The sequence below is a fragment of the Brachyistius frenatus genome, unplaced genomic scaffold (genome assembly GCF_029030835.1).
Source record: "Brachyistius frenatus isolate BFR_SWC_R1_liver_20210118 unplaced genomic scaffold, ASM2903083v1 Contig_203, whole genome shotgun sequence".
NCBI lineage: Eukaryota > Metazoa > Chordata > Actinopteri > Embiotocidae > Brachyistius > Brachyistius frenatus.
This window is the reverse complement of record NW_027210802.1, coordinates 1,228-124,049: the sequence shown is the minus strand read 5'-3', so window position 1 is coordinate 124,049 and position 122,822 is coordinate 1,228. Positions and strand designations below refer to the sequence as shown.

Below are 122,822 nucleotides of genomic sequence, written 5' to 3'. Positions count from 1 at the left end.
TTAATGGCAATATGATGCTTTCAGTTGCTAAAACAAGTATTTTTTAAATTTATTTTTGACATTTACTTCACTATTAACTATTAACTTCCTGGAATTTTACTAAAAAAACAAAAAAAATGCGTATTTCTCCGCCGTAGTTCACGCGTATGATGAACCAACATGTTGATGCAACCTTTTGACTCTCAGCCATCAATTTTTTTTTTTTATTATTATTATTTTTTAGCGCGAGCCATCAGATGAACCACGAATGAGCCGCAGACGATGTAACGCGACGGCCGAGCCGGTCGATCGGTGAACGGATGAAACACGCCTTCGCTGCAGTCTCAGTGTCACATTCAATCAAGAACTTCTCTTTTATACTTTCTTTTTCTAAATGTTTACATACGCACACTTTTCAAATGAACTCATTCACGTCGAATGTAAACTGAGGAAGTGTTATTCCACATATTTATTGCAACTTTTTTTTTTATTGTTATGGTTGCCTCCGATAATATTTAGATGGAAAGGGACTGATAGCAGCAGAGTTCCAATAACAGAGATTAAGTGCTCGCGGGGTGAAATTGTGCAGCAGTTTTTTTTTGGAGGAGAGACGTCTGCCTAAGTAAACGCAGCCCAACGCCGAGGAACGCTGGCGGTGAAACCGGAGCGCCGAGGTTTGGGAGAACTGCCCAAAGAAAGGCTCTATCTATCTCCCGTGATATGTAGTGTGATTTGAGGTGTGTGTGTGTGTGTGTGTGTGTGTGTGTGTGTGTGTGTGTGTGTGTGTGTGTGTGTGTGTGTGTGTGTGTGTGTGTGTGTAACAGGGGAAGTGGATGGAGGGCTTACAGAACAGCTAAGTCAGGAAAACAAGTCTCAGGAAACCTTACACCTCGCTCTGGCACCGGCACAAACCTTCTTTCTTTCTCTATCTCTGTCTCTCACGCTTTTTCTTTTCTGTCTCGCTGTCGCCCGCCCCGTCCCTCTCTCATCTCTCTCTCTCTCTCTCTCTCTCTCTCTCTCTCGCTCGCCGTCTCTCTGCCATTTTCTGTAACTGCAGGAAAGAGGAGTCAAACTTATTGGTATCTTTTTCCTCTCATCTGGTTTCAGCGTATGTCATCCTGTGAATCACATCAGCTACCGCTCGTTATCTCGCCGTCCCTCGTCCCCTCACGCCGTCCCTCATCCCCTCACCGTCCCTCGTCCTTTCACGCCGTCCCTCGTCCCCTCACGCCGTCCCCGGCAGGCCCTCCTCTATCTTATCCCTGAAGCACTTGTCTGTGTCCGTCACCCCATTTCCTCTTTCCACTGCTCCTCCGTCTCCCTTCTCCACTATTTCTTGTCCCCTCTTTCCACATCTCTGAGCCTCCACCGCCCGGCCGTCCCTCTTCCCTTCTTTCCATTTGTTTTGCTGCCGTGTGTTTTTCTCTCCCGACACCTCATTCTCCCTGTCTTTTTTTTTTTTTTTTTCCTCTTTCTGTTTTCCTCCATCTATCACTATCGGCCTCTCGTTTCCGTGTCTCCCTCCGTCTCCGCCTTATCAGCTTGTCCTCTCTCTGCCCTGAACACTTCTCCCCCCTCAGTTTCCCTCTTTATCCTTCCAGCTCGCTCTCTGTGTCGTCCTCTGTGAGTCTGTGGGGGCAGCGAGTGGTCAGGCCTGCAGGCATCAACAGCACAGGGCCACCGCCTCGGGTGTGTGTGTGTGTGTGTGTGTGTGTGTGTGTGTGTGTGTGTGTGTGTGTGTGTGTGTGTGTGTGTGTGTGTGTGTGTGTGTGTGTGTGTGGTGCTGATTGGCACCATGCCCAGACCCACCTCCTGTGGTGAAACTCACTCCTTTTCTTCTTAGCAGTCTGGACTAATGCCCAGACCGACCCTCTCACACACACACACACACACACACACACACACACACACACACACACACACACACACACACACACACACACACACACACACACACACACACACACAGTTAATACACGGTTAATACACGTTGACAAACACATACATTTCTAAACTGAAGCAGTTCTGGGTTCAGAAATAAGAAATCCCTTCTCATTAAATAACTCATTTAATTTGATAACAAGTGACTCAAATTAACCGCCTCAATGTTTTATACCTCCAACCAACCAACTTACAGTTTACGGACTCATATATTATATATATATATAGCCCAACAGCACAGAATATCATTTATATCATATTTATTCAGTCGTTCTAGATTCATGTAATCGTCTCAATATCTGACATAAATGTGAAATACAGTCTCCACAGTTATGGCGGTTGAATATATCATGATCAGTTCAGTTCATCCTCGAGTCCGAGAGAACGTTTGGGCCAAAATTTCCTATCAAAAAGTTTCTCTTTTGCCGTTTTGGAGATGTCACATTCACAAGACCTCTGACCTCTGACCTCTGACCTTCGACCACCGAAATTCGAATCGTTTCATTCTCGGGACCAAGTGAACGTTTGTTCCCGGGTTTATAGAAACTCCCTCAGGACGTTCTTGATAAACAGACAGGAAAACATAGATAATAGATATATAGATAAGGTTTCTAACATTCTTATAAAAAAAAAAAAAAGAGAAGAAACGTTTTTCTTTTAAACTTCCTGCTAACTTGAAATATTATAACGTGACAGGACGTGATGCGAATGTTCCCCTAATTTAATTGTTTTTAAACCGCTTTAAAAATGTCAATTTTTTTTTTTTTTTTAACTAACAGTTCGAGCAGCGTCTTCAAGCTGGATTCCTACGAGGAGCACGTTGTGTTTTTTATCAGTCCTCTGGCACATCTTGGACAGCCCTGTCACTCTTTCCGTGTCGCGGTCGACCGCCATGCGGCTGCTCCCATATCGGCTCCTCAAGGCCTCTCAGCCAAACTCTGAAATGTGAAAAGCGGTGCTATTTATTCTTACGCATAAAACTGTTAATGTCACTTTCTGTCTTCTTTTTCCTGACGTCCCCACTGCTTCGATAATGCTCTTTTCTTTTCACTGTGACGTGATTTTATTCTCCTTTGTAGTTCACAGATCGATGGATGGATTCAGAGCGACCGCAGCGTCTCCCAGATCCTTTCCCCAGATGTAATGCAAATGAAGGCCAGCGTTCGGGCCGCTCGCTGCTCGTTCCTCTGACACTCGGATGCCAGGTCGCTCTGTGGTTTCGGCCAATGAGCTCACCCCCTCCTTGAAAATAACAACAGTGACATCATCGTTCTGGCCCCCGTCGCTGCTCCCACCCAGTGAGGAGTCGGAGGTAACCCGCAGCGAAGGAGGAGGACGAGTCCAAAAAGGAAACGGAAAAGAAAAAGAGAAAGATGGGAAAATGGGTTTTATTTAAAGGTAATAAGGTTGGTTTATTGGCAGAAGAACGGGGAGCGGAGGGAGAGGCCGGATTGAAGGCAGACGACGGAGGCACAAAAATAGATACTCATTTAGCTGTTGGCCTGAAACGATGTTTTGGCTCGCTCGCCGTCTATCAGCGTTTCGTCGGAGCGTTTTTTTCTTTCTCTATCAGCGAGGCTTCTTCTTTCCTCCGATTTGTTGTTGTTGTTTTCTTTCTTTCTCTCGAGGTCATCAGCTAGCGTAGCAGCTGCTGTTCGTGACGGTGTCTGACGTTGATCTCCTGACCTTTCAACATTGACCTGTGCTGGACCCCACCCCTCCCCCCTCCCTCCCCCACTCCTCCTCACAGAGACCTCATTCAGGCCACATGGACATAGCACACATGTGCACAAGTACAGATGTTCAACAAGCCTCTCTTTTCTCTCGCCTTGGCACCCATGCTGCACATAGAACAATTAAAATAGCTCGTATAGACAAACTTATTGAAGTACAAATTAAAGATGAGGATAAAATGATGAGAGGGTAAAAAAAAGAGGTCATTGTGGCCAAAAGAAATCAGGGGATCTAAGATTCCTGTAATAAACTACTTTTGCATCTGAACTCTGCTAGTTAGCCAGCCGTCTGATTGGTGAGCCATTTCAGGCTTTTTATTTTGGCTCATCTTTGCCTTTAATACCAGATTACCACACAGAAAGACCTCAAAACTGGCTTGTCGATTGGACGTTGGCAAGAAAAAAAAGAGGCTTCGGTGTATAGAATTGACTCATCTGCATAAAAATGTTATCTTCGAAGGTTGTACAGAAGAACAGATATTTTCAACCTATTGAAAAGAACTTACAGGCCCCTAGAACCGACCCCTGAGGAACGCCTTCACAGATTATTAAAGAAATGAAACAATATCCTTTCGACCATCCTCAAAAAAAGAACAGCAGCCTCAATTGTTTTATCCGGCGTGTAAGCTCACATGATAAAAGCCCTCCAGAAGATGGAGTAATTATGACAATCAAAGGAGGGAATTTGGTTGAGTCCATCTCGGGAGGAGGTCTGGGTGGATGGATGGATGGTCAACAACACTCCTGTTTATTCCCTGTTTCAAACAGAAAATGCGTTTTTTTTTTTTCATTATTATGATCATTTGGTAACTTGAACTGAGGTTATTAATGTAACCAGCTCTTTTGTTTTGCAGCTAAATTTGAACAAATTACCTATTTTGTCTTTTTAGTTCAGAGGACTTTTCGACCGATGCAGCTCGAGATCGATCAGTGACGTCGTTTTCAAACCAGAAAACGACATCATCATCATCGAGAGGAATTTTGATCAACTATTATTGTAGTGTTTCTTCACAATTTGATTATTTAACATTATGACCTTAACCTGTCAACCTATCAGGTGACGGACAGAAACTCGAACCACGTCACGTCTTCAGGGAAACTTGCGTACATTTTGTTGTCGAGGGAACAATATTTCTTTTTTTCCAACATGTCCGCAGTCACAACCTTCATTCATTAACCTTGAGAGGGTTAATGTCACCCTCTCCTCGCCGTGATGTCATGTTCGCTGATCCGGGCTTCGCGGGGAGAGGGGTGGGGGGCTCATGAGGGATCTGTGTGTGTGTGTGTGTGTGTGTGTGTGTGTGTGTGTGTGTGTGTGTGTGTGTGTGTGTGTGTGTGTGTGTGTGTAGAGGAGGAGGAGGGGGATCCTATTTGTTTGTTTTGCCCTCCAGACATGTCCGAGAGCAGATTAAAGGATTTAGCTTGGGGGGGTCTGCACAGGAGGGGCTTTAAACTCCTCACCCATCTACATGCATGGCTGATGAGCACACGCACGCACACACACACACACACACACACACACACACACACACACACACACACACACACACACACACACACACACACATGCACACGGAGGAGGTCAAAGAAATCAAGAAGTTTCTTCCTTTTGTTTCAGATAAAAGCAGCAGAAGAGGTTCAGTTCGACAGAAATGGTCGCCGGAGGGCAAAGTAGACAGGAAGTGATGCGTCGGCGAAGTGATGCCTCTCTGCAGCCGTCTGATCTCCTCGTAGTTTTAACGTTAATCCCGACATTAAGCACCAGCAGAATTAGGGACCTGCAAATTTTGTTGTTTTACCAGCTCTCGCACGCAACGGCTCTGCTGGAGAACAAGAACTTCTCTTATAGCGAGAAAAAAAAAAACCCAGATAAATCTTTTCATCGCTGCAGAAATCACATCAGCTTCAATCAAAAACTACAGTTGAAGTGGAAACTAACTTTTAGTTGTGAAGCACAATATTTTCATTTCAAGGTCATTTCTACTCAACTACTTTTCAAAGGAAAATCTTGTTATGTTTTCTCCATTATTTATCTCGGCTGTAATTATCTAAACTCAAACATACCGAACGACGAGTACGAATTGTTATAGATTTATTATATTATTTAAAGTAGCATCAGTTATGATCATCCTCATGTTATGATGGTAAAAGACTCTTCGCATGATGATGAGTACTTTTACTCTGAAAACACATTTAGTCTTTAATGTGTCATCATTTTGAATGCGGTTATTCTTTTTTTACTTTGTGCTTTTGTTAGTTTTACTGAAGTTCAAGATTCAAAACCTTTTGTCCAACACTGAAACTAGATTGTATCATATTTCCAAAACATTTTAGCACGCAAAAATATCACAAAATAGTGAAACAGTTTCTGAAAACTCAACTGATATCTTCAGTTTCGTTTGATACGATGTTAAATTCACAATAATATAAAACAGAAAAGCAGCAGCTCTTCTCATTTTAGAAGCTACAACTAATGAATTTTAATGTGCGGTTTTTTTTCTTGATAAATGAGCGACTGAAGTTGTCGTTGATAATTTTCTCTTTGACTCGTGGACCTCCACGTTAAAAAACGACGGCGTGTTTCTGGCGAAGCTTTGTTCCGTCTTCGCTGTTTGAAAATGCAAAACGCAGCAGCAGCCTGCCACGCGCACACGTCAGTGTGTATGTCATTTTCAGAAGTGTTAAGAGGAAGGAGGTGGAGTTGGGAAGGAGTGGTGGTGGTGAGGAGGGGGGTAGGGGATGGGGTGGGGGGTCACAAACTGCAAACAAACGAATGAACGCCAAGCTCAAATTCAACCGCAGGTCGCCGAGGCTGAGCCCGGGGACAACCGTGGTGTGGCTCTTTTGTAATGTATATCAGGTTCACCGAGGGCCTTTTCATCTGACAGGCCATTGTTGAGGAAAGCTAGCCGGCGTTCCCCCCCCCCCCTATTAGCCCCGCCCACTCGACACGGGAGCAGGTCGGCCAGCAATTGTTTTATGGAAATGCACGCGGGCGCTGGCCGGGTGTCTGTCAGGCGTAGGACGGGAAAGGGGGGGGGGGGGGGGGGGGTGCTTCTGCGTCTGTGTACGAGTGTGTGTAGGTGGGTGGGTTGTGGTTGCAGAGGGGGGTGGGGGGCGGAGGGGGTGGATGTGACGCCGACCCCAGCGAACGCCCCTGACCCTGAGCAGATGGCGAGGCAGGGTCTCTCCGCTGAGCCAGAATTAATAGCGTGTGCCATGTCGCATTGTCTGAGACGGGCCTGACTAACCCCCCCCCTCCACACACACACACATACACACCTCCTCACTCCCCCCCCCCACACACACACACACACACACACACACACACACATACACCTCCTCCTCCCCCCCCACACACACACACACATACCCTCCTCACCCCCCACCTCCCTGTCTTCTATCTCTTCATGCCCCCCCTTTCTCTACTTCTTCAGGGTCCCTCTAATGCATCACATCACTTGTCTCTTCCTCCCCCCCCCTCCTATATCCACAATCTCCTCCAGCTTCCCCACAGAGTGCGTCCTCTTCCAGGCACTCCTTCCCCTCATTCATTCATTCACTCATTCATTTATTCACGTGCGCCTCATTCATCTCTCCCTCTTTAACAGACACTCATTCACAGGTTCGGCCGCTCGCCGCGGCTTTATCGGAGGACAATTAAGGCACCTGCGTTTCTAAAGCTCCCCCGCTGAATGCCTGCCACCCCGTTTCCTCACCCGTCTGTTCACACTGCCGTCACCGTGTTCAGTGTCGCTGCCGGCTGCAGCCCGGCGACTCGGCTGTCGTTCAGTCGACGGTTTTGATCCTCCGTTTAATACCGAGAGCTTTTCCGAAGACGTTTCCCCGAAGAGAACACGCAGCGTTGATTCGGGGAAACTTTTGGTGATTTCTGACCGTCACGTGATCCGGTTTTTGGAGGAATCTTGACTTACTGGTGCGGAACATCTCCTCAAAATCAATGAAAAGCCAGTTTGGCGGAAATGATGGAAAGCTGCAGGTGCTGGCTCGAGCGGCCTGTACGTGTCCAACGGGGGGATTTGCAAACTCAAAATAAAAATGAGCATAAATCACCACTTTTTGGCACATAAATATAAACAATCCGATCCACTATCTTCATTTTCCAGTCAGGTTCAGGAGGGTTTAAAAAACAAAAGAAATCACATAAATATCTGTTAATGTGAAGAAGGAGAAAACGGAAAGCTTAAGCATAACAAGTAAACGATTATAAATAAAAGTCTTTCATTTGTAATGCACCAATGTTAGTGTCCCGTTTTTGAAAAGTACACGCATGCTTTTTGACCGGGTTGAAGAAGGAGGTCATGTGATGAAGCATAAAGAGTCCAAGTTTATAGACGCGTTGGAGGCTGGTTGGACGGATCAAACACATGACGATGACAAATTCTGCTTAGTCACAAAACTTTCTTTTCCATCTGCAGCTCTCTCTGTTTCTCTTTGATACAGATTTTTATGTGATTTTTTTTTTTTTTTTTTTTTAAAGTTGAACTGAAGTTAAGTTTGAGATAGTTGACCTTTGGGGTTTTATTTTGTTCGTGTTAACGTGCTAAAATGTGCTATTAGAGGGAGTGTCATTAGTTTTCAAGGATTTGGGCAGATCATTTGTCCGCCTGCATCATCATCATCATCATCATCATCATCATCATCATCATCAGTGAAACCCTGCTGCATGCGGATGTCCACTATCTGGTCTGTGGGCGGGGAACCATCACAAGTATTTGGCCGCCCTCTCTTCTTTCACTTCTCTCCCGGAGCAGCAGGGTGGCTGCCAAGAACGGGGCCGAGGGTCATGGGTATGTTGGCCCCCCTCCATCCCCCACAACCCCCCCCCCCCCCCTCACACACACACACACATACACATACACATACACACACCACCACCTAATCCTAATCACCAGTCCTCTTCCTGCCTCCCTTCTCTCTATCGGCCCCCAGACAGATAGGGAGATGAAGCGAGGGGGGGTGCAGAGGGTCACGGCCTTTAGCGGTGCAGCCACTTGGCCGGAGTGTGTTTGTGTGTTTGCATGCTCCATGTGTGGGCGTGTGGGCGTGTGTGTGTGTGTGTGTGTGTGTGTGTGTGTGTGTGTGTGTGTGTGTGTGTGTGTGTGTGTGTGTGTGTGTGTGTGTGTGTGTGTGTGTGCGTGCGTGCGTGCGCGGTATCACCTCGACCCTCTTTTTGTGTGTCGGAGAGAATTTTGCAAAAATTTTGCGGACAAAGCGGGCGGTGCAAAATGTTTTTTGGTGTGTGTGTGTGTGTGTGTGTGTGTGTGTGTGTGTGTGTGTGTGTGTGTGTGTGTGTGTGTGTGTGTGTGTGTGTGTGTGTGTGTGTGTGTGTGTGTGTGTGTGTGTGTGTGGGCGTTAGAGAAGCAAAGGTCAAGGTTTGAGAGGTTGGCCGAGGCTCGTTCCCTCTAAAAAAAAACTAAAAAAAACTCCACCGGCCAAATATGCAGCGGTGAGCAAAGTGAAGCGGTCCGTGGAAACACTATCTCCTAAACCAAAAAAAAGAAGTCACAAATATACAATACATCATGTTTTACAAGTTCACAAGGGGCACGAAAACTTAGCAAACATGCACAAACATTAGCTTAATAAGCGCCGGAGCCATTTTCTACTTTTCATTTGACCAAAACAATCGTTGGAGATGTCCTCCAGAAATATGTAAAAAAAAAAATTAAAAAGCATTTTTCTTTGAGGTTTGAGTTGAGCTGAGCAAAGTAATTTGTGCCCACTAATAACTGTCCATCAGTCATTTTGTCATGATGTAACCCGGCCTGTCACTCGCTCATGTTAAAACAACACGAACATATTCTGTATTGTAACGTTAGCCTTCACCGCGCTTTGGCTTTTTAAGAAGTCGACACTGAGGAGGGCGGCGGGCCAACCCAAACCAGTTACGCTCTTAGTTTACTGAACGTGAACATCCCGGGAGGGTTCTCGCAAAGTGGACGGGGCTTTACTTTTGTTGGACGGGTTCATTGTTATGACATTTTTTACCCTGTTCCTGATTAGTCTCTAAAGGGTTCGAGTCTTTGAGACTTTTTTTTTCTTCTTCTTCTTCTTCTGGTACAAAACGTCTCTGAAAAACAGACCGACCACGATACCGAATCTTCAGGCTTCAGGAAGATGATGTTTCAACCGCATTTTATCAACAAAAACAAAATAACTGGTGTCGAGGTTTTGAGGATTCCTGACGCATCTATACTCTTCACAGCTTCCATAAATCACGCTTTGGGAGTCGTGCTACGTGTGAAAGTGACCGGACGCGTCGCCGAAGAAAAAGCTGATCGGACAGAAAAGTACAAATATGAATCAACTCGGATTTCCTCTTCGCACGTTTTCTGATGAACTGAATCTGCAGCAGCTCACAAAACAATGAATTCTGATTATTTGAGATTTCCGTCTTGGCTGATTCACCAGAGGAGGGTTCGATGAGTGGAGACGTGTTGCAACACCTTGTCAGACAAAAGTACAGTCGTTCTCTTCACTTACAGAAACGTGGGTTCATGCTCGGTCTGCTGAGCGATCGGAGAAGGATCCCACGTTTCTGCGTTTCCTCACTAACGTTCCCCGAGCGAACTTTAAGGAAGCCAATGTTTGGCTCTTCTCACAGGTTCCCACTGCTCCTCATTCCTAATAGAGCAATTGAACTATCAGACCTATTTTTTTTTTTTTTAAAGAAATTGTTTTCTTACTGGCTTCCTTTCCAAGAGTGAAATAAAAAGATTAACGTCTGTGCCTCAAGTGTTAAAGCTAGAAATGAGACGAGGTTATCTGAACGCAGCACGACGACCAAACAGCCGTGGAAACAGACGCCTTTCTCCAAAGAATATACATCATTTAATCCACATAGACAAAACAATCATTTACTGACTGCAACGCGAGCCTTAATACTAAACTAGCAGTAATCCTGACCCCAACTTTACAAGGAATAGTTCTATATTTCTGTAAACACGCTAGTTATCGTTTTTATTTTTTTACGACAATTGGAATGAAAAGATTAACACTCGTTTATGTCCGTTGGATAAAAGTAAACAAGCAGCCAGTTAGCTTAGCTTAGCACAAAGACTATATGTGGATAATATGGATTGAACAAACAAGAAAAATATGTGTTTATTTAATTAGCTTTACGTGTTCTGGGACAATGCTACGCTCTTTTACTTTGTTAAACCATTTTTGCGAAACAAAGCTAATCGTCTACGATTTTCATATTTCTGAATGTCTATCTATATAATATCATATAATATTATACATGTATATATATATATATATATATATCTCATCTCTGGCAGATACGAGTTCAGTCTTTTTATTATGAGGGAAGAAGGTGAAAAGCCAGTCCCCAAAAATGTTGTGCTGTTAATTAATTAAATGAATCAATGAATTGTTTTTATGCCTGAGGGACGCCATACAAGGGTAAACAGCTGCAGAGTACTGAGGTACACTGACTTCATGTCTGCTTAGTAGGTATGTTAGTAATGCAAGTAGTAAAACATCAACCTAATTCTGGGAGTCATTCATAAAAGAGCACTTCAGAGGAGAAAGCTAAAATACAGTAAATCTCCATTATGGCCTTTCAGGCTGCCGTAAAAACTCCATCAGCATTATTCTCAGCTCCAGTAAAATGTTATTATACAACGTGTTTCATATACAAGAACAGCAAAATATACGGTCGGACGCCCACAACTGCAGGACTTCACTTCATCTAAACTCGTTGACTCGTACCGATTCCAAAAATTCTCCTTGAACAATGTCACATGTTTTCCAGCGGACGGTTTTCCAAAGTAGAGATAAAAAGGCGTCAAGTTGTTCAACTTCCCACAACATAATGCATTCAACATATTTTTAGAGCCCAGCTCTGCTTTTTTAATCAAAGTACAAAACCCCGAGGCAAACGCTGATTTAAAAAGATGGCGACAAGAAACAAAGCCAAGTCGGCCCGGACCGGGGCTCATATAACTTTTTATGAAAAGGGTTCCCTGGAGTAAAACAACCAAAAAAAAAGAATAAAATGTGCTGTGTGCGATCCTCAGCAGGAGGATTTAAAGAGTACTCCAGTTACAGAGCTGATATATATATATATATATATACATATATATATATATATATATATACATGTCCTCAGATGACAGAGGGAAACATGCAGCTTTTTGTTTTTGGTGTCTATCTGCTTGTTATTCCCACTGATGACATCGCAATAATGGATTTATGGGTCCTTGTGACGGTGTCATGCTTGTGAAAGCTTGTAATCGAGCTCTATTACAGCAGTATGAAAGACACGCTGTGGATTGATTGCTCTTCATTATAAATCGGGGGGGGGGGGTTGCTCTCAGCTATCAGACGCATTATTACGGCTTTCGTGAAAACCATAAGCCGTGGATTGTGTTTCTAGAGGCAGAGCCAGTCAATCATATCGCGCTGCTTTTCTTCTTTTTTTACCCTCCCTCCTCCGATGTCATACAGGAGAAGTCAGAGCTGCCAAACAGCGGTTGCTCTTCTCACCCGATGTAAGTCTGAACTCGCCGTGAACCGTCGAAGCCCAGCAAAGGGGAAACGTCTCTTTCCTCACACCTCTGAGTCGTCCCTCTTTCAAAAGAGTTAAAGGTTTGCAAAACAGGCGCTCCGGCTCCCTCGACAGGCTGCAGACGTACCGTCGTTTGTTTGGTGTGTGGGGTTTTATTTTTGGCATGAGGCCCTGTGATGTCTCTGGGGCTTCATTTCGATGACAGTCATGTGATAAAAGTGGGCGTCTGTGAGTGGAGAGAGAGTGTGAGAGGGAGTAAAAGACACCCCCCCTCCCTCGAGGACTCATCGTCCTTCCCATTTGTCAAACCGTCTGCCCTCGTCCACCCCTGGGTTTTCCCCGTGTCGGGCCGCAGAGAGCGAGACGGATGGAGGCGACGGACGGACGGACGGGACGCCCTGAACTCAGACTCACACCAGCCCCAGTTGATTCATTTGTGATGTGTTTTTTTTTGGAGTGTCTTGATGTTCACTGAGGGAATAAGATGATATCAACTGCGATTGTTGCTCGGCTTATAAAAAAAAAAAAAAGATGAGTCTGTTTACGAGATGGCGTCGCGTGTCAAGATTTCTGATTTCCTGCCTGCGTCTTGACAGCTGGTCCGTCTTTCACGTCCATCCACTCCCGAGGCGGCGAGTCCACGTCTTGACCCCGTGTCTCTCGACCAACCTTTCTCTCTCTGCTTCTTCCCCGTCCTTCATTCAGGAAGTTTCACCATCCTCCGGCCGTATCAAATGACTTTGAGTCAAAGAGTTGCTAATCTGGAAACTCAAACTGCACTTCCTTCATTGGTTTCCACTCCTCAAATCTGCAGATACAAATAATTTATTTTCTTTCCTTTCTCAGAAGTGCTGGTCGTGTTTCAAGCTGGATGTGAAAATTGCCACGAATACAGAACAAAAACGTCCTAATTTCACGATTTCAATCTGAAAAGAAATGAGACGTTGCTGTCGATCGGTGCTTCACCGCCCTTTTAAGCGAAATAGGCCAAATGTACGCAGAGACAACACAGATGGAGACGACGTACCAGTGAGCGGTGTTTCCACAGGGGGGCGAGGATTTCATTCTCCTATCTCAATCTTTCTTTCATTCTGATCCGCGAGCTTAAGCAGTCAAGTGAGTGGATTTATAGACCTGAGGCTTACGGCTTAGTTGTGATTGCTTGAATTGGCTCTGCCTCTGTTAAAATAAATGGTTTTTTTACTCCTAATGAGAGAATGGGACATATTGGGGGGGGGGGGTTGAGATGATGAAGACAAATCAGAGGCAAAGGGCAGAAAAGAAAAGGTGAAAATGACAGGAAAAGCCTCAAGGAAGCTTTAAATCATGTTTGTGAGCGGCCCTTTAAGCACGTTATGTTTTACAAGAACCCCCCCCCCCAAAAAAAGAAGGTCAAAGTTCAAATCTGGTAGTTGTTAATGCATTTTTAATGCATCCTCTCCAAATGTAAAAGTGAACAAGCTCCTTCTCCTTTTCTATTTCGCTCCCATTTTCTTTTTTCTTCTTCTTCTTCTTTTTTTTTTAACAGTGTTCAGCTGTAAAACATTTGAGGAAACTTTATGCTTCCTCATTCAGCTCCGAGTGTAACTGGAGGTTCAATAAAATAAAAAAATAAAAAAGAGCGAGAAGGGAAGGAAAAACGGTTGAGGGCAGGATGAGGTTCTCGTCTCGGTGTCTTTGCAGCGCCGGCCGCGGGCCAGCCACGCTCTCTGCAACTCCTTCTTTCTTCTCTCTCCCTCTTTCTTCCTGGCAGAACAGTGAAACTCTGTAAAAATGAATTATGCATCTGAAAAATATGAAATGTGTAGATTTATACAGCGCACACTGGGGGATATCACATCTGCTACTCTATACGGAGGAGTTGTTTGGTGTGGTTGCGCACTGACACTGAGAGGTCATCTGTCACGGACAGAGGTGGGCAAAAATATTATTTCATGCTCTTTTAACTTTTTGATATGGTTTTGATTCGTATTTTAAGAAGTGAACAGAACAGTTTGATATTTTCTCAACTATGCGGCTTTGATTTCTTGGCAAGAGTTAGTAAAAAAAAAAAAAAGAGAAATATTGAGACTGCATATTTCTATTTTGATTTTTTTAGTTTTTTGTATTACAAGTATATTTGATTTGATGTAATTCTGTAATTTTATTCATTTCCCCAGAAACTGTCCTTGGCTGAAGATGCTCAAAATTTAATTTTGTTAAAATGAAAAATAATCCAGTGAACTAATCGTTGCCTGTTGTGGTTCATTTAAGGCAATCGGTTTCCTAAATTATACTGAGTATGCTCAACTTTTCATTTAAGTCATACTAATTTAATGAATTTAAGTTGCTAACAATTAAAAGCAACAAGTTCATTCACTAATAGTTTTTGAGTTGGAACAACTTAACAAAATTAGATAAATATAACCACATTTTTAGGTCAAGTTAGGTAAGTACCTCACAAAATGTAGTAAATCCAACTAAATTATAAGTAAAGATGAGGTAATCTTAAAATTGACACTTCAAAGCATCACGTTTATTTCAAAAGAATTATTTAAGTTGGAACAACTTCACAAAATGAATTCATAATAAAATTATGAGTAAAGTCATCAAGTAAATAAACAATAGTTTAGCTTCTTATGGGGGTTTAATGGAATCTGCTTACTGGCACCACTTAAGTGTAAGAAAGCAAAGAAGCACATTTCCCAACATGCTCAACTATTTCTTGAAAAATAAAAAGAAGGGACTTTTCTGCCAGCTGTTCCTGTTGTGTTTGTCTGTTTTGGTTGTTGTTCATTCAGACACTTTTTCCATACGACACTGCCACGGGCACATCACACAACATCTAACAAATGAAAGCACTGACTGATCGGTGCGGTCTCAGAAGCCTTCATTTTTTATTTTATTTTTGTCCTTGAAGTTGGGGAAAAAAAACAACCAGAAGTCACTTGTTGGGTGAACAAAGATGCCAAACAGATTTAAATTAAGGCTGCCGAGACAGCGACACACAAAAGGGGATGAAGGTTTACGGCTTTTCCGGGCCCCTCCCAGATAAACAAGAATATCCTGACCTGTAATGATATAACACCGAGGCACTCACTCGGCAAGCCTAATAAAAAGCCACATTTCCAAGCGAGATCGTCCTAAATAATAGCATCACTTGTACTTTTGACTGAGGTTCGAAGTGGAGGGAGGTCATGGGACTTCCCCAATGTGATGGCAAAGCACTAATCTGCCCTGTATGCTCCATTCACACCATTGTTTAGACATTTGAAACGGGGAGCTGCGACGTTACCCCAGGGAATTGTAAATTTTAGGAGTTTAGGAGGAACCATTAATTCCTACTCTTATCTAAAAGTCAGCATGTCTTTGTAGGATCATCCCCTCTCATGCTTGTTTAGTGTTTGTTTATTGGGGGAATATTTTTCTATATGAGTCATATTTTAGCTGCTGAAAACTGCAGTAGACAGGATGCATACAACTTAAATACGTGTGAGCCTGGGAAGAAAAAAACAACCTCCCCCCTCCCTCTCTCCTCCCTCCTCAACTAATCGGTGCTGTAATTTATTACCCGGTAAACACGTGGGAATAGTATTCCAGCGCCACAAGATAAACAACTACTCGACTTCACGCACATCTCGCGATACGGGACGCTCCCTCTATGCTCGCCTATTGTGAGAGTTTTCCAAGTCTCGCGCGATGTTGGAAGTTTCCCACGCCTGTTGTTGTGGCGTCTGCCCTTTTCGCTCTCCCTCCCTCCCTCCCTCCCTCCCTCCGTTACCCGCCGCCTCCCCCTTTCTCTCCCTCCTCCTCCTCCTCTCTCTCTCTCTCTCTCTCTCTCTCTCCTCACCACCTCCTCCTCCGTCTCCCTCGTCCCTGCTCCTCCAGTCTGCTTCTGTTGTCTCGGCGGATTGTTCGGGCTCGGTGGGGAAGAAGGGACGCGACCGGAGAAAACACGGATATCGCGAGTACTGGAGTTTTGGTGAGAGTTTGTGGAAGATGGCGCCTGTTGTGACAGGGTGAGTCTGAGATTCGGGGTCTGACGGTGGGGGAGAGTCGGGGGGAGAGTCGGGGGGAGAGAACCGCAAGTTACCGCCGCGAAAACCCGCTTTCCGTGACCGGGCTCGGGTCTCCGCGGCGGGGCGCGGAGTTCAGTCCGACAAGTTGAGGAGCGTCTTTGTCTCGGTGTGTGTGTGCGTGCGTGTTAACGTGTGTGTGTGTGTGTGTGCGTGTGTTAATGTATGTGCGTGTGTGTGTGTGTGTGTGTGCGTGCGTGTGTTAGTGTGTGCGTGTGTTTTTCTTCGTGAACGTTACTCGCCCGAGCTGACTGTTGCTGCGGTGTTTGGTGAGCTAGCTCCCCCGCTAAAGCGAGACTTCACCCCCGGTGGTCCCCCCCTCCTCCTCCTCCTCCACCTCCCTCCACCTCCTCCCTCCCTTCCCTCCTTCTCCCCCCCCCTCCTCCTCCCAGACAAACGGTTGAGCTTGTTAGCTCGGGTTTAAGCTAGCGAGCTACACACAAACCAGTAGACATGTTGTGTGTTTTTTTTTTTTTTTAAATCTGTAAACAAAAACAACAAACAGTTAACACGTAATAAATAATAACTAATAAACCGTCCGCTCTGCGTCGTTAAAAACAACAACGTGCTCAGCAGTTAGCCGGGGCAGCACGTTTATGGATCCCGACAGCTAGCTGTCCGATAATGGACGTCAGCTACACACTTTAACACGCTGCGGCTCCGTGAGCGACATGTTTACACATGTTTACACCGTTTTTAATGATCTGATTTGATTTGATCACGTCTTGTAGTTTCTATCTGTACACATGGCTGTAAATATCCCGAGCTCGCACAGTGAATAGCGGTGTACTTTTTAAGAGTCTTTGAGCTCCTTTTTAAAAAAAATAAAATAAAATAAATAAAACCCTAATTTCTGGTTCACAAACAGATGTTTATATCTCCGTGAAAATGCCATCGTCGGAGTGCACGTAAGGACAAAACCCTCCGATCAGCACCCGGGCCATGTGTCCTTAACCCCATCACCGCTGGAAGGAGATCCACCACGTAGTGCTCCAGGTTCTCCTCTGAGCTCCTCTGAGCTCCTCTGAGCTCCAATATTAGACAACCAGCTCCTTCACAGAAACAACAAAACACTCCACGTCTGAGTCACATTCAGTGGTTTCATATTTTAAATTAAGAGATCTTTCTTTTTAAAGAGAGTTCATTACACTTTTTTTTTTTTTTTGTAATACTTGGAAGAGAAAGTGGAGGTTATATTTTAGTTTTCCATCAGACTGGTTCTCGTTATTTATCAGCAGTGTCACGATGTTATCCAACATTAATAGCTTGTAGTAGTTTAAATTACTTTTCTGCAAACCTGGTTAAAATTATGTGTTTTCATATTAGATAGATGCAAAAAAAAGAAAAGAAAGAAAGAAAGAAAAGCCTTTTTCCCGTTTTTTTTTTTTCCCCTCTGTGGAGGCAGTAATCCCCACAGACAGCTCAGTGGGTGACAGACATTTGCAGGGCTCGCTGGAGGTGTGTGTGTGTGTGTATCTGTGTGTGTGTGTGTGTGTGTGTGTGTGTGTGTGCGTGTGTGTGTGTGTGTGTGTGTGTGTGTGCGTGTGTGTGTGTGTGTGTATCTGTGTGTGTGTGTGGATTGAGGAGGGGTGGTTTTGCTGTGCATGTTCATTTGGGGCTTTCCAGCAGACCTGAACTGATTTCAGTTGGGGTGGTGGTGGTGGTGGTGGTGGTGGTGGGGGGAGCGAGAGGGCAGGCGGGTCAGGTCTGGGTGGCTGGCCACCTGTCCAGATGATATCTCCAGATTCGTGTGTGTGTGTGTGTGTTTTTCTGTGGGGAGGGGAGGGGAAGGGGAGTGGGTGGGTGGAGGGGGGGGGTTAACAGAAAATTAAAGTGCCATAAGGGTCTTTTTCAGCTGGTGGCAGACCTCATTCACAGTAACGGTCGGAGGCATCGGAGAGCCTAAACGCTGCCCCCCCCCCCCTCCACCCCACCTCCCCACCATACTGCTGTGAATGGTTCTGGCTTTACACAGGGAGGGGCTCCGTCACCACCACAGGCTTCTTAATGGTGTCACGGCGGTTCTCCCGTATTGCAGTTGAAGGTTTCTGTCTGTCCTCTCTCTTCACCGTCCTCCTTTTAAAGCTGGAATTGTTTCATTTTATTATCTCATGCTGTCATAATATGTGTTTTTATTTCAAACGTTGTTTTTTATTTTTTATTTGGTTTATTCACTGGAAAGTGTTTAGTCAAGAAGGTGATCTCGGTTTGTGTCCGGACATCACCCTGACTGCGTTTCATGCTGCGTGTGAACGATTGCGGTTACTAAATTAATCTGGCATTTAATTTTTGGCGTTTTATGAAGCAGTGTTTTTAATGCAGAGCTTTTTCCATTCATTCTGTCACCTCCCAGCTTTTGTAGCATGAACTATAGAAACACAAGACAGCTATGATACACCACACAAAATCCATATTTCAGGTTTCAAACCACCAGCGTTTGTGTCGATATTACATCGTAACGTGATATGACACGAGATATCTTCTTGCATGTTGTAATGTCGCCATTAATGTTGTTTTTTCTGGGTTGTTACGGCCGCATTACAGTAAATTCATGTCATTTTGTGAACTTGCCAGACTTGTTTAGCTGTGCCGCTGTTTGTGTTTACTAACCTCGTCATTATATCCACATTACTGGTGATTATTTATCCAAATGTAAATTTGTTTGCGCGAGCACCAATAGTCACCCCTACAATATTGTAATATCGTGGTATTTAATTGTTGTCTATGCTGCCCAACCCTGTAAAACACACACACACACACACACACACACACACACACACACACACACACACACACACACACACACACACACACACACACACACACACACACACACACACTCTCTGTCAGCAGGAAAGGTGGTATAGCAGAGTTTAGCTTGAATTAATATCAGTTACAGTTGATTTAATTATCGGTAATAAAACGATCTGTTTGGTTTCCTTGCAGCATGTCATTCACACGGGAATATTCTTTAAACCCAAACATACACTACTTTTATATAATACTTTGTTAATATACTATTATATTAAAAAAAGATATGAAACATGTTGATTTTGTAAACCCCCCCCTCCTTTCTTTGCTAGAGGAGCTGATTGTGATATCTGAAAGAGGAGCACTGTTCACCTGGGATGATAAAATGCATGAATCACTTATTTCAACACTGCTCTGCCTTTGCCGTGCCCGCGGGGGACGGGATACCATTTAGTCCCCCCTCCCACTCCCCCAACCCCACCCTCTCTGTCCCCCTGCCAAAACCAAAAAAAGAAGAACGGTTGGAGTCTCCGAGGCCAGAAGCCGAGCGTCTCTGAGCCGGTGCAGCGACACCGCTGAGCCGTTCTTTGAGACGCTAAAACTTGTGTTCTTGTATTTGTTAGCGTGAGCGTGTGGTTTGAGCTCCGAGGCTGCTTTGATCTGATCGTGTGTGTGTGTGTGTGTGTGTGTGTGTGTGTGTGTGTGTGTGTGTGTGTGTGTGCGCGCGTGCACACGTGTGTGTGCGTCCGTTCCCCAGGGTCCTCTCCTCTTCCCTGCTTCCTTTTATAAAAGGAGAGATTCAGAGAGAGCAGCAGATGTCGAAGCGCTGACCTTTATGGTGGCAAAGGCTCGGGCTAGAGTTAAAAGACATGCCGAGCTACCCCACCCCAGCTCCCCTCCCCACCACCACCACCACCACCACCACCCCCACCTCAAAGCAGCAGCAGCACACACACACACACACACACACACACACACACACACACACACACACACACACACACACACACACACACACTACCTTAGCTGGATAGGTTAATGATGGAGATGATACAAGCCACCTGATCTGTGTCACCTCAGGATCCTGCAGCCTCCAAAGCCTTCTATCCACCCGGAGCTGTGAAAATCTTCAAAGTGTGTGTGTGGCATGCGGGGGGAGGTGGGAGGGAGGGAGGTGGTGTGTGTGTGTGTGTGTGTGTGTGTGTGTGTGTGTGTGTGTGTGTGTGTGTGTGTGTGTGTGTGTGTGTGGGAGGGGGGGGGCGCCAAAGCAAATGTGCCACTGCCAGACATCTTTGGGGGGAATTTATTGTCGTGCCTACAGTAGCCTATTGTTTTGGGAGTTCATACATATCCATTACTTCACATGATTGAAATATGCCTCCCCCTTCCCCCTCCCCCTCACCCACCCACCCCGAAGCCTGTAGTTTCATTCAGGGTTCAGATTCAACTTGTTTGCTCGTGTGACGATGAGGCCTCTTTAAAAAGCACCAACACGCCCTGCTTGACTCAGAGTCTCCTCCTTCTCTTGTTTCCCGTTCAGGCTGTTTGTGTCTTGTGTGTGTCTCGAGCAGGAGGACAGGGGAGGGGGGGGGGTGACCGCAGAAGACACCCGAGGGGGATAGAAATGCTCATTTTTGCGTAATTTCTTTTGGCCCGCCGCCAACTTGGCGCTCCTCATTCTTGGTCTCCGGCCACCTGCTCAAGTGTGCTCAAACCAGATATACCGACTCGGCACAGCGACGGCACTTTTACGCCACTTTCTTTACTGCGAATGCTTTTTCGTGACCTTTTCTTCACGTAAGGTGCAAAGTTGAAGGAAGGAGAAAGGCCTGATAACAGGGTTGGATTTCTCCTGCAAAAACCACAACAAGCGGGTGGTGGAGGAGGTGGTGGTGGAGGAGGGGGGTGGGGGGTATTTATTTACTTGTGCAAGGCCTGGAATGCAGCATCACTCTGAGCTCATCGGGTTTTTTTTTTGTCTCCGGCTTGTCCAAAAACCCAAAAACTTCTTCCTGCTGTTTGCTGCGAGGACGACGAGACGGAGCATTTCTGATGTAAATCTAAAAGCCGAGTGTGGTTTTGAAAACGGCCCTGGCGTCATGTTTGACAGAGGCCCAAGTCTTCTTCGGTGTTTGTTGTCGTTGGCGTCGGCCGGCACCGCTGAGCTAAGACTAGGCAAAGCGCCTCGACGTGGATGCGACGGCCGGTCGCACCTCTTCGCTTCCTCGGCCTCCTTTCTGCTGTTTGGAGTCATCGCGGCTTCGGCGAAGGGGGGATGGTTAGTTTCTACTGTGTCAGCAGGTTTTTTGCGCCCCCCCCCCCCCCCGTCGTCCCCTCCACATTCAGGATGTTTCATTCAGAAAAACATGAGCTGACCCTCTCCCCCTCCCCCCTTCCTCCCCCACGTCTGACTCCTGTTTGCTTTCACTGCACTTCAGTGAGCAAACTCTTACCTACTTCCTGTGACGGAGCAGCTGACACTGAGAGGAGGAAACACGAGACCGAGCACCGTGATGCTTTTTGTGAAGAGCGTGGCTGTGTTTGTGTTTGAACTGGGAAAGTCACGCCGAGCCGCCGGTACACCGTTTCAGGATTCACCGGAGAAGCTCCGGGTAGACAAACTGACTCCGAAGCGTCGTCGAGGCGTCCCGCTGTCGTCGAACCACGCCGGGCCTCTTCTCATTCAGAGGAAGGTTGCACGTATACACAGGATCCCCCGGGTTGGGAAAGCCCCCTAACGACGCCCCTTAACGACGCCACCTCCCACAGCTGGAAGCAACTGCCGCTCTCGCTGTGTCAGATAAGAAGGGAGCGGCGAGCGGTGTAGTAAAAACCCTCCACAAACAAATGTTATTGCAGCCCCGGGGTTGTTAGTGGCGTCGTATAACATCTGCAGTATCTCTTTGGGTGAAAAGATCACAACTCAGATAAAAACACAAACCAAAAAAAACCAAAACGTGGTGTCCGGTGCTGATCGATCCTCGCAAGGCTCTGAATTGACATTTCACAACAGTCTCATTGATTTTGCTTGATCAATGAATAGCATTAAGGCTACTGGTGTTTGCTGGGATTCTATTGAACATTTGTCCGGCTACGCAAGTAATCAAGGTTATTTTGGTGCAGTATTTCCTCCTATTTGTTTTATTTTTGCAACAGCGTACTCAAAACGCAGCATTGCATGTCATTATTCTGGTATTTGCGCTGTTTTTAGACCCAAATGTCGCGTATCAGCAGCGCGTTTCTGCAAGTTAGCATCAAGGGAGACCACTGCTGGCACTTGCCCAGGCGAGCGATGGCCGCCCTGGGGAGACGAGCAGTCTGCACCCCCTCCCACCACCACCACCACCACCACCTCCACCACCACCCTTCACCCTCCAAAGAGCAAGACGGGCACAAAAAAAATTTAAAAAAGAGTTATCAAGTGTCAGGAAAATATTGAAGGAGAAGAACAAAGAGAGAAAAAGGGGTTTGGGATTCCAGGAAAGGAAAACTGTTATCTCCAAATGTTTCTTTGCATTGTCTGGTTGTTTAAGAAGGCTGCTGGAGAGTTCTGCTGAAGAATCCGCCTGGTGGCATTCCTGTGGCCGTTGACGTCAGGAGGTTTTGGCCTTTGCTTGGAATCACAATGAAGTAATGGACATGTGTGTCGTATTGTGGAACGGTCTATTGATTGTGGTTTAGGAAACAATGCTTTTTTTTTTCTTCTCTTCTCCCCTCCCTCCTTGAAGAGAGCGTTGTTCATGTTGTGGTTGATCATCTTGCACTTGCGGGCTGCAGTTTGGTGTTCTCCACCGTTACCATGATTTTGGAAGCACTGCTGAAGAATGTATGTGAGGTTTCACATGAGCTCATGGAAGGAAACTAACTTGATTTTTTTTTTAGTTGGGTTTTTTATATATCCACTGGCTTATCCTAAAAAATAAAAAGTCACCAGCAGCGTTTCTCTTTTTATCACCCTTCTGAATTTATTAGGATTTGACCTCAACTATTCCAAACCTCAACCCCAACTCGCCAAAGTGTCTGCTCGACAAATGAACCAGGCTTTGCTTTCATTTACCAGCAGCCAGCTAGTGTTCATTGTGCGTTGTGTTATTATATTCGAAGAATTGCACAAAAAGTTCACATATTTCTTGTGTTTCGTAGCAAACCGGTGCACGCAGTCAGGAAACAATCTGGTTAATGACAGAGTTGCCTTATTTTGGAAAAGGCAGCATGTTTTGAAGAGGAACAAGTAGCAGGAACAACATTCCCCTTCCCCATCACGACAACAAGCCTGAAACCAGACGGCTGTCTTCAGTTGACCAAGTCGTTGCACGCACGCACGCACGCACGCACACACACACACACACACACACACACACACACACACACACACACACACACACACACACACACACACACACACACACAAGCGTGCTGCGGTCTCTGCATTTGGTTTGGTTTGCTGAGGATCATCTCAGAGCATGTGAGCTAAAGGTCATGTCTCACTCTCCTTCTTCTCTCCGGCTCTGCCAGGAATTCTATTTTTTCTCCCGTTGCAGCTCGTCGGTCCTCCGGTGGTTTCGAGGCGAGGGCAGGGCAAGCCGGCGGTTAGTTTGCTAAATTGAGTTGATAAATGCCCAGAAATTGCGCTCAAATTTTGAGACGGGCCCATTTTTAAAATGTTTTTTATTTTTGTATTTATTTTTTTTTTTTAAAGACAAGCAATGTAAACACGAGGGAGGTTTGGTTTGCTTGAGCCAAAGCAATGACAGCTATTTCAATAGGTTTACAAGCAGAACGACTTCCAGAGCTGCGATGATGAATTATTTAACCGTAGAATAAAATGTTTTCGCCAACTATTTTGTATTCGGAAGATTAACTATTGTTATTATTATTATTATTATTATTATTATTATTTTTCAAGCAAAAATTGGGAAACGGTAGTCAAATGTGAGATTTAGCTCCTTTTCTTTGTTGCACTTCACAGCGACTTAAATAGTTTGACGCAATTGTGTTATTTTTCGTTGTTTCCGACATTTTATAAACTAAACGCTTTGTACATAATGGAAATAAAACTTGTTTTCAGCTGGAAACGGCGACTGTTTACTCGTTACCAACAGGAAGTCTTTGGGTTTGACGCTATTGGTCGGACCTGACAAATGGCTGGTGTCTAACTTATAGACTAAACAACTAATACCTGTGATGTTATACCAGCTTTAACATCACGGTAAACTCACCTGTATTCAGGAGAATGGCTCCTCTCACGTTCCCACTTTGACCCCGAACACCTTTTCTTTGAATAAATTCAAGACTTCGCCTTTTTTCTTTCACTGAGTTAAGTGCATCAGACGCAGGTATCATACGAGTCAGGCGAGGGCTCCAAGCAATAATTATTTTCCTTAAAAATGACTCTTATTTCCTAGAATAGTTGATTGTTATTTTTCTACGTACTGTAAACAAACAGTGAGGAATATTCTGACGTAGTTTCCCAAGGTCGAACTTTATTTATAATTGTTGCAGGCAAGTAATGAATTAACCAGTTGACAGTTTATTTACTGTCAACCAAAAATATTTCTGCTTTAAATCCAGGCGGAGATTTTGAAAACAGAAAAGTGGCTTTGAGCACGAACCGGTTTCCTTGTTACCTTCTAGCATCAAGCAGCAATGCAAATAAAAGTGACGGAGCCACCGGATGGGTGGGGGTTGGGGTGTGAGGGTGTGGGAGGTGAGTGACAGGTGACACTCGACTTGTGGCCTGCGGTGTTTTTTTTAAGTTGCACTTCTGCTAACAGCCTGGAGTTTAATCCTCCCGGCAGCAGCAGACATGCAGCAGACATGCAGCAGCAGACATGCAACAGCAGCAGCAGACATGCAGCAGCATGCAGCAGACATGCAGCAGCATGCAGCAGACATGCAGCAGCAGCAGCAGACATGCAGCAGCAGCCCGTGTGGTTAACACCTCCTCTGTCAGATCCACTACCTGCTCCCTCACCCAGAGCTGCTCTGCATCAGAGCTCCAGCTAACACTAGTAGTTGCTGTGGTTGACCTGGACTCCTCTCATAGCCCCCACCACCACCACCACCACCCCTCCTCCGGGTTCCCTCTTGCTCCAGCAGTGAGTCATCAGCTCAGCAGAGAGTGAGAAAGGGGGGAGCAGGGAAAAGGGAGGTTCACTCAGGGTTCAAGGCTCCCTTCGCCTCCTCTCTCGTCTCTCGTCGTGACAGTTCACCCCGAGCGCTCGACCCGTCTCACCCCCTCGACCCCGACCTCGTGTGCGTCTACGGTTATAGTCACACTTGTCACTTGTGGGCAGCGGTTTGCTCATGAATGTCTAATTTTGTGCGTGATCACGTTGCTGCGGTGTGTTTTTGCAATTCTGTCTTGTGTTTTTTTGTTGTGGTTCTGGCTGTGTATACATCCTATAAAACTCAATGCTGCTTCACTTCCATCTTGTTACGTTGCTGCTACGAGCGAGACGTCTGGGACTCAGATTTCTGTCCTTCCAGGTACTTTTTATTCGATCCCGAACTAAACGCTATTGTGGTTGGATCGTGGTCTGATTATATACACGCGCAGTCCAATACAAACTCACTTTTATTATTTGTTTGCCGACACGCCGTAATGAGATTGGATGGTAAAAATCGTGTTTGAAATGATCACACTCTTACTGGAGAGACTTTGTTTGTTTCTACACAATATTGAACTTTTACCAAATACTAAAATAAAACCAGGATGTGAAGATGGAAATCATTTTTATTTTTTTGCTGAGCACCTGGATATGCACCTTCTCTAAATCTGCTGTCTTCTCCACCCAAAGCTGTTAGCGATACTTCTCGTGATCCGTTTTTTTTTTTTTTTTTTTTAACTATCGCACGATATAGAATCTGAGACTGATCGGTTTTGGGTGGCGACTGATCAGCGTCTATTTAGGACGCCTGTTATCTGAGGACTGAATGGACGCAGGTGGCAGGCAGTATAGAGGAGCTGCGGGATTCACAAAGGAGACTTCATTAAAGATAGAACAAGCATTGAGGGAGTGTGTGAGTGTGTGTGTGTGTGTGTGTGTGTGTGTGTGTGTGTGTGTGTGTGTGTGTGTGTGTGTGTGTGTGTGTGTGTGTGTGTGTGTGTGTGTGTAAAAAATGTGAGTCCAAGTTTGGCTCGAACCGGCACACGCTGGAAATTTCATTACTTTGTTTTTGGGGACGTATTATATGTGCGCGCAAGTAATGGAGTATGTACTCGCTCAGTATGTTCCAGCCTCTGCGCCAGATTACACTCGTTAAAAGTGTACAGTTGGTGTGCGAGTAAGTGTACGTCTAGATGTCCTATTGATTGTGTGCCAGGCCGAGAAGAGTTTATAAAAAAAAAAAAAAAAATGGCTGTCCAGAGAGCCTCCATATGGAGCATTGATGTTGGAGAGTGTGGTCAAGAAGAAGAAGAAGAAGAAGAAGGAGGAGGAGGAGGAGGAGAGAGATGGAGGGAAGGAAAGCGGAGAGAGAGAGAGAGAGAGAGAGACACACAGAACGAGGAGGCCCTATTTTTTGGTTTTTCTGCCTCTGTTATTAAGCTCTCCCATGTCAAAGACAGATGGAGCTGGTGCCATGTGTGTGTATGTACGCAGCCACTTGCAAGTGCACACTGATGCGACCCACCCAACTCTACACACACACACACACACACACACACACACACACACACACACACACACACACACACACACACACACACACACACACACACCGAGCCCTGCCCTTGGTTCTGCCCCCCAGCGGGGCGTCTCAGGGCGGCTACCAGACCTCTGCCATCTGCAGCCAGTCAGCCTTGAGGGTCGACAGCTCATCAGCAGTCAGTTAACTCTCTCTGCTCGTATCTCATCCCACGCACATGAAACCCCCTCTTTTTTTTATTTTATGTTTTATTCCTCGTAAAACATCATTTTCGGAGCTTTTTGTGATTCTTATCACGACGTCCTTCGACGGAGTGACACTTGGCTGGTCTTCGGTCGGCGGTTTTGCCACCTCGCAACCGGGGACATTTGAACATGACATCACACGGAGGAGCAAACTAAGCTGAAGTACAGTGAGCATGTAAAAAAAAAAAAAAAAAAAGTCCAATATTTTGTCACAGATGACGGAAGTTAGAGAGAATTTTGACCTTCAAATTAATTTGTTTTTCAAAGCAAATAAATGATATTTTCATGTTTTCATGAAAAAAACTTGCAGCTGATGTTTTGTGTCCTTTTTACTGTCTAATGAAGGTAAAAATATAAATATCTTAACTCATCTTTCTCTGTTCTTTTATATGTTCTTTGGTGATTTTACTAAAATTAAAGATGGTGACATTATTTGTTGTGACTCTGACCCCCCTCCATCTCCACCACCTCCCCCTCCATCCCCCCTCCCCCTCCATCTCCACCACCTCCCCCTCCCCCTCCATCTCCCTCCCCTCCCCCTCCATCTCCCTCCCCACCCACCCAACCCTGCTACTCGCTGGCTGCTAGCAGTTGTTGGCATGCGCTTTGGCACATGCCGTGCAGCGGTGCCAAACCCGGCAGCGAGCCTCCGACTCCGGCCACGTCTCTCTGTTGTCTCGGTCGCCCGTCTGGGGAACTTTCTCCATTTACGTCCTTTCTCATTGTCCTTCTTGGCCCCCCCCCCCCCTCTCCCCCAACAGTTATGTTGTGTTTTTTTTTTTTTTTTTCCCCCTCAATGATTAAATATGTGCTTGAAAGATGTGTGCGTAATAGCCGTGCTGTGGGCCACACGCATGACAGCACTGTGCTGCTGAGGAAGTGAGTGTGTATTAGCGGGAAAAGGCTGATGTTTATGTTATGTGTGTGTGTGTGTGTGTGTGTGTGTGTGTGTGTGTGTGTGTGTGTGTGTGTGTGTGTGTGTGTGTGTGTGTGTGTGTGTGTGTGTGTGTGTGTGTGTGTGTCGGGCTTGAATTTCCTAATTTCTCTCACTTCAATTGAGCGCACACACACACACACACACACACACACACACACACACACACACACACACACACACACACACACACACACACACACACACACACACACACACGCGCGCGCGCGCGTACAGCATAGCATTCACTTGCTTGGTGAGACTTGTTATTTCCACCCATTTCTCTCCGTCAGGTCTTGAAGTTTTGAGAACACGTCACCTGCAGGTAACAAGGCGAGCGTTGTCTCCACCTCGGCCTCCTCCTGTCTGTCACGGCGCTGACTCTTGGCTCGGGTTCACCCAGGTGAGGCCTCGGGCCATGTTTGAACTCCCAAAACTCTTTTTACGAGCCCTTTTAATTCATCTGGAAACTTCCAGCGCATAATTTTTTTTGCCGTACTTATTGTGTCTGGCAAATGTCAGTGTTTCTCATCAGCAGGTGTCAGTTTTATGTCAGCTGCACAAAACCTGGTTGTCAGTCTCGTCCTGGCTTCACACGGTGAGGACGAACCCGTCGCGCACTTCGCGGGATGAATGCGCGACCTGCTAGACTGCTGCAGGTGTTTGTTTATGAAAACAAACAAGAAAAAAAAAAAGTCTCTTCAGACTTCATTGAAAAATGTTTACAACACCTTCCTTTTAATAATTCTTCACCAGGGATGTCGCCTGAAGAAACTTCAATCGGTCTGCAAACATGATGGAAGATGATCGCACATTTTGAATTAAAAAAAAAGTAAAATGTGTTGAAGGAACGGCCATGTAGATTGGAGGGACACGGCCGTCCCGCTAACACAGACAGTGAAAGTGTTGACAGATCACGCACTGAATCTATTTATAAAACTGCTGTTGATCCTCGTGTTGTTCTCCTTTTTGTGGCGCTTGTTTCTCTTCTTTTTTTTTCTTTTTTTTTTTAACTTTTTCCACTGACCATTATGAAAAATGGGGAACAAAGTAAAGTAAAAGCAGTCGAGGATAATTTGGCCAATCTGGAGCCTGATGCGTCTCCTCCCCCCAAAAAAATGTGTGATTAGCATTAGCTTGTAGCGGTAGCTCGCACTACAAACCCTGTTTGAGACAAAACACAATTTTCAACTTGCCTAACAGTTAATGCTTCAAAAGGGAAAAAATTCAGACTTCTCCGCTGTGACTTCATCCACTTTCACTCCCCTTATTTTGTTTCCATGATAGTACACTTAAGTGCAAACAGCTGACGGCGCCGGTCCGCCTCCATGTTTGTTTTGCTCTGAAGTCACGCAGGTTTCTGAGATCTGACGTCGCTACTCTGAATTTGTTTTAACCGTTCGTCGTCTGGTGGGCGTCTTCTTACCACAATAATATTAGAAATCGCTCGTTATATCTGCTTATATTTGAAAATCATCTGGTGTTGACTGTCAGGAATTAGTGGAGCCGGCAGACACGGAGAAAAGCTCTTAAACTTTGTCGTTTCATTTTCACTTTTGCATACAAAGCTGCTGTCAATCACGAGGGATCACGTAACTACAAAAAAAAAAACACCAAATGGTTATTTGCTGTTTCTAAACATACTGCTTACGTTTCTAGTTGTATTTCATCAGGAGCCCCTTTTTGATTTTTAGCTGCGTTATTTTGGAGCGTAAACTCGTGACGGTGAAGTTGTAGACGATGAAAGGAAGTATTTATTCTCTGGTAACTCCTGCTGAGCACCTTGTTTTCCCGGCGACGGTTTGGATCAGGGTTTTGGTATATTTGATGTCACCCAGACGGCCCACGGCTACAGAGACCGGTGGACGCCGTGAGCGGAGAGCGCCGTTGATAATGAGGTGTGCAGCCACTCCGAGGAGTCGTGATATCTGCTATCAGCCCTCAGGCAGGGAAACCAGACACCTTTTTAAAGGCCTAATCCCTCCTCCCTCCCTCCTCCTCCTCCCTCTTCACCGCTGGTTGATGCTGTTCACACAGGGCCTACGTCAGACTGCTCTTGACCCACTCGTCTGGTGTCCAAGTGCGACAGATGCATGAAAAAACAGTTTAATTATGCGGAGGATGAAATTTACACCTCCTTTTTTTGTATCCGTGTTATTTTAAAGTCAAAGTACCTTAAAATATGTTGACTTATCATAAAGTCATGATGATATCTGTTAAAAAAAAAAGAAAAATAAAGAAGTCATCTTGTATGACCATCTTGTAATCAGCGCTCCATGATAATTATTTAATTCTACATGATGTTTGAGAAGTGTTTCCTCTGGACAGATGGAGCTTCGCTCATCTGCTTAGGAGAATCCAATATTGTAGAAAGTGGTTTAAGGGCAGACCCATTGTTGTGTGGTAGTATAATCTGGATCAGGCCACACACACACACACACACACACACACACACACACACACACACACACACACACACACACACACACACACACACACACACACACACACACACACACACACACACACACACACACACACACACACACACACACACACACACACACACACACACACACACACACACACACACACACCGGTGCATGAACACACTGCCTGCTGGTTGACCCCCAGAGGCTGCACCCTCACCTTCGACCTCGAGCATATGAATGATGGGAGTCTGGCGTCTGTGTGTTGTGTTTCGTTCCCCCGGGAAGTTCCGGCTCTACAGAAGATAGATCTGTGTGTGTGTGTGTGTGTGTGTGTGTGTGTGTGTGTGTGTGTGTGTGTGTGTGTCTGAAATCTAGACAAAACGTGAAAGTGCTCGGCCAAAGATGTCACAGTTTATCATTCCCGCGGCATCAGAGATCGAGTTTCAATCACGAAGCCAAAACTATTTACTTTATTTCAGCAGATGAGCTTTGAATGTTTTGATGTTACTCTCCAAGTTTGTGATCGTCTCCTCAGGGTTGTGTGTGGATTTTATATCCAGCTCTGATCTTTTTAATGTTTTGTAATCTCGTTACATTTGTGAAAAGACGACCATGCTTTTAGTTAATGTTCATTTAGAAGTTTTTGTCTGAATCCTTTAGTTTCGTACCCTCCTACAGCTGGTAGCAAGCAAAACCTCCATTTTTTTTTTAAATTCGCTCGGCGCAATTTGATCTTTCTTCGAACATTCAAGCCTTACCGCCACCTTCTGGCAGGAGGAAGGCATTACAGCCGGGTGCCGGTAGAAACAGGAAATAAGGAAGAACGAAGGTCGCACGTAGTAATAGATTTTTGGAGATTAAAATTCGTGACGCATCACCAGTAAGAATATTCAAGATAAACAACAGCTGGTGTTACAGTTGTAGGAAACGCTTCTGCACCGTTTTGAAATCAAAATGAATCACCGACAAAATTCGTGCAGATCCGAGGTCAACTTTTGTGTTCATGTATTCGGCTCTCACATCTTCTGATACTGTTCATCTGATTTAATAAAGGGCTGATTTAACTTCACATCGGCTGTTTAGAAGTTAGTTTTCAAGTAGAAATGAAGTGATTATCTTTCAGGATTTCCTCCCACCGATAGTCGACCCCACGACCTCCTCAGTCGTGGCACGGTTTTGTTTTTTTGCATCCTTGTTGTCAACTTTGCCTCAAAAACATCAACGTAGCTCGTCAGCGGGGAGAAATGTTCTTCCTGCGTTCTCGTTCGGTGTCTGAGAGGAGAGGAGAGATTTTTGCAGTTATGTGTGAAGTTCACCTCCAAACATGTTGCATGTGTTGGGTGGACGTGGTTTCTGTTGCTTGTCGGTGGTTTTCGGGGGAAACGTGGTCACGTGATCCGGCAGAGTTATTCTCAGAGCTTCTCGCCTCCCTGTCAGGTATGTGTGACGTGCTGCCGTGTGGCTCCATAACACGCCGGCATGTTGGGTTGCAAGTGCTCCTATAAAATCCAGTTCTATTTTAGCAGGGGATGCATATTATTTTTATGAATTTTATTGATTGATAATCAAACACTCGAAGATGTCTGCTAACACGAATTACTGCAACAGCTGCCGTGTTTATTTCCTGTGAAGTGTTTTTGAATTTGTGTGGGTATGAAATGTGTTATATAAAGTGGCCTCGCTTTACTTTTACACGTGAAAAAGTTTGTGTGAAGAAGAGAAAACCCTAACTTTGCTCCCGTTTTGATTTCTCAGAGACGTTTCAGATTCACGCCTGAGCAACAGAGCAAAGAGCTGATGTGTGCTTGTGCGTGTTTTTATTTTTTTTAGCGATCGTGCATGCGTCTTTCCCGTCTGGCACACGGCGCTGAGGACATGTCAGGGTGTGTATTTCTGTCTCTTCTGAGCCTTCGACTGTTGCTGTGTGTTTTTTTTGTGTTTTTTTTCCGCTCTGCGCTGTTTGGACTGTCAGTCACAGCTGTCAAACACATCCCCCGTATGAACGGCAGGCTGAGTTCACCCTCTCTCAATCAACCCCCCGTTGCGTGTGCGTGCGTTGACGTGTGCGAAAAGCGTGTTTTGTGTGTTAGCGTGTGGAAGTGGGTGGTCGATCCCTCTATTCATAGCGACCGCCGGCCCTCTCTGTCACCGATACCTCGTGTGTCACGGTACCCCTCAAAGAACGAGGACGTTTCCCCATCCAGAGGTACATTTTATTCTCTTGCCGACGCGTCAGAGCCGTGCAGATGTGCTTCTGTAGTAGTTTTAACTTGCGTGGACATCCGAGCGTTTAGTTTGTTCCTGTAGTAAAGATCGGCTGAACTTCTGTCCGCTGTAGAAGAAGGAGTTCAGTCGGGTTGTAAAAAGCCAGACGTTGATTTTAAACTTGCCAGTTTAAGGTGCTTATTCTGTTATAATTTAAAATAAAACAGCATTTTTTTAAATATTAGATCTGATTAAAAACAAGATGCCGCCTGAGTTGTCCATCTCTGTTGTTAATATTTAGAAAAGTCCTCTTCAGGGCCTCAACTCACATTCATTATCATTATTGACTGGTCTGCTGATTATTTTCTCAATTAAATGTTTTCTTTATTAATGTGTTTCAAAACTGTTCATTTTGCTTATTTGATCAACCAAACTGTCCGAAGGTTATCTGTTTCATATTAAGGCAAGATTTAAAAAAAAAAAAAAAAAAAAACCCAGCAAATACAAGACGGCAATACATCAATTTAGCATAATCGAATAAATCAGCTGCTCGTTTCAGTTCTGGTTTTCATCATAGATTACAGATTATATAATAAAAGTGTATAAATCAATGGACTCTCGCCTAGCAGAGGTGTAACATTTACATCTAAATATAATCTCTTTTTATTTTTCTGGCAAAGTTGTATGTTTATAAAAAGGGATTTGCATTTCAATGTAAAAATATGATTCCATTATACTATTAGAGTATGAACCGAGTATTAACGCCCCGCTGCAGAGCGTGGCAGCGTTGGTTTCTTCTTCTCCTGATGTTTAATGGCGGCTGGCAGACAGCTTGTAGGTGTTTTACCACCAAAAGGAGCAACGCATCACAACCAGGCACATGGAAAAACTGGGGAAATAACAAAAGCACAATAGTCGCATATGCGAGTTTAATGACTATTTGAATATGAAATCCCCAAAAATACATAATGTTGGGAAAAAAAATTATAAAAAAATAAAAAAGAGGAGGTTTATTAATGCTGATATCTGAGGATATCGACCCTAAACTGAGATGACGGACTGATCTGTGTCTGGCTGTCTGCCGTCTCTGGTCCAGATTTATTTGATTTAATTTTTGAGGAGATGCTCGCTATGACTTGTGGTTGCGTGTGTTTTAGTGAAACAGCCCTGCGGGGAGGTTTAGCGTTGAGTTTCACTCCGTCGTAGCTGCTGGTTAGAGGTGTTGGGTTTTAATAAGATACCACAGAATTATGGTCTGTCACCCTCCGCCTGCTCTTGTGTTCAGCTTGGGAGAAATTAAAGCGTCAGTCTGGTATCAGTTTCTGAATATTTTTGTGTTCTTCAAATCCGACAGCGTGGTAGTCAAATGATTTAATCATAAATAAATCGCTGGATATTAGCAATATTGGGGATATTGATGAAAATATACATGTGGATAACATTTCTGATGTTTGGATTGGTTTGTAGGTTAAAGGGTCATACCTGTCGGCAAATTTCCTGAATGATTTTAGTATTAATATTTTAACACTCACGTACTTCCCCATAACGTGACAAGTGTTTTATTATGCCCCTTTTATTGTTGTTGGCGGCGTGGAGGAGCGTCTGTCTCTTTTCCCATCGCTCTCAGGCTGCAGCTCTGAGAAGCATTCGTTCGGTGAACCTAATCCATCTCCGTAAAGGAGAAGCTGACAGTTTCGGTTTGCAGAGTTGCATCAGAACGGAAATCTCAGGCTCCAAAACTTTGCCGCCGTTGCTCACTTCAGCGCCGCAGATTAAATGAGTGCTTTCGGCCAAACCAGCAGGTGACATGACAGAAGTGAGTGTGTCGTACTTTCAGCTTTCTACTCGGCCTCAAACTTTTCACCCAGCAGCTGACGCTCTCTGTGGTTCTTCTTCTTTCTTCTTCTTTTTTTTTTTGGACCCTCATTCTGTCAGTCACAAGCTAACAGATGAAGCGTAGCAAGATGCTTCTGCTCACCGTGGTCCGTGAAATTAAATAGAAAAGAAATGCTGACTTCACACAGCGGCTGTTTAAAATCAGGTTATTTTGTTTGTTACTGACAGTTTGTACATTATATTTAGTTTGGTTTTATTTTGAGAATAAAGCAAAAATAAAAATACTGTAATCCAACACATTAACTGCTGCATTAAGTTTAACCCAGAAAACTAATAAAGAGTGAGTTTATCTAGGAACCAACCCCTAGTGGTCGTCGGTGGTATTACATTTACAGCATCGGCCTCATGTTTCACTCACCGAAGCTGCGTTTATTTTTATTTACATCCTGTGCTTTTGACCTGTCATTTCTTGTCGTGGCCGTCTTGTCTTCCCCGTGTCTATTTCAGCAAATCACAATGCATTTTGATGACATCATCTTCAGCTTGTTCCACGCTGTGATTGGCCGCTACCGGCCAACCAACTTGCGTCACTCTTTACTGTCCCCGGGCCGTCGGTTTATTGGTTTATGTCGAAGCCTGCCTCATCTTTTCCTTTAAAAACATTCTCATGAACATTTATCCTTCGAGGTGCGACGACAGCGCTCACGTCTACACATCGTCTTCCACCACTTACTTATAAATGGGACCATCTCGTACCGGCTCGCTGCCCCCGGCACACTAACCCGTTAGTAACCGTGCCAAAGTACACCACCAGCTTGTTGGCTTAGCAGTTTAACGGCCCGATCAGGTTCCTAATAGGATATTGTAAAAATACCCAATCCAGGGTTCATAACGAGACGCGGAAAGGACAAGAAAAGTGTGAGAAAAATGTTTGATCGTTGTGGAAAGCAGAGGAACTCCCCAGATGTTTGGACTTCACGCTTTGTCAGTGCCAACTCTGTGTTATTTGGAGGCATTTTTGTATTTTCTTTTCCAGTATCGTGTTTGTTTTGGACCGTAGGTTTGAAAAAAAAAAATCAAAAAATCTAATATGACAGGAAAGATGTGGGAGAGTTTTAACAAACTCCTCCAGCAGCGCTGTTGAAATAGATTAATTTACTTGTGAATATTTTACCTCCCGTATCCTTTTTTTAAATAATGAGTTAAGTGTCAGAATGTCAGTCATTTCAACAGTTTCACAATGCTGGTGTACGCAGCGTTGAATAATTTCCATTTGGTTTTCTTTTTGCCTTTTTCTTGACACTAATTAAAGTGACTCGGAGCTGGAGAGCAAAGTAGGCCATCGAACACTGGGAGAGAACATCGCCCGATAAGAGGGGTGTTAGATTTTCCTTCCCGACTAACACCGCCCGCCGTCAGCGTCTCATTGTTGAGAGTCGTATCCCCGTCGCTTCATTTCTCACGATTTGCCGTTTGGCCTCGGTGTCTTTCACCATCAGAGTATCCGGAGGGATCGCTGACCGGAGGTGAGGACGAGGAAAAGGGACAGCAGTCCTCTTCGCTCGTCTTAGAGGGTGCGAAGGAAAAGGATTAGACACCATTTGTGTGGCAGCTTGAGGAGATGCAGACTGGTTTTAAGATGCAGAAACACAGTTGCGCAACAATTCAGATTGCCCCATTTCTGCATCGTACAGCGGACTTAACGTCGTGACCGAGGTCCATTTGGATCAGTGAAGGTGGAGAATCTGAACACGGCGTACGTCAAAACCTCGTATAAAGATTTCTGGACTTTTTGTATTTGAGACTCGGCTGGCAGCGCCGATCGTACCGGACCGAAGTGGTGAAAGATGGAGCTTTAGCGCTTTATATCTTCTGCGTGGTCTTCGTCTCGGCGCTGATCCGTGGTCGTAAACTCTGGGTAGACGGATGAAGACGGAGATCACAGAGGGGCGAGTTGGAGGAGTTATTAACACCAACATTAACGCTGAATAGTTGCAGTTCAGCCGAATGCCATCTGTTTCTGTTTCTAGCACTTTTATTTGGTTGTTTTGCTCTTCAATCACAGCTTTCAACAGACTGACGATGAAACGATGATCATGACCGACCTTTCGCATTTACAGGACTAAAACAAATGAAGAAACTACCAAGAGTTAACGATCAGGTTGATAAATAATGTCCTTTCTGAACTCATGACTGACGTGTGGTTTCCTTTCGTGTTTCCCTGCAGGCTGTCAGTTATTTTGAAACCGAATGATGCAACTCACGGCAATTAAAAATAAGTACAACCACATTTATTTCATTGATTAAAAAAAAAAAAAAAAAAAAAAAAGAAGAAGCAAAGTCAGAAAATCACACCACTTGAACATGGATGAACTTGTTTGGTTGTTGGCAGGCCTACCTGAGAAAAGTGCAGATGCATCAGTCAGCGCTCCTCTCCTTCGCCTCTGCAGCTCTACATCTTGCGGTTTCCTGTGCTTGGTCTTGTTTTCTTGTTGGTGTTTGTGTCTCGAGCGCTGAAAGGGAGTTCGCGGAGGTGAATTGAAATGCGGCCGGTGGTTTTTCACAGAACTCTCTTTAACCCACCTCATCTTTTCTTTTTTACACGGCACTACTTCACATCCACCCCATCAAAGCGCTGGAATATGGTTGAATATTGATGCGTGCGTATTGTAAACGCTCATCTAATGTGTATCTTTACCGTTAATAAAGTGAAAAAAATATTGCATAAATGCACCTTTTTGACAAATATATTTTTTCTTTAGTGCAGAAATAGCTTCTTGCTCCTCGTCTCCTCATATTTCACCTCCTTGTTCTCCCTCTATCCTCCTCTAAGTCCTTCACTTTTTTCTCTACGTAGATCCCATTCTCCCTCTTTCCACAATGCACCATCCTCCTCCTCCTCCTCCTCCTCCTCCTCCTCTTGCCTCGCCTTTTAATCTCACCCCACACTTTCCCCGCAGTCCTCCTGCCTCCATCGCTCCCCCGCTTATAGTGGTTGTGGTGAGGTTTTCAGCAGCGGGAGGAGGAGGAGGAGGAGGAGGAGAGAGCAACGAGAGCCGTCTGGAATCCATTAGGCAGTCGAGGCATCAGTGTTTCACTGTGGGAACCTTATTGATTGCCCTCCTTTATAATTATTCCACCTCCGTTCCCTCCTTCTGGCTCTGGCACCAATCACGCTTTCAGTTTCTCTCTCTTCCTCCTGCCCTTTATCCCCCTTTAGCCTCTTTCCCTTCATTTTTATTTTTTTTCGTCCCTCTTTTTGTGGCATCATGCCTTTTTTTAAATGTCACGCCGTGCCTGCGTGCTAAAACTCCCAAACCGTCTAGACGACACACTTTCTCTGTTTATTGATGTCATGTAAGACGTATTGACGTACTTACCAGCATGCATGCAAAGCTACCACATCCTACACGGGGGGAGCATCTGAAATCACTCATCATCATCATCATCATCATCATCATCATCATCACCACCACCACCTCTCTGGACACTCACCTGCTCCTCATGTTACTGTAGCACCAGAGCTGCTGATGTACAACAATGCACTGTGGTTTTAGTGGCGCTCCTATGATATTACATGGAAACTAAAGATCTGAATCATATTTAAAATACCTCAAATTGGTGCATTGTCAGGATTTATAATAATTATGTCGTCTGTGAGTGAATTTGAGTCACAAATCGCAGAAAATATACACATTTACCTCAGTTTTTAGAAATCGGTGGTAGGATGCATTTAGATGATATAAATAAATCAAATACCTGATGAAGGTGGGAATCTTTTGGAATCTCACAATTTTATTTAGAAATGCAGCGATTAGCTGGTCAGTTGTCTGACAGAACATTTATGGGAAAAACTAATTTGATGATGAAATAAATATGTTTTTACCGTTCCTGGCTTCTCAACTGTGATTGGATCGGATGCTTTTAGTTCTCATACAGGGGCGTGAACGCAATCTATGTAATTATGGGATATTGGTTAGAAATAATAATACAAAAAAAGCACATTTAAAGATATCACCATGGTTAATTAGAAAGTAGCTGCAGCCCTAATTTGGTCGTTCCTGATTTTGAGCGAAATTTAAATTATAATTCAATAAATAGAAAACAAAAACTGTATTTTAGCCAAAAAAAATAGTTGTTTGATGAGGATGCATTTCAGTAAATAGGAAAGGAACAGGGAAGTGTGATTTTACAGCTTTATTATAAAACATGCTTCCTTTTTTCTTTTTCTTTTTTACCAGTCTTAATTTTGTTCCAAAGATGTCACACAGCTTCCATCTGACCTCATATTTTGGTAACTTCCTGCGACTCCTGTGATGCCCTCAGACAGCCTTACAAAGCTCTGGCTTCTCTTTTGTTCTGTGCTCCCTCGAAGGATGATGCTGGCCGGAGGCTGCAGCCGGCCCAGCGTGCCAATAAGTGACGGCACGGCAAAAATCTGCAGGTGGAAATACGACCTCGGTATAAACGCAGGCTGTGTTTGAACTCCACGAGACTAATAAGACTAATTATGGGGTTTGTGTTGCTGTGTGGTTCATGACCATCACGTGTCCTGTTAAAACCAGGAGAAGGAAGTCTGCAGAAAGGAAGAGAGGCAGGAGGTTCTTATTGATTTTTGTATTTTATTTTTACTTTCTTCATTTTTCTCGGAGCGGTTTGGGGTTCAGACAACCCGTCATCTTTCCACTGCGCTTTTTCATTTTAGAGAGAAGATTGTCGAGACTTGATTTATTTAGTTCAGTTTTTATTTGAGCTTATTTGCTTTTTGTTAAAGCAAATGAATGAATAGCTGATCAGTTTAAAATGTCTTTTCCTTCATGTTGTCTTGTATACAGAGCTGTGGCTCTTCTGTTCCTCTGGCTGGTATTTATTTTAGTTATTTTGATAGATATTTTATTTTTTGTGTTTTTCCATCTTTGCAGATTTTTGCCGTGTTTTCTATTTTAAAATGTTGAAACCGTAGTTGGCAGACTAAACCGCTTACAACACGCCGAACACGTCAGTGCTTTACAGACAAAAAGACAGAAGTGTCCCATCAAACAGTCATCGTGTGTTGTAAGTTTACGGCTTCTTTTCTGTACATGGCAGCGGTTTCCCCGCTACACGCAACCCATGATTAACACTTCTCAGGTGTGACTCAATCAGCGTTTACTGACTCATCAGACTCGCAGCGGGTCCGAATTTGATTTTAAAGTCAGTGCAGAGTCTTCGCAGCGGCCGAAAGGTACGCGGATGCCGTCGTGATCCTGTGAAGCCAGAAAATCAAACCGAGGGGAAAAGACCGCGTGAATAAAGTGAAACGAGCCGTCATCCTCAGTTTTTGGGATTTACATGAAGTGAAACTTCCCCTTGAATGTCTTCAGTGGAAAGTTGAACTGTTTTCCTTTTTGTAATATGCGTGCAGGCTGCAGATTTATTTACAAAACAGCCGATTCGTGAATTCTTGAATTATATTTGCTCTTTGATTTCCTCTAAAGTTTAGATTTTACATCAGCGTGCTGTCAGTACTGTTCAGTCTTTCAGTTGGAGACTTCACTGAGCTGCTTTTAATTATCATTTTCATTTCTTTTTTTTTTTCCTCTGTATATTTTGGCACACCATCACTTGCAAGTTAAATCAATCAGTCTCCCCGTTAAGTGAGATTCACACCACCCACTGTTCATTGGTAAATAACAACCGAGTGATGAAATGAGCGCAGCGCCTCGTACCCTTTAGAATATTTCACCCTCTCACTTCTCGGAAGAATCGAGTCGTCAACACGCTGCAGGTGCCGTCGAACTGGAAGCACGTCAATCAGGAAATCATCAAGTCAGACGCACTCGTTCCATTTTTACAAGTCGGATCGGCGAACGTGAAACGCGAAGCCTGTTATCGTTGTATCGGCTCCGTTTTTATGATTAGTGTCAGTCAAACAGTGAGCTGTGCATCGGCGCCAGCTATTTAAAGCTAAAGGTTGTAAAACGCCACAATAAAGATAAGCGCGCGTAGTCATTCACTTGGAAGGCCTTGATCTCGGCCGTGGAGAGCGTTGCAGCTTCTTCTGCTGTTGCACTTTGAGTATCTGAAATATCGACAGTAATATTGAGCAGAAGGATTATTGAGGATAAATGAGGACGTGCTGTTGACGTTAGCGTCCGTCTGTTTCAGACTCCTGCTTTAACCACTTCGGCCTCTCTCTGTTTGAGCTGCGAGGCCGTCGAGGGCATGTCAGTCAGCGTCAGTCAGCATGTCAGCGTGTCAGCATGTCAGCGTGTGGGCGTGTTTGTGCGCCGTGTGTGTGTGTGTGTGTGTGGTTGATAACCGGCCCAATCATGTTTTTCTTCTCACTTTGTATCTTTGCAGGAAGTTCGGGGAGCGTCCTCAGCCACAGCGCCTAACAAGGTGAGTGTGCACACACACACACACACACACACACACACACACACACACACACACACACACACACACACACACGCACGTGCGTGTTCCCTTCACAGCTTGTTTTGTTGTCATGGTGGTGTTTGTTGGTCTGTTCCTGTGTGAACTGCAGAGAGGAACTAACCCTCCCAAAAGTGTGAATTTTCTTTGGTATTTAATATTTTTCTTTTTCCTAATTGTCATATTTAACACGTGTTAAATACGTACATTAGCCGGAGATGAAACTTTTTAAAAAGCTGTTGATGATTGTCGGGGCACCGAGGAGCTGTGTGATTTTAACAATGCGGCGATGCAGCCGTAACGACCGCAGCTGATTGGCTGCAGAGTTTGTTGTTGTTGCAACAGACTCTGCAGCCGTGTGTGTGTGTGTGTGTGTGTGTGTGTGTGTGTGTGTGTGTGTGTGTGTGTGTGTGTGTGTGTGTGTGTGTGTGTGTGTGTGTGTGTGTGTGTGTGTTGCCAGCCCGACGGTCCATACTTCCACCATGAGACAGCTGCTGACCTCCTGCTGCACGACATCATTACATCACCGTTCGTTAGCGAGACCTCATCCGTCGTGCTCGCTTGGAAACGAACCTCGTTTCTCAAAGGTCGTCCGCGGCAACGCATCTCGTCCGAGGACTGAACATTCGCTCTCCGTGCTGCGCTCCAGGTTTTGATTATTCTGCTCCTCTCAAGTCGGTTCCAAGTCATTTGGAGCAACATTTTGGGCGAACACACAATGTTGATGGATGTCGTGGCTTGTTTATGGACGCTTCGTGTGTGTGTGTGTGTGTGTGTGTGTGTGTGTGTGTGTGTGTGTGTGTGTGTGTGTGTGTGTGTGTGTGTGTTTCAGTTTTAATCTGTACTGTATGTATGTGTGTGTACACACTTGTTTGTGTGCTGGTGTTGGTCCTAGTTACTGGGAACAGGCCTGGCTCTGCCCGTATGCGTGTTCTTCGTGTGTGCGTGTGCGTGTGCTCGGCCTTTTGCGTGTGGCACTCAGCGGGGAAAATGAGGGGTTGCACATTGCCTGGAACAGCCGAGCATGGTTTTGGGAAGAAAAAAAAAAGGGGCCCCAGCACCTTTTGATGTGTCCCCCCTCTTCATTCATGTGCTGCCAGTCCGCTGGCGAGCGCCGGCCCTTCGACTCCTCAGATGCTTTTTGATGGCCAGAAATATGACGGGACACAAAACACGCCACGGCCGAAAGGCACAGAACAGACCTCCTTTAGTTCACTCACACCCACTTGTCCCCCCCTCCACACCCCTCTTTAAAAAAACAACAACAACAAAATTTTTCTTTATTTTTTTGAGCATCTGCAGCTCCGTGTTTAGTGTTTTTTTCCCGTCGGGCAGCAGCGCAGACCGCCGTCCTGCAGGGGCTTTTAAGGGCAGCTAAAGCTGCGGGTCCTGCAGGGCCGCACTGTCAGGAAGGCTACTCGACTGGAAATACAATACATGACACGCACACGCTGGAAGTGAGCGCGTGTGTGCAGCCCGGAGTCGGACAGATGCGCAAATCCAACACACGGACACACGAGGACGGCGGCTGGATGATCTGTTGGGGGCGACGCCCCTTCAAGGCCCGACTCTCCCAAACAAAAGAGGAAGAAGCAGCTCTGCACAATCCACTTTTTTAGTTTCAAATTCAGACTGAAATAAAAGGACTGATTGGGCTGCAGGTGCTTTTTTCTTGCTATTGAAGGGCGTTTTTGTGTGTGTGTGTGTGTGTGTGTGTGTGTGTGTGTGTGTGTGTGTGTGTGTGTGTGTGTGTGTGTGTGTGTGTGTGTGATACGATCAAAAGCCTGAGTTTGATTCACATGTAAATCTCACTGTCACAAGATCAGCTGACTGCATTTGATCCACCTCGTTGGTCGTTGACGCTGCAGACTGACCGGCCTGTCAAATATCAGAGCCGGTTGTTTTCGGTGATTCTCCATCCGTGTTAGAGGCTCACGAGAGGTCGTTTGAAGGTCAGACGTTTTGTCTTCGGCGTCCTCGGTTCTCAGAAACTTTAAAAGGAGGCTGATCGTTCACGTTTAAACACAAAGTTGACACAACAAACGTGTGTAATCCAACTTCAGTGATGCATCTTCATCGAGCTATTTCATATTAGTAAGCTCCTCCTCCTCTTTCTCCTGTTCTGTGTGTGTGTGTGTGTGTGTGTCTCTCTGCTGGAGACATTGTGGCAGATGTACAGGACAGATGCCTGTCACACACACCCTCCTCACACACACACGCACACACACACACACACACACACACACACACACACACACACACACACACACACACACACACACACACACACACACACACACACAGTGCCTGTTGTTGAATATATATATATATTTTTTTTATCTGTCTGGCACAGTTGTGTCTCACCTTTCAAGCCTCTCGTATTTCTCTCTTCGTCTCTTTCACACTTGCTGGATGCCTTAAATACAATAAATGAAATAAATAAAATAAATAAAATAAATAAAGTCCAACAAGAATTAAACCTGCTGCTGTGATGACGTTCTTCTGTCACCTGTTCAGCACGTTGTTGTTTGTTGTTTGTCTGCTGTGATGGTTCAGATCCTGCGTTGTCATTGGTTGCTGACTTAAAAAAAAAAAAAGTTATTTAATTTTTATTTTCTGCGTCTTCACGCTGGACTTGTTCAGGAAGTCGATCTCCGGCCTGGTCACAGTCTCTCTCACTTCTTCTTCTGTCTTTAGTGCTCAGGAAGAGACCGAATCTCTCTCCTGTGTGTGTGTGTGTGTGTGTGTGTGTGTGTGTGTGTGTGTGTGTGTGCGTGTGCGCGTGTGTGTGTGTGTTTTCACTATGTGTAAGAGATCTGTAATTACTCAGACGTCCTCGTCTGCCCTCTTTCATTTCCGTGACTTCTCGTCTCGATACTTTCCCCTTCAGAAGGTTAGTTGGCTCGGTTACATCATAGTTTTGTTATTTATAATAAAGTCATGACTTTTCTCTACGAGCTCTTAATTACTCATCTGCCGTCACATTTCCCAGAGACTCGTTGCCTGAAATCACCTGAAGAGGTTTTTGGACCTCGCCGCTCGGCCGGAGCTGCTGATTGTGCACGAAGTGCTGATGTGACTTCGTCATTTAACACAAGACCACTTTGTGTAATGTTGGGGAGAAAAAAAAATGCATTTGTGGTCACATATTTGTCGATCCACTCTTTTTGTGGCGTGAATCTTCTCTCTCGTCACATCCTCTTTTCATCGAGTGTGTTATTGCCATTAATTCCTGGGTAGATAATTGATTCTTCAGTTTATTTACAGTATTTAAACCCCGGAGGCCAAAAATCTTACAGCTGAAACATCAGAAGGAAATATTTTAGATGTCTTATTATTTTTTACCTTATTTCCCAACATTTCAGCCTCACACCTGACTTAGTTGGTATATTTGTAAACTTTGGGCTCCTCGCTATTATTTGGTAGAAAATTCAGCTCGGCTTGCACAACTTATTATCTTATTAATTTGATCTATTTCATTTGAATTCTTTCCACATCAGGAAGCTCGTGAGATAAAATCCACTGAGTCATAAAATGTCACTATTCTGACACCGTTATGCAGCGTAACAGTATGGCCTATGTTTGGGGGTTTTTCAACAATATTCAACAAACCACCAATAAATATGTTAGTTTTTTACTGACTAGTTAAAGGCAAGCTGTTGTGTTTATACTCGTATGTAAAGTTGTGTATGCTAGACCCAGAAGGAGGTTTAGTTTTATAGCTGAACACAACAGATGGTTAATTAATGCACGTTTTGTTCTTTCTGACTGACGTTGCCTTCGATTAACCGTTAAACTATTTCATTTGTTATTTTCCGATTTATTTATTTGTTCTAAGCGGAAATTACTTGTGTTTGCAAACGGCTCAAATGGCCTCTTGAGGGACGAATAAAGTTTGTTTGATTTGAATTTAACTACTAGGGGGTGTTTTTATGTGGTTATTGTGGTTAAGATTAATAAAAATATTTCACAACAAATACCAGCAGCTTCATTAAGTTTGTTGCAGAGCGAGTTGCGGCTGCAGTGACTGTATGTAGATGGATGATGGAAAATATGATGTGATTGACACATATACAGACTGTGGATAGCGTAACAAAGTGTGTGTGTGTGTGTGTGTGTGTGTGTGTGTGTGTGTGTGTGTGTGTGTGTGTGTGTGTGTGTGTGTGTGTGTGTGTGTGTGTGTGTGTTCTGTGTGTGTGTGTGTGTGTGTGTGTGTGTGTGTGTGTGTGTGTGTGTGTGTGTGTGTGTGTGTGTGTGTGTGTGTGTGTGTGTGTGTGTGTGTGTGTCACACCTGTGATGTCATCCTTCCTGTAAGAGCAGCAGGTCACCGGCACCATGAGAGGTGCGACACGAGGCCTGCAGGTCCAGACTGTGTTCTCTGTAACCAATCAGAGCGCCTCCCCGAGGTTAATGTGTGTGTGTGTGTGTGTGTGTGTGTGTGTGTGTGTGTGTGTGTGTGTGTGTGTGTGTGTGTGTGTGTGTGTGTGTGTGTGTGTGTGTGTGTGTGTGTGTGTGTTTCAGTTTTAATCAAACCTCTCTCTTGTTGATGGAGTTCGTCTGGACTCGTCTTGCACCTTTTTTTTTTTCCTCCCTGGCTTTTATCTAATTTCCTCCATGTGGTGTTTAAACGGTATCAGACTGCTTTGCATCGCTCAGGTTGCCTCAAATGTTTGGAATTCGAGGAATCGACTACCTTCATCGTTTTCAGTCGACGCTGCCGTCACGTAGAAGAAGTTGTGATTGATTTTTGGCCGAAGCATTTCAGAAAAAAATAATTGTCTCATCGTGCAGTGAAGGAAGAAATCCAAAAAACTTTCCAGTCCACTGTATGAAATGCAATCCCTCTCAGCCTTCCTCCTCCTCCTTCTCCTCCTCCTCTTCCTCTTCTGTACCCCCCCCCCCACTCCTCCCCTCCTCCCACACCCACCCCCTTGCTTTTCATAACAAAAGGTCCCGTCAAACCCGAGCGTGCGGCGGAGAATGGAGAGCAGTGTGTCAGGTGTCACCGACATCTGTGTGTGTGTGTGTGTGTGTGTGTGTGTGTGTGTGTGTGTGTGTGTGTGTGTGTGTGTGTGTGTGTGTGTGTGTGTGTGTGTGTGTGTGTGTGTGTGTGTGTGTGTGTGTGTGTGTGTGTCTTCGGCCCGAACGTCCTCCGAATGTTCTGAACACTTTTAGTTCTTGTGTACGTGAGTTGACAGAAGTAATCGGAGCAGCGGACGTTGCAACATTTTGACACGAGATGAGGAATCTTTGCTGGTGAGCTCAGCTCGCTTGTTTTTGTTTTTTCAGCTCTGCTGCCCCCCCCCCACCACACCCCCACCACACCCCCTCCGGTCCCGGTTCCTCTCGCTCTGCACATTTATCTCCCCCATGTTCCTCTCCCTCGCTCCTCACTGTCCCTCTGAGCTGGTCATTAACGGTTCACCCCCCCACCCCTCCCCCTCAACTGGACCCAGCTGGGGAGAGCAGAGCTTTTTTGGCTTGCAGGCTCTGAGGCCTTCCAGAGGTCACTGCGAGTATACCGTATGAGTTTCATACTTAACACTTTATCGTGTTCCTTTTATTGTTTTGTTTTTTCCACGATGCCTTTTTTAAAAACCTACTCGACAATCCTCGGTGACCCCGACGCGACCCGAGAGGCTCGTCACCCCCCCCGCCCCTCTCAACCCCCCATCACCCTCGCCTCGTCTGCCAGATCATAAAATAGCCTGTTAATGAAACTTAACTCTCCGTCTCTTCCTCGTTTTCTTGTTGCAGAGAAGCGATGAGGAATTACCTGAAGGAGCGAGGCGACCAAACCGTCATGATCCTGCACGCGAAAGTTGCACAGAAATCCTACGGCAATGAGAAAAGGTGAGTTAACGGCAGCTTCTTCGTTCACGCCCCTCCATCCACGGACGTGTCCTCAGACCTTCATCGTCCTCGGGAAGTTTAAAACGAAGTCTCACAGACTTAAACGTGGAAAACTCTCGGACACAAACTTCACACCTGGAACACTTAAACACTGTGTTGTCTGCTCTCGCTTTATGGTTTTGTACATGTTTTGGGAGCATTTCTCGCTGCGGTTCAGATGATCTGTTTTCAGTGGTTCTATCAAGCGCAACACGGGTTTCAGACCGAGTGTCTCCGTGCAGCTGTTAAAGTAACAAACATACCTGTATGTTGGTCTTCAACCGAGCGGTGCTCGGGCGCATCGTCGGCACTTTGCTATCCGACATTATTGACCAATACGAACTTGGTCTTAAGGCAGTGGTGCAGCATTGTACTGTTATTTTAAGGATTCGTTAATAGTACGGTAACATGAAGCTACACGGGCCGTTGGATCCCTGAGCTCTACACGGTGCATTTATATCCTTAGAATAAAGCCCTTTTATGTGGAACTAAAACAAACGGCTTTCTTGGTTCATCAGATAAAAGTAGAATCGATCTAACTCCACAAAATGTGAAACTGTTCCTTCAAAAGGAAGTACGGCACTGATCCGCGTCCTAGAGGGAGTTATTATCGGCACCAAGTAGGAACATAACAACTTGGCCTTTCCCTCTGATCTTCGTCTGGACCCCTTTATGGCAACGATTTACGGACGGGTGTCGAGCATCGGTCGGGGGGGAACGGGATGGAAAACACGCTCTGCAGCTCGTCTCTGTGCCGAGCGGGTATCCCGACCCCTCCGACCCCTCCGACCTCTCGCATCCACCGAGGTCAGCAGAGGAAACGAGCGCCGACCTTTAGCACGAGGCCGTGTTCAGGTGAAGGCTGGGAGCAGGAGGAAGAGGGGGGTTCGGGGGGGGGGGGGGGTTAGACCGTGGAGAGCATGCAGGCCTCCGAGGTTCAGCCTCACCTGCTGCTCTGCTTCCTCGTTGCTTTCACACAGTGACTGATTGTGAAGTCTAAAGAAAGTCCGCTCCACCACTCACTTTTATTTATTTATTTTTTATATTTTGCTTCTTTCCTTTTTTCCCCCTCTTCCCCACCTTGTACTCATTTTTCAAAACTCTCCATCCTCCGCCTGTTTTCTTGGCTGATCTCATCAGGCCTCTTATCTCTCTGTAAAATCAGCTGTTGCAGGCCAGCGCAGAGACACCTCGAGAGAGTTGGAGCACAACAGAGGGAGAGAAAGAGGTTGAGGCTGGAGATGAATTCCTCAGATCATTTTTTTTTATGATCATCCATCCCGTCCAGTTAAAGTGACACCGGAGAGGAAGAAACCGAGGCGAGAGGAAGCGTTCAAGCATTCCTGTCACATAACGAGTCCTTGTGCCGGATCAGCTGTTTGTGAGCGTGTCAACCAGACGCCAAATGCAGGGCTTTAAATTCATCCATGCAGCCGCAGCGCAGACTGAATGCCGAGCGAGTCTTGGAGGGATTCCTGCTGCATCACAGTCACGACAAGTCACATGTACAGTCTGGCACCTTCCTGATTACTTCCTGCTGCACCGCAACAAGGGAGCCTCCAGAAAAACCCCAGAAAGTGGCTGCATGGAGAATGTTAATGCGCCGTCTCTCCCTCCTTCTCTCTCTCGCCACCTCTTTCGCCGTCTGCGCTTTTTTTTTTTTTTTTTTTAATAGGAGGTGAAAGTAGACAAACACCCACAGAGACAGACGGGTTGTTGCGAAATAGGTCGCTTTCCAGTTCCACGCTGACGCACTTGAGTTTATTTGAAGTGCCGGTTCAGGAATGAGTCGATTTCTGAGTTAAGAAAGTCGTCACTCATCATAATGGAATTTTCTTTCTCTTTGATATGTTTTAATGGTGTTTCAAGGGGAGAAGAGCAAGAAAAGTATGATCTTCTAAAATGGAATAAAGTTACTTTTTAAATATATATATGATGTATTAATGGTTCAGATAATTTGTCTGCGCTGGACACGGAAACATCTGCTGAATAAGTTCTGACAGCCTTAAGATAGATGGTTTTAGAGCAATTGTACATAACAGCATGTGGATACAAGGTTTTAACTGCAGTTGGAGTTTGGTGCAGGTCTGCCCTCTACTGGTGGAAAGAAAGAGATGCACATTACTCACTATTCAGAGTTGTCCTGCTTATTTTTAGTAACTCACACATTTAATTTTCAAAAATGTAATAAATTCATGTGTTAAACTGATATAATGCAGCTTTTTCAGTCATACAGCCGTTTTGTTTTTTTTGTCATTTAATGAGGCAGCAGGACAAAAAAAAAAAGTTCAACCTTCATGCTGCAATAGTTGTTGCACCAGTAAATACAGTAAAACACGGGTGAGAATAGGGTTTTAAATTCATGCTCATCTCTTGATTGGTGATTTGCGTCCAGGTTCTTCTGCCCTCCGCCCTGCGTCTACCTGATGGGCAGCGGCTGGAAGAAAAAGAAGGAGCAGATGGAGCGAGACGGCTGCTCCGAGCAGGAGTCGCAGCCCTGCGCCTTCATCGGCATCGGCAACAGCGACCAAGAAATGCAACAGCTCAACTTAGAGGGAAAGGTACACAAAACACACACACACACACACACACACACACACACACACACACACACACACACACACACACACACACACACACACACACACACACACACACACACTGTCATTTATACTCAGGTGATGCCAGAGCTTCACACCTTCCCTCCACGTCCTTTGCAGTAATTATAATAAATAAGAAGTTAATCATCTGCCCTCCGGTGCATTTAAAGGTTATTAATTCAAGACATTTTTCTGTTGACAGTGTTTGACAAATAAGTTGCTTTAAAAATCTATTGATTGTGTATGAATGTGTTCTTGTGTAACTGTGTTTTTTTTGTTGTTGTTTTTTTACAGTCGTTTTAAAGAAAAGTTTCACGGAATCAATTATTTTAAGGGAAAGAAAAACGTATCTAATCATTTCTGTTTTTCTTTCTCGTCCCTATTTTTCGTCTCTTGTCTCCCCACCAGAATTATTGCACAGCCAAAACCTTGTACATATCCGACTCCGACAAGAGAAAGCACTTCATGTTGTCTGTCAAGATGTTCTACGGCAACAGCGCTGACATCGGCGTCTTCCTCAGCAAGAGGATCAAAGTCATCTCCAAGCCTTCCAAAAAGAAGCAGTCCCTCAAAAATGCAGACTGTGAGTTGCACACGCGTGACGAGATGATCTCCATGTTCTAGACGTCATGTTTAGCTCTCGTACTGCAGTAAATTTTACGTGTCTGTCTGAAGCTCTCAGGAGTTTTGTGGCTGATTTTTTTTGCTGTTGACCGTTTTCAGCCGAGTCAGCGCTGTGACTGCAGATGGAAACTGAATATTTCCTGCCGGTGCTGCTTCACACAGAAACTTTTCTTTTAGCAAACCGGAAGGATGCTTTTATTTTGAAGATGTTCGAGGAAAAACAGCCGACTGATTGCGTCTGTAGAAGTAAAAATACATTTATTGACTCCCAGAGGGATGGATTTACATACAAGTTCAATAAAATGTTGTTTAGTTTAACCTTGACGTTGATTTGATAAGGATGGCCTGGAGGTCTGAATATCTTTTATATAGGAGCTCTTTTTAAAATGGTAAAACAGTTTTGATGCACAGATCAACACAGACTCTACACCCTAAAAAAAGAGAGTGAAGAAAGAACAAAGGTTAAAAAGATGGGAAAAAAATGTTCAACAGAGAAGGAGGCATTTAAAAAGTATAAAACGTTGTTACGAAAGTTAAATTATAGATTTTTGTCTTCAAATTGTTCATGACTTATTTCCCTGCTTATTTTATTGTCATCTATCTGCTGTTATTATGTTTTCAAATTAACTTTATTGTACTTTTACTTCATTAATGATGATTATTGAATGCACAAGTGTTTAATAGATATATTCTGTATACTTTGTAAGTTTATTATTATCTGTACTATTTCTAACCACTAGAGGGCAGTGTACCTGCAGACAGCTCCTCATCCCTCCACTAACACAGCTGACCTTTGAGCAGCGGGTCGGTTTTTTTGGCGTCATTATGTAAGTTTCCTCTGCTCCATCCACAGTGTGCATTGCGTCCGGGACCAAGGTGGCGCTGTTCAACCGACTGCGATCCCAAACGGTCAGCACGCGTTATCTACACGTGGAGGGCGGCAACTTCCACGCCAGCTCCCAGCAGTGGGGCGCCTTTTACATCCACCTGTGTGAGTCTCTAATGTTTTTATATCTGTAACATTGAAATGAGTTCGTAGACTTGGAGAAGCATCAGAAGAGTCTGTAATTACGCCGCTGAGTCATCGTGGACAAAGAAAGCGACTGATCAATTGAATGTGGTCTTTAAGTGTGTGAAAACAACAGCGCGGCCCGTGGGCGGGTCGTTGAAGCGCTAACGTCTCTTCGCTTGTGGTTTTATCTTCCCAGTGGACGACGAGGAGTCGGAGGGGGAGGAGTTCACTGTGAGAGACGGATACATCCACTACGGCCAGACAGTCAAGCTGGTTTGCTCCGTCACCGGCATGGCTCTGCCCCGACTGGTAACCATCACACATCACAGATCCCATAAAGTCCGACTGAAATAGAAACTGTAATGAGCTCCGGAGGGACGCTGATTCATTCAGCGCAAAAGGGAGTGAATTTAAAGGAATAGTTCAACATTTTAGGATCAAATAATGGAGAAAGTGGATAAATAACAGGAATAGTCTGACATTTTGAGCCCCATAAACCTGCAACTTGCTGATCTTACTCTTTATTTTTTGTACAAATGAAACTAACAGGATTTGATGTAACTCGATGGCACCGGAACTATTAAGTTTAAGAGATTAAATGCATCGTGACTGAATTCAGGACAAATTCAGGTATTAATGAGGTTGTCCATCCTCAAATATTCATTATATTCATTATCATTCAAATATTCCTACTAAAAATGTTATTCTCATAACTTTTGTTCTTTTGTTCTTGCATCATAAACAACCAAATTCAAAGGGGATTTAACTGTGTTTAAGAAATTAACAAAACTATTGAAAAAGCTTGCTGTCTTCTTTTTTTTGTCCAGAAATATATAAGTGGCCAGAAAAACTTTAAAAAAAAAAACAACCGTTGGACTGCAATTTAAAAGTGCTTGTGGTCAGATTTCATCACCTTTGGACAGACCAGCTCCCGTTTCATGTGAAATGAGTCATCCCGTTGTTCTTTAACAGATATCAGAGCACTATCAGGTCTTTATCTCCTGTAACTCTTGGACTCAAACTTGTCAAACACAAGATAACATAAAGACCTTGTTTGTATCCGGAGAATGTTTTCCTGACGTGTTACTCATATTTGAAGTAAGCAGCTCGGGGAGCGTTTCATCATTTATTCAATTCTTCTTCCACATTTACGTTCTGACTCGTTCTTTCTTTCCTTAATTTTCCTCGTTCTTGTCGTCTCCCCTCTCCACCTTTTCTCCACTTTTTCCATCCATCCCGTAGTTGGCTAATCTCTCTCTCTCTCTCTCTCTCTCTCTCTCTCTCTCTCTCTCTCTCTCTCTCTCTCTCTCGCTCCATCTTTCAGATCATCCGTAAGGTGGACAAGCAGACGGCGCTGCTGGACGCCGACGACCCCGTCTCCCAGCTCCACAAGTGTGCCTTCTACCTGAAGGACACCGAGCGCATGTACCTGTGCCTTTCCCAAGAAAGGATCATCCAGTTTCAAGTCAGTGTCAGCGTTGAAGTTGCTTGTGTGCTTTTTGTTTTTCTTGTTGTGTGGAGATGTTTGGGTCGGGATGCCTCATGTTTCCCCTCCCCTCCCCTCCCCCCCTCCACCAGGCCACTCCATGCCCAAAGGAACCAAACAAGGAGATGATCAACGACGGCGCCTCCTGGACAATCATCAGCACAGACAAGGCTGAATACACTTTCTACGAGGGCATGGGCCCGGTCCACTCGCCTGTCACCCCCGTGCCTGTGGTAGAGAGCTTACAGGTAGTTACGCAACCTCCTAGCAGGACATCGTCTCCGCTTCGCTGCACGGACCAGGTTTCACCCGGCTCCGTTTTTAAAAAAAAATTTTTTATCTGCAGCTAAACGGCGGCGGCGACGTCGCCATGCTGGAGCTGACGGGACAGAACTTCACTCCAAATCTGCGGGTCTGGTTCGGAGACGTCGAGGCCGAGACCATGTACAGGTGGGTCCGTGCCTCCACCCGCATATGGGCCCATTAATTAGCATTTATCCGGATTCATTTTCAACATCTCTCCTAGTTCTTTTTTTATGCACGTTGTGATTTACCAGAAGACTTGAAAGTGACATTTTGTTGGAAATTGAGATTTATTATTTATTTTCTTATTCACACGTAGTTATAGTGTTAATAGTCCACTACGAGGGATTTAACCCTTTAAGCCCTATAGAGGCCCCTAATTGGGGGCCAAAGAGAAGACTTGGTAAAACTATTATTAAAACATGGACATATATACTGATATTTACACATCTGAACAAATCTCACAAGTGTTTCCTTTATTATTAAAAATATTTTTTAAATATATTTTTTTATTGTGGTTGCAGAGATATACTCTTTTTATTATGGGTATGAAATTTTTGAGCAGAGGCCTAAAAAAATAGGTATGTTTTTAAAAGGTTAAGGAGTTATTAGAGCTGTGAGTCACACAAAATGATGCGTTTCATAACCTGTTTGCAGATCCTATGAATTCATAATGACACAAATACCTGATGGAGGAAATGAATGCTCACGTTAACGTGTAATAATCTTGTGGTCAGATCCAAACTGTTTAAAGAGTTCCTATGAAAACAGAAGTTTGTTTTTCCTCCATGGAGTTGAGTTTACAGACGGATTAGTTTCTGTGTTTATCGACACCGCCCACCGAGTGTTTCTTTAGAAGAATATCAGCGTCCTCAGGGACCACCTGCAGTCCAACACAACTCAGGACAAGTTGGACTTTTGTATGATAAACTTAATCAACTTAGCAGTTTGTCAAGAGATATTTTTGCTGGCAACATTATGCTGTAGTCGCCATCATACACCAGTTTCCTGTAAGATTTCCTCTTTATCACAACTGTAGATTTGTAATATGATAAAAAAAAAAAGAAAAAAAAAGAATGCAGAATGAGTTTGGAAACAGTCCAGCTAACTGTCCAAAACCCCAAAGATGAATTCTTGATTTAATTAAACATCATCACAGCTGATCCGATCCACGACATCACCGACGCTTAAACCGACATCTTAATCTACCCAACAACAAAACGTCCTCAAGTTTGAACATTTAATTCACACGGTGATCCTTTTAGCATCATTTTGTATTCAACGTTTTTTTTTTTTTTTTTGTAAAATAAACTAAACTAGTTTCTGACATATGCAGTCACTTCCTACGATTATAATCTTAACCCTTAAAACCACCAAAATATTTTAGTTCTCACAAGAGCCAACGTTGAATCCTGAAAGTCACGTTTTACAAAAACAGATCGTATGTGATAAAGAACACAAACAAAGAAAATTATATTAATATATCACAGTGTGTATAAAAGTACTTTATCACATACTTAAAACCAGTTTTTTTTTTTTGTGTGTGGTTTGCTTCGATGATTGTTCGTTTTATTTTGAAAGGCATATTTTCTTCTATTCTATTGAATGCAGAGTTTTTTTGTTTTGTTATTTTTTCACAGGAATTTAGCAAAAATCAGAAGCTCCTGCAAACATGACGTAGATTGCTTGAATTTTCAGCGATCGTTGATGATGATTTCCCGGATGGACTTTTGTTTGTGTATCTTTCTCCCCCCGAAACGCTGCCCAGGTGTGCGGAGAGCATGCTGTGCGTGGTGCCCGACATCTCCGCCTTCCGCGAGGGCTGGCGCTGGGTGCGGCAGCCCGTCCAGGTGCCCGTCACGCTGGTGAGGAACGACGGCATCATCTACTCCACCACGCTGACCTTCACCTACACGCCGGAGCCGGGGCCGAGGCCGCACTGCAGCGCCGCCGGCGCCATCCTGCGGGCCGGAAACTCCAGCCTGCTCAGCAACAGCAGCCAGGAGGCCGGCGCCGGCGTCTACGGGCCCAACAGCACCTCCAACGCCGGAGTCACGTCCTCGTCCTCCACCGCCGCGGCCGTGGTCTCCTAACGCACACCGGGGGGCCACTCCATACTATTATGCCTTGAGAGCAAATATACCAGACGGTATATAAAGACTATAGGAAATAAACAAAACAAAAAAAAAACTGACTCACTCTAAAGTGCTGCGTATTAATTTTGGATACAAAGAAGCTGAAATGGAAAAAAAAATACAAAAAAATCGGCGGGACAAAAAAGGAGCGAACGCAGGGGAGATCCGAAGGAGCGACCGCCGACGGGAATAACCCCGCCTCCACCCCGACCCCGACCCCCCCACCCACACCCCTCTCCTGTGGTCACTTCTCGGGACCTGCCTGTCCAGTTCTGGTGTTTTTGGGATGAGTTGAAGTTCCTGCAGGCTTCAGAGCACCAGCACCTTTCTACAGCTGTGAGAATGGAAACCACAACAACAATACATCCACCGTGTAAAAAAACAACAACAACAACAACAAAAATCATCTTATTTTCTTTGCGCCCCCTCCCCCTCCCCTTCCTCCTCCCACCACTTGTTTAATAATTATTCCTTTTTTTTTTTGTTTTTGTTTTTGTTTTTGCATTGATTTGCAGAATCCCGCCGGGGGGGGGGGGCGGATGTATTGTTGTTGGAGGCGCGAGGATGCAGAGGGACACGCAAACAAAACAACAACAACAACAACAAAAAACGTGACGATAACATAGTTTTTATGGACCAAGGATCTTGTATAAGCTTTAGTAAAGGTACATTTTTCTCCATACCTTTTTTGTATTAAACATATAGTACACTTTTGTTACCAAATAGTTTCTATTCTTCCTCTGAGCTTCGGGCTTTTGTTTTCCCCCTTCGAGGTCCAAACCTGTATGTTATGGCGACCTTACTACAAACGCCTGCTTCTCAGTCTTTGGATTGATTTTTTTTGTTTTTGTTTTTGTTTGTTTGTTTTTGTTTGTTTTGATACTCTCTCTGTTGGGGAAAAAGTCTGGGTTGTTTATTTACTTAAGCGAAGGTTGTTTTTGTTGTTTTTAAATCGGGGAATAACCTCAGAGGGCCTATTTTTTATCATTTGGTTTTTTATGAAGTCTTTAAAAAGAAAAGCTTTAAGCAACGCCTCTGCCTTGCCTGCAATACTTCTATGTGCGCTAACGTCTCCTGGAAAGTAAACACATCAGTACATCTCACACGGAGCCATAGCAACACTTGCAGAATATGTGGACAAAAAAACAACAACAAAAAAACAACCAACGTAGACTTCCATGGTTACGAAAACGAGTCATGTAATAAGCGTAGTCGTGGACTTAAACAGGATAGCCTTAGTACTGTATATTCTTACTGTGTAGGCAGTTAAACCAGTCACATATCTTAATATCCTCTTATCTGTGTCGCTCGCCGCCAACGTATCACATCACCGAGTGTTTTCGAAAAACCTGCACCTGGCGAAGGCGTCTTCCAGTGTGTAATGTAGTTCTGGTGGCTTTAACACACACACACACACACACACACACACACACACACACACACACACACACACACACACACGGTTGACCGACGGGAGGAGAAACCGGTTTCAGTGACGCCTCGTCGCCTGTAGGTGGAGGAACACGCTGACTCATCAGATCATATCGTGTGTTTCCACACCACCGAGACGTCCCTCCTTTGATCAGCTGATCCGATCACGTGATCACATCCTGAAGATCACACCGACGCGCCAACTTCCAGTCCCGTTTTTCTACCCGATGTCTCAGATCGAAACCCAGATGTCACTTCAGTCGCTTTCTTTTCTATTGAAGCTCGAGCCGCTCCGCCTCTCGTGACTGAAGCTCCGCCTCTTGTGACTGAAGCTCCGCCTCCTTTCAGAGTCAAGTGATTCAGAATGAGCCTTTTATTCATTTTGTTTCCTGGTCTTGGTGTCGTCAGGTTTCTCCTTTCGTTCGTCACCCGTCTGTTAGTCACCCCCCTCCAGCCCCCCACACCTCCAAAACAAAGAAAAGAAAAGTTGGACACTTTTCATTTTGATGTGGCCTTACTCAAAACTTCAATTTACACACAAAATTAAAAAAAAAGAAATCAGCTGTTTACTCACGTTGGAAGAACCTGTGCACCAAAAACAAAGCTTCCTGCTTCCTTATGTGTGGAGCTGCTGTCGATGAGCTCGTCGCTGCGGCTCTCCAACCATCGTTCAGCCGGCCTTCGCTCTCCGTGGACACGTACAATAAGCCCCTTTTCATTTCTTTGTTTTTCTATATTTTCTATTCTCATGCGGTGCCCGGCACCTTCTCACTTTTTTTGGTACAATGTCTCACGAGCGCTGTAAAGCTCCTCTCGGCCTTCTTCTTCTTCTTCTTCTTCTTCTTCTTCCTCTCCTTCTCCAGTTGTTTCTTTTTACGACGTCCTGTGGTTTATTGTCTTTGCGGAACAAAGCGTGTGTACATTGTGAACTCACCGTTGCACTCATACGTGTCCGTGGCGACCGCGTCTCCTGTCGGAGTATAAAGGCCTTCTAAATGTGTATTACTGAATTATGTGCATTTTCCGAAACATAACAGCAATATTGTACAGGTCATTTCATCGTGTTTTGTCCGCCTGAGCACTAGTTCACCAGCCAGCAAAATATGTGTGTGTGTGTGTGTGTGTGTGTGTGTGTGTGTGTGTGTGTGTGTGTGTGTGTGTGTGTGTGTGTGTGTGTGTGTGTGTGACTTTCATAACTAGTCGCTGTAATGGATTATCGAGTCAGACTCGCTCCATTTCAAAGTGTGTTTCCAACTCCGAGAAAAAAGAAAAAGAAAACTGTCATTGTTTTTTTTGGGTTTTTTTTTCCCGTCTTCCACCAAAATGTCTGATAGTCGTGGAGGAAACATTCAAAGGCAATACTTTACTTGTGATCGTACAGTTCAACTGTAAACACTTCTGGGGGGAAAAAGAAAACGCAAAGAACAAGGATGCTGTAACTTGAATGTCTGCTTTAAATGAAGTATTTCAGAGTTTTCTTGCGTAAAAACCCTCGAAATAGGAACAAAAAAGGATTCGCTTGCTCCCCTTCTGTGTAAAAAAAAAAGAAAGATAAATGATTAAGTTATGCCCCCGTTTCGCCATCTTTGCCCACCTGTTTGTCATTAATGTTAAATGTTTTATATTGTAATATTGATATTTTTTAAATTATTGGTACAAAGTCTCTCCCCATGTCTTATGTCAAAAAAAGAAAAGAAAAGAAAAAAAAAAAAAAGTGCATTATTGCCCGTGCTGCCTGGGTTTGGCCTGGGAGTGTATTTTTAATTTGTTTTTTCTGAAAGAGGCCACTTCCTGTCTGTCCTGGAAATCGTGGAGGGAGTCGCAGGTGCTGCAGCGGCAAAGTGTAGCATCCAAATAAAAATAACCGAAACAGAAACAAGTATTGGCGCTTCTTCACACCGAGCTGCAGGTGGACCTGAACCCTTTACTCTGCAGGACGGAGGTCGCAAAACCTCCGCTGCACTGCTTTCTTTCTACGTCTTCTAGCTCTACATTCAGACAGCTTCTTTTTTTTTAACATAGCTTCTGCGTTCGCATCTTCCTCCGCCGCCCCTCGAGCTCAGACATTTCTTTTAAAAACATTTTTTTTTTTTTTTAGGGGAGGTTTTTTGTTTTGTTTACACGTCTGGCTCCTCTTCATCTCTTCCCGCAAGTAAATAAAAAAAAGAAAAAGGGGAGGGGGGGTGATGCATGCTTTTCAAAAAGAAAAGTGTCGCCTTGACAATCGGAGCCGGTTTACAGTTTGTTTTTAAGGGATACGGAGGAAACGGAAGAACCTGCAAACATGCTGTAACTCATGAAACTGTCTAAAGGGGTCAAAAAAGAAATGTTACATGCCTTCTTCAAACGCGCTGTATTAACCTGCCGACAAAGCTTTCAGAGAGAGAAGGAAAAACAAACAAACACCATCTCATCAGATGCTTGTTAAAGAATATCTGTCTTTTCTCTTTGGGTAATATTTTGCGCTTCACCTCCAAAAAAAAAAAAAAAAAAAAAGCAGCTGTGTTTTTTTTTTTTCTTGTTTGTTTTTATAATGAGCTCTGAACAATGTATGTATCCTCTAATATGCCAAATGTCTTTTTTATAATGTAGTTTTCATGCACTGCTAAAAACAAAAACAGGGCAGAGTGAGAGGCAGCTTTAAACTAATTTTCAAAAAAAAAAAAAAAAAAAAAAAAAGAATTTCAAAAAACCTGAATAAGTAGGAGTGTGGAGCCCTTTTCTCTGTCGCTCTCAGCCTTACTTTCTCCTTCAGACTATTTGGCTGTTTGCACTACAGAGCTCTAATCTTCCTCTTTCTCACACATCTCATCCTCACTCTTCACATGTTTTTTGTATGTACATTTCTCACCTTTTCTTTTTAACATGCAGCCCTTTAATGCTTAGCTTCGCTACACTCGGATCACTTCTTTCTTTTTTTTTTTTTTTGGTGTCATTTACCCCTCTTCCTCCTCTTCCTCTTCCTCTTCCTCCTCTTCTTCATGTCCTTCCACTATCTTCCACTTCTCACTGTATCTGTGTATTATTCTAGTAAATGGTAAGCAGAGGTGTCATTGTGGTAGTATACTCAGTGCTCAAAGGGTGGCTGATGGTAGAAACCTGTGCCGTTTGTAACATTTAGCAATAACGTCAAAAACAAAGGGGACGGTTTGTTGTTTTTTCTGTTGTTTTTTTTTTTTTTTTAACATACGTTAGTTTGTTTTTGTACATATTGCAGCTCCAGATCATGCTCAAATCTGTATGTCATTAAAAGAAGAAAAAAAAAAAAACGAGAAAAAAAAAAACTTGCAATATTGGCATAAAAATGAGAAATTAAAAAAAAAAAAAGTGATATAAAATCTCGCTGTGCGGATGTCTTTAATTGTCATTTGAAGCTCAAGCAATTACAGTTTCTTCTTTTTACACCTTTACTTAAAAAAAAATACTGAAAGTGTAGAAATGTATGACTCAATCTCTCTCCCCTCCCCCCTCCCCCCAAACACATAAACACCTCCCGTGGCTGCAGGGTGAAGGCCGGTGAACATGAAGCCCATTTGGAGATCCCAGACGAACATCCACTTTCATCTCAGCTGTTACAAGCTCCGCCCACATTTGCTCGCCAGCAGTCAGTTATTAAACGTGTACATTTACAAACACGTAAAATCACCGTCATTTGTGTTCATACATTCATGAATGTGCTCACATCTTCACACATTACAGCAGAATACTTCAGATGTCCAACATGTTCCCCTTCGAACCTTCAAAAACAACACAGGAAACGTTGGAAAGAAACAAACACCCGAATGAGCTGCTACATCGATGCTGCTAATATTTAACACGGAGATCGGGTCTTTGAAGAGGAGCTGCAGGTGTTTAGAGTCCCACCAATACACGATACGGCTTCTCCAGCTCCCGTAGTACACACAGTACACACACAGTACACACAGTACACACACAGTACACACTGGGTCAAGGACAAGCGCAAAACTATTTGTGCACAGGATGATTTTGTTTGCAAAACAGGTGCAAATAAAAGTGTTTAAAAATATTGTTTCTATTACGCAACTAAAACGAGGGGCGAAATGTTCAAAAACAAATATATATATATTATAAATGGTCAATAATTACTGCAGATTTTTGTATTTGTCTGAGTATGTAATCCCAATATTTCAGCTGGTCTAAAGCTCTGAAGTTTTTCTGAACAGCAAATCAAGTTTTTTGTTGTTTTTGTTTTAATATCCGTCACGGTCGGCGTTTTCTTGGCTAACGAGACAATTAGCTTCGTAAGCAATAACAGCGCCAGCAAAACAAACTGTTTTTACATTTCTTCCAGCTAAAATAAGACTAAAAGCGTTAAATCGCGATCACCGGAGTTGTTCTCCTACTTTTGAAGTGTTTTTTGAGAATCGCACCGTTTCGCTTTTTCACGCCATTTCCGGTCGCTAAATGCTAAGCTAACCCTCCCAGGACCCGGTCGGGTCAAACTTCTTTTCTTTCAGGCTTCGTTGCTGTCGAGACTCAACGCAGCGATCGAAGAGAATTTAACTTTAGCAGATGTTTAAATTTCCGTTTTTTTTTTTTTTCCCTCTTTAAGGTCACGTCGGCTCGTTGAGTTTCAGAGTCGAGTCTTCGCTCCTCGACCCGTTCGGCCGGGCGAACCGGGGTCAGCGCCTGAAGCGAGGTCGGCTGCGTTTCAACTCTTCACGAGTCTCTGAAGGTTTGGACGGAGGACGGAGGACGGAGGACGGACGATGAAGTGGGGTTCGGTTTCTTCTGCTTCATCAGCAGAAACAGTCTTTTCTACGTCGGACTTCGTGGCCCGATGTAAGATGAGGGTTCGGTCGCCCTCTCTGGACTTTAAGGAAACATTAGTTGATTTGTCGGCGGCGGGACGCGTCGTGTCTGAGCTAAAAAAAAAACAACAAAAACAAACAACAACAACAACAACAACAACGTAGCCGCTCAGAAACACGAGTCCTCGGAAGCAGCGTGAAGCGGCTTCCCGTTCAAGCACCGCCGGTTCCCTTCACTCCGGTTTACGTCAGCTCGCTCCAGGCCGACGGGCGGACGCCGGTGTAGGTGAAGCGAGTGCTGGCTCCGCTCGGGGGGGCGTGGCCGTTCTGCTCGGGGGTCTTCGGCCCGGATCTCAACCTGCACGCTTCCCCTTTAATCATCCTGCTTCCGGCCGACGACTTCCCGCCGCCGCCGCCGCAGCTGAAGGTGGCCAGCATGCCCTGGCGGAAGCGCTTGTTCATGAAGCAGTAGATGATGGGGTTGACGCAGGCCGACGTGTAGGACAGCAGGTGGATGAAGGAGATGGGCGCGCCGGTCAGCCGGTAGGCGGAGCGCCGGTCGAACGCCTGCCACGCGTTGACCACGAAGACGGGCGTCCAGCACAGGAAGAAGAGGAAGACGATGACCAGCAGCATGCGGACGACGCGCTTCTTGGCCATCAGGTTGGACGTGGAGCCGCCGCTGCCGCACACTCGGCCCGCCGCGGGTTTGCCGCCGGGGTTGCCCGCGGCGACGGCGAGGCTCTTCTTCTTGGACGGCTGCAGGTAGCAGCCGTCGCCGTCTCCCCGCTTGATGCTGCTGCTGCTGGATTGTCTGTCTGTCGGGGAGAAGAAGACACGAAAGGAAAACGACGGCGGTCGACTTATCGTGGCGTCGAAGTTTACGTCAGTAATTCAGCGCGTCGGTTTGTACGAAGGTCGTTTCGGTTGCGGTCTTTACCTCGGCTGGACTTCCTGCTGGACAGCTCGAACCTGATGCCGCGGTAGAGCTCCAGGGAGATGAGTCCGTAGGCCGTCATCATGACGACGCCCGGGATCAGGAAGAGAAGCAGCAGCAGAGACACGTACCTGCAGCAAACACACCAGGCGAGGGAAGCGGTTGCGTGATCGCGGCGTGAACACGAGACCTCTCGACCTCGGAGCGACGTTCTGTTTACCGACGGCTATTTCTCATCCGGACGAGTTCCGGTTTGTAATCCTGTTTTCAATTTCAATTTCTTGCCGGAAGATTTTTGTTTCCCCCGTCGCCGGCGGCAACCGCAGGCTGAGAAAATCAATATCGGGACGGCGAAGGCTTTTTTTTTTTTTTTTCCCATCTCACCAGGACTGCTGGATGACGTCGTTGGGCCACACCAGCCGGCACATGTGACCCGTGCTGTTGTCGAGGCGGGTGAAGGGCTTCAGGGCGCTGGAAACGGGGTACGGCAGCATCAGGACGAAGGACACCACCCAGGTGGCCGTGATGACCTTGGCGGCGTGAGATTTGGTCTGCCACGATCTGGAGGTCAGAGGGTTGCAAATGGCGCTGTAGCGCTCCAGAGAGATGGCCACCAGGTTGAAGGTGGAAATGCTGACGGAGACGCCTGAGAGTGGAAACAGAAATGTCCAAAGGTGAAAAAAAACAACTCCAAACATGTTTAAAGTTCACGAAGTAACGTGTTTCATCTGGTTTGGTTTATATGTACAAAAAAAGACTCGCTCTTTTTTTACGCTACGCTAACGGCTCCCTGTGTTGTAGCTTCATACGGAAAGACGAAAGAAACATGAATCTTCTTTTATTAAACCTGCAGTACGGAGCTTTTGTCTCCCCCTTCTGCCAGAGAGAGGAATTACAAAAACACTGCAGAAACGTAAAGTGGGCAGATAAATAGTTTTGAGTGTGACAACCTCCAAGAAATAACTCGTTTTACGGTCAAAATTTGATCCACTAACATTTTGAAAGTCCAGAAGAGGCTCATTGTTAACTTACTTTATTTTCATTCGTGTTAGCACGGGGCTAAACCGGAGTTAGCTCCGCCCACAGAGCATGCCCAGCGCGGGAATGTCTCACCAGACACCAGATTTAAAAGCTTAAGTTAAAACTTAAATGACTCGGTCAACCCTGTAATACAGAGACATTTTATTGACGGAGCAGACATTCATTTATTGAGTTTTCTTCCTCCCAGAATGATCGACATCCTCCCGATCGGCGTCAACACGCTCGGTAACAACAACGCAACCAGCTGCAAGACATTCAAACGATTGCCGTGTACGACCCGAGAAAGAGCGACACGTAAACAGATCAGCGCTCAGACAAATGATGCGCGGTGATGCCGGAGGGCAGCGCGCCGGTCGCCGTGAACAAGCAACAGGAAGGAAGGACACAAATTTCAAATCACATTTCCTAGCGGACGTGTAATTGGATGAAAATGAAATATTATTATTTGGGCAGAATCGGTAATCGTTGCGCCTTATTACGAAGCTCCCAGCAGGGGGCTCTCAGGGAGGCAAGAGGAAGAACAAAACTGGAGAATTGATCATAATCACCAGCAAATTAAAGCCAAAGAAGAGCTGATTCACATCCTTGATCAGATTTAGTCCTCTGAATCTGCCTGTATGGAAGATATCAAAAGGCCCAATTAGAAATAAAGGAAACAATGAAATAAAGTGACATGAAATAAAAAATACAAACTGTATTAAAAGTGAAAAATATGTAATAAACAAAAATAGTTTCAGTCTTTAGTACCTGAATAAATTGTGATATTGGAATAATTTCTTTCTTTGATTTATTTTTATTAAGGACATTTTAAATCCTCTATAGTTTGTGATTTCTGCAATTAACTGCTCATAAAATAATTTGAAAATGCTTTAATTTGGGAATTGGTTTAAAAAAAAAAAAAAAGTAGGTAATCAATATTTTTTACTGAATTTTTGACAAACTCTAACAGTTCTTCTCTATTTCTTCTATTTTCAGTTTATCATCCGGTATTACAGATTTACCTCGAAGGGCTTTATTGGTACAGTTTTATATTTATATTCTATTGACAGACAGACGGGAGTCACTTTTAGGTATTTTAAGGATCCCGTCAAAACGTATTTCAGCTAAAATGATCAATAATAATTTTTGTCTGGGACGGATTAAGCTATAAAAAGTACCATTACCTCATCAGAAATCAGGACGTGACCTCGACTGGTTTACTAAAGTAGCTGCGACGTCCTCGTGTCCTGAGGTGAAATTTAAAGTGAGTCTTAGTGCTCATCATCTGAACCGAAACCTTCCAATTAGTTTTGTCACAATATTCATTTATATTTCTTCTTCCCACGAACCAGCCAGCATTCCTCTCAACAAAGCCCGTCACGCACCCTGTAATTATGAATGTGACTTTGACAGATCATTAAAAACAACAACCCAGACTGAAATGTGTTGCTGCCAATATGCCTTCAGGTGAATGTGGATTTTGTTACAACATGTTTCCTCTGAACAGGATTGTCTTCAGCTCGGCCTCGGATGACTTCAGTTATCCTCTCAGACGTGTAATGCAATTCAAATTCACCACTGAAGCAGAGTTGCATTATTTTGGGTGAAATATGAGGAGATGGCAGAAATGGGTTTGAATTTGGCAAATTCTGTAATTCTGCTATTTTAAACCAACTATATATATATATAAAAAAAAAATTAAAAAAGTATTTTTTTTTTGGCGACATCTAATATCACGTTTAAACTGTTTCCATATAATATTTAGGAACCTATCGAGGTCGAGTGACGTTTTTAAGTTTCAAAACAGCATCACTTACAGATCGGAGCCGAAAAGCACAATCATGCAGAATGATCCACGTACCCATGAAGTACATGACCAGCTTGCATATGCCGGTGCCGAAGATGAAGTCCCTCATGAGGTTGGGGATGAGGGTGAAGGGGATGCAGACCAGGGACACCATCAGGTCGCTGACGGCCAGCGACAGCAGGAACAGGTTGGTGACGGTCCTCATGCGCCGGTTCCTCACCAGAACGACGATGATGAGGCTGTTGCCCAGGACGCTGAGGAGGAAGATGAGGCTGTAGAGGGCGATCCGCACCGTCTGGTTGATGTCTGAGAGTCGGAAAAACAACGCGAGGAGACGAATGTCATTCTTAAAATTGGAGCCTGAAGGCTGTTTTGACTCCCCTTCTCCCAGACACCGCCAAATGTTTGGCAATTTAAAACATTTGCAGCATCACTATAATAAAACTAAATGGAATTTCTTAAGCTGTTGTATCTTCAAACATGTACAAAGTTGACGCCAACGTGTTGTTTATTTTGAGTCCATAAAGTAAATGATGGTGGTTCTGTTCACTTCACGTGCAGAATGCGGTGCACTCATTACTCATATGTGTCACTACGAACATGCAGCGGACTGCGGTAGCTGCCCGGAGGAGCTGAGCCATGTGCGTAATGCGCACCGATGCGAGATCAAATGCCCAAAGCGGTCGCTCTTTTTGCGCAAGCAGGAGTCCAACAGATGTATTTGGACACACACATCTTTTTAAAAGAATAGACAAGATGCGCCATGGCATGTGGTTGTGTCCCCCTAAAACAAACAAACAAACAAACAAATAGAAGAACATGAACTGTTAATGTACCTTGAGGTTCGGGTGAGGGCTCCTGCTCGCTCTCGCACTCCGAAATATTCTTGATTCCAAAACTGCACAGGATCTTGCTCAGAGCAGTGGAGTTGATGAGCATGTCGTGTATCGTAAACGTCTCCATTTCGCTCTCTCTCCTGTAGCCTCAAGTGAATTCAGCCAAACGAACAGCCACAGTCATGATCTTTTTAAGAAAGAAAAAAAAATAAAAATGCTCCAAAGGATGATGGGATGTGACAAAAAAACCAACTAAATATCCATAATCGATTTAAAAAGATAATGAATGCGAGGAAGGAGTTTCCGTGCGCGCTGTCTGTCCGTGCGTCGCGCTGCGCTCCTCTGCGGCTCGGCTTCTCCAGCTGCACTGACAAACATGTGGAAGAGTCACATTCTTCAGCCCGGTTTTAGGACACCCCCCTCCTCCTCTCCCCCCCCCCTCCTCCCTCCTTCCCCTTGACCACTTTTTTAATTTTTTTCAATCCACCAAGTAGTACATCATCTCTGTAATAGAGAGCTGCTGAGCGGGGTTGAAACGTTTGCTCTTATCACAGAGTTTGTTTTATTTCTCAGATGATTTACAGGAAGATTAAAGCCCAATAAAATACAACCTTTTGAAAAGAGTCCAAGTACTGCATCTACTGCCGGCTGTCTGTACATCCAGGCCTCTGTGGTACGTGTCAGCCATGACTTGATCTCATGTGAACATGTCTGCAACAATATGCGAGCTCACTGACTCCAGCTGTAACTGTTGTGATGGTTGGAGAGACAGGCTGCCCATTATCGCCCAAACAACGCCAGCTCCAATATTCTGGATTCAGTCAGTGTCTCCTTCTAAGGAACAAAGATGTTCATATGTCAAAGCAGAACGAGCCTACCGTCGCGTAAAAATACTCTATTAGGAGGAACCCAAACTCAGACTTGAGTAAAAGAATCATTGGCTACTTCAAATGTCAAAAGTTAAAGATAATCAAACTTTAGAGGAGTCTGTCAACGCTGCATTGAGATGTAAATTGAGATTAAGCTAAGTTAAACCCCCTTTTATCCAACGTTAGTTTAATATTCAAATTTTATTGCATTTTATTTGCAAAGTTAAGAATTAGGGCATGAAGATGATGAGATGTAATGATGCCATGTAAATGCATGAAGAGAGAAAGAGAGACACCACGGGTTCAGGGTCAACTGAGCCAGCCCGAACTATAAGATTGATCAAAAAGCAAAGTTTAAAGCCTGATTTTAAAAGCAGAGAGCGTGTTTGCCTCCCAAAGCCAAACTGGGACCTGGTGGCACAATCAATGACCATATAAAAACCACGATTAGTAGAGTATTTGGTGAGTTTAGTTGTCAGATGAATACGTTGGGATATTACAGTACAACAATATTCCACTCAGAAGTGTTACGGAGTAAAAGTATAGTATATAAGTACAAGGAGCTATAATCTGGACTAAAACAATCCTTTTACTTTCATGAGAAATGTATGTTTTTTATATGTAATTATTACACGTGAGCCTGTGTAATAAATCGAGTAATGCCAATGTGAGAAATGTAAAATTTTAAAACATCCTCGGAACCCTTTTTTTTTTTTTTTTTTCCTAAGGTCGGAACCAAAGTACGTGTTTCTTGTTTCCCTCCTTGCAAGCGCAGCGGCCAGTGCTCAGTTGCTAGGTAACCTCTGGAGGGGGCGGCTGCTGCTCGCTCGTCGCAGGATGCTGAAGGCGAAATAAATCAATAAACCAAGCCGGCTCGTCTCGGACGTTAAAACTAAAGTAAGACGGAAGGATGGACGAGGGCACCGAGTTGTCTCTGACCACCGCTCGGGTCATCCAGCGGCTCCGAGGAACTCATTTACACTCCCAGATAGAGAGGCAAGCCAAAGTGAGTCCGTTAGCATGTGGCTAACGACGCCGTCGTTAACGTTTTCTACTTTAATTTATTTTGACGTACAAACTGCATCACGTATCTTCATATGTTTTTTTTTTTTTTTTCTAGGATTGTTTACATCGACCTGAGATAAAACTGGAGTCTCTAAAAGAGGACGTGCGCAGTTTTCTCAAAACCTCAGGTCGTATTTTGGTTTTATTTTTTAGCTTCCGTAGCAGATTTGTGACGTAATAAATTAAACCCTGGTGTTTTTTTTTTTTTTTTTTTCTACAGGCTGGGAGAGGAAGCTGCAGAATGCAGTGTACAGAGAGCTGCACATGTAAGTGACTCTGTTACTGTCTAAATATCCTCTTCAGGTGATTGGACGGAAACTGCAGCTGGAAAATAAAGAAATCCACATTTATTTTTGACACGTCAAGTCAGTGATCGCGGGTGACGTCACGTATGTAAGAAGGTTGTTAGGAGCCAAATAAAAGCGTAAATAGTTCGTATTGTTTCCTCACACTTGTCTTTTTTATCTACTGAACGCATTTTTAAATGAGGTCATCACTTATTGATAAACAGCAACTTTTACGCACTAATTACTCCCAAATTCTTTAAACATCCCAATTATACAACATTGAGCTGTTGTTCGGTCTTATTTTTTATTTTTAATCCTATTTTTTTGGTCTAATTTTCCAGCTGTTCACCAGCTCGTAAACTCGGTTTTTTCCCTCAATAAACGGCTTTTAAAAGTGCACTCTTATCTTACTCTCCTCAGACTCAGACTTTGAAAGGACGACATCCTTCTTCTGACCCGTGTGGAGCTCTTACAGATGTTTACGTGAGGCTGAACGTTGTTTAAGGACCTCGAGTCCTTCAATACGGTCTGAGCACGCTTTAACGGCGCGAGGCAGCCGCAGACGACTGACATCTTGTATCCGTCTGAAAGCTTTTCCCCTCTTTAAGTAGATTTCTTGTAGAAATGAGACGCTTGTGGAAGCGGTCGGTCTCCGGGTGAAAACGCGGCGGCGTTTCGTTGCGTCCGCTCCTTCGGCCGCTCCGTTCGTTGCACCGTAACTCTCCCGTTCTTTGCGTTTGTTTATTCCAGCCAGCTGCCTCCGAGTCGTCCCGCGGCTCCTTCAGAGCATCTCAAGGAGCCGCTGGCCTACATGCGCAAAGCACAGGTCGGTCTGTCGGCTCACATCTCCATCACCTCTCCTCCTCCTCTGACTCCACTCAACTCTAACATGTATTTATTGTTTTTGTGACCTGGGTATTTCTTACTGACTATCTATGTGTGTTTGTGCTCTTTTTTGTTGTTGTAAACAGGCCAGCTGGGAGAAGCGTGTCCTCAAAAGCCTGAACAGCATGAGCACCGAGCTCGGAGTTCCTCTGGCTCGCATGGTAGCTACAAAATGTTGTCAATCGCAGCTACTGCAGCTGGCGACGTTTCCTCTGGTGGAAAAGCCTCCGTCACGCTGCTCTTCTCACATACATCTCTTCTATTTGAACCCTGAGCTGACGGAGCGGAGGCTGAAGAGCTGCTCGGCCTCCCAGCACCAGTTCTGTAGCTGTTAACCTGACGATAACCAGACCGAGTTGTTTGCACATCAGTTTTATTATTAGCTTCGCTGCACTCACACCGATTCTGTATTCACGACTAAACAAGCTGATGTGATGTTTTCTCTTTGTTGAAGTCTCTCTCTCTCTGTTGGCTCCACAGAGGCCGGCGGCGGAGCAGAAGGAGATCACCAACAAATGGAACGAGATGGGCACAGACGAACCAGGTCTGGAGTCCCCCGGGTTGTTGTTGTTGTTGTTGTTGACTCGTGCAATCTGCCTTTTATGAAAGATTAGTGCTGATGTGCACTCGTGTATTTAACATCAGCTTAACAGAACTAAACCAGATCCTGCACTTCCTTCCCTGTTTGCTTTTTAAGCTGCATTGATCCGTCTTTCACTCTGCAGCATCTCACCAGCAGATAGTGTCGCTTTTGAAGATAATCGTTCTAGTTATGTTGTTAAAGATAGTATTTGGTTGCTCTCTGTTTACGAGTTGTTGCATCTCACTGAAGCAACTATTTGCACTCTGAGCCAGGAAGAACAAACTAACCTGGTGTCCTAACTGTCACCGTGGCTGGAAAGGTGTATAATAACATTTGGGATGTCCCGTCTGCCGGCTGTAAACACTTTGGGCTGCGAATATAGAAGCTGTCCAGACTCTCTGCGCCGAGGAGCTGCGATAACGAGCAGAACACCTCCTTCCGTCCAAAACCTTCGTGTGCCGTCGTCGCCTGAATTTACTGCCGTGTGCTGAAGACGAGAGGATGAAGGTCACGCTTTAAAGCTCCCAGCTGCTCTGGTTGCACAAACGCGTTCAGAGGAAGCTCGATGGCGTGACCTTTGACCTCTCATACTTGTGTGAGGTTTCTATTATTAACTCTGAATGTGTTTTGTATGGCTGCAGATTTAACTAGCTTTCGGCCCGTCTACGCCCCCAAAGACTTCCTGGAGGTGAGCCGCTTCCTCTCAGCTCAAAGCTTCAAGGTGTTCGATAAAGACCCCAAACTGAACTCCATTATTTTTTACATCGCAGGCTTTGATCAGTTTGCGGAACCCGAATCACGATAGCAGCGAGGACGTCAGCGCCAGGAGCCACTGGGGCCTCATCCAGATTCCCCTCAACGTCCGGGACATCCCACAACTGGTACGGATCCTCAAACTAAACACTTACAACGAATTTTTTTATTTTTTTTAAAAAAATGTAGGAAATGAAATCTGCTTCCATGTTTTGTTTTTTGTGTCACACTCTCAGAGACGCGTCTACTCGGAGATGAACCTGAGCAGCGGGCAGCTGGGCATCGACGACCACTCGCACGTCCATCCAGGTATTCACAAAAAAACAAGCAACGGACGCTTCTTCATGAGAGGAACACGCTCACTCTTACCGAGAGGTCGTGTGAGAAGATCGATATCGCTCTCATGTCCGTGAGGTCAAATATGAAACCAGCAAGTTAGAATTTGAACAACAACTGTGCAATTAAAAGTATAAGAAGGACACGCTGGTGGTGGTTTTACAAGTAGCGTCCTGGAGACTCTGCAGGACTTGGCCAAGAGTAACTTCCTGTTATGGCGGCCTACAAATTAATTTACATTTTTTTTTTACAGTTTTGAACCTTTCTGAGGATTTTTCTTTTTAATCCCCATTAAAATCCACAATACGAGCCTGAATCCTCCTTTACAAACACCAAATATTCATTCCACACATTTCCAGTTGTGGTGAATCACACTGTGAAGTCCAGGTGTTTACCTCGGTTTAACGCTCTTATAAACCTCACGGCCTCATATCAGCTCCTGTTCCTCTCTCTGTGCCACACGGCTGTCTGGGATGTCTCAAACAGTCTCTGTGAAGTCCACGTCGTGACATTGTTCCATTTTGGTGTTTAAAGCTTTAAATAGAATCGTCTCTGTGTTTGTAAACCAATCCGATAAGATTATTTCTGATGAGCCTGTCGTGTTTCTTTCTTTTTGTCTCTCTGCAGACTTGTTTGAAAACGAGTACTTTCAAATCGGGAAAAGAGGTTTGTTTTGGCTTCTTAAAATTTACTCTATAAATTGTGTTTGCTGTAGTTTTGTTTATTTTTTTAACTGTGACTCTCGGCTCTCCCCGAAACACCAACGACCTCCTTCTCATTGTACTAATTGTATCTGCAGGTCTGCGAGAGCAGAGCTGTCACAGCTTCTTTGGTTTGGAGCTACGTGTTGTTGTTGTTTTTTTTTACCACTAAATGAATTAAAACGAGGAAGAAAACCACCCAGAGGACTCCAATAAACAAAATAGGGAGCAAATACATTTCTTTGTCAGTTGCTCTTTGAAGGAGCATCATTACGATATCATTGTTCACTGATCATTGTTGTTATTGAGTCGGTTATTCACTGCTTAGAGGAACTTCACGCTCCAGTTTGGGGTTTTTATATTTCAACCTCATTTAGACCGGCAACACATTCTGATTTTATTTTTACATTAAAGAGTCTTTTTCTGGAGATACCTGTCAGAAAAAAAGTCTAATTATATCCACTGTGATCCATTTATATAAACTAGTGCAGAGAAAGTACCAGAAAGTGTTTTTTGTTTGCTGATTATTACGGGACACCGACAGTTTAATTTCCAGTATGTCTGAGTGTTTTTTATATCGTAGTCACCATTACGGGAAGTCTTTGTTATGATTTTTTTATGTTTATACATTTTCAGATATATTTGTGCTACTTTACGTGGTTTATGTCTGTTTTTATAATAATGAATCTCTGACCCGTTCCAGCGTCGATCTGCCGGTCTGTTGTCGTGCAGATGTTCATTTTCTCAGCAGATTCAGTCGTGTGTTTGCACATATTATGTCATTATGTTTCTGGGGGGAAAATCACGAGGCCTCGTTGTGTTTGTTAGGTCAGTCGCATGTTTGGTTGATAATTCAAGTTTTTAGAAATTTCATACATTTGTTGTTCCCGCAGTCTTTTATTTTGGCCCGAGAGCCGACTTTGAAGTGACACTGTGGTTTTTGATTGACAGTTGAACATTATGCACAAGCAGAGTCATGAAGGCCTTTAACCGACCGAGTTTATTGAATTGAATACTGAAATCGAGAGGTAGACATGTGTTTATTTATTTAGTTATTTTTTTTTAATTTTTAAGGTATCGTCTTGATTATTGTTCGCATTCACTTGTGAATCATTTAGTTTATCCAATGTTAGAAAAAAGTTAGCAAATTTTCTCAAAAGGCTGATTTCTTTATATTGTTGATTGTTGTTGATTTGTTTTTGGTTTGCAACCTAAAACCTCCAAAATATAAAATTTTCAATGATAAAACAGAAAAGCAGCAAATCCTGATGATTGAAACAAGCTGGAACAAGTGTTTGTATTTTTGGGGCATTTTTGCTGAATAAATAATGTAGAGAAACAGTTTAACATTTTGGGAAATCTACTTGCTTACTGTTCAATGAGAAGATCAGTACTTAAAAAAAAAAAAAAAAAAAAAAAAATGGAGCCAAGAGACGTTTAGTTTTGCATCAAAGCTATAAAGTGTCTCAACTTCTTGTCTTCCTCTTGTCCAGTGATTGTGGAGCAGGACAGCGCGGCGGCTCAGCAGTACAGCAGGCAGGGCTGTCCCACCGGCCTCCGGGCCGACCTGTGGGCCCTCATCCTCAACTCCACCAACCAGCCACAGGTACACACACACACACACACACACACACACACACACACACACACACACACACACACACACACACACACACACACACACACATGGCTGAGTGTTTGTTGTAAGGCAGCTGCAGTGATTCCCAAACTGCATGTTTACTACAAGTTTTCAGCTGCGGCTCTTTTCACGGTTTTTGTGGTCGCGCGGCTTTTTTCCCCAAAAAATGTTTGTGGCCTCTCGTGTTTGTTTCAGGATCCTGACAGAGTTCCTCTCTAAAAACACGACACGTCGCACCGACCGACCTGTAAATTCTACGTTTATCTCAGCTCGCCGTGGTTCCTCCCGTGCATGCAAATGTTAAGATAATCACATGCTGGCGATTCAGCACAGTTATCCCAAACAGAGCGGCCAGCTGCCTGTGTGGCGGAGAGGCCTGTGTAAACGCTGGCTTCCACCGGCCTGTGTAAACGCTGGCGTCCACCGGCCTGTGTAAACGCTGGCGTCCACCGGCCTGTGTAAACGCTGGCGTCCACCGGCCTGTGTAAACGCTGGCGTCCACCGGTCTGTGTGGAGGCCCAGCTGATAAAAAAATTAGAAAAAAACAGTGCTTGTGATTGCGGGATTGATTTTGTTAGGGAGTGTTTCGGGGATACTCGCGGAGGTCTGGAGAGCGTCAGCGCTGCTCTGGACACCACGAGGGCAAACACATTAAACAGTCAGAGCTCAGAGTGACAGACTCTTTGAAGTACTGCAAAACTCCCTCCATGTTGTTCTGCAACCTATTTTTACTTTAAAAGGTCAAATCAGTCTTGAATTTATTTCTAAACATGTAGAAGTTTTGTCAGACAGTAGCTGCTTATCTTTTTTTTCTATTGAATTTTCAGATGTACAGCCTAAAAAAAGGGAACTGCTGTGACCTGTATAATCAACTCCCAGATATTCCAGCAGAACTTATTCTACTGACGCTGTCCATATCACCGCGTCGGTCTCCGCTGTCAAGATCTCCGTTTCTGCTCTCGCATCCGCTGCTCGTCACCGAGGACATTTTTATTGTTCGGCCTGTTCTTTAGTTCATTTATGATAACTTGTCTCAAACCGGAGGCTCGTTTGAGTTTAAGCATGCGGTCGGAAACACGACACCGCTCCTCCTCCGAGCTCGGATAAATCCTGCTGTCATCACAGTCTTGCGGAAATATATAAAGTTGATTTAGCAGCATCCGTCAAGAGAGGGAGGGATATTTTAAATAATATATAAGGGAATAACATTCCTCTCTACTTACCTGAATTATACAGAAATGTTTTTATCCATAAAATGGCGTGATAGGATGTGAGACTCCAGTTTTAAAACATTATGTCACCAGTTTAAATAATGATATTTAATATGTGATCTTCATGCATGTTATTTCTGACATAAAACATGACGGCTCGCTGCTGTTTCAGGACGTGATGCATTACGAACAGCTGAAAGCTGGAGTCATTCAACACGACCTGCTGGTGGACAACCTCATATATAAGGTGAGTGCACGTCCAGGAGGTGACAGTAAATTAACAACAAATACTGGATGTTGTTTGGTGAATTTTTATATTTATATATATTAACAACACTTCAGTTTCAGCTCTGAAATAACTGAAATGTAATATTTGCTGCATATTTTCCTCATTTTGAATTGAAACTGCTCCTCCCCAACAGGATGTGAAGCTCACCGCCAGTAATGACGACTACTACTTTGTGTTTGAAGATTTTCTCTATCAGGTGGGTTCTTTTCTCTCATTATTTATTATACCTGTACTTTTTCTCAAAAATCCCCCTCAGGCATTTAAATATATATATATATTTTTTTATAAAAGGCTCCATTTTTAATAGAAAATTTATATCTGATGTGTTTTTTTTCCACCAGAAATTTCAATGATCTGGTAAAAATCCTTAAAATGATATCTTCTCTTCCTCCCTCATTAAGAACTCCATACATACAAATATATTTAATTTCTAAGGTTTAACAGCTGGACATAAGATGTCTTTACTATTGTCTGTAGTGCGCAAAGGAGGCTTTAAATTTCCACATTATATTTGTACGGACAAGTTGATTTGGACCAGGATTGGCCTTCAAACTATTTGTGATGTCACAAATCGTGCTCATAGGCCCGCCCCTCGAAATCAAGTTTTCAATGAGGGCAAAAGTTTACATTAAACATTTAACTGTAGGAACAAAAAGAAAAACACAATTTGAAGTGGAGGGTGAAATGATTGTCCTCAGTATTAATATTTGCATTTATAAGAAATAGTTATTTTTATGAAGTCTGTTAAAAAGGTCAACGTTTTTATATTTATTGTGGTGTTTCTTACTTTATTATTTACATAAACTGTTCTCCCACAGAAATTTAACCCTTCGTAGAGTTCAACCTGTTAATATTTATAATAATAATTTAAATGGGTTTAAATGAAATCATGTGACTGTTTGTTTCTTCCATATTTCACTTAAACAAGAGCTTGAAAGTCACCCAGGATCTGATCTAAACTCCCGTCAGTCAGCTGTCACTCACTGACAGAACTCCTCTTTATCTGTTCAGCCTAGACGAAGATGTGACCTGATATTAGTAGCGTTGCTTCTCCGGGAGCCACCGCTCTGTTTGCTCAGCAGATAAACACACATATATACTGTATATACAGTATACTCGGGAGACCGGTTTATTCAGCACGTCATCCTCCTACCAAAGACTACACGGCTGCATGAGGAACAAAGCTCCAGCATCCCGGTCAATACTGACTAATTGTAAAGTCACTCGGCGGTGGGAGAATCCACGTCGTGTCAGAACAGCTGTTCTTAAAAAAAACAAAAAAAACACTTTGAAAGTTCAATGAGTTAATTTATCAAAACGAACATCTTTCAATGATGGACATGTTGGGAACTGATGAGAAAAATGTTCTTACTTGATTATCTCCACAAGCAGAATACCTGCCTGGTCTTTGTGACTGCATGAGGAAGATAAAACCTCCAGTGAATTTGCCAGTTTATACCGGCTTTATTAAGACATTTTATTTGAGGAGCACATTTCACACTCGGGGGACAATTTAGTGAACTTCACATGGATAAAAACCAAAGATACAACAAATATGATTACAAAAATATAAAGTGCATGCAACAGAATAACTGATGTTAGTTGTGAGCCTGACATGTCACTACTGGAGTGGGAAGAGGCGTCCGTAACGGTAAAGTGCAAATAGCATTAAAAATATACGAGATCTTATTCAAAGAATAATGTTATTAATCTGTATTTGGAGTACATCTGAGATCTCCTGGCATATTTAGTTTGGACTAAATGAACTGAGTCCATGGATCTAAGCTGTATTCTGGACCTAAACCATTCAGGGATTTATAATAGTAATAATAATGATAATAATTTTTATTTGTACTGCACCTTTCATACAAGAAATGCAGCTCAAAGTGCTTTACAGCAAGAAGATGACAAAAAAAATGACATAAAAAGGAACATTTAGAAATGTAGAAAAGAAATGAGATGCATGAAAAAATACATAAATTTAAACAGTTAAAATATAAAATAAAGAAATATGTATTTTTAAGGCGCGGTAGTTCAAAATGCTTCAGGAGCAGCAGTAAAGTATTTTGTGAGCCAGCGTCCCTGATATCTGCAGGTAAACAAGAATGGACGAGTAGGAACACTTTCATGACTAATGTGCTTCATGATTTTTAAAGATCAGCGCTGAGAGAATGCGTCACTGTATTCTGTATATTTTTAATAGTAATCCTGAAGGTCAAACAGGACACGACACATTTCTCCCATTAAAGAGCTCCTCTATGAGTCGCCGCCGGTTTAATTTTTTTTCCCCAGACAGAAGATTTTTTTTTTTTTCCCAATTTGTCTTAAGCGGCCGGCGGAAATGAAATCTGTCTTCAGAAATTGGACCGTGATGGAAAAGAACTCCCACTTACGCGGCCGTGTCACGGAAACGAGCGGCCACTCGAGGCCACGGCGCCGCGGCTGACTCACGACGTCCTGCAGCGGCCGGCTGCAGGTGCGCCGCTTTAATAGACTTCTTACCCAGGAGGAAGAGCGAAGCCACTCGAGGCTGCTCGACATCACCGGCACCGCCACAGATAAAGAGTATTAACTGCTGTCGGCCTGATCCCCCGTCGGCAGGCCGGGATACGCTCACATGGTAAACATGCAACCCATGAGGCTGTGGGCGTGTTGGAGAGAGACAAGAAAAGCTGTTAAATGCTCTATCTCTGTGTGTGTGTGTGTGTGTGTGTGTGTGTGTGTGTGTGTGTGTGTGTGTGTGTGTGTGTGTGTGTGTGTGTGTGTGTGTGTGTGTGTGTGTGTGTGTGTGTGTGTGTGTGTTTCCCAGGTGCTGCTGTGTTTCTCCCGGGACACCGCCGTCTTGGAGCACTTCAAATACAACAGTGCCACTCCTCCCAAATCCTACATCCAGGGTGAGATGATGTGTCCTTCACACACACACACACACACACACACACACACACACACACACACACACACACACACACACACACACACACACACACACACACACACACACACACACACACACACACGCTTAAACACACACACACACACACACACACACACGCTGCGTCATCACATGATGCCCTCTCCTCACCCAGATGACTTCATCTGTTTGTCAATGTGTTCATGTGTCCCGCAGGGAAAGTGGGAGACGAAAAGTGCGCCGTTGTTTATCCTCCCAACGGTGAGTCTGCACCGTCACATTATGTTATTATTATTTTATTATAATTTTATTATGCTCTCATAATGACCAGCAACAAAAAATGGGACGACACTGTTTCATGTGAGGCCGGAGATTTACTGTCGTGAGTGTTGTTGCTTGCGTACTCGTCCTCTGCACTCTGCGTGTTACTGGAGGACTCCACTAGAGGGCGCAACCAGAGCAACAAGGATCTAAGCAGAACATCCGATATGCCGGATGTAAACGCCAAACATCATCCGCCAACCCTAACGGTCTCTGACTCGTTTCCGTTTAGTTTTGACGTGCGATAGTTCAGAGACTCACGTTGAAATAATAAACAACAGAAGTACAATGTTTAGACAATTTCTTTTTTTACCAGGAGCCTGAAATAAAAAGTCTTTTAAATGACATTGATGATAAATGTTTGTGTGTCAACAATGCTCTGACGAGAAAACTGTCATTGGAACAGGTGTCATCCCCTTTCATGGCTTTTCTATGTACGGTGAGTATGTTCAGTACTCATGATATTTCTGTATCAGGAACATAATGAGCAGGATATAACACGGACTCTGTGTGTGTTTTTTATCCCACAGTGGCACCTTTGTGTTTCTTGTACAACGAGCCGTCCAGACTCTACAGCGTCTTCAGGGAAATGTACGTCCGCAACTTCTTCCGACTTCACTCCATCTCCTCGTCTCAGTCGGTACGTTTCTGTCCATCAGAATCAGCTGCTCCTCTAGCTCTTCTAGCTCTTCTATCTCTTCTAGCTCCTCTAGCTCTTCTAGCTCTTCTATCTCTTCTAGCTCTTCTAGCTCTTCTAGCTCTTCTATCTCTTCTATCTCTTCCAGCTCTTCTAGCTCTTCCAGCTCTTCCATCTCTTCCAACTCTTCTAGCTCTTCTAGCTCTTCTGGCTCCTCCAGCTCTTCCAGCTCTTCTGGCTCCTCCAGCTCTTCCAGCTCTTCCATCTCTTCTATCTCTTCCAGCTCTTCTAGCTCTTCCATCTCTTCTATCTCTTCTATCTCTTCCAGCTCTTCTATCTCTTCCATCTCTTCTATCTCTTCTATCTCTTCTATCTCTTCCATCTCTTCTATCTCTTCTATCTCTTCCAGCTCTTCTATCTCTTCCAGCTCTTCTATCTCTTCCATCTCTTCTATCTCTTCTATCTCTTCTATCTCTTCCATCTCTTCTATCTCTTCCATCTCTTCTATCTCTTCTATCTCTTCCATCTCTTCCATCTCTTCTATCTCTTCTATCTCTTCCAGCTCTTCTATCTCTTCCATCTCTTCTATCTCTTCCAGCTTTTCCATCTCTTCCAGCTCTTCTATCTCTTCTATCTCTTCCAGCTCTTCTATCTCTTCCAGCTCTTCTATCTCTTCTATCTCTTCCAGCTCTTCCAGCTCTTCTATCTCTTCTATCTCTTCCATCTCTTCTATCTCTTCCAGCTCTTCTATCTCTTCCATCTCTTCTATCTCTTCCATCTCTTCCAGCTCTTCTATCTCTTCTATCTCTTCCAGCTCTTCCATCTCTTCCATCTCTTCTATCTCTTCTATCTCTTCTATCTCTTCCATCTCTTCTATCTCTTCTATCTCTTCCAGCTCTTCCATCTCTTCCAGCTCTTCTATCTCTTCTATCTCTTCCAGCTCTTCCAGCTCTCCCAGCTCTTCTATCTCTTCTATCTCTTCTATCTCTTCCAGCTCTTCCATCTCTTCCATCTCTTCTATCTCTTCCATCTCTTCCAGCTCTTCCAGCTCTTCTATCTCTTCTATCTCTTCCAGCTCTTCTATCTCTTCCATCTCTTCTATCTCTTCCAGCTCTTCTATCTCTTCCAGCTCTTCTATCTCTTCTATCTCTTCCAGCTCTTCTATCTCTTCCATCTCTTCTATCTCTTCTATCTCTTCCATCTCTTCTATCTCTTCTATCTCTTCCAGCTCTTCCATCTCTTCTATCTCTTCCAGCTCTTCCAGCTCTTCTATCTCTTCCAGCTCTTCCATCTCTTCTATCTCTTCTATCTCTTCCAGCTCTCCCAGCTCTTCTAGCTCTCCTACACTGTAAACGGCTGCATGTGTTCCTCCTGCAGGGCATCGTGTCGCTGTGCCTGCAGTTCGAGCGTCTGCTGCAGACCCACCTGCCTCAACTCTTCTACCACCTGCGAGAGATCGAAGCGCAGCCGTGAGTCACTCGCAGCTGTTTCCTCCTTCGTGTGTTTGTTGTCCAGAACGATGCAGCACCAACACGGCTTTAAAGATTAGTTCACCGCTAGAAATTCACCATTTATTTGACCTCAAAACGCTCCCAAAAGGGACCGAACACCGAAAGACAAATGTTGAAGTGCTCTGTGAGTTTCACATCCTTTTAACTGAAGTCTTGAATATGCAGAAAGAACCTGCTCAAGGAGGATTTTTATTTTCACTACAAGAAAACTGTAAAATTACAGTATTGTTCATTAGAAATGGAAACGTCCCACCCTGAGTGAAGCCGTCCTCCTGCAGCTGTACCTGCATCCTGCCCTGAACTTTAGGAGGCTTTAGTTTCACAGATGATATATATATATATATATGCTTGTTATTATTACAACAACAATCATGTATTCATCTTTTATGCAGCATCACAAAAAAACAAAACAGACGCGTCATGTTAATTTTACTGTTTCTATTTGGGTCATAGATTATATTTCCATGTTTATCTGGTATTTATATGATATATTTATGCTGGATATGATGGACCTGCAGTCTCTTTGCAGTCCTACAGTAATGAGCTGCTGCCATCTTGTGCTTGTTTACGGGAATAACAATTTCAAAACCCTTTTAAAACAGTAGAAGATGCAGTCGTTAAACCTGCATTCACACTCATATTTGAAGACGTCTAAAAATGCTGTTTGCAAACAGATGTGACGTTTGTGTCCTCAAGGTTGCGTATCGCCTTTAAGTGGATGGTGCGCGCCTTCTCCGGCTACCTTTCCACCGATCAGCTGTTTCTGCTCTGGGATCGAGTCCTCGGATACGACTCGCTGGAGGTCGTCGCAGGTGGGTGAATATTTCACTCACACTCGGCTGCAAACGAGGCGGCAGCAGCCTCCATGTTCGTACACAAATATTATGATCTCACAGACACCGTTTCTCTTTCCTTTTATTCCCCCCTCCGACCCCCAATTTCCTCATCTCCCGTCTTCTTCTTCCTCCTCCAGTTCTAGCGGCGGCCGTGTTCGCCTTCCGCGCCGAGAACCTGATGGAAGTGACGTCGCTGGCCTCCGCCGAGGTATGTCCGTCTCACTTTCCACTTCTTCTGCATGTGTGACCCCCCCCCCTCCCCTCCCCTCCCCTCCCCCCAGTACTCCTGGTAGGCTGTAAATAGCCACTAAAGACCAGCCAGTACCAGTAACCCAGTCTTTTGAATGCACAACCCGACACTCAAGAACCCCTCGCCCTCTTGAAGACCCGGCCCGCCAACACCATCTCCTCTCCCTCCACATCCCAACGCCGCTTATCAGGAACACACTCAACATTACATCCAACTCTCTGCTCCACTTTTTTATTTTTTTTATTTTATTTTATGCAGAATCATCTTTTTTCTTCTTCTAATTTGTCGACTGAAGGATTAAACGGCCCGCGGTCGCCTCCCACGCGTCACTCATGCTGCGATGTTACAGTAACCCGTAATACAACTCTGGTGCTGCACCCGCTCCCCATACGGCCGTCTGCTATCATATAACATGAAACCAGAAGTCAAACATACAATCACTCGCCTCCCCTCTTCTCCCCCCATCTCCTTCTCCTCCTCCGAAGGGTGACGGGAGTTCAACGACAATGTGACGCATCGAACCGATGTGCTCCTCCATCAGGGAGAAGATATCATAACACTGGTCCTTATCTTATATTTAGAACCTCGGACCCAGCGCTGAAACATTAAACCCTGTCTCTAAACACGATAGGGTCCCTAAATTTAATCCCCCACCGATCCCAAAAGGACAGGGGAGCAGGGGGGGGGGGAGCTGTGTCCTCTTCTCAAGCATGGATTGTCGCTTCCCAAGGATCCCGCATCATCATTATTCACGTCGTCCTGTGTGGTTCTTTTTTTAAATCTCGAAATATGTTTCTGGAGAAGGGGGGAGGGCTTTTCATGCCATCCCACGGGGCGAAGGTAAAGAGTGCTGCGGTCAGGACAGGTGTGTGTGGGGTGGGGTGGGGGGGTTTAGATGACCAAATCTTACTTGTGCTTTCTTTGACGAACCGTCCTGCAGGCCGTCCTCGCCGACCTCTCCACTCTGAAGGTCATACCACTCATCCAGATCTTTCTGTTTGCCACCGCCATCTGAAGGAGGCCCGGGACGGCAGCGGCTGGTGGGGGGGAGGGGTGGAGTGGGGTTGGGGTGGGGACGTAAACATCTCAGCATAACTTGCATGACTAATCAGGAAACAGGAGCTTAATGTGCGAGACATGGGAAAAAAATAATGCAGGAAAACGTCCATAGACATAATAACCCTTCATCTGGTCCACAGCCAAACCCATCTTTAGCATGCATGCACCAGGAATAGCGACTGCCCTATCACGTTATTAGATATTATACGCCGTATGTAAGTATAGCCTGTGACCGGTAAGGCTCAGATGGCCTCCTTAAGCCATAGGCTCTGCGGGGGGGAAAGAAAAGGGGGGGGCTCGTTAGGAGACGAGTCGCACGCAGCAGTAATTGTACTGCCATAGAGAACAACAGCAATGCCTCCGAGCTCGGCTAATGAAGTGTTAATTAGCTCTTGCAATTTCCTCTGCTGCGCGGCTCCTGCTTGTTATTAGATAACGCTGAATGATGAATGAGCAGATTGGAAGTCTGAACCACAGAAAACACGGAAAACTGAATGATGCTGGAAGCTGCTGTGTAAATAAATATTGTATTTATGAAGGGAGTTACTGCACTATTAAGGGACGTTTGTAGCACCTTCAATGCTTCAGTTTATTTTATAATATTTTGAATTATGTATTTAATTCCTCTATTCTGTAATTTTATTTTAAAAATACATTCTATGTAATTTGATTTAAATGCAATCAGATCCATTTCTTTTTATTATTGTTATTTCATTAACAGTATTCTTTACAAGTCACGTGTTTAGTTTTTTTCTGCCTCCTAAATTAACACATTTTCAACAATACAAATAAAGTTGAGTTGAATTGGTTTTCTCCGGATTATTCCACGAACTCATCACCGTTGATATTTTTTATGGCTTCAGTGTGTCGCTGGCTGATCGTCGCCGCTCCCTCATTGAATATTTCTCCGGGCTTGTGTGACGGTAAATATTTGGACAAGGTGTTCTGCTGAAGCTCACCGCAGTCGTCCCAACGGGTCGACGTGTCAGGAGGCGTCATTCGGGGCCTCGACGCCCCCTCGGCCTCCTCTCTGCTCCGTCGTTGGCCTCCTTCCTCCCCGCCGCCCCCCTCCGCCGGCTCGTATCGAATTATGCTGCTCCTCTCTTTCGCCTCGGCCTCTCCTGGCTTCTTCTACATCTGCCACCTGTTTACCAGGACTCCCACGGCCGACTCCGTTCCTCCCGAGACCGGTATCACCTGCTTTTAGTCCCTCCTGGTGGCCGATGCGATGCACTGCGGGGCAATTTGCCGTCTGTCCGTCAACGCTCGGAGGCTGTAGGATCTCCGGTTGGAAGTTATGAAGTGCTGTGAGCTTAATGAGCGGTTGGACAGCGAGCGTGTTGTTCCGTGTTTTGGCTCCGTACTCTTGTTACCGATGACATAAAATGAAAACAACCACAGGGGGTAGAGGGGTGGTGGGGTGGGGGGGGGTTTCTGACCACAACCCTCTAAAACAGCCCCCCTCCCAGTCCTCAAAGCTGTGATGGGCAGTTTTAAATTTACGTAGGCAAAAAAAAAAATATACAAAGTAATAATGTTCTAAAAAATACTTTAAATATACCTTGAATTAAAAAGCAAGTTTTAAAAGCCTGTTTAGGTTTTAAATGCGGAGCAGACGAAGCCGACGGTGTTCTCCACCTCCATCAGCGTCAGCGTCGGCAGCAGTGTCATTCAAATTTGTCTTTTTAAATTAAAACCAGTCTTCTTATATAAGAAGTCAAAGACCTGCCTCCCTCCTATTGTGAAGCTATCGTGCAGTCGACCTTCACGTCCGTCCTTGACTGGAGATATTCTGTGTTGTCACGCTGCCCCATTAACACGTCAGCTGTTAAACCGTGTGTCATAGTGCGTTATCACAAATGATAAATACTCCGTATCACAAGGTCGGAGAGACGTCTTTACAGTCAGGAAGAGATGGCCGCGTCGTGATGTTCATGCATGAAGCTCCGAACTGTCTCACATCTCTTTTCTTATCTAGTAACTACACACATACTTATACTTACATATCCCTTAAGTACGCACTAATATTGGCCGAACTAGTTTCAGCTTTTTGTCTGAAATTAAATGAACTGCAAACGTTGATATTTGTCAGCTTTATTGTTTGATTTATTTATTTATTTTTAATTCGTATTGATTTCATGTTGTTTTGTTTGTTGATTGTGTTTCTTGCCCTCAGGTGCCTATATTGTAAAAGAGAGCTTGTTTCAGGTAGTTAAACATTTAAAAAACAAACAAAAACAAAGAAAAAGGTTGCCGGGTCGATCCCCGGGCCGTCCCGAGGTTTCCTTGGGCAGGTGAGCACCTTGCATGGCAGCTCTGCCCCCATCCTGGTGTGAATTGGAGGTAAATTGTAAAGCAATTAAATTATTTAAATGCACCATTTGTGTTTAATTTCTGTTCCCATTAGATCCTCTTGAATCCAACACTGAACCTTTAATGCATGTTTCTATCGTGCATTTAGTTATAAATTAGTTTTAATACTTTGTTAATATTATAAGGACAGTTTCTGTCCTTCAGAACAAACCGGATGTTGTCAGTAGAATCGATATAGAAAAAAACCAATAAAAAACCCATGGTGTGGTCCTTTAAGCATCATTTCTTGGTACGGCAGCGGGGCATCTTCAAAACAGACAGAAAAACGTGCCATTTAGCGGGCAGCCAATCAGGACCTGCCATGTTGGGACAGTCCAGCCAATGAGGAGCGGGAGGAGAAAACTTGGACGGGCCGGTGGGCGGGTGGTGTGTGTGTGTGTTGGGGGGGGGGGGGGGAGTAAAGGGGAGGCTGAACAATGAAGCGGGCAATCACCCCCCTCCTCCCTCCTCCCCCCCATCATCCTCCGCGTCACCATGACAGGGAAAAAAAAAAAAAACAACCCAAACAAATCCCTCTGCTGGTGTCCTGCACGCGCCAAATTAAAGTCCCCCTCCTCCTCCTCCTCCACCTTCCTCCTCCTCCTCCTCCTCCTCCTCCTCCTCCTGCTGATGTCAAAGCGCTTTTGCATACTGACTTCCGCCCCGCTCGGCTCTCCTTCCCCCGCCAGTCTGCATCAGCCGGTCCCGCGAACAGGCAGCTGATCCTCCGGGAGGAAAACACCGCCGAGCTGACTGAAAACAAACAAAACACCGAAAACCAAAGCGGATGTCACGTGCTGCTCGGAGAGGGAATACGCAGAAAGAACGAAGAAGACGCCCGTTGTGTTATTAATATTAATATTATTATTATTTTAATTTTTTTTTTTTTTGGTGATGCAATGGGATTCGCTCCTTCTCCGTGAGGAGGCGGACCGTGAGTCCACTATGCTGAAGCGGTCCCCGGTGTTCGGCCGCCGTACGTGGAAGTACAGTTTTCTCCCAACTCGCAGCTCCTCGTGAGGATTTATTTTATGATCACGGATACCGAAGAGCTGCTTCTTACCTGCTGTTGTTGTGGACTTGGGAATCCCTCCAGCCGGGTGTGTGTGTGTGTGCGTGCGTGTGCGTGTGCGTGTGGCTGCATGTGTGCTTCACCAACAAATTCACAACCTTTTTTTATTTAAATTTTTTTAATAAAATGGGTTTCTGCTGGCCTGTCGGAGCCGAGCTGCTGGACTTTTCTATTAAATAAATAGTTTCGCCACGTCGTTAAACCCACAATGAACTATTATTTTGTGGGTGTCTCTCACGCTCCCGTCAGGTTTTGTTCCTGTTAGCCGGCTGGTTTATTTATTTTTTATTCCTCCTCGTGCCAACACATATTTTTCTGCACAAACAAAAAAGACAATTTTTTTTTGTTGTTTTTTTTTTGGGGGGATAATTGCTGTGTTTGGAAGCATCTTTTCCGGGATTGCCTCCCCCCCCCCCTCCCCACTCCCTTCTACAGTTGGATACTTGATCCCCCCCCACCACCAGCACCACCACCAGCACCACCTCTCTCATCTCCACCATGAGTTACATCCACAAGGTGGTGAATGTGTTGCTACGTGGACTCGTCATCTATGCGGTACTGGGCTCGGAGTGCACTCAGGGGGATCTACCCGCTGACAATGTGGCCGTTACAGGTAAGCGCAGTCCATGTTGGATGTGTCCTCTCTCCCCCCTCTCCCCCTCTCCCCCCCACCAATTGATTAGCCCGGTATCTCCCTCCTCCTCCTCCTCCTCCTCCTCCTCCTGTCTCCATGTTCCCGGTGGCTTTCTCGGGGAAAGCCGAGGAATGCCCTTGCCAGGAAAAGTGATGCACCTTTTTTTTTTTTTTTTCTTTCCTCCTTCCTCTTCCTCTTCCTCCTTCCTCCTTCCTCTTCCTCCTCTCTGTCAACCCCCCCCCCCCCCTGTACATTGCTGAGGAATGCATGACATGACAGGAATGCAGGCTGCATCCTCACTGAGGGCAGGAGAGGATTTACTGTCAATGGTGCACCTCCTATGTGCATGTGTGTGTGTGTGTGTGTGTGTGTGTGTGTGTGTGTGTGTGTGTGTGTGTGTGCACATCACATTTATCAAAGGGGGACAACATGACAGGCCTCTTATGATATAAAGTGTTTACATTCATGTGTGTGTGGATGCTGATGATCTCCCTGAGGCCTACAGGTGCCCCCCCCCCCTACCCCCTAAACACCACCATCTATTAAACTGTACTATTGACTTAAAAGCTAATGAGAGGAGGATTTTTTTTTAACCAGGCAGTATTGATTGGTTGTCTTTGGAACAGGCTTCTTTTTTTTTGCACATGGCAGCGGCCTCACCGTTAAACACAAGCAGCCACGTTTCATTATCTAGCAGGGACAGAAAGGTAAATAATGTTGCATGGAAAGAAAGACCTTCTGCAGTTTATATTCAGGTCAAATCACGAAGCTGTCTGACTTCACTGTGTGTAAATACATTTCATGTATTTAATAGATTAAAGTCATTTTGTGTACATAATGTGTTTGTCAGGCCTGTACGTCGACGTACGTTCAAAAAACATTCATTTACTTCTCTACCAGTGACTCTGACATCATACACAGAGCAGCACAAACACAAATCATTATTGTTTCGTCTGTCGATTTCTTTTTCTCTATCAATCGATGAGCTGATTGATTTTTTTTAAATGTCAGTCAGTGTTTTTACCGAAGCACCTTATGTAGCCTTAAAATCTCTCCGACCCGCCACAACCAAAAGATGTTTTAGTTTATTATCATAGAGGACTAAAGAAAGCAAAAAATAATCACATTTAAGAAGCTGGATTCAAAATGTTTTTTCGTCGATTAATCATCAGTCAATAGAACAAATCGATTATTTGACTAATCGTTGCAGCTCTAATCACAAACTTGACTTTGTGACATGTTACCCCTCGGGGATTAATAAAGTAACTACCTAACCTAACCTAAACTAACCTAACCTAACCTAACCTAACCTCCCTGTGACTCCAGTAAACATGTAGTGTATAAATATCATAGTGAAAGTAAGTTCAGTGGTGGCTCATGTTGTTTTGTCATTGTAGTTACTTCCTTTAATGTTTCCTGCTCTTATTTTGGAAACCACCTGCCACTCAAGAGACCTCAATGTCCCCAACGTGGACCGTGTGAGTGGATGCGTGGTCACGCACTGCTAGACTATTAGTCAAACAATACTCGTGACATCCGCAATTACTGATGGAGACGACCTTCATATACACATTTTCTCCGTGACATTCGTGCTGATGTATTTTAGGCCTCCATTCTTTTCCTCTTTCTTTTTAAGCTCTTGACAGTTTGTTTTTAAGCCAAAGAGTGAGCTCCAAAACTAGGATTTAAAAAGGAACAGTTCAACATTTTTTGTGGAAATTTATTCCTTTTTCACTTCCTTCCAAGGGACTATTTCTTGACTGGGATTAGTTGCCAGGCAACCAGCGAGGAGTCACCGGCCAAGAAAATGTATCCCATAACACACAAACCCCTCCTGGACAACCGGGCACGGGTGGGTTTTTTTTTACTCTTCACTTCATTACACATTTAAACCAGCGTTTCCAAAAATGTCCAACTATCCCTTTCAACAAACCAAAGTCTCGCTCGACCCCCGAAAAAAGAAAAGTCCTCGAACGAGGTCGAACTTTTTCGGGACATTTCTGGAGCTTTCAGCCTCATCGTGTGGCCTTCATCGGTGTAATGAAGCTCGCTCGGTTGTCATGGAGACCATCATCTCCATGACAACTGAGCAAACTATCCATTTTTTATTTTTTTTTATTTCTAAGGCCGACAACGAACCTTCAAGCTAAAAAAAACAATTTTTTTTTTTTAACACTCACAAATGACTTAGAGACTCATTTGCTCGAAGTCTGGCAGAATAAAAAAAGCCTCGTAAATGGAGACTCGTTTATATATTCATCGAACACGTCCCGTTAAAGACGCTGGAGAAAGTCATGAACCTTTGTTCAACAGCTGTTCAGCGTTCACCACCGGCTCCTGAAAATAAACCTTTATCGATCAATAAGGCAAAAAGCAACAGCTGCTCTTTTCCACAACAACGGTCGTCGGTGTGAAGCGAACAATGAGGTCTGGTGGGAGCGGAGACGGTGGTGACTTCACACGACGTCCCGTCTCCCCGGCCCGGAAAGGTCAGCTGCCTTTTCGACGCTCTGTGTCGTTGCTGTCGTATTTCTTATTCGTCGCCGACCTCGGTTTTTAAAAAGCCGATTATATTGTTACACAAACCTCCACGAACGCCATCTTTTTATCTTTAAAACGAGACACTTTGAAAAGGTTTAAAAGCAAGAACTTTTATAAGTAAACGTTTCTTTCGTCGCCTACTTGATGTTTCTCGGTTAGTTAACGGACTTCACGACTCGACTCGAGTAGCGCAGCTAAATGCTAAACAGAAGTAGCGCTAAACTGCTTAACGTGCAGAATTTAGTGGTTCCGACCCAGCGATCTGATTGGTCGACATTTGGAACGAATCGTCATGACATCACATCCTGCTCACCGCTACAAATATGACTCCGCTTTCTCAATGGAGATATAAAATTAGATTTGAATTTCATATAATATGTAATATAATGTAGTTTCTACTTGTTATAGGTCTATTCAATTTGACCCATTTGGGGAAATCGGGTCTCTTTTGGTAAGTAAATAATAATTGTTGTTGTTTTGTAGCAATTATCACCCAAGAAAAGTTCATCAGTGCCACTTTAAGGAAGTGATTAACACATCCGTGACTACCAACATTTATTCTGGGATGTCTGCTGAACACTTAGACAGAAATTAGGTCACAATGCCGATGAGAGGGTGATGAATATTTGCATATGTACACATGCACATACGCAGCAGCACTGAAGGAATATTCTTGCTCTTGATAATTGAGATTAGAGACGAGGTCGTTGCTATTGAAGCGGTTCACGGTTCAAAGCTGCCATTTAGCGTGCTGTGTGTGGTGAGAGGGTGAAACTGTAGGAGGGGAGGGGGGGGGGTAACATTTGGTGGTCAGGCAGCGCCGTTGTGATTTTTTTGTTGTTGTATATAATCTTCAAAGAGCCGCCGAGGCTGGGAATAGGTTTGAGAAACAAAAGAGGAGAATCGATTATGCAATTCGGGCAAGAAACAGTTTGTTCGGTCTGAAAAGTGTTTTTTTTTGTAAAGATTTAATTCAACTGCACAGTGTGTCGTTTATCATCAGTACTTTTCTGACATTTAATCAGTCGTATTTGTGCAACTGCAGCCGGCTGTCATCGTGACGAGCGTCGGCCAACATCTCTGCGGAGGTCTGTGATAAGTTATATGATTTTAAAATAGATTTTCTTTTTTTTGTCTTCCGGGATCTTTTGTTTATCCGAGAGGAAAGAAAGATGAAGCGGGCAGCTGAAGTCGTTACTGATGTTGGAAACCCAACAGGCAGCGCGTGAGTTGAACTGAGGGGTCAGTTGTTGTTGTTTTTGTCTCGGTTGATATACGACATCCAAAAAAACCCACTTTTTCTTTTCCTCATTGTGGGTCTTTTTTTAAATCTCCGCAGGGTCCCCCGGTCTGTAGTGAATCTACACCTGCATATTCACTGCAATGCAACAGAATGAGCACGTTGTTCAAACAATGGGAATCATAAATCATCACTGTGCACCTAAAACAAGCAAAAAGGAGTAACAGGTTGTTTTGTTTTTTGGCAGTCAGCAGAAGATGTACAATAAAAAATAAAAAAAACTAGTAGAGAGGGAGAAAGAGGCATCGGGGGTGGGGGGGGGGGTTGGTGGCCGTGTGGACGTGGTCTTCTACCCGTTTTAATGGCGTTCAGCTTGTTTGCCGTTTCAACAAACAAAGCTCTTCCCTCTGAGGACTGAAGTGACGTGTCCTCGTTTAGCTTCAAGCTTTATGTAACGTACAGATGCAGAAAGCAGCTGCAGTTGAAATTACAGACTCTTAACGGAGTAAAGCGCTCACGAGTGTATCTCCAATATGATCTATAACTGAGAGCTTCTTTTTTTTTTGATGAAGGGATGTTTGGAAAGGAGGCTCAACATTTTGCCTTCCTCTCCGCTGCTTGTTTATGGAAGAGGACCAAGAATTAGCATTTTGGTGAAGCTCCCATCGCTGCTGCTGTCTGCAGCCTTTTTCCATCATTTGAGGAAACGCAGGCTTTTTCTTAGTTTAATGCTCGTGTTGGAGCCTCGGTGAGTGTTTTGTTTTATAAGCTAATCGTGACAGCGCGTCTTAATGTCCTCGTTCTGTAGAGTAAAACTCAACAGGCGAAAGTCATTTCCTTTTTTTCTGACGAGAACAGACTGGTTTCTCAAAATAAACCTTAAAACAAGACTCAGTCTCACCCCCACGCTGAGTGTTTTAGTGTCTTTCAGCTCATTGTTTTGGGGTTTTACAGCCATGTCGGTGCACACCGTATGGCGGGCGGGCAAAATAAACACCTATGTGATAATAGTGGAGCATTTTAGATGCTGAAGAAACAGATCATTTCCTCAAGAAAATGGTGGAGACCAAACTAGAGCTAAAAATGATGGTGATCACGAACACACCTCCTAAATAAGTGATAATGTTATTTATATTATGTCAGTGTTGTGTTCATCGCTTGTTCTTCTGGTGGCCAACAGATCAGTTATTGCTGCTTTTAAAGCTGCAGTCATTCATATTTTTATATTTATATCAAATAATCTGAAAGAGGGTGCTTGTGCAAGAATTATAAACCTGCAGTTCCTCAGCTCCACTGATTGTTTCACATCCTTTAGTTTCACTTACAACCCGTGTTTTTTCTCGTTTATTCGTCATATCTCCTTTTTAAGTTGATCATACGTCAGCGTTGTGTTTCCAGCTCGTTCTGCTGCCAGAAAATTTGGTTAATATTGTCTTAATGTGGAATCTATTTGTGCCAGTGCTGGTCTGTCTGCACCCATTCATCATTGTAGAATAGAGGAAGAAACGCTTTGACTGGTTTTGTATTTATTTAGTGACGCTGGCAAATCGGCGTCGTGAGCGGAGGACTCGTTTAGGTGGAACATTTGCATTCGTGGAGTCCCAGCATTGAAATGTTTGTCAAAATGTTCCTTTTTTTCAGCCTGTAGTCATCTGCTCCGAGGTTGTCGTCGTCGTCGTCGTACCTTACTGACACCACTCGGTGCCCCCCCCCTCCACCCCCCAGAAGTGGGCAGCTGCTGCCCATCTCCATCAGGGAGCTTTAGGGTTGTGATCCATCCTAATGAAGCTTGTCACCAACCAGACTGTTGTATCCAGTGTATTTATAAATCCAGTGGAAAAAGTTTTCCAAGTGCATTTTCCACCCTGTCGTGTTTGGTTCGGCGTCGCTCCTTATTATCCCGGAGATCTGTCGGCGTGAGGTCGAACCGAGGAGATAACGCCGCTTCGTTTCATGGTTTACGCTCCTCTGTGAGTGCTGAAACATTCAACGACCTGATTCACTGGTATCGAGGAATTGTTGAGTCACTAACCCCTGAATACTGTAATATTATAACAAGAGGAACAACATAAACAATAAAACACACCAATACGAGGAAATAACAAAATAAAATGATAATTAGAAAATAAAATGGAAGAAATTAATTATTTCCCAAAACTTCTCCATTTTGTTCTTTGTAAAGTAACTTATCCTTTCAAGTGGGAGATTCCACATGTTTGCTTCTTCCAAGAACAATCAATACGCCGTTTAGCCTCCGAAAAAACAGACATTAAGCAGCGACTTTACATTGTTTGAAGTTACTAAATGCTTTTGTGTCTATTTTAGTAAAATACGGCATAATAATGATTCCACGATTTTGAAAGTCGCTCTGCGTTCCCTTAAAACACTAAAACACGACATCAACCCTCGTTTTACACTCTTGAATCTCTAAACTCGACACCAGGGTGTTTGAGATAATTCGTTCATAAGACAACACTGGCAGCTGATTCGCTCGTGCAGAATCTCCCCCCCCCACATCTTCCCCATCCCCCCCCCCACACACACACAGTCGCAGATGTAGGTCACTGTACTCAGCTGTACAGTGTTTCCTGCTGCGAGTGGCCCACAGTAGCAGAGCTGTCTGCCCTCTCCATCCCAGAGGGGGCTATTGTTGTCTCTCCCCGAGGTGTTGATCCCCGTCGCTGGCAGTGATGCACGCTGCCGGCTGCGTGAGCCATTCATGACGGACACAAGCAACATCGCATGCCAACATCGGCAGAAAAAAATCAACAACATCCATAGATGTGGATATGCAAACACATTTATAGGTTCCCTTTTTTTACACCTCACTTCCTCGGTTTTCATTTTTTCTGTTTTCATGCAGTCAGATACAAAACTGTCGAGGCTAGAAATGAATGAACCGAAATGAATCGGCAGCTGTGTTGACATTTAAAAAAACAAACAACAAATTGGCTAAACTTCATTTATTGAGCTCTGATTGGACAAAACAAGTAACTTGAAGAAGACTTTATCAACCCGACGGGTCGATGTCCCCGTAAACATCTCTCAGCTGCACGCTTCGCCAGAATGAAAGGTTGGTGGGGGTCACGGTCTCGTCCTGTTGTGATCCCGCCGTGTTAATGCTCATCACCTCAACACAGGAAGAAGCCAAAGCTCTGCCCTTCACCGAAGTCACCGCGGCTTTCTGGCTTTGCATGTCACTTCCTGCTTAATCACATCATGTGCTGAAGCGCCGAGTTTTCTTATCTGCAAATATTACATTTTATTATATTTGAGCTCGACGAGATTTATTCCAGCGGACGACTGCGCTCTCCTCGTTAAAATAAGTCCCCCTGGTTGTAGGCAAATATATATATATATATATATATATATATATTCTATTTGAGTGGGATTTAAAGTTAGATTTTGGCCATGAGGTGCAGTCCCCTCTGATTTCAGGGACTTTCCCTTCGGCCGAGGATCACGTGACGCGCTGACCTGGGCGAGAGGGCCAAACAGCGGTGTGGATTTCTCTGGTATGCCGCCCCCTCCCGAGTCCGTCTCCGCCGACGTTCACCCTCCGACCCGCGCTCACAACAAAATCATTGACAAGTCGAGATAACGCGGAGACTCAGATGTAGATCTGATCAACGATGCACGCGTGTGCGTTTCCTTCTGTCATTATTTTGAATTGCAAGACATTTTTAGCTGAGTAAGTCTTAATGCTGCGATAGTTTGAAATGATCAGCGGGTCAAATAGCCTTCTGTAACGTGAAACAGATCTATGAGTAATCCAACTCCCAAAATTAGTCCTGATTGTCAGTGTTTTAGTGTCTTTGAGCTTGTTTTGATTTTCCTGTCCCAACCTTGACCATTTCGCTCTCATCAGCTTTTTATTTGATTTTTTTGAATCGTAGAATTTTAGAGATTGCTTTCCATTTGTTTTTAATTGATATTACTGACGCTAGAAATTAGATCATCTTCAATCAGTTGATGGAAATTTGAATGATAAGAAAAATACGATATCAAGCAGTTGAGCTGTTTCTTTTTTTTTTTCACAATTCAATTCATTTTTTATTTATATAAAAGCCAAAAGTCACCTCAGGGTACTTAACTATAGTAACGTCCTTACAACCGAGGAGCCCAAACGATGGAACAGTTCCCACATGAGCGTCAGCTGACAGGAACAACTCTCTTGTTGTCACGCTGTGACCGCTTATCCGTCTTAGCGCCGCTAACAGTAGCACGTCCGGACCGACACGTGGCGTCTTAAGAGCCCACGTCGGCCTCCGCCTTGATCCGGATCTTGTGTTACACATCAAAGGGTCTGATGGCGGCCAAATCACTTACATGTGCTCTTGGACTTTTGGCTGTTCAGCAGCAGATGTGTGGAAGGTCAGATGAAGGTTTAGACTTGGTTTGTCTCTGCCGCGGCTTCGAGCCGTCGCGTCGATATCTCGACGAAGAAATCTACGATGTTTTGTCTTTGGTGCTGCGTCTGTTTGTTCTCAGCACGAGTATCGCAATCACGTGGGGCAACTCAAGATTTTTTTTCATGAAATACGTTAGTCTGTCTCCGTGTATTGATCTCCTGTCTGCAGCGGTGTCCTTCGGCTCCCGTATTTAGACGCGTGAAGTTAAAGAAGAGAATCCTGTCGAGCAGGAAGGTGAAGAAGGTGGACAGGAAGCTGGCGGAGAGCCAGACGTGCTCTCTGCTGTCAGTTTCACATCCTCCAGCTGAGACAGTGAGGAGTCCGAAAACACTGATTTATCAGGATGAAAGTAAAACTAAAACTAAAACGTGCGTCCTCCAGACATTTGGAGGTTTAACCGTAGAAGCTTGAACGGGCCGTTCTCGGTGTCCCGTCACATAAATGTCATTTTAAATCTGAGCTGCGGACTCCAAATGTTCAAATCCAGCAGGATGTAAACCTTCGTCCTGATAAATCTCCCGCTGAGGAAGAACAGCGTTCAGGAACCGGGTTTCTTTAACTGCTGTTCGCTGCAGGTTCTTTTTTTCTTTCAAGGCCTCTTTTACAACCGGTTTCTTGTAACGCGAGTCTGTCTGTTCCCAGACAGACAATAAGATCTGTGTGAGGTGCAGTCGGCTGGAACGTGCAAACAATAGACCTGATGTTAAAGCAACCAGCCGAACGGTTCTCAAATGAAAAGGGAAACGTTAAAACTTCTCGTCGTTGATTCCGAGCAGACGATCTGCTGTCTGAGAGTTCAAACTCAGCGGATCTAAAACTTCAAACCAGATGATGTTTACGAGTTGTTCACGTTGGATTGGTGAAAATCGAACGGCAAAATTCAAGAGTAAAAACTTCCTGGCGTCTGTAATAAAGAGCGAGAATTTTTACTTTTACTTGTAACCCAGAAGTTTCATATTCAAGGTTTTTCTGTCGAGTTTTGTAATTAGAGAATTTTATTTTGTGTGAAATATTTGACAAATTAATTTTCTCTCTGGATTTTTTTCTTTTTTTTCGTGAGCCTGAAAAATGTCAACATTCAGTATTATCTGAATTCCCACATTTGTGCTCTTAATGCTTCTCTAAACATCTGGTTTGTTTTTTCTTACATTTATTTTTGGAGGAAGTGAGAAAGTCTGAACCCACAGACGAGGAACCCTTCATCCCAGTGAAGGTCGTCCGGGATGCATTTACTATGTAACATTTACATTATGTAAATATGCATTAACAAATACTTCTGTATTTGCTTCTGGGTGCGACTTTGGTATTAAAAGAAGCTATGTCTGCTCAGTCGTTACGCAACGGGAAGCGTCACATACGCGGCGAACGCACGCCGAACTCATCACACTGAACTCATCACACTGAACTCATCACGCCGATCATTGTTCATTGTTAACTTTTTAAGTCTAGCATGTAATCTCTTCCTCCGCGCGGCCGTCTGCTCTCTCGACCGCTTTCCTGCAGACATACAACCCATTAACCTTCAAACCGTTAACCTCCCACCCGGGGGAGCGTGGCGGCGGCCGAGCCGGCTGATTAAAGGAGCGCTCGGGCCCCTTCGCGGCCTTTTCGTTCTGCTTGTCCTTCCCTGTCGGCCGGCCGCGTACATCACGCATCACGCATCTCGTGCTCGGCGGCTGTAATTGAAACATTCCTGGGACGCCCAGGCGAAAGGAGTTTCTCCTTTTCTGGAAGTTTTTGAGATCAGACTCGGTGAGCCGTCACACGTTTTGCTCTAGTTGTCTTCACCCCCTTTATTTGCCCTCTTTTTTCTTTTTTTTTCAAGCTGTGGCCTAAGCAGAGGATTAGCGGCGCCCGGTAGGGTGGTGTACTTCCCAGTTTCAGTGGGAACGACCTGATTCAACGGGTCAAACAGCTTCCTGTCTCTGACTGAATCAAAGTATCTGTTCAGTATTTCAACGGTTTTAAAGTTCGGTGCAAACTTAAACGTAAAGGTGCCGTCTGGAGTCAAACAAAATATCGTTTTATATATTCACTGTTTCTTCTCGTTGCAAAACTGTTGTAAATGCTCTCCACTTAAAAAGCACCTTAGCGAGGTGCTCGCCTCCCGTCAGGAGCAACTTGGGGTTCAGGGTCTTGCCTGAGGACATTTTGACAACTGGGAATCGAACCGCCAACCTTACGATTAGTGGGCAACACATAGTGCTTTCTATCACTTAAAAAAAGACCTTAACATCACACATTATCGGACAAATCTTTAGTTTTCATGCAGTTCAGAGGGGGAGAGTTTAAACTAATGGCTCACATGCTATCAGAGGCTAACTCAGCCAGCTGTGCACAGAGAAACCTCCAGTTGTTGCAACTCGGCACATATATGGCAAAAAAATTCATTTCAAAAGATTGAAATAAGGCCTTCTAGTGAAAGCAAGTAAAATTGCCTGCGTGTCGGACGCTGGGGAGATTTACTTTACGTAGCAAAAGTTATGCGGTTAAAATGTGTTAAATTGTTCAAAATCGTAAATTTGACAACGACCAGGCATTTCTTTGGTACTGAGATATTATCGCTGCCATAAAAGCATCAAACTTTGACACCCGGCCCAATAAAACTGGCCCAACCTGTGGAAACGATTGTCTGCAGTCCTGTAGAGACACATGCTGAATATCCAGACTTGTTTTCGTTGCTCGAGTGGAGCTGCCCGACCTGTTCCACCTACACCTGTCTTAGTTGCCTCAACTATTGTTTCTTGCATTGCGACAAAGATAATCCAGTTCAGGGTGGATCCGGTTCAGTTCAGACATGTTGAACATGCAGCTGTGCTTTTGTCAGACTTTTTGTTGGTGAGAGGAATAGCTGGTTCTTACAGAATCACGTCTCCGGATCCGAGAGGTTTGAAATAAAGTTTTGACTCCCGTGTGGGAAGTGAGGCAATTACATGTGTGTGTGTGTGTGTGTGTGTGTGTGTGTGTGTGTGTGTGTGTGTGTGTGTGTGTGTGTGTGTGTCACCGTCTGCAGCTTTTTGTGTTTGCTCACTGATGATCGTCCCGCCGTGCCTTCGGGCCTCCGGAGGAGGAGGAGGAGGAGGAGGAGGAGGAGGAGGAGGAGTTTTGTGAGCTCACCTGTCAGCAGAGCATCAAGACGTCACAAAGTCTGGATTATTTTTTTGTGATGGATTTTGTCGTTGCGTGTCGGATCGATTCCCTCCTGAAGGAGGTCAGTTTTTAAACGCGGGGGCTCGTGACGTGTCCGTTTTAACAGCTTGTGCAAACTGAGAGTAACGTCCAAACACTTTCTGTCTCGCTCGCCCTCTCCCGCTCTCCGCTGGCATTTGTAGGCAGCTAATGATATTTGTGTCTTATTAATGGCTGCTGATGAGCTGAAATGGTAGACTCTCCACGAGCTTTATTTACTCGCCTTTAATGCTGAACCGTCAGCTTGACTTATGACACCGCCATATGAGCAGCGGCTACACGGGACCGGTCCGGTTACACGGCACCGGTCCGGTACACCCTGACATCACGTTCCTTCGCTCGCCTTCACGCACGCTTTGCAGCATGTGCTTTGTGTGTCGAGTGCAGTTTTATTTCAGACACACAAACATGTGTTCGGTGTTCGGCCGTCCTCGTGGCATCGACACAATCCAGGAATTTATGTTTAACGTGTCATTTATTGTCCGTATGATGGAAGTGTGTGAGAGTTTGGCTCGGCGTCAGTGGAGCTAATGAGCTGCTGACACGGCTGTTTCCGTGGTGATGTACCGCGTGCAGAAAGGTGTGCCGAGTGACGCTCGAACAGGAGGTCACCTGAACTCCACTCGTAGCTGCTTTTGTTAAATTGGAGGCACACTGTAAAAAAAACTAAAAAAAACAATAAAGAGAAAACGTTAAAAAATAAAAGCTATTTTGAGTTTTACTCTGCTGTGTTGTCAACGTGGGTTTAGAAGTTTAACCAAAGTTTGATCTTAAGTTTGTCTAATTTAAGACTACAATTAACTCGGGTGCATAAATTAATAATACTTAAATTAAGAAATATTTTATGTTAGAAAACAATAGAACAGCAACATCATAGTTGAGAGAAACTTTTCTTTTTACTTGAATTGTTTTGTTACTTCAACTTTGCAGCTGGTTGCTGCATTTTCTTTTCTTTTCTTTTTTGGTTTTCTCACCTGTTACGATCAGAGAGCAGTTGAGTGTGTTGATGGTGGATGGAGATGGAGGATGGAGATGGAGATGGTGGATGGAGATGGTGGATGGAGATGGAGATGGAGATGGTGGATGGAGATGGATGTGGTGGATGGAGATGATAGATGGAGATGGTGGATGGAGATGATAGATGGAGATGATGGATGGAGATGGTGGATGGAGATGATAGATGGAGATGGTGGATGGAGATGGATGTGGTGGATGGAGATGATAGATGGAGATGGTGGATGGAGATGGATGTGGTGGATGGAGATGATAGATGGAGATGGTGGATGGAGATGGATGTGGTGGATGGAGATGGTGGATGGAGATGGATGTGGTGGATGGAGATGATAGATGGAGATGGTGGATGGAGATGGATGTGGTGGATGGAGATGATAGATGGAGATGGTGGATGGAGATGGATGTGGTGGATGGAGGCTTTCTGCTGACTTTCTTTACTTTTCATCGCCTGTGATGAACAAACCAACATGATGTTTACATTCAGCATTTCCCACCAAACATTGTTTGTATTCTTCAGGCCTAACAATCATACTATATGCTTCATAAAACATTTGCAAAGCAAATCTTTTTATTATCGTGAATCATGCAATGTTTTCCTTCCATGTTTAAAAGGTGGTCGGCTTTTCTTCCTACGCACACTGATAACAGTTACTCTGTAGGAAAGAGTAAATGGAGATTTTGATCTCTGACAGCTGTAATGTCACAATTATAATTTGTAGGATTCTTTGCATAAAGTGCGAATACAGTTTTGTTTTTTGTTGAATTGGAAAGAAAAAAAAAATCCCTATAAGTACCTGAAATGTGAAACTGATCAAAAGTACAAGTAGGCTGTTTGCGTTATGTTGGGCTGCAGAAGCACAATTTTCTATAAGTAAGTTTCACAATAATTTGGATTTTGAAAAATGATTTACTCAGAAGTTTTTTGTTGTTGTTGTTTTCATGTAAAGAGAGACTCAATGATGGTCTGTGAGCTCCGACGTGAAGTGGCGTTTGACCGCCGAGAGCGAGTTGGAGTCTTTTGCAGAAGAACACAAGAAGAACTGTGACTGCATGTAACATAATTAGATTTTCACAGCAGAGACTGTGGTGTGAAACCGAGCTCGCTCTCATCTGTTTCATGGCGTGTTGGTTCTCTGATCTGCTTCCCCAATCTGCCGTGCCTGAATTGTACTGCGCGTGTGTGTGTGTGTGTGTGTGTGTGTGTGTGTGTGTGTGTGTGTGTGTGTGTGTGTGTGTGTGTGTGTGTGTGTGTGTGTGTGTGTGTGTGTGTGTGTGTGTGTGTGTGTGTGTGTGTGTGTGTGTGTGTGTGTCTTTGATATGTCTGCTGTGTCTGAGCTCTGGAGAGAGATGTGTGTGCGTGTCAGGAAATAGCTGAGGACACTGAGAAATCTCCCTGGAGTCACATGTCAAACTCATCATATCCTGCTATCTTAATTCCATGTTGCCTTCTGCCTACACCCGCCCAGCTCCCGGATCCTCTTACACCGAGTCCAGGATCAGGTTTGAAGTAAGACAGGGACTGGAGGGAGGGAGGGAGGGACGGTGGGAGGGTGGGTGTATGTGCCGTCTCCCAGGTGGAGATCTCACTCTGCAGTCTACGAGGTGCTGACGTGAAGCTGCCGTCGGTGCTCCGAGCTCGGTTATTAAATCTACGGAGATGACATTAAGTTTCGCTTCAATCCTCGATGAGTGAATGAAATCAATGAAACAGAATCTCCAGTGTGTTTCTTGTAAAAAAGGGGAAATGTCCTTCAAGTCCTTTGCAACTTCCATCAGACGAAAAGGTCCCTGAAACACAATCAGTCTCCATCAGCTCCTCCGTGATGTTTTTACGGTGTCTGGACCTGACAGACATTTTTGGTATTTTATTTGAGATGTAAATCAGTCGCTCGGTTGTTTCCTCAGACGGTCGGGTCATTTCGTTTTGATCATAATAATTATGCAATGAACAAGCAATCTCCGCAATATTTTGCAGCAGCTTGCAATTTTGTAAAAATGTCCACAAAAAAATAAAACTCAACAAAAATAACTTCTCATTTACAATCAGCAAGACTCTGCTGCCTCTTTTCTTATCAGAAAAACAACAACCGGAACGAGCTGATCTTCCTGTGATGTGCAGCATGTTTATTATCTAAGACAGTGACTACACATTAAACTTTACCAGGTAACAGCGCTGGAGAAACATGTTCCTTTTCTTTTCACCCCGGAGGGACGGATCAGTACAGACTTGGTGTTCATTGGCTGTTTGCAGGACGAGAGACGTAGAAAAAAACATTCATCTGAGACTTCAATATCTGAACGCAACAGACATCTGACGTCTGCTTTATCGATGCAGCAACACGATGTCCGAATGTCACGAGGATCGGGCTCAAGGAAGTCCCGAAAAGTCACAGTGAACACACACACACACACACACACACACACACACACACACACACACACACACACACACACACACACACACACACACACACACACACACACACACACACACACACACACACACACACACACACACACACACCCCTCCCTGTCTGCGTCTCCTGTCACCCACATAGTGTCTTTTTTTGTGGAATTAAAGACAAGGACCGTCTTCACGACATGCGTATAGAGTACAAAAAAAAAACCTGCTTTTCAACTGCTGGGATTCACTTTAAAGGAAGCAGTTGACAACTAAAATGCTTTTGTTATCAGATTCTTTTGAAGCGAAGCCGTCGCCCTCCGTGACAGCTCGCACGCGTTTTTACAGTTATGGCAAAATGAATTAACTGCTTCCTTAGCTTCTGTGTGTGTGTGTGTGTGTGTGTGTGTGTGTGTGTGTGTGTGTGTGTGTGTGTGTGTGTGTGTGTGTGTGTGTGTGTGTGTGTGTGTGTGTGTGTGTGTGTGTGAGTGTTTAACATCTGCATGTGTTTGAGTAAGGTGGGGGGGGGGGGGGGGACCTCTGCCATTGTTGAGCTTTTACATCCTGACAGCCGGGAGCCTGGCAGGTTAAAAATAACCCAGAGCTTTTCCAATCGGAGGCCCGCTCGTCTCGGCTGTTTTTGATTTTGCGTGCGTCCCCCTGGAACGCTCAGGGTCACCGGCGGCCACTTCCTGTCACATGGTCCCTCGTCGTAGCGCTAACAACTGTCCCGAAACATACTCAGAAATAGGACCCCTGGGAAGGAAAGGCCCGTGCTGTCATATTTGTGAATCGCCCTGCAGGTGGCCGAGCCTAAATACTGACTGTGAATGACAGTGTTTTTTTGTTTGTTGTTGTTGTTGTTGTTCTATCTTGGATGAATCTTTTTCTCTTAAGAAAGATAAGTCGGTTCATGAAGGGTTCTGCACGCATTCAGAACAGAATTAGGCCACAAGCACAGTATAGAAAGAAAGTGACAGCAAAAAAAAAAAAAAAAAAAAGATCAACTTCATAGAAAGTCGTTTGTAAAAGTATGCTGTTGTCAATTCTGACATTCCAGCAAACAAAGAAAGTAAAACTGGGACACACAACTGGATGTGCAGCTCTGTCTGTCTGTCTGTCTGTCTGTCTGTCTGTCTGTCTGTGTCTGTGTGTGTCTGTGTGTGTGTGTGTGTGTGTGTGTGTGTGTGTGTGTGTGTGTGTGTGTGTGTGTGTGTGTGTGTGTGTGTGTGCAGTGTGTAAAACCCAAGTAGTTTTGTGCTTCTTTCAATAACCAAATAGATATACACGCTATGCAAACAAAACAAAAGACTTATGTAAACTTCCCCGGCGAGCTAAGCAAATGTGTTATGCAACTTGTTCTCCAGCGTCAGGACAGACGGACACGGCAGAAATGAGCCTCGTCTTAAAGAGCCCCTTTTTTCTTTTGATAACACTTCCTGTCTCTGATAGAGGCACTTGTTCATCCCTTGCGGCTCGTGGTGGTAAACTTGTGGGTCGTGACCCAAAAGTCGGTCACGTATTTGTGTGTGAAAAGAACAAAAAAGTTGAGAGGGAAAAAAAATAAATCACTTTTAATTTGAAAGTCTTACAGAACTTGTGCTGCTGTGCTTTTATTTTGAAGGACGTACATTTCTAAAGAAGCAGCACAGTTTGCAGCCAGCGTTGTCGTGACAGTAACTTTTTATTTCATGGTGCTTTTAGCCCTATTTTCACTTTGGTTGCACTTTGAGTTTATTTCATATCTTAACAGCACATAAAGCCATTTTTTTATTACTGCCCTATTTTTTTTTTATGAAATAAATTGGGGTGGCTTCATGCTGGTTTTCCAGTGTGTAAAGGGAAATCGTGTTTGTCCACCGAGACACCAGCTGATCCGGCTCCTGATTGGTGCACGCCGTGCTGTCACCAGAAAGCAGCTCGTGATGTTTCTCATTGCAGCAGCTGAGTCAAAACAAACTTTAATTTAATTGTTATGTGCTTTTCAAAGTGTCGTGTGAAGTGGTGGAGATTTTAAAGCCGGCAACCAACCCAGCGTATCCATGTACGCAAGCAGCAGTGATCGCAGCGTTATCTAACCTGCCACTCAACAGTCACGAGTCCGGCCGCGGCCTCCTTCTCGCCAGCGCTGGTTCCTCCGTCCGACTCGTTCATCCCTCCCCAGCGTCCTCTCGTCCAAACTTAGCTTCGGGAACGCGTCCAATCAAACGGCTCCCTTTGCTCCTTCTGTGGATTTGGCCAAGTGGCGATTCTATAACCAACGTGTCAAGTCTCGCGTCGGTAAAGAGATCCGACATCTAAAACGCACCGAAGACGGCACGGCGGGACACGACGCGCTCGCCGGACGGCCTTTTCTTCATCTGAAGAAGTTCTGACTCTTTGCCTGAAATATAAAAATCGATGTCCATTCGGTACGAGACTGAAACCAGCAGCATAAAGATGGAACAATGAGATTCGTCGTTAATCAGAGAGGTTTAGAAGCATATTTTTGACCTTTTGAATTTGGTTCCAGTTTTAATGCTTTCACACACTTAAAAAATCCCCGTGACACGTGCTGGGATGTGTGTCGCCATCTCCTTGTTGTTGTTGTTGTTGTTGTTGTTTTGGCCTCGGCTGCAGTGTGGTGCGTCTGAAACCGAGGGAACATCGTTATTTGTTCGACCTCGCCGTGACTCGGACTGGCAGGTTGTTCAGTTTTTCTGTCCTTGTGTGTCCCGTCGGCGTCGTGGAGATCGCAGCTTCGGTGCATTTATCTGTTTATGAGGGTGTTTGTACGCAAGCCATCGTTTCTCTGTGTGTGTGTGTGTGTGTGTGTGTGTGTGTGTGTGTGTGTGTGTGTGTGTGTGTGTGTGTGTGTGTGTGTGTGTGTGTGTGTGTGTTTTATGTGTGTGTGTGTGTGTGTGTGTGTGTGTGTGTGTGTGTGTGTGTGTGTGTGTGTTGTGTGTGTGTGTGTGTGTGTGTGTTTTATGTGTGTGTGTGTGTGTGTGTGTGTGTGTGTGTGTGTGTGTGTGTGTGTGTGTTTTGTGTGTGTGTGTGTGTTTTATGTGTGTGTGTGTGTGTGTGTGTGTGTGTGTGTGTTTTGTGGCTCCACTGAGACAGTCTGGCTCCCGGCCAGTTTGAACTGTCCGTCGCTATGGAAGGCTGGAAGTAATGGGCTCGTTTACCCGGTGGGACGTGGAGGGGTGCTGGATAAAAACAGGAGGGAGGCGGGGGGGTGAAGAGGAAGGAGGGGGGAGGGAGAGAGGGGGGGGGTGCTCCCTGGGGACGCTGCAGGAATGACAACAGCATGCGACGGAGTCCAGCAGGAGCGCCGATCTGAATTTGGGATATTTGATGACAACTGAGTCTGAATTAGAAACATGTAAAATATCCTGTTTCTGAAAGTTCACTTTAGATGGCAGCATGTAGATTTATCAATTAACCAATAAGTTAGCTTTCTCTGTTCTTTTAGTGTTTTTAAATTAGAGCAAATGTCAGGTTCAGCTGTGTGTGTGTGTGTGTGTGTGTGTGTGTGTGTGTGTGTGTGTGTGTGTGTGTGTGTGTGTGTGTGTGTGTGTGTGTGTGTGTGTGTGTGTGTGTGTAAACTTCTGGCTGCTGAATCACCTACACCTGACCCTTCATCTCTCACCTGCTTTTTGTCTGTTTGTCTGTTTGTTTGTTTGTTTGTTCCCCCCGTAGACCCTTGTCTTATAGTGATGCCCCCATGCATCGGCGAGGATGACCGCTTCAGTCTGGATGCGCTGCGGCACATCCACAAACAGCTGGACGACGACAACGACGGGGGGATAGAAGTCAACGAGAGTGTGGAGGTGAGCTCGGGAGGTTTTTTGGGGAAGAAGGCTGTCCGCTGAGACGGTGGATCACCGCAGTAAATATATTGAGTTTACAGTGATAACAGTGAAGAACCGGCAGGTGTTGGAGTTCAAATCCTTCTTCAACAGCAATTAGTCATCAGAAACACACGCAGGTCCGTCGGTTCCGTTCTCACTCTCATTGCAGCGTAATTTACTGCTTAAAAAAGGGAATATTTATAATTTTATTAAAGGAAGTATTTAAAATTTGGAGGCTTTTTAAGTTACGTTGAAAACGTTTGACGCAAGTTGTGAATCTTTGCTCGTGAGTAAATAACCGAAGATGATGCGGTTGAAACACAGGTACCATAGTGTGTGTGTGTGTGTGTGTGTGTGTGTGTGTGTGTGTGTGTGTGTGTGTGTGTGTGTGTGTGTGTGTGTGTGTGTGTGTGTGTGTGTGTGTGTGTGTGTGTGTGTGTGTGTGTGTGATAGAGGGTTACGATTGACATCTGAGAGCACTCTGACCTGCCGTGACCTGTCCGTCTCTCAGTAATCAACGTCGTCTTACGTTGAAAAGAAACCTCTCGGGACCATGGTCACATTTACTGTGTGTGTGTGTGTGTGTGTGTGTGTGTGTGTGTGTGTGTGTGTGTGTGTGTGTGTGTGTGTGTGTGTGTGTGTGTGTGTGTGTGTGTTGGCAGGAGTCCATTTTAACTGGCTGAAGTGCTGGTGTGAGAAACAGTTATACCCTCCAGCCCTGCGGTGGCGCCTCAGTAAAGAGCCGTATGAGTCCCGTGTAACGAACCCTGAAGACCTGGACCCCGTCCCACATTACGGGGTTGTGTGTGTGTGTGTGTGTGTGTGTGTGTGTGTGTGTGTGTGTGTGTGTGTGTGTGTGTGTGTGTGTGTGGATCGCTGACGCACAGTATAGGAGCACGTTACTAAATGTCACACACACGCCTGTGTTTCAGCCTTTGTCTTTATAAGGCCACTGAGTCATTTCCAGCAGAAAGCCGGAGTTGTTTTTGGCTCATTACCGAGGATTTCCAAAAACGCCTTCTACGGGCTCTGATGGTGGGCGGAGCCACGTTTCATAACATGATGGACGCTCATTTCACCAGATTAGTGACTTTCTATCGGTTGGCTTTAAGAGGCATGCAGAGATATCGTCATGTGAGCAGGAGACCACGTTTAAAGAAACGGGACTTTTTTTCCCGCTGACGGTGATGCCGGGTGGTCACGGACGCCATTGAGGCTCAATTCTTCAGATTTGATTTGATTTGATTTGATTTGATTTGATTTGATTTGATTTGATTTGATTTGACTTGATTTGATTTTGCACAAATTAAAAACAAGATTTTACAAATTTAAAAAAATCAGTGCAGTGCAGAGAGGCAAAAAAACCAACCACTTGAAGCCTCCACCTAGATAATATTAAAAGTTTACAGTTATAGAAAATACAAAGTTTACATGCAGAAATAATATTTCAACATAGAAATAACGGAAATAAATAACAACAAAATACAGGCTCCAACAATCACAGCAAAAACAATAAAGTCAATATAAAATCAAAAAGATATGAGTATGGTGATGGATGAGAGTGTTTGTATGTTGCACTTACGAAACAACAGTTAAATATTTTTTCAAGCACCTTTTCAAACATTTAATAGAGGAGCAGCTTTTTGTCAGGTGGGAGAGGCCATCCCATAATATGCTACCCGGGTATCAAATTGAAAACTGACCTCTAACGATTTAGGCGGCTGAAGATCTGAGATTTGACGGGTCGAGTAAAGAGTGAACCTGTGAATTTACTTTAAAGTCTTAAACTGTTCAGGAATATTTCCTTCTTTTGAGGTTTTTTTTTTTTATAAATAAAAACACATATTTGAAAAACATTAATATTGTAAATGTTAAGAGTTTCTGAAATAGAGGGAGAGACGGATCATGTGCATCTGATCGGGTTGGGATCCTGACAAAACGTTTTTTGGAGGATCCAGATTTTTTTGAGGATTGTAAGAGAAGTGCAAACTATGTTACAACATGAGAAATAAGGATCAATTAAATTATAAGATTGGCAGAAAATATACAAACGCTGACCAAAGCATCTTTTTCTGCATCATGTTCTACAAAAAAAAAAAAATACTCCTAATGAATCTAGTTCATACATGACCTGAAGAAATGATATATTCTCAAATGCAAACCGTCTTTTTTGATCCATTTCCAAAACCACATTCTGCTTCTCCTTTTTGTTTTATAAATAAACGATGAGTAACTGCTCTGCTCTGCTCTGCTCTCGTCGTCGGCGTCACATCAGCTCGACCTACGCACATTTCATTTTCTGTATGTAAAGCATCCTCGAGTGTGTGCTTAAACATATTGACTGTGGAGGTGAAGCAGCGAGAGCAAACAAGGAGGCCAGCGAGTATCTCGGTTCCCTTTTACAGTATTTACCGAGCTGTCACGTCCCGTCGGTCAGGATGTAGAACCACCGACGCTTTCGCTGCTTTTCTTTAAGTTCATATTTGGAGTTGCGGCTGAACACAAATAAGCTCTCGGGAAAGGAAATTGAAAGATGTTGTTTTTTTTGTCAGAATCAGTTGACATGATGAAGCTAACAGGTATTTTTTTTTTTTTTAAACCAACACCCCTCCCCCCTCCCCCCCCCCCCGTCTCTTCAGCCTAAATATATAAAAAAAACAGAAACTCTTAAGTAATTAAGTCTTCCATGAGCATCTGAAATATGATCACTGTGAAATAATTTTATAACATAATCCCGTCTGTGATTCCTCTGTGGCTCTGGACGTGTTGTCGAGGGAGGTTGGGGCGGGGGGACACGGGGGGGGGGGGGGCGGGGGGTTGAGTGACGCTTGGGGCTCCTGTTGCCGAGCGTTAGTCGCCGGGGACGGCAGGTGCACGTCCTCGCCTCGGGGTGCTGCCCGTCTGCCAAAGAGACGTTCGGCTGGATCGTGTTGCATCACTTTGAAATCGCATGAACTCGAACCGCGTCACAGCGGGGGGGCGACGGTTCTGCTGCTGCGTGTGCTTTATTAGTTCCTGACAGGCCATGCGCAACATCTTAGTGGGAAAATTAGGCATGTGAGTTGTACGTCTGTGCCGAGCGTACTGTATGTATGTCTTACTGGTGTTTAGGCTGCTATGAACAGAAGAAACCGGAGGAGGCTCACGAGGCTACGCTGGATCTATAAAAAGAAGGTTCTTCAAGGTGTTTGTTGACTTGTCTGGGAATCTTCTGGAGGGAACGTTCAGGAGAGATTTCATGTGCAACTTCAACCTTTGAATGCACACAAAGAGCATTCAAGGGTTGGTTAAAGCAAACGATTACAACATACTTTTACATTTGAACCGAAGTGAAACTTTCCAAATGTTATCGGACCAAATGGATCAAATTCTGATTGCAAAAACTGTGTTTACTGTAAATACAGTGTAGATCAAGTGTATATTTTAAGTATACAAGAGTTTGGAGTCGATTAGCTTCGCATATAGAAAAGATAAAGCTAGAAAATGTAAACACTAAAGATTCAATTTACACCTTCAAACCTACAAATTGCAGCAATTAAAATGTTGTATCTCTTCTAATTATGTTTTGGCTTTCCTTGATTTCACCACTTGGTGGCAGCAACCTGGTCGGCAAAAAACAGGTCAGCAGGATTTAAAACCACAACTCGTTGTCTTTACGTTTCCGTTTGTGTGCAGACTAAACAAACAACCTGGAGAGTTTAAAAAAAGCTGCAAGGCATTTTATTGAACCCTTGACAGAGCTAAGCTAACAGCGGGCAGCGACGGAGGAACTTTGGTCAGAAGATGAAGGGAATTCCAGATGTTTGGGTGGAGGAGAGGCGATACGGGGAAGACGTGGTCGGTTCCAGTGAGGCGAGACACCGTCTGACTCCCACATGAAGGGAGGTGCCGTAAATGAGACATGAGGTAATAACAGCTTGTAAAAACAGTCTTCAGAAGGGTTTTATTTTTGCTACCAAATTTAATGGGAAAAGAAGCTGAATGCAGAATAACTTGATAAAAGTCGGAAATCACATCACATGGTCTCTGACAACTTTGATCTCGGGCCTCACTGCGCCCATTAAAAAAAAGATGAAAAAGACTATCATGTGAGGGATGGTTTCACAACTGATAAATCAGCGGGATGACAGATAAGCGATGGATGTAATAACGTTGAGTGAATTAGATGAGTAAAGTAAAGTAGACTGATACAGTAGATATCGAATAGAGGCACGGCTGCTGGAGAGCGCAGAGGCTCATGGGAAGTAGCGTCGAACTCCCGCCCGACCGACCTGGAATCTGACGTGAACAAATATGTCTTTGTTTGTGTGTGTGTGTGTGTGTGTGTGTGTGTGTGTGTGTGTGTGTGTGTGTGTGTGTGTGTGTGTGTGTGCCTCTCTCTCTCCCGTCGTCCTGCCATCAACTGTAAACACAAAAGCACTTTGTCTTCCCCTGCCACGTGTTTAAAAAGGCTGCAGTCGTCACGGTTATCAGGGCTGCTATGTTAACGCGTCGACCGCAGAAGCCACGAGGCGCCCGAACACAACGAGCCCAGCCTTTATATGTGCGGCTCTCCGCTGACTTTAGAAGTGCCCCCATCAAAGCAGTGCAAAGCAGCCTTTTAACCGCATATGCAAAGCAGCTCAGCCGGTCCGCCTGCAAAGTAGTTTGGTGATGCAGCGCTGCAAACAATCACAGTCACTTCTAACACGGTGACTAAGCAGCTTTTTTTTGGAGTAAAATAGTCCTTCTCTTTCTCGTGCTGTATCACGTGTGTAGTTTATCTGTTGTGTATTTATTAAAGTGAACAGGTGGTGATTGTAAACAAGAAAACCACTGATGAAAATACAAAATGTAAAACAAAAAGGGCTCTTTTCCGAATGTGTCCGTGTAAACATCCATCATGGCCGTTTGCGTTGCTCTGGTGAAAATGTCCTTGGAGGAGGACATTTTTCCCCAGACAGGACTTGTCGGCATTAAAAGGCTTATCAAGACATTTGGATGGACTAGTATTGCGCTGCGGTGACTCAGCAGGCAGTCGGTTCCTTCAGCCGGTGCCTGGTGTTACATCAGCGGGGAAAACTTCATTTGCATTTGTATTGTGAGAGAAGAACATGAAGAAAAAAAAAAAAGAATAACAGAGTGCAATGTTTCGAGGCCTTTTGTCCACTACTGATGTGCTGAAAGAGCTTTTCAGACCCAAAAGGAGGAATTCCAGGAAAAACACTTGAGGTGTGCACTCCGCTCTCCTCGGGGTCATTTCAGGTTCCTACAAACATACATTTGTACAGAATTGAATTAATCTAATTGTTTGTGATCAAATATCGGCAAAAACTAATGAAATTTTTTCATCTTTACTTTGTGTTTCACAGGAATTAGCAAATATGAGCACGTTCACTCAGTTCGATAATGTGGTGGACGTAGTTTGTACTTATTAACATTAAATCTTCCCACCGCCGGTTTTCCATCGGGAATAAGTTGTAGATTGTTCCTGGTTCTGGAGACTATTCTGGATGTCAGCTGATACTAAACAATGAGTCACTGTGTGCAACTGAGGGGCACAAACCCACATTTATTAATATAGCGGCGATACATTTTTTTTTTTTGTATTAATCACTGGACTACCTGATTAATGGGACTAAAGCAGGCAGTGTTCAAGTGAGGACGTGCAGACGATTTGGTTGCTGATGAAAGGAACCAGACTGTGTGTGTGTGTGTGTGTGTGTGTGTGTGTGTGTGTGTGTGTGTGTGTGTGTGTGTCACACGTTGAGGATGACATCATAGCAATTTCATCACTGTGAAAACGATGCCACAATGAGAGGGTTCTTATCTAGAAGTGCAAAACGGGATTCATCACATTTTATTAAAGGTTCCTTGTCCGAACGTCAGCTGATCACCTTGCATGGCAGCTCTGTCTGTAAAAAAGGTGCTTTATCACTTTGACTTGAAGGGTTAATCTCACAGGATTTGATTTAAATGGAGGAAGAGACAAACATGGACACTGTTAGCTGGATTGTGAAGCTCCAGACGTGCATCGTCGATATATATTTTCACCCTCTTTATAATGTTCATCTCTGTGTGTTGCTGAGCTTTTAATCCCGGTCTGTGTAAGAGAAGCACGATTTTGTGTTCACAAAGCGTCGGCTGCCAGATGTGAGTCTCACTGAAGTCCTTCAGACGACTCGTGATCGCAGAAAGATTTGATGTTTCTCCTTTGACGCTGGCAGGCAGCCTCTGAAACGCAGCAACACCATCATGTGTTCGATGTGGAACTCGTAGCGCTCGACAGGGACGTGTGATCGAGCTGCATTTTGTGTCACGGTGTTTCTTTAAATGCTTCCAGGACGATCTCAAAGGGATTTGATGCGGCCAAGCGTTGGCGGTAACATCTGTAACATCTGTCTTAGTGCCGTGTTCGAATCTGTACGTGTTGTTTTATCCTCATCAAGTCAAATATGAAACTCATTGATCTGAAACCACGATTCAAACGTGTGAAAAGTCAGACTTGACATGACTCAACATTATTTTGACCAGACTGAGCTCCTTATATACACCTGTTCACTCTAATTAGCCCGGACATACCATCTACAGGTAAGTATGTATATCAACAATTAATATGTACAATAAATATTTACATTATTTCACCAACCCAAAGATATCAATAATAATGTACAAATATTTACAGTCCCTATAAATAGAGGAAATTATCAATACATTACCTAAATAATTAGAGCAACACATATCGTTGCCCCCCCGCCGGCTTCCTGTGGTTGGTACTTCCCAGAACTATAAATGTGTGCTCGAGCCTCTGGGGAACTGTTTTACCCGAACACCCTGGGAACAGGAAACAGGAAACAGGCAGAGGTGAGTTGTTGCAATATTTAAACCCACTTTTAGCTTTAGCTTGGCAATATATATATATATATATATATATCTGTATAGATATACATATACATATATACAAACTCTTGTTCTGACACAGAACTAATTAGACATCACAATCAGTCACTCTGCACTTGTTTATTTGTTTGTTCCCAGGAGAACAAAAGGAACCACTCGACTCGCAGCATCCACAGTCTAACAATAAATACATTTAATAAAATGGTGTTCTCTCTTTATCACACATAAATACTGTAATAGGTAACGGCGGTGCGTCGTTACACTCTTAACATGCCGACACCACAGAGATAATTAGGATCCTTTGTTCAACATACAACAAGTACAATAATCCTATAAATTCAACTGGCTCTACATTAGCCTAAAACTCATCTGTCCAATTCATAAATAATGTTTGCCCGCGTGCCGTTGAGCAAGCTAACTGTGAAAAAGAGGTGTAGCAACCCACGTCACTAATAATGTTGATTTATTAGGTTCATTTTTAAATGATTTGAGCACACGTACAGGCGGAAGTCTTTTACTGACACACGTAATACAATCCTTAATGTAACTTTATAGTCTTTATCGATGTCAACCTTAAATCTACATAAAAGTCGGTATGCAGCTCATTCTGGTGATTTTTAGTTTTACATCGTCAGGAGATCAACGCTGTGCTGCAGAAATATCAAACGCTAATTGGTTATCAAAACCAGGTAGGATGAATCAATTAGACTGAAGTTGTGTTGTTTCTTTAGTTTACGCCAAGGCCACACATACAAACACAAACACACGGTGCTCCAGGATGAACGCTTTGAGGTGTTTGGTAGTCGGCCGCCATCCTTCTTCATGCTGTTGCTGTTCTGGCAATTCTTTGGTGGTTTATTTGAGTTTTTAGGTTTTTTTCTATGGCTTTCTCTGCAGGGGTATTTAGATCCAAGTTACCAAAGGAGGACGGCCGAGAACACACACACACACACACACACACACACACACACACACACACACACACACACACACACACACACACACACACACACACACACACACACACACACACAGGTGGAAGCGGTGCCTCTTCCACGGAGGCTCTTTCTCTTTTCAAAGTCCCTAAAAGGAAGAAAAGCAGAGCAAAAAGAAAAGTGTGTGATCCAAAGCCAGACTTTTAGGCAAAGCCAGCTCTCCACAGTTTTCTCGGTCAAAACCACACATGGACATTCACAGACGAGCACGGCCATTTGTGCCCACCCCCCCTTCCCCCCGCCCCACCCCTCAGAGTAAAAACAAAACACCTATTTTAAAATGCATAAATGTACAAATATATTTCTTGTTGAAACTCAGTCGTGTCTCTCGCTTCTTTTTTTTTTTTTTTTTTCCTAGTTCATAATAGAAGATATGAAGCAGCAGCAAACCAACAAACACAGCAACCTGCACCGCGAAGACCAGCACATCACGGTGGAGGAGCTGTGGAGGGGCTGGAAGTCCTCTGAAGGTACAAAAAGAAACCGGTCTCTGCGTCAAGGTCACACACCTCCACAGTTTATTGTCCTGTCTCACGTTCAAGGATTCCTACCACAGCTGAGATAACAGGAAGTCGATCTGACTCCGAAAGCTGACTTTACAATATAATATAATATACAGTATAAACAAACGTACTAATGAGATGACAAGACCAGAGAAATTAAAATGAAAACGAGGGACCCAGACTGAAAATCTTTTTTTAGAAGATTCATAACAGCATGTCACTGACCTTCCTCCGGCTTCATAGAGGTCACACACGCACTTTACTTTGTAAATACATCACATGACCTGGGTGTGTTTTGAACCGAGTCATCAGCAGGTGAAACATCCTTCTCACAGTGTTCCTGGACTGATTCAATAAACCTTATTGTGACCTTCTAGTTCAGTCCAAAACAGTGATATACAGGTTCATTTACCCAGAATGCAGTGCTGTTAATGCTTTGAAGCTTTTATTTTTCTCTGCCAAACGTGTAATGGAATATCGCTTTACTCAAAAAATCCATCTGAAGTTCGCAGTAGTTTCAATCATCATTTTTATCGGTAATGTTTTTATTATCGGGCTTTTCCTTGTAAATTTTTCCTCGTAAATGTCAAAGTAGAGTTTGTTGATTTATTACATCTTCTTGTTTTTACTCCAAACGTTTTCCGTCTCCTACTACTTGTCTTCTTTTTTTTTTACGACTTCTCATAACACAGCCCACCAATCTGTCATCCTCAGCTGGTTTAGTTTGTTCACCTCTCTGGACCGTGGTGTCAGAACAAGTTCTTAACATGCACTTATGCACATCTGAAATGACAACACACTGTACAAAAAAATACAAATAAACACCCAGTGTTATGGCTGCGTCTTGGAGGTAAAGGTGTGAAAGCGTTAGGGACCTACTGACCGCAGGTCAGAAAGGTGTTGCGTCATCCAGTTGCTACTGTTTAGCTACATACTGTTTGTAGAGCAGGACTGGAAAGTAAAATATTTTAGTGGTAATCTGCTCAACTGGAGACTCAGTGAAGTAAAAAAACAAAAAAGATGTCTGACCACTGAGTGGGGTTATTGCCCGCGTGCCTCTGAGCAAGCTGACTGTGAAGAAAGAGGTTAAAGGCATTGGAAAAGAAGCTTTTACGTCGTCACAGATGCTGCAGAAATAATGTGAATGGCGCCCTCTTGTGGTATTCATGATGCTGGAGCTCATGGTACATTTTCTATAAGCCTGGAGTTTTATAAGTTGTGACGTGTTTGCTGATGTTTACAGAAACAGCAGAGGACCTGGAAATGCTTTTTTTTATTTTTTTTTTGGACGTTAAGTCAAAGTCGACTTTATTGTCAATCCATCATGTGTACAAGACGTACAGAGAGATCGAAATATTGTTTCTCAGTCCCACGGTGTGCAAAAATATAGAAAGATGTCAATAAAAACAGACAACAACCACAGTGATATGTACACATATACATACAAACATATAGCTACTGCATTGTCATTTTTTTAAATGTAAAGTTTATCCTCATAACTTGGATATTAGCCTATACGTCTGAGGTTGTACGTCGATGTTGCGTTGCCTGGCAACCGTGTTTTTACGATTTACCCACTTGAACGCCGAGCAGCCAACGTTGTCATCTTCACCGCAATGGATGTAATGCAGCTGTCAATCATACCTCGATGGTCTTCATTGTAGAATAATAGAATAATAATTATAGAATAATGTTTGGACTACATTAGTAATGATGAAAGAATAGTGTTAGTTTTATAGATCTGTCATTTGTTTTATGGCAGCTATCTCATGTTTTGACCTCAGTTGGATTTAAATGATGTCTCAAAAAGAAAAGTCCATGAGAACTGAAGTTGTCTCGTTTGTCTCCGACCCGTCTCGCTGATGTCTTGAAAAGAATAAATACGTAACAACATCCCCCATTTTTTTCCCTCTCCCTCTTCATCAGTCCACAACTGGACGATGGAGGACACGGTGCAGTGGCTGCAGGAGTCGGTGGAGCTGCCGCAGTACGAGAAGAACTTCCGGGACTTCCGGGTCACGGGGAACACGCTACCTCGGTGAGCTCCAAACAACCGTCTCTGCTCACGGTATCTCACAAGTGGTTTTTTATTTTTTATTTGATGTCATTTCAGTTCCTCTAATTAAGATGTTTTTTGTGTGTCACTGTTGCTTTTTGCTGACCAGTGAGGTTGATCATTGTTAAAACACCCCAGTGGCACCTGAAGAGGGTTTTTTTCATTACTCTGTTAAATGCCGCCCACTGCTGGTCGTAAAAGGTAACACACGAGACAAATACCTTCAAGCTTCAAAGTTCCAGCTTCACTTATCTGCTGTGGACTCGATCATCAGTGTTTTTAAAATGATGAAATTGTTACACGAGTGCCGTTCGGTGTGGGTGGTGGTGGGGGTGGTGGTGGTGGGGGGGGGTGTTACGTTACAGAGATGATTGGCGCCGACTCATAAGGTGATGTCACATCGAGGGGTACAGTTTCCTCGGGCTGCCATGTTGTCTGAGCTGTTTAAGATGGTGGTGGTGTGAAACTACCCCCCCCCCACCACCCCCTCTTTGGGAACCAAAAAAAAAGTGGGCTAGATATCGGTGTCACAGGTCAACAGAGGGAGTCCTCCTCTAACAGTGTGTATCATTTATAAACAGTCAAACAGTCTCGTTTCTATTCTCACCGTGATTAATTACCCAGAATGCAACCTTTTGTCTTGTCAGAGTTACAGCACAGGTGCACATTCACAGTCATTTATTTATTTATTTATTTACAGCACACAGAGGCCTTTTGAAGCTGTTGTTCATCAGTTTTCAATGATTTTTGTTTTCTTTTTCTCGATTTTAGAATAGCGGCGAACGAACCGTCGTTTATGTCGATGCAGCTGAAGATATTAGACCAGCGGCATAAACAGAAACTAAACCTGAAGGCGCTGGATGCAGTGCTCTTCGGCCCTCCTCTTCGTAAGTATGCACCGCATTTTATTAAAAAAAAAAAAAAAATTACAAAAATCTGCGGCATCATTATTCATGAATATTGAAATATTGAATATCTTCTTCCCCCGTCGCAGGTCCACAACATAACTGGATGAAAGACTTCATCCTGATGGTTTCCATAGTGATCGGTGTCGGCGGCTGCTGGTTTGCCTACGTGCAGAACAAGTCGAGCAAAGTGCACATTTCTCAGATGATGAAGGATCTGGAGAGTCTGCAGCACGCCGAGCAAAGCCTCTTAGATCTGCAGAGCCGGTGAGACGATCAGATTTACATCCAACTCCTGATTCGCTGCAGTCCAAAGACCAGACGGAGTTCATCATGTGAAGAGGTGGAGCTTTTCATCTTAAAAGCGGTTGTGCCTCCTCTCCTCTCCTCTCCCAGGTTGGAAAAGGCTCAGGAGGAGAACCGGACGGTGGCCGTGGAGAAGCAGAACCTCGAGCAGAAGATGAGGGACGAGATCACCGGCGCCAAAAAGGAAGCTCACCGGCTGCGAGAGCTGCGAGAGGGCGCCGAATGTGAGCTGAGTCGGCTCAAATACGCCGAGGAGGAACTGGTACAGGTTAGAGCTTCTCCGACAGATCGTCTCCCGCGATGCTACTTGAAAACAAGTGGATTCCATCTTTTTTTTTTTTTTTTTTTTTTTGCCAAGTCATGAAATATCAGGGCATTTTGTTTGCATGTTTACATTTTTGTTGCCATTTATCCCCCAAAAAACAAATCATTTCCATGCAGTCTTTTTATTTAGTATTTTTTAAATCACTTTTTGTCACGTGTTTCAGTGGTTTTTCCGTTTAACAAGACCTTCAGGAAAGATGTGCTTTTTCTTGAACCTGCGCAGGAATGCAAAAAAACAAACAAACAAAAAAAAAGCCAAGAAAATGTTCATTTCTGGAGTTTTGGCTTCAAAACGATGAATTCAAAGACGGAAAAATAGACAACAGAAAAATGAAATGTGCTGTTTGTAAAGCGACTTCAGATCTCAGGTACAGCCACACCAACTTCCTACTGCTCATATTTAAAAACATTTTTTTACACAAGGTGTGTTTTCGAGGCCGAGTCGTGTGCGATCATAATCGTTTTGTACTGATGGGAATAAAATAACGAGTCTGTTTCTTGTCTGCTCAGAACAACTTCAGCCTTTTTTTCTGTTCATCAGAGCTCGTGGAAATTCAGCTTTTTTTAGTCAGTGAAATTTGACATTTGACTTGTAGCGGGAACTCTGAATGGAGGAAGACTGAATCCTGCATAGATTCAATTTGTTACACCTAAAGCTCTTTGGCTGTTGGCTGGGAGGTCATTTCAGCTTCCATAAAGATATGAGGTATATTTATATGTTCCATACAGTCACATTTATGGAAAATTGATTAACTATTCTATTCAAAATGTAGAAATACGACATGGAGATGAGCGTCTGGGACACCTCTGTACACGGATGTAAACGTATTCATTACTGGGGCTGAAAAAACTCCTTCAAATGAAAAGATTGCTTTCATATTTTGCACGTTAAGTTTTCATCTCTTTGCGTATTCTGCAGATTTCCGTCGCATTAACACGCAGCACCGATACGGTAACGAGTTCTCTCCTCTGGGATCGGACTCATTTTGTTTTTATTCACAGTTCATTTGAAACGCGGTGATCGATGATGTTGTGGGAGAAGTTGTTTTTCTTTCGTAGTGACTCTGACCCGACCCGGATGGATTCTCCTTCCTCTCGTAGGTGCGAAAGGCTCTGAAGCGAGCGGAGAAGGAGATGCAGTCGGAGCGCTCGGTGCCCGAAGCGCTTCAGAAGTGGCTGCAGCTCACGCACGAAGTGGAAGTTCAGTACTACAACATCAAGAAGCAGAGCGCCGAGTTTCAGCTGTCCGTCGCCAAAGATGAGGTAAAGTTCTGTCCTTCGGCCGGTCGGATCCATTTCAGGGTCTTTGATGTTGTGAGGATGCAGGCTGGACATTTTGTTTGTTTGTTTGTTTATGTGTGTTTGACTTTTAACTCGATTTCACACGTGACATAAAATGTTTTGCGAAGTTACTCGTGCCGGTTGTACATTGAATTGAATAAGTTACGAATTTATCATTTCAGGCAGAGAAAATAAAAAAGAAGAGAAGTTCTGTGTTTGGGACTCTTCACGTCGCCCACAGTTCATCTCTGGACGAGGTGGACCACAAGATACTAGAAGCAAAGTAAGAAAACCTCACGTACAACAAGTAGCTAGATGTCTCTTCTTTTTGCTGTGCAGCATGAATTAATTTAGCCAACCTTTACATTTGCATTAATATGAACCAATCGGGAAACTTAATGGAGCTGAATATTACGAGTTACATCGGCTCATATCCATTTATTGTCAGTTTATTTGGTACAACGAGCTAAAACTAAAGCCGTTAAATACAACAGTCGATTAAATCTAACAATAAGTCATCATTCAATACAACCACAATTCTCCAAAGTAATCATAAAGTTGATTAAAAACTCAAACAATTTCAACGAAAAGTGAGCGTGGGTATTTTTGTGAAGGGAGGACTGTTTTTATTTACTGCATTTGTAAACAGCTGATTGTCTTCGTACTCTTTTTACACTCGCAGTCACTTTATTTTTTAGTTACGCTGCTTTATTTAGGGCTCAAATACTTTACTGATGAAAAACAACAAGTGAAAATTCCCACTCATATTTGACTGGATAATTTATATAGTTAAACACCAAAAGATATATTTAATATATTCTTATGAGTTCTTAAAATCAAGCTAAAAATCAAGATATTCACATAAAAAAAGAAAGAAAGATGTCCAGTATCCCGTCCTCATCGTTTCCTTGTTCTTTTAGGAAATCCCTGTCGGAGGTGACGGCGTGCCTGAGGGAGCGACTCCACCGCTGGCATCAGATCGAGAAGCTTTGCGGCTTCCCCGTCGTCAATAATTCAGGCCTGCCGAGCCTGACGGCGACCCTCTACTCAGACCACAGCTGGGTGGTGATGCCGCGGGTCTCGGTTCCTCCCTACCCGATCGCAGGAGGAGTGGATGACCTGGACGAGGACACGCCTCCCATCATTCCACAGTTCACAAGTGAGACTTTTGGAGAGTTTTTACAACTTTTTTTTTTAAAGTCTGAAACCCGTTGTGAAAGATGTGGTAATGTTTTTATTCCCGGTTTGTCCCTCAGCCGCCACCTTGATCCGGCCGTCGCTGACGCGCAGCAGCAGCTTGTGTCGTTCCCGCCGGAGCCTGCTGAGCTCTCCGCAGTCCTCGCTGATGTCTCCGGACCCCGACCTGCTGTCCATGGCCAGCTCGTCCCTCTCCTATCGCCCCGAGGCAGACGACGAACATATCATGTTCAGTTCGGATAGGAGGGGGTATGTAGCGTTGGCCGGAACGCCGCGGAATGGTTTTACAGTTTGGACTCACAGGTGTTTTATCCAGACATTCACACTGATGTATTGATCTTGGGGGGTTAAATGGGAACATTGACAGAATCAGGAGATAAATCAGTTGGATTTTTCATATGCTGCTACATAAATTAGGGATACGCATCATGTAGGATGTCATAAAAGACGCCATAAGATAGATGTGGAAAATAGCATATTGTAATGTGTCCAAAAAGATTAAAAAAAATAAAATAAATAGCAGGTGATAGAAAAATACAACATAGAGAAATATAACAGTATTTCATAGAATTTGTTAAAAAAAAAAAATAAAATGTCAGTATATTCATACTATGTAAAAAAAAAATCTCTGTGCTATGTCGTAAAATATGTCAAAAATATCTTTGGACATATTTGTCATATTTTTTTTATTGTATAGCATTTTGTAAATTTAGAGAAATATTGTTTTAAACTTTAAAATGAAAGAAAACGATGGCACAGATGACAGAAGTAGTTTGTCTCGGTGGAGCTGTTTGTCAGTGTGTGGGTGCTTCTGCTCTCCTTCTTCAGGGAACCGGCTCAGGAGGGCAGCGCCGACCCGGACTCTCTCAACTCGTCCATGGGCCGCAAGCAGCTGCACAACCCCTGCACGCCAGGCTCGGAGACCCCGTACCGCAAGATCTCCCGGGAGGAGCTGCTGCTGTTCAGCCAGAGTCCGGAGCTTCCTTCGTCCACCCACACCAGCAGCAGCAGCAGCAGCAGTCTCAGGGACTCCACGCCTCCCCCTCTCCCCCTCACTCCAGCCACCACCCCCTCCGGCCCGCCCTCCACCTCCCCTTCCCCGGCTTTGGAGCACCACCCTTTTGCACAAAGAGGCTCGCCCGACCTTACCCGCATCATACCCGAATCCCAAAGTGTACCTTTCTCGCAGGGGACAGTCACGTCTCCGACAGGCAAGGGTTTGTACAACGGCATCCTGGAGAAGTCCTACAGTTATGGCCAGCTGCCAGCGAGCATGCTGCCCAACGTGGGGCGTTACCCGTCTCTGACCTCCCTGGACTCGGAGGGCCGGAGCATGGGACGGGAATATAAGCTCCAGAGCACATCCTCCCAGGACTCCAGCGACAATGGAGAGAAAATCAAGCGCTCCTCCTCTAAAATTAAAAGCCTATTTAAGAAGAAAAAATAAACTCTCAGTGAGATTGTGCGTGTGTGTGAGACAGACAAACATAAAATAGAAAGAGTCGTTTTAGCCCTTATACTAAAAAAAAAAAAAAAAGGACATCACTAAGCTAAAACTTTCAATTTACTCTTTTAATTTCTTTTTATTTTGTCATCAAAGATGGAATGTAGCTCAGTCTGCGCCTTTAACGGCTCTCCAGACTCGTAGCCTTATTTTTCAGTAATGCCTTTTTATTTAGTTCACTCAAAGCCTCACAGGGAAACCTACAAATGTAAAAGAAACGTCGATGAAAGGTCACTGTCTTCTCTTAATTTTATTTTGAGTTTTAACCAAAAAATCCACTATATTAGAGGGTCTAAAGGTGCAGTCCTTCCATTTAGTTTTTAAGCACACAATGTCTAGTGTTTCACTGTATAAGTCTAGTACAGAGTGATGTCGGCTGTTCATACTGAACGTATTTAAATTCACTTTCAGTCGTGACACACGCGAATATTGCCCATAAAAAAGGTAGTAATATATAAATATATATTTTTGTCAATTTCTTTCCGAATCCTCCCCGATCAAATAATGGATTGAAAGCTCTCGAGTCCTAAACTCATGTACTTGATGAATTTCCTTTTGGGGAAAAAAAAAATCATGCTAAAAGTTTGTTGCACTACTGCTTTCCTGGTATTTTGGGAACGCTTTATGTTCTTATAGATGTTTTTAAATAGATTCATAAGTGGTAGGAGTTCCTATGAACTGATCTTTGCTGAGGAAAGTTGATTGAATATGCAGATTTCTCCCACACCATGCCCCTCTGACGAACTGCATCCCGTAGCCATACATAAATATACCATTTCTATTTTTTTGTTAAACCCTGCTTCATTTTCTAAAACTTGGTGTCACCACCAGACTTTGGTCAAAGTGACTTAGCAAATAATTGTTTTTGTGGGTGGTGTTCCATATTTGTTTTATTTAAGGATCCACAAGTGCAGGAATATTTTTTGTTTTTTTTAATGCAGTTTCTGTGATCAACAGCTATCGCCACTGTCCCGAGCTTTTTTAGGACAGCCCTAGAGATTATCTATAAAAAAATAAAATAAACAGGAACTATTTGATCTCAATCTGATTGGTAAACCGAGACCTGTCCCCCTACAACTCTAAGCTTGAAGCTCACCCATGCAATACGGTCCTCGTTCTCACCTCTGGGGCCGTCCCAAACGAACTGATGTCAAGAGCTCCTGCTTTACACTGTGAATTCTGGCTTCTTCCCTTCACTCTGGACCCGGCTGTCATTGCTGCAACTTACCATAACGGGTCTTGTATAGGTGGCGATGGTGTCGGGGGGTGATGCCGTGTACGAGGTGTGCCTGGGTGTCAGGACGACACGATGACGTGAGGATCTAGTGTCCTGTGTTTTTAAACAAGAGATATGAAAGGGTGTGAAAAATTCAGCACACAATGAAGAAAAAGAGACAGAACTGAAAGAAAATGAATGTTTACGAGACATTAGGGTTTTTTGAGAACATTTTGTGTGTGAATATTTGTATACAGTAGAAGACTTAATAAAAAACAAATGGAGGCATCTGAGATGTTTCAGAGTAATGTTTGCTGGAGCACTTCATGCTTATTCTGGTGCAATAATTGAATGCTTTAAATTAAGGCGGTACGAAACGGCAAGAAAAATCGTGATGCGTAGCATGTCGTCTAAAATATGACAAAAAAGTCATACTATAGCATGTCGTCTAAAATATGACAAAAAAGTCATACTATAGCATGTCGTCTAAAATATGACCAAAAAGTCATACTATAGCATGTCGTCTAAAATATGACCAAAAAGTCATACTATAGCATGTCGTCTAAAATATGATAAAAAGTCATACTATAGCATGTCGTCTAAAATATGATAAAAAGTCATACTATGGCATGTCGTCTAAAATATGATAAAAAGTCATACTATAGCATGTCGTCTAAAATATGATAAAAAGTCATACTATGGCATGTCGTCTAAAATATGATAAAAAGTCATACTATAGCATGTCGTCTAAAATATGATAAAAAGTCATACTATAGCATGTCGTCTAAAATATTATAAAAAGTCATACTATGGCATGTCGTCTAAAATATTATAAAAAGTCATACTATGGCATGTCGTCTAAAATATTATAAAAAGTCATACTATAGCATGTCGTCTAAAATATGACCAAAAAGTCATACTATAGCATGTCGTCTAAAATATGATAAAAAGTCATACTATAGCATGTCGTCTAAAATATGATAAAAAAGTCATACTATAGCATGTCGTCTAAAATATGACCAAAAAGTCATACTATAGCATGTCGTCTAAAATATGATAAAAAAGTCATACTATAGCATGTCGTCTAAAATATGATAAAAAAGTCATACTATAGCATGTCGTCTAAAATATGATAAAAAGTCATACTATAGCATGTCGTCTAAAATATGATAAAAAGTCATACTATAGCATGTCGTCTAAAATATGACCAAAAAGTCATACTATAGCATGTCGTCTAAAATATGATAAAAAGTCAT

General features: G+C 44.0%; 5 protein-coding genes across 13 annotated transcripts; 4 read left to right on the top strand and 1 right to left on the bottom strand.

Moving 5' to 3' along the window:
* The first annotated feature begins 16,026 nt into the window (after positions 1–16,026).
* On the top strand, positions 16,027–57,752 carry rbpjb (recombination signal binding protein for immunoglobulin kappa J region b). Of its 2 annotated transcripts, none has more exons than XM_069719008.1 (11): positions 16,027–16,190; positions 40,643–40,681; positions 46,475–46,570; positions 49,005–49,170; positions 49,618–49,792; positions 50,687–50,824; positions 51,042–51,154; positions 52,170–52,310; positions 52,424–52,579; positions 52,678–52,781; positions 54,403–57,752. In XM_069719008.1, the coding sequence occupies exons 1-11, from the start codon at positions 16,171–16,173 to the stop codon at positions 54,725–54,727; spliced, it is 1,473 nt and encodes a 490-aa protein (XP_069575109.1). In that variant the 5' UTR covers positions 16,027–16,170; the 3' UTR covers positions 54,728–57,752. The 2 variants fall into 2 exon arrangements, with proteins under 2 accessions (XP_069575109.1, XP_069575110.1); XM_069719009.1 differs by lacking the exon at positions 16,027–16,190 and adding an exon at positions 17,254–17,326.
* Positions 57,753–60,137: 2,385 nt separating this feature from the next.
* cckar (cholecystokinin A receptor) lies at positions 60,138–65,888 on the bottom strand. The gene is made up of 5 exons (XM_069719010.1): positions 65,573–65,888; positions 64,791–65,042; positions 62,294–62,555; positions 61,913–62,040; positions 60,138–61,790 (listed from the first exon to the last, which is right to left on the bottom strand). The coding sequence occupies exons 1-5, from the start codon at positions 65,697–65,699 to the stop codon at positions 61,216–61,218; spliced, it is 1,344 nt and encodes a 447-aa protein (XP_069575111.1). The 5' UTR covers positions 65,700–65,888; the 3' UTR covers positions 60,138–61,215.
* A 1,375-nt stretch (positions 65,889–67,263) lies between these two features.
* Positions 67,264–81,697, top strand: tbc1d19 (TBC1 domain family, member 19). 2 transcript variants are annotated; one of them, XM_069719006.1, is made up of 21 exons: positions 67,264–67,447; positions 67,562–67,634; positions 67,727–67,772; positions 68,544–68,619; positions 68,765–68,839; positions 69,159–69,222; positions 69,903–69,949; positions 70,032–70,142; positions 70,251–70,323; positions 70,978–71,016; positions 72,545–72,657; positions 74,074–74,148; positions 74,324–74,386; positions 77,000–77,084; positions 77,318–77,362; positions 77,829–77,861; positions 77,953–78,062; positions 79,437–79,528; positions 80,267–80,382; positions 80,544–80,614; positions 81,597–81,697. In XM_069719006.1, exons 1-21 carry the CDS (start codon positions 67,352–67,354, stop codon positions 81,669–81,671), a joined length of 1,578 nt encoding a protein of 525 aa, XP_069575107.1. In that variant the 5' UTR covers positions 67,264–67,351; the 3' UTR covers positions 81,672–81,697. The 2 variants fall into 2 exon arrangements, with proteins under 2 accessions (XP_069575107.1, XP_069575108.1); XM_069719007.1 differs by lacking the exon at positions 81,597–81,697 and adding an exon at positions 81,142–81,334.
* LOC138632991 (uncharacterized) lies at positions 78,068–79,411 on the top strand (the record flags this gene model as incomplete). Its single annotated transcript, XM_069718943.1, has 1 exon — positions 78,068–79,411. A coding segment is annotated over one exon (1,344 nt), but the record flags the coding sequence as incomplete, so codon positions are not given.
* Positions 81,698–84,721: 3,024 nt separating the features above from the next.
* Positions 84,722–121,859, top strand: stim2b (stromal interaction molecule 2b). Of its 7 annotated transcripts, none has more exons than XM_069718929.1 (12): positions 84,723–85,752; positions 104,249–104,379; positions 112,633–112,744; positions 114,704–114,815; positions 115,605–115,720; positions 115,828–116,005; positions 116,135–116,312; positions 117,470–117,631; positions 117,832–117,932; positions 118,570–118,808; positions 118,906–119,095; positions 119,675–121,859. In XM_069718929.1, exons 1-12 carry the CDS (start codon positions 85,638–85,640, stop codon positions 120,291–120,293), a joined length of 2,253 nt encoding a protein of 750 aa, XP_069575030.1. In that variant the 5' UTR covers positions 84,723–85,637; the 3' UTR covers positions 120,294–121,859. The 7 variants fall into 7 exon arrangements, with proteins under 7 accessions (XP_069575035.1, XP_069575030.1, XP_069575029.1 ...); XM_069718928.1 differs by having other exon boundaries at positions 118,906–119,149; XM_069718933.1 differs by lacking the exon at positions 84,723–85,752 and adding an exon at positions 101,345–101,373 and having other exon boundaries at positions 118,906–119,149.
* The last annotated feature ends 963 nt before the right edge of the window (positions 121,860–122,822 follow it).

Coding starts and splice junctions, on each gene's coding strand:
- rbpjb (XM_069719008.1), top strand. CDS start 16,171: ATGGCGCCTGTTGTGACAGG. Junction 16,191..40,642: donor ATGGCGCCTGTTGTGACAGG/GTGAGTCTGAGA, acceptor GTATCTTTGCAG/GAAGTTCGGGGAGCGTCCTC. Junction 46,571..49,004: donor TCCTACGGCAATGAGAAAAG/GTGAGTTAACGG, acceptor ATTTGCGTCCAG/GTTCTTCTGCCCTCCGCCCT.
- cckar (XM_069719010.1), bottom strand. CDS start 65,699: ATGGAGACGTTTACGATACACGACATGCTCATCAACTCCACTGCTCTG. Junction 65,043..65,572: donor GCCCTCACCCGAACCTCAAG/GTACATTAACAG, acceptor TCCGACTCTCAG/ACATCAACCAGACGGTGCGG. Junction 62,041..62,293: donor GACGTCATCCAGCAGTCCTG/GTGAGATGGGAA, acceptor TGTTTGCTGCAG/GTACGTGTCTCTGCTGCTGC.
- tbc1d19 (XM_069719006.1), top strand. CDS start 67,352: ATGGACGAGGGCACCGAGTTGTCTCTGACCACCGCTCGGGTCATCCAG. Junction 70,324..70,977: donor CCACTCGCACGTCCATCCAG/GTATTCACAAAA, acceptor GTCTCTCTGCAG/ACTTGTTTGAAAACGAGTAC. Junction 74,149..74,323: donor TGGACAACCTCATATATAAG/GTGAGTGCACGT, acceptor CCTCCCCAACAG/GATGTGAAGCTCACCGCCAG.
- stim2b (XM_069718928.1), top strand. CDS start 85,638: ATGAGTTACATCCACAAGGTGGTGAATGTGTTGCTACGTGGACTCGTC. Junction 114,816..115,604: donor ACGGGGAACACGCTACCTCG/GTGAGCTCCAAA, acceptor TCTCGATTTTAG/AATAGCGGCGAACGAACCGT. Junction 119,150..119,674: donor TTTACAGTTTGGACTCACAG/GTGTTTTATCCA, acceptor CTCCTTCTTCAG/GGAACCGGCTCAGGAGGGCA.